This window comes from Helicoverpa armigera, chromosome 4 (assembly GCF_030705265.1).
Source record: "Helicoverpa armigera isolate CAAS_96S chromosome 4, ASM3070526v1, whole genome shotgun sequence".
Lineage (NCBI taxonomy): Eukaryota > Metazoa > Arthropoda > Insecta > Lepidoptera > Noctuidae > Helicoverpa > Helicoverpa armigera.
Genome location: NC_087123.1, coordinates 7161599 through 7266831, shown reverse-complemented (window position 1 = coordinate 7266831; position 105233 = coordinate 7161599). Strand labels below are relative to the sequence as shown.

Genomic DNA, 105233 nt, shown 5'->3' with positions numbered 1-105233 from the left:
CTTCATTCTCCACAGACAAATTAGAAAGTTCATTATTTTTCTTTAAAATAATATTAGATGTCCTGGCTACATTTATAAGTTCAAAATATTTAAAACAAACAATTGAGATGCTATTTCTCTCGATAAAATTCAAAATAAAATACAATTCATATCTAATAATTTATCTAAAATTGGCTATGTCAATATTTAAGATGCATAAGATATATTGTTGGAATAACATTATAAATTGAAATGAAATAATAAATTAAAATTATCATATTGAAATAAAAATTTGAGACATTATGAAACTACAAAATATAGTTTAATGTTGGTTTCTTACTAATTATATTTACACCCACAACTATTTACTGAACCAACTGATAAAGACGCACAGTAAATCGTTACTGCCACTTTAAAGTTTGTAAGTTTGTGCCTTTCGACACAGCCGTGACACCGTTTAATTTTTAATTAAATTTTGTATTTTTGTTTTTATTGTGTCCCCTAATCTGGGTCGAATAAATGTATTTTCTTTCTTTTTCTTTAATTTCGGTCCACAATAGCAAAAAGATTGATATGAACTGTATTCTAGTACTTATTTAATATATTGTTTCAGAACACAACCTTCTTCGGCGGAGTGCGAAGAAACTGCTGATTTTCTATTATGGACAAACTATTTGATTCTTTCAATGGACATTCATATACAGGTGATCCAAAATTTTCAAGGGGTGTGTAATGAATAATTCTCCTCATTTTAGATTATGGACAGAGGTAGTTCTATATTGGATTCAATGACTTTTAAACTATAAAAAACGGGATGGTACAGAAGAAGTAAGATATGAAAAGTGCCATCCCTTCAAAATTGGATCCACAATATTAAAACGTTTAAAGAAATGTGGGAGTTTTAAAAATCAAATATAAAGTTACTAGCTTTTAACCAGAAATTTCAATCAGGACCCTCTTGAAAATTTTTTGTAACATTAGAAGTAATGGGATACGAAATGTTAATCCCTCGTGCCTACAATTTATTAATGCGTTCAAAACTTTGTTACTTAATAATTTAAATTCGCCCCATTCTGTAAGTGCCAACTGTGAAAGATGAAAATAAATCACTGCAATCTTTCAAAGATCTTCTTGCTGAAAAACAAAACAATGAAATTGAATTGGTTAGTGGTGATTTTCCTATTGATTCTTTAATTAATACAATGAACCAAATTAAATGGAATGACTCGATTTTGCATGCCGAATCAAAAAATATGTAGCAGGATACATTGTAAAAATCGAAATGTAAAGTGTTCAAAAATGTGGAACATGTACTAATGATATATTAAGAAAGGAAATTGATTTTGAATCATTTAATTATGAAATAGATTATACGAAAAATCCTTATTTAATGCATGTGATGATTTTATAAAATTATTAAATGAAATATATTATATGATTGTTGCATGTTTACGAGATTCACCTGAAATAAAATATCTGAAAGAAAAATGAAATTTTACATCAATTGCCATTGTGATTTTAGTATAATTACTTGTATAGTTCATAAAAATAAATTAATTGATTTTATAATTAATATGTCAATTAATTTAATCATTCACAGTTGGTGCACCGGGTTAATAGAATAATTAACGGAAAAATAACAAATTTCGATGTAAATGATGAAATTAAGTTACAAGCATTTAAATATTGTAATACACATAAAAAAAGGAAATAAAATATACTTAGCCGATAAATGTACTCTTTATCTTTGTTTTTATTATCTCCCATAATATTATTGACTAGACTAGAAGTTGGAAACTGAAAACTGAAACTGGAAATTGAAATCACTGTTTTAAATTCAATTTACAGTAAATTGAATTTAAAACAGTGATTTCAATTTTCAAATTTAAAAACATATTTAAGAGAACTCTTGAAAAGCGCCATCTACCCTAACCATACATGAAGTAACCACGCCATCTTGTGACGGGGGCCCGTTAACTTTCACGCTAGTAAGTTGTTTTGAACGATGAGTTGCGTATCTATCTCTATATAGTGTATTATCTATGGACTGACTGTCGGACTGGGGCGGTGAGGTGGATTGCCTCTGCCTACTCAGTGCTATGACGACTGCGAACACGGTGCGCGCCCGCGCCTCCCGTACCGTTCGCGCCTCTACGTCATCAGATGATTTTAATAGGTACTTACTTTATACAAAGCAAGTACAATAATTTTGAACTTAGTCTTGTCTAACAACATGGATATTATTAAATTGCTTGTCGCTTGCTAAGTGTCGCTTGGAGTATATTTTTTTAATAATTTCTGCCAGCTGTTTTACCCGCAAGCCGACTTCTACTGGGATAAAAAATATGCGTGTGAAACCGCGGGAAACAACAAGTACCTACATAATAAATATTTTTTTAAATCGGACCAGTAGTTTCCGACATCAGCGTAATCACGCATTATTAAATGAATTATAACTTACCCTCTGTACGTATGTTTTTCCAGTAACTCCTAATCGGTGGAACTGATTTGGTTGGAGTTATTTTCATATATTTCACCTAGGTGGCGCTGTCTGTCGTTGTTCCATCGGTGTTCTGTTCGCCAGGTTAGCAAAATTTTAGGGTTCCACAGTCCCGACGCGGAAGGATAGGCTTCGCAACGGGATAACTTGATGTAAGTATAGTAGGTACACTACATATAAACTTTTTTTAACGATGGCAAAAATCATGAAATGACCGTTACGTGTTAAAATCCGTTACGTAGTTTAAAGATTTAAGCATACACAGGGATATAGGGACAGAGAAAGCGACTTTGTTTTATACTATGTAATGATGCTCCATTTACAAAATAAAACGTAACTAATTAAATCAAATAATCAAGGGAAATATCCTTACTAGAAATTTTCCCGCGGTTTCACCCGCGTCCCGTGGGAGCTACTGCCCGCACCGGGATAAAATATAGCCTATGTTACTCGCAGATAATATAGCTTTTTAATGATGAAAGAATATTTTATAAATCGGTCCAGTAGTAATCGGTTCGAGTTTATCCATTACAACCAAAGTTTTCCTCTTTATAATATTAGTATAGATAATTCAACCTGAATATTTTTAAAATTCCATGTCTTGAAAGAAAGAAAATCCATTTAATTCAAACATTTAAGTCTTGGATTGATTTAAAAAATTTAATATGTATTTCTAACGAAAAAAAAAAAGTTTGGATGTGAAAATTTGTTATCCATTCAACCCGATCATGTTGTGATTAAATATTTTATTCATTAAGGGTTTTCTAAAAATAAAAGCGTGAAATAGGTTTGTTTTTTTATTAGCTTAGCAGTAAGTTTACGACGAGGCTACAGCTTTCTTGGGAGTAGGTTTGCCTTCCTTGAAGCCATTGCGGAAACGCCTCCTCACGATTTTCAGGTGACGCATGCGGCCAGTTCCTGTGGTCTTCCTGCGCTTAGCCTTCACTGACCAGTGGTCTGTAAAAATTAAATTATTATGTTCAGTGTACATTTTTATTAAATACTCAAGTGAGTAGATAAAATTATAAAAAAGAAAAAATTACCATTATAAATATGATAAAATATTCTCCAATTTTTTATATCCTTTTGTAATGGGTAATAATAAAATTGTTTGAATACAAGATCACATAAACGTATTACAGAACATTCATAATGATCAGAGTTCAGATAGTTTACCTACATTATACAAAGAAATATTCTATGTGGGAAATATTTCTTCAATCAGAGTAGGATAATTTAAGGATAAAGACAACAGACTCTGAATAGACAGTCTGCATTTACATTAGAGCCCAAAAGTATAACACTGTTGTCAAAAGGAATGCTTTCAGCACCAAATATCTTGACTTCAAGTGATCGCTGTGTCCTATTAGCCTTATTCTATTTCGATAAGATGACACATTCAAGTGTAATGGATTATCGATATATTATGTTGATTTTTCTTTACTTAACTAATGGATAACTGTATTTATACTTTGGACCAATTGCATGTAAATAGCAGTTAGGCCAACTTTATTTTACCTGTACATTTTGTATTACTATGCTGACAATTGTTGTCTGCGCTCCATTTGTCAATTACTTTAGTATTATTAAATCTGAGTAAGAGTAAACATTGTTTAAACAAACAAATTTCTAAACCAGGGTCCCAGCACAGTACTCATAACATCACAAAAACAATGTAATCACCATACAATACCAAGTCTGGCAAAGATTCTATAGCTATCTTGATAAAAATATTCCACATGCCTTGCAACCTGCAAGACTCTATCAGTCCTAAGTCCTAAGACACCCATCAACGAGATATACAATATTAACTGCCAGGTCAAACGTGTGGTGATTTTCATTTATATCAAGTTATTTGACAATGATTTTACAACAATAACAATAAGTTGAAATCGTTATGCGGTTTTTATAAACTGTTTCATTTAGAAAATTCACTTTTCATACTCTAGCGAGGCACCGGCCTCATGAAACGAAGAAACAACATATATAACATTAGTACTTACAGGAACGGAGTTTAGCTGCAGGGTATCCGCACTGTGCACATTTTGACTTTTGGATGTGGTAGGACGATCTGCCACACCTTCTGCACAAGGTGTGTGTCTTGTTACGACGCTTACCAAAGCTCGAAGTACCCTTCGTCTGCAATGAACATTTACAGGTTATGATTCAAAAATCTTCAGAAAATCACTAATACACGTAATTTACATTTCACATGGCAAATACAAGATAAATTATTTCGAATTTGGATTGCAATGTTTCTTAAATAATAAGATTAATTTAGATATAAATTACAAAAACTATACAGTACCATCTTGTCAGAATTTGACAAGCCAAGAGAAAACAAATCTGTCAGACAGTCGTGACAATGTTACCAGAAATATGAAAAACGGAATATTGCCAGACTTCCAAAATAATGAAATTCAAAAATATGTAAATAGTGCGTACTAAGGCAGGGCGGTCCCTAGACCTACAATAAAATTTTGCAATGTTACAATAAAATAATGTGTAATATTTTTGTTATTAAAATCATTGCGCAGGCCCCAATTTTAAACCTAAATATTAATAATTTTGCACAATATTGTATTTATTGCGTAATTTTATTGATTGTCTAGATTGCGCCTTAAGGTATCTCCACACTACTAACACTACTCAGGGGGCAATCGCCTCACCTCCACCAAGTTTTCTAGACTACTTTGCATGCAATCATATTCATTGGTGCACATAGCGTAGCAGTGGTGGAAACGAATTTAACGTACGGCATACTTAGGTCGAGCTGCGCGTCCTACTCGCAAAAATACTTCTTAGCACATCTTCCTCATACTGCTACATAGCTTAGCATCAGTGAAAACTGTCTCAGCTATGCTATTACGTTTTCGTTGCATATCAGCATAGCACATCTCTGGTTGTTAAGCGGCCTTATGTTACGCCATCTCTGCCTTTCGGGGACACTTTTGATAAGTCGAAAGTTAGCATTCTGGCACGCATTGGCTGCGATCAATTTTACCGAGTAACTTACCGTCGCCGAGGAAAGACGCAAATAGTGTGGAGATTTATATTACATGAAAATGCATACTATCGCATATCGTAGTAGTGTGTAGCCGCGTAGCTAATATAATCATCGGAGCGGATTTTGAGCGCTGACTTTCAGAAGAGATTTATTGGGTCACTTTGGTGGTATGAAGTGAGGCGCGGGGCGGGGAAAAGCGGTGATTGGCCCGCAGCGCATCGCGTCATAGCCAATCAATTTTTATAAAATATATTTTTCTTTTTTATAATTTATATTAAAGAATAAATTAAATTCGAGGTCAAAAATGTTAACAAGTACCAAGGTACGTAGTAGTTTTTTTTTGTCAAACTAGAAAAAACTTATATTTTAAATTAGAAACCATTTCTCAATTAAATAAATAAATATAAAATCTTTCTTTAAATCATTGAGCCAGTATGAAATTATGTAGGGAACTTAGGAAAAAATAAATAATAAAAGGGTGTGTGTTTTTTCTCGCCATAAAGTATACTTTGCGCAAATCGATCCCCACTCCTTCGCCGAGCGCTCAATATCCGTGCCGACCACTGACCTCTAGTGCCGACCGATGATTTTAGTCTTTGCTATATGCTCTATGATGCACACTTGACGTTACTGATTGATTCATTCATTTCTAGACGAAAACAAATATTTGCGATTGGGAATAAAATTGCGATATCATTATTTTATTCGATTGCGATTAAATTGAGGCATCCCGATTGATAATTGGTAAATTTAAGTATTAACCCGAGATTGGAAATTGTTGAAGGTACGTTATAATTTATGTGAATATTTCTCAAACTGTGTGTGTAGTTCTATTAGGTACTTATTGGTTATGTTGTTGAAGTTATAAATTGCACCCAACTAAACAGTATAGGATACAAATAATTATATTATATGTCCTTCTTTTATTATTCATGCATTGCACAGGCATTAACATTGATTCCTGTCCCTGGAGTCCTAGCCATTAGAACTGCTGCTACTCATGGCATAGCATCACTCGATCCATTTTATTGTGCTTGACAAAATCTTATTAGTTACTCTCTGGGTGAATTTTGTTAAGTAATTAAGAAACCATTCTGCAATCAGATCCTGTTATCACACAGCTGGACAAAAAAATGTTGGATTTTGTAAATCCATTATGAATAAAGACATCCTCCTTCATTTTTTAATGTAATCAGGATTACTCACTTTACTTTTCTATTTTAGATATTTATCAAAATGGAACTGCTAGATATTATGAAAAATTTAACTATAAAACACACACCAAATGAAGGTGATCAACAGTTGTTCAAATCTATAGCAGCAGATATTGATAATGTTCACACAGAAATAGTCTTTGCAGAGTATTCTGATAAAATAATGCTTCTTGTATCACAATACCAGAAGATTGGAAGTATGCTCATGGTACAAAAAGATCAAGTTCACAGTCCTCTAGGTAGTAATGACATTTATACTACAAAAGTTATTTTTGGTGCTTCAGGAGAAGAGCAGCAAGTTGCAGCGAGATACTTGGCAGAAGCAATTAACATTACAAAACCACTTTATATTTTTATAAATCTTAAATCATATGATATTGAAACAGTCAAGGCTTGCAAAGATATAATTATAGATATAAGAAGTAAAACAGAGTCTTAACATGGACACATTCAGTGCAAAAAGATTTAAGTCTGTACAAAAATATTATGGTCAACTGGTTTTGGGACCTCCAGGGGCAGGAAAAACAACATACTGTTGGAAAATGTCAGAATTGTTGCGAAAACTGGGAAGAAATGTTGTAGTTATTAACTTGGATCCAGCAAATGATCTAACATCTTATAAACCTGATATTGATATCAGACAATTAGTTGTCCTTGAGGAAGTAATGGATCAACATAATCTTGGTCCCAATGGTGCGTTGTTGTACTGCATGGAATTTTTAGAAAAGAACATTGATTGGTTATTGGATCAAATCAAAGGCGACAATTATACTAATTTTATATTTGACTTACCTGGTCAGGTAGAACTGTATTGTCATCATAAGAGTTTAAGCAAAATATTTTCTGAACTTTCCAATAAAGGGAACATACAATTATGTGTTGTGCATTTGGTGGATTCACACCATTGTTCTGATGCTGGGAAATTTATTGCAGCCTTGATGTTATCACTAAGTGCAATGTTGAAAATTGGATTACCTCATATCAATTTATTGACAAAAGCAGATTTATTAAAAAAACATATAGATAAGTTACAGTTTGGAATAGATTTCTATACTGAAGTGCTTGATTTGAATTATTTGCTAGATTGCTTGGACACTGATGTATTTACCAGTAGATATAAGAAATTAAACAGTGCTTTTGTTTCTATAATTGAAGATTATAGCTTAGTTACTTTTCAATTGGTTAATTTATGTAAAGAAGAAAGTTTACAAAATGTAAGAAAATTGGTAGACAAATCAAGTGGATATGTTTTTAAAGCTGAAGAAGGAAGACATATTAATAGTATGTTAGCTTGTGCTATGGGTGTCAGTGAACCAGTTGATGTTGATGATCTTGAATAAAGTATATTTCCAAGTAACTGGTTTTTAACTTTCTTTGAATAGCTCCTAATATTCCTATTTATTACCGTCATTTTGGTCGATCTCAACTTCACATAATATAAAATGGGCCTATGCGGTATTTTCTAGCGATGAACTAATACCGCCGCCTGATGGCAACTGGCAGTTTTTATTCTCAATCTCAATAGCCACCTGGGCAATCCATGCCACGGAGACTGGTAACTGGGTGGGGCCTTAGCGGGCTTACCAGGCTTTAGAAGTACATTGCTAGCAAACCTCTGCTTGCAGCAATGCAGTGTCAATCAAGCCTTAGTTTTGAGTTGATATTGTCTTATTGTGAGTGATCAATTGATATTGGCTTGATAAAACCATATTTGTTACAGTTGCAATAGGTACATAACGAAATTCGCTACTCTACACATAATATATTTATAGTAAAAATGTTCATATTTAATTAACAGGGAAAACAGACTATGTCCAGAAACATGAAAGAAATATACAACAAACTGTTGGAGACAGAAACAGCAATTGATCAAATGCTCACTGAGAAAAAATATGTGCAAGTGAAATTGCTTCATCAATACAACGACATCAAAGATGCTGCTCAAATTGTCATTGATCATATCGCAAACTTAGAAGGAACAACTGTTACACAGGTCCATAAAAGGTTACTATTAAAGGAATGAAATAAAATATCTTTGTATAGTAATGGAACGTTTTATTTGAAGACAAATACAACTCTTTACAATTTAAATTTCATCCAAATTTTTTTGTGTTCATAAACTAAATTAATGAACAATTTTTAAAATTTCACATTGCGGGTTTACGTACGTAGTTTCTTAAGTTATAAGTGTTTTCAAAAAGCCACGGTTCCACGTTTGCTACTTCAATTACGAAAAATGTATGTTTAACATGACAAGTATTCTAATATATTTTGATTATTATATGTTGATAATCATGACCATTGTCAGCAAACAAAATTTATAAAATGTAGGTAGATAGTAAAAGTTATCATATTGTTGAGAATAATCTAAAACTATAGTGAATAATGGATTTAAAAGAGATAAATAAAATCTACTTCCTCCTTTGAATCATATCTAGTTTTTAAGTATGTGGTAATGTATAACATGAAAATGGAGAATAACGAAGGTATCTTAATAATTGAATTAGGTCTTAGTTACAGTTTAAGAGTACCTTTCAGTGGTAAAATATCAGTATTATCTCCCATATTACAAGATTATTATTTGTCACATGCTTTTACCAATGTTATACATAATTCTTAAACAAATCAAAATACATTGAAGTTAAAACTCTAAACGCTAACATGGTGTCTATTTAATAAGCAAGCAATAATTATATAAATGTTTAAATGTATAATATAAAGTGCATGTCGCAGAGCGCGACAGCTTGCGAATACTTTGCAATGTGAGCGTCCACATGCAAGTTGAACGCTCGAGCTCTGCAGGGCGGAGGACGAAGGCCCCGCCCCTGCCACTGCCGTGGCGACCTTACCAAGTCAGAGGCATTACTTTGATTTGCATTTTGCATTAGTGTCTTGGAACAGCATTGTGGCTGCTGCATGTGTGCACTGCACTCAAGTTCTGATCATTAATTGATTGTAAGATTCAATCAATTATATATATATTTATATATGTTATTGTGACAACATATTTTGTTATTATGTTCTGGCCAGGGTTTAAAGCGTTCAAAATTGTAAAGTCTTCATTAAGTTCCATTTCCGACTGGCGTGAACTGTGCAATTACCGTGGAAGGATTTGAATGGAATGTAAATTTACTTAACCAATTGCAACAGTTATTCACCATTCGAGTTATTTAGTAAGACTGTCCTTATATCGATGTTTCTCATTCCAGCTAAATTTAAGTATAACAATATAACAAATTTACAAAAATACATATAAAGTGAAGAACATTCGCAATGTTGAAATTCCCAAAAATGCATATAAATATATCACTAATAACAAATCTACGATTTCCTATCGAAATAATACCCTATATTACGTGGAAGTATCAAGATGCGAATGTTCATTCAGTTTTAATAAACGTTTATCGTTAGACTTAAATCTATGAGTTTCAGACTCGTTTCAGGCAGTCCCACAGATTTCAAAGCACCAAGAATCATTCAATAAATGCACTTTTTACACTATGTCCCATTTTCATTCGCTATTGAATGGAACATTTAACAATAAACATTTTGTGATCACAGTCCCACATTGAAGTAGCTTTTTGTGCCATCATATTATTTGCAGTGACCATGGTGGTAAAGTTTATTCAGACATGTTTTATTTTAAACACAACAACACTCGCACACACATCAAATACGCCTAAACAATGACTCAAGAAATCCCAAAAACAAGTCTGAAAACATTTTGGTTTAGTCTATGCAATCAATCATTGATGAAACTTCGTTATTCTGTTCAAGTTGGGCTTTCATTTACTGTGTGAGAACAAAGTATTTTAAACTTTTGTGTATGGTCATTTCATAAGACGATTTATTCTATTAATTTGATAGGGATTTCATAGACCAAACCATCTTAAAAGTAAAAAATTATGATTTGGTAAATTGTAAATATACTATGTGTAAATAAATAATATTGACTTAGTACTCATATGCTTAAAAATAAAACATACTACGTACTAAGTCATCTCACTTTTCAATAAAACATGACTTAACAATCAACAGGTCAATTTAGTAATATATAATTATACTTTAAATATCACTCGTCAAATAGTGGGTGCTTTTAGGTCCATATTATTTGCTATCTCAAATCATAGAACCTATTTCCCTTTGGTCACATTTTCTCTAGAAATATAGATGTTGTTTTTCAGTTTACAGTATTATTGGTCTCCTTATAGTACAATACAAAATAACCAGAGCCATATTCGTCTTAGTAGGGTTTATTGGGGCATAAAATGAGCCTCACTTGTCTTTAATAATCTTATTAATTGAACACTTATTGTGTCAATTCAAGTAATACAAAATCAGTCTCAAAATAGGGAAGTCTTTTAGATCTTCAGGCACGTATACTTTTAACAGGTGGTTAGTCACCATCCAAGCTATAACAAAATCTCTAAAATAGATTTGGTGGATATCCCCTTTAGGAATAAATATTATTATGCAACCTCACAAATACGTGCTAAAACAATCACATTTCCGACGTATTTTCCCAAGAAGTGTTTAGACACATACATTTTGATTGTGTATTATCTTATTTGCCGATACGATTTTAAACCGTGAAATATTGCAAAAAATGTTATTACATTTTTATAGTATAACTGAGTTATAGCAAGCTTTCCTCAAAATATATAAAACAATTTTACTGAACTATTTAAAACACAAGCCACGAAAAATTAAACTAAGTTGATTTCAAATCAGTACTAAATAAAAATAAAACAATAACGAAGTTACCTTTCAATATGAATACTTTAGTTTGAAACTGGTGCATCACCTTGACCAATGTGTTCCTTTTCAGAATTGTGGCATTGCTCCGCCACCTAAAATATATCATGAGATTAAATTAATCTTAATGTGATCCTAAATTATTAAGAGTTTAGATAAAAAACTAAAGAGAATAGGAAAGCTTTGTTGTAAATTCCATAATAATTATGTTAACTGTTGTCATTGTGCGGTTGCTGTAATTTATTCAGCAGTCACCTTATTTTTATCAAGTGGGCCATTTGCCTCCACTGTTTGAGCGAGGTCAGACTTCTGGCTGGAACTTTTTTTCTTTCCTTTACCCATATTTTTCTTGGCATTTTTGGCAGTCTTCATTTTCTGAGGCTGTGCACCTGTGAAAAAAGCATACATATAGGTAAATAAATGCGTTTGATACAAGTGTGGCTACAGTACGGCTAACGTGCGCCGGGATGCAACTTAATGCAATGTTTTCTCGACACAGTTTTCTCACACATAAATTTTTCCAGCTTTTAAATTATGTAGTAAATTCTTTTTGATTGGTAATTTATTTTTGAAAACGATTTAATGTCCCTGTTTAGATCGATTCTTCTTGGCTGTAGACGCTCATCAAAACGCTAAAACGCGGGCCAGGGCACTGCATGCTCCTACGAATAACTTAGAGAAATTCCATTCGACCCGCCCTTTCCGAATTCGTAGCCTCATAAGGGCGCATTCACACGACACGCGCACGCCTCGCGCCAACCCTTTAGGTTCATAACGACAACTTCCCAAGACGTTCACACTCCCAAAACGTCTACTTCCCAAAAATGTCTATTTCCCATTTCGTCTACTTTCCCATAACGAAGACAAATCTATAATTCCCGAAAAGTCCACTTCCCATAAGGTCAACTCTCAAAACGTCCACTTTCTAAATAGTTTTTTTTTTTTCAATATTTTACGGCTCCCAGTAGGAATTTAAATTTTTGTGTAAAATTATTTTTAAAAATTATAATTATAGTGGTTAGCTATTATAGTAGCTCAATTAGTCATAGTTCAAGATATTTTCATGAAAGTCAACATTGTTAATATTCGTATACAGCGGGTAGTTGCAAAACAAATTATGATGTTAGTCGTATTGTACAGAATTAGCATTAAACGTTCTTTTGAACATTGTAAGGCGCGTGTGAATATTCAAATTGCTTTTAAAAATGGACTTAACAATAATTAAAAACCAAAAAGGTAACGACTGTGTGTTGTCAGATGGCTATCGCTATTATTTAGCAAAACGTAATAAAAACGAGACGACTTTATGGAGATGTGAAAACCGTGTTTCGTGTTCTGCAACTATAACGTTGAATAGTGGCCGTACCAATATTTTGAGAAAGACGAATCACTCCTGCGCATCCAATAGTCATCGAAATGAGATATTTCAGTTCATTGTGCGTGATCAGCGCATGTCATCTGAATACGCCCTAAGACGTGCACTGTTTCTTAGGGTACGTTCAGACAGACCGTCTCGGAGAGGAGACCAAATTCTTAACACGTAGAAAATCGAGGACTTAGTATTTGTAGTAAGCTTTATTTCTGCATGCCTTATTTTGTCATTAAGAATGCTCGAAGGCAATTGGTGTAAAATAATGAGAGGAGCCGACCGGCTCCGATCGTGTTAATTTTTTTCGGCCTCGCAGACGTTTGGCTCCGATTGCATCCTCCTTCAGCCGATCGATTCCGGTCTGTGTGAAAAGAAAAATGAGCGCCGATGCTCTCCGAGCCGGTCTGTGTGAACGGACCCCCAGTCTGCGCGCTAGTAACTTGTATCTCTCGCAGAGGGCGAAACTAGTGATCATTTGTAACATTTCAATTCACTTACCATCAGCATCAGTGTCGGCGGCAGAGGCGTCTTCATGTGGGCTGCCTTCCTCTTGCTGATTAATATCTTCGGGTCTCACGGTTTTGCTGCAAAAATCAAGCGAGCGATATAGACATAAATCGGCAGTGACGGCCCGACACTAAATTTTGTGGCTTCTAAAGGCAAAACGTATGCAAATATAAAAAGTATAGTATCACTACTAGTATCAGACTAACCGTCTTATAAACGCATCCTCATTTCGGTGCAACAAACATACCCGTTAACGGTGAGCGTGGTGGGCTTGACGGGCTCGTCCTGGTCGCGGCGCGAGCGACGGGCGGCCCGCGCGGGCGGCGCCGGCGCCCGCGGCCCCGCGCGCCGCGCCCGCCCGCGCCCGCCGCGCCACCCGCGCCCGCCGTACGCGTTGCGCGGCGGCGGCGTGTAGCCCACGTAGCTCACCTGCAATGTTCACACCTGTACTGACGGACCCGGGCCTGGTTACCGAGAGTTGGTTAGTTATCTGATAGTTGATGCTATGTACCAGATAAATGCTGCTTATATATTTTCAAGTACTTGCTGCATACCCCTCGTAATCCTCCAGCGTCTATTAGGACATCATCACTTGCCTAGCTTTCTTCTAACTATGTTGAGGTTGAGTTGTTTGTTAATGACGTACTTGAGGATAACGGGCGGTGCGTGTGGGGTAACTGCCGCCGCCCCACTGACCCACCACGACGCCGGCGATCTCGAGACGAGCGCCGCGGCCGCGGCCGCGAGCCCAGCCGCCCAGCGGCCCGCCCACCACGCCCGCCACCAGCGGCAGCGGCGGCATCGCGAACTCCACCTCCAACCCCTCCAGGATAGCTTTGCGCATACGTTCCACCTATAAAACAAATAATACTTCACCAATGTAGAAAAGCAGTTCAAATCAATTCCACTAGCGGTTTACTAACTTAATTTATACTAATATTATAAAGTTGAAGAGTTTGTTTGAACGCGCTTTTCCAGGAATTACTAGTCCGATTTGAACAATTTTTTCGGTGTTAGATAGCCTATTTATCGAGGAAGGCTATAGGCTACTTTTCGGGTTCGTGCAGAGGTTCCCACGGGATGCGGGTGAAACCGCTGGCAGAAGCTAGTGAGATATATTACAGATACAAAGTAGCCCCATAATATGATATTATTAAGTAGTCCATATTACTGAACTGCAAGTTTCATCGAAATATATCACAATGTTCGTGTGATTCAGAATTGACTAAATGATACCATTCGATCAAGAGTAACAGAGTGAGAGAGGAGAGGCTGGGATACCTTGACGACAGTGTCGAGGTGGTTGTCGCAGAGCTGCGCGAGGTGCTTGCAGTGGTTGGCGCGGTGCAGGTTGCGCTGCAGCAGCTTGCCGTCGAAGTACAGCCAGGGCGCGGCCACGAGCCAGGGCACGGGCGCGCCGCACGCGTCGTTGGCCAGCAGCGCGGCCTCGGCGCCCGCCATCACCAGCGCGCCCAGCTGCACGCCGCGCGAGTTGATGCCGCTCACCTGCAAGCGCAGCGCGTCATTCCACAAGCGTCACGCGGTGATCAATTACCAGCTCAAAATTATAGAACGTTACTGACACTTTTCACACTTACGGTCATTTCTTGCAAATGGAGCGCATTCATGAGATCGTTTGAGAAAGCTGTAGCCAAAAATGCGTCCAACTCTTGTCGCCTCAATATTTGAATTTGAGATGTCATTATAAATCTGTAAATCCATGCATGTTTAGAGGTAATTAATGGTTCAAACCTTTTATGCCGTATCTTGGGAATAACTTGACCCAAGATTGAAAACTGCGGGAGGTAAATGTGTCATCCAAAAATCTAGCAACAACATAAGCACGACAATGGATTACTTTTCTGAAACTAAATACTCTGAGGCTAGGTACAGGAGCAGTTAAGGTATTAGGCGATATCTTCTTTAAATGCCGTCACGCCCTTTTAAGCTACAATTTTATCAACATATCGCGAGGTTAAACAAGAAATACAAATAGAAATCAATCCTTCCTTGAAATATTCTTCCAATATTGATCTCAATAATTTAATCTTACCTTAACACAGTGGCTAATATTAGCAAATGTTGCGGTACATAGGATGTATTTAACATCAAAGGAGTATCAGAACGCATGCAAGAGAGGAAAGCTCTCATACGGCGACATTTATCATCTTGGGCAGTTCTGTAACCAAAAATTATAGACAAAATTAATTACAGTAAAATATAAAACGTTGTAAATATGCAAAATGAAGTATGCAAGTGGGCTTAATTTCTGCTGTTTGAACAGCTGAATAATAAGACTAATGAAAAAGATACCTAAAAGCTGTAAAGCTCACCCGAACCAAAGCCTTTGCACTGTTGGTACAGGCCAATCTAGGACAACTCCTGGAACAATTTCCGGACTTTTCCCAGGGTTTACGCGAGAATATATCCATTCTGATATCTGAACAGTGCAAGGACGTTCAATAGTCGATGACGAACTTGTCGAGCCTTCCTCTGAAAAACAAAAAACAATATTGGGCATGCTCTACATTCGTATATTTCAGTGTCAATGTAAGGGTATAAGGTTTACCTTTAGCTTTTTGTGCCATAAAGCGGTGATGATGCATGTTATACAATATAGCATAAACATTCTGTCTGACCGGTCTAAAGAAATGGTGGATTGAAGGTATTTCGCGGTGATTGTCATCCTCCATGAGTACTGGCAGCGTGACCTGTCGGTGCGTGAGGATGGACAGCATGTGCGGGTGCATGAGGCCGCGGGCGTGGCGCTCGGCGCAGGTCCGCAGCACCTCCGCCGGCGCCGGGGGACAGTTGTCCTCGCTTTGGATAGCCTTCGTCGCTGGCCGGCTCTATAATCATAATAATAACTATTGTGATATAACTACACTTTTGCAGCAGGTACAGAAGTCGAAAACAGTTGGCGCGTTTTCTTTGCAACAAATGGTCTTTCCTTCTAGGAGCAAAACGTTCATCCGAAATTGGTGATGTGACAGCATTCAGGAACAAGTATTCTTTTAACATCAAATCATTATGTGGTAATGCGAACCGCTTTAGACAGCTTAACCTATAGTAATTTCTGTTAAAATGTATGAAACCTAAAACGACATCAATTACACACAAACATATTTCAGACCTCTTTAGTAGCACTTTGTGGTTTTTCATTTTTATCAGCCGGATTGACCAGTTGCTGCTTGGCTGCGCTCGCGTCGCCGGAGTCCAGCGATACCGCCGCAAGTCCGTGCTGTATCTCAGTCGACCTTTCTTCCATGCTAAAGTCGGCGTTAATGGATGCATTTGCTGTTGCCAATTTGTAGTCGTCCAAGCCTTTTTGCTGCAATTTATTGAGTTTGCAGTTTTTCAATTATCTGAAGTGCTTAGTGTAAATAACACAGGGGATGTAATAAAAAACAAAAAAAAAATGGAAGGAAGTGTAAACAAATAAAAAGGTCACTTGCACTTAGACAATAGTTATTTAAATTTAGAACTAGTGATCATGCAACAATATCTGTCAATTTGCCAATGGATGCCAATGGTGTTTTGATGACGATGTAAAAGGCGTGGATGACTATAGCAATTTTGATAATCTGTAGAATAAAATAAAAACCTCATGTTCAGATGATTCAGCTGCCAGTTTAGAAGTGTCCAAGTCTGACGAAGTTGCCTGTGGGCTAAGATCAGCTTTTTGATTCTTTTTGTTATTCTTTGGACGACGGCCTATAATAAAAATTGGTTAGAAATTCGTACTTAAAAATATTTTCATTTTTTTTTCTGTGAATATGTGTTACCTGATGCAGTTCTGTACTTCAAGAAACCATCTTTGGTACCATTCAAATAATATTGAACAGCTTGTTTAAGTTTGGCAGCTCGGAGATCATTAAGGTCACCAAATACGTCAATACATGCAGCGTCTATGTCAGACGATGGCAACTCACGGACATATTGACAAATGGCTTTTACTAAAGCTTCAGGAGGCACCTGCTGCTGAAAATGTTATCAACTTTTACTGAACATATTAACCACTGATTAGTATATATACTTACTTAATTTTCTATTTTTTTTTAATTGGAAGTCTAGAGGGGTTAAATTTTTGCGCAATACAATATGAATATTAACATTGCAAGCAATATTAGCTAGACTACTTTTTAATTTGAAATTAATCATTGGCTTTCGCACCTTTTTTTGCGTTATTCCCAAACGCTTATAGAAATCAGTCAAACTAGTCTCGGAAAGGATGGTCCCACCAAGGAGTGCGGCCATAAGGCACAATCGATCTTGAGGCACTTCCAACACTTGTGGCAGCTCATGCACCATATACTCTTTAGTTTCCAAAGATGACTGAAATTATTAATAAACACATATTTAATCCTTACTACTATTATAAATATGAAAAACCAACTTGATTTGGTAAACAGACTAAAGCCTGAGATAGGACCCAAGTTACGGTATTCCTGGGATGAAACTACAGGGAACCGCTGGTGTATAATACAATACATTTGTTTACAATTTTACATCATGAAAAACATTATACCCCATAAAATTGATCAATTCATAATCTATCAAACCAAATTAACAGAAATAAAGAAAATAAAATATGCAATGAATCAAGTAAAGTGTAATGTTTAGTTGGTTTTTTAATGTCATCCATAGATACAATAAAGTCTCTCCCCAGCCTCTTTTCAGTTCTGCTGACATAATTTTAGCTGCATAAATTATATAGGTACTTTAAAAAAATAGTTGTAACTTACTCTGTAAGTCAGCTTCAGTTGAGATGAACTAAAGTATCTTGGTGGTTGGAAAACCAAATATTCTCCTGAGCAACCAACAAGTCCGGCGTAAGTCTTCTCACGGCAAAGACCAACTACTTCTTGACAGTGATCATCAGATGACACCATCTATAGGATAAAGATTGCAAATATGACATAGGTACAATAATGTTTTCTGAAAAGTTTCAAAGCATGGTTTTTAGATGTTCTATCTCATGAAAATATGTAGTTGTGTGTGTGTATGACTGGATCACTACCAAGTGCTCCCAATTTTTTTAATACAAAGGTGCATGTAAAACTCCATGCTGCCTATCCACCAGGCCGGAGCTAGGCTGCGGAGTGGAGAAACTGAGAAATATTAACCAATAGGATTGCACAAAATCACCGCTCCTCAATCCTATTGGTTAATATTTCTCAGTTTCTCCACTCCACAGCCTAGCTCCGCTCCGGTGGATAGACAGCCTTATGCATCCCAAATGATTAAATTAAAATTATCAATCATAATATACTTACAATAGGGATGTTGAGGTATCTAAGTGCTGTTCGCAGACAGGAATGTAATCCCATTGGTGGTACCCACCATACTTTGGGAGGAGGGGTACCCTTTGTTACAATGTGGCGGAGTACCTGTTAATACAATAAAATATAATTTTTCTATTATTTAACTTGATAATACATCATTCGGAGAAATCTTGTAAACAAACTAAATAAATATGCCCCAAGATATAACACGTATATGAGAAATTAATAGGAAGCAATGGAGGTTCCTTACCAAAAAAGTCCTTCTAAAAATCATCAAATCTACTGTTTATAGCCTCACTTTGGAGTCAGGTTGCTGTATAAAAAGAGATACTAAAAAAAACCTTTTTAAAAGGACACTTAGTTGATTTTAAATATGAAGCAATATTTTTAAACATTTCCCTGTAGTTCTTTCCTGTTTGAATTTAATTCAATTTCTTATATTATTTACTGTATTAGTCATAAACATAACACTAACAGAATTGACCCTCTGTCGATATGTAGCCTGAGTTTGTATCCAATGTTGAGGTAATGCTGGTGGAGTAGGATGTGCACCATTGAAACAGACACATAAAGCAACTTGGTGTTCAGCGAGAGCTTGAGCAAGTGTGGTTAAAAATTGGACACAGCGTGCCCATTGACCACCACATGCCCAATCTGGAACAACAGTTTATATTCAAATATTGTAAATAAACATTCATATTCAAATACTGTGTTCATAGTTCATTTAAATGTTTTAGTATGATTAAGGTGTCACAAATATTACCTTAAAAAATAATAGTGATAACATTTGTTGTTGGTCATAAACATATCAATAAAACAATGCTTGACATAACTATGCAAATGACTACAGGCATGTTTAAGGCGCTTTGCCCACGGAGCAACTTAAGTTGAGGAAACTATCAACATTTTAAAAGTTTCTTGTAAAAAGTTGATAGTTGCTATAACGTTTACGATTGCCGCAATTTTATGGCAATCTGTGAGCAACTTTCATAGCCGAGTTGCTAAATCTACGCAGCGATCAGCGTTCAGTGTGACAGTGGATATCGAAGAAGCAGCATTTGCTCTCATTTTATTACGTCGTCGCCGTCGACGGCGCCAACAAAGACGGAATAATATTTAACAGTTGCTAGTTGCGGCAATTAGGAACTATCTTAGTCATCGATTACAGCAACTGAAAACTGTTGACGATTACCAGAACTCGAAACTCGAGTTGCTATGTGTGCGCGGTTCAATTGAAATATATGTAAACAGCTAGTTGCCAGTTGCCAGTTGCTCCAATCAGTTGCTCCGTGGGCAAAGCGCCTTATTTTTGTTGCTATTAATAAAACCAGTTTTGCAATTGATAATAATTGGCATTCTAATAAGATGAACAACACAAAAAAATATGTACAATATATTTACCTGAAAAGTATCCTCCGTATAGACGATCTAAACATCCTTCCGCGTCGAGAACTAAACGGAATCCGCCGGCATGGTTCCTAGCTATTCGAAACAAATCCACTCCAACACCCTCATTTTCTAAAAACGTTTGAAGATCTTGTATGCCCATTTTTTAAAAAATAAACGATGTAATTATTCGATCGAACACGTTCGTCACGATGAATTAGTAGCCTGGAAGAGAAAAAAATATTATGACGGTAAGTAGTAAGGTCGATAATTTTCACAAATCAATTTGCATTACATTCTTTTTTCTTACAATATACATATATATACGATGTTACAAAATTTTACACTAACATAGCACCATTCGATGTATTAAATTTTAAAATAAGTCTAAAATGAACGTCAAATACCGAGATACGAAAGTTACCGGCACGTAGTCAGCGAAGGTCAAATTCGTTAAGATCAATTGGATTCTACTTGGAAAATGATTTATAGTAATGAAAACTAGAGAAACAATGGAAATAAAGAAAAACTGCCCAACCTTATTAAAAAACCATACCAACAGAGGATTACGATAGGCGTAAGTTAAAAACGGAAGCCATTTGTAATTTTTTTTTATGAATGTCACACTACGAGTGAGTACAGAGATTCTACACGAGCCAGCAAATAAATCTTGAATCTATAGAATATTCGATTCAGAATAGTCGATTATACTAATCAAGTATTTTTATTAATTTAATATTCATGATTCAAGATATAACTGTTACAGCCTTTTTATCGTCCCACTGCTGCTGGGCACAGGCCTCCTCTCACGTGGAGAAGGATTGAGCATTAATCACCACGTTTGCTCAATGCGGGTTGGTGATTTCAGACTTTATAAGTAGTCCAGGTTTCCTCAAGATGTTTTCCTTCACCTTTATGTCAGCCATTGGTGTCCAAGAATTACTTGGAAAGTACATACAAACTTAGAAAAGTTGCATTGGTACTTGCTTGACCTGGAATCGAAAAATATAACTATGATACTTTATATCCTATTTGACACAGTTTCATAAAAATTCTAATCTAATTACTGGAAAGTGAAATAATTAAGGATTTGTACTCAGGGAACAGCAATGAGCCAATGGCAGCAATGAGCCGATGGCAGCAATGATGGAAATGATGGCTACTGAGTATTTTTATATTACCTATATTTAATTCGTTACTCATAAGGTATTGCGTCCTTCGTAAATACGCATTGTCTTGTTATCTACAAGGCTCATTGGGTAGCACAGAAATCATTTGCGTTGATTGTGACTTGGCACTGCACATGCAACTGTTGTCTTCCAGTCTTCAGTGTAGTTCCAGTGCCCTACTCAAATAGATATTCTTTGCAGTTTACACTTACTGATGTGAACGTATAATCTCGTAAAACGCCTATTAAAAACCAGACCATCCAATCAGGCATTGCCATTGGAAATTGCAATGTCTTTCAAATTCTGATCTAAGTCTTAGGGTAGCCTAGACATTCAAACTACTGCGCTATCTATAATTTCAACTGTATCCGAAATGGCCGAATTATAATTAATTAATATGCGCCCCAGATGTTGTAGGGCAGCTTTCATAATTAAATGAAGATAAGGGCAATGTGATGGTTACCACATTTTGAAAAAAAACCGTAGGTTACTAGGATTGTAATGTTTCTTACTAAGGGTCAATTCACACTGAAAGAGCAGCGGCCGGCAGCGGCCGGCAGCGGCCGTAATTGCAAGGGATTGAGCGCGAGCGCGGCGGGCCGCGCGGCGCCGCACCGCGCCGCGCTCTTACATTTTCCGTGCTCTTACGGCCGCTGCCGGCCGCTGCTCTCTCAGTGGGAATTGACCCTAAAACACCCCTCTACAACGCTGTCAAAGTATCAACTTGTCAAAGATTTTGTACGCTGTGCAGTACCGATAATTTTGTATTGGTTTGCTTTTTGCAGTGGGGCGTTGTAAATCAAAACCAGAAGAAAAAATATTAGAAATGATGAAAATTTAGCATGGGATATAGTGCTATAGCCTTCAGCAAATTGTATTCAACCTGGAATCGTATTGTTATGCTAAAGATGTTTTAAAGTGGTTGTTACATTATAACAATCAGTATTTGGCATTTTGAATTGATTTCGAAGGATAATCTAATTCTAAAAATAAGTAATGCCGGAGCAAAGTAATGATTATCGTGTTGTAGTTTTTGGTGCGGGTGGCGTTGGAAAAAGTTCTCTTGTGCTTCGATTTGTGAAAGGTACATTCAGAGAATCATACATACCCACCATCGAGGATACCTATAGACAGGTACATATTATTGTTTTTATTGGTTTTGCTAAACAAGTTCCCGCGACTCATAAAAATATGAATGTTGTTACAAACAAGTGCTTACACATTTTGTTGAAGGGTAATGTTCAAATATTTCAAACAGATTTCCATATTGGTAGGAGTAACAACTTATGAGCACATATTTTTTTAATATTTATGTTTTAATGCAAAGTTCTTAATGTTCTTATGTCTGACCTATTTCACCTACTAATGAAGAATGGTGACCCTTATAAATTCTGAAGCTGCAGTATTGCCATTGCAGCAGATAAGAAATAATTCCTAAAGTTATTATAACGCAAAATAGTGAAAAGAATACACTATTTTTGGCTGTTATGCCAAAAATGTGACAGTAATTACCCACTGACCTACTAACTCTATTTTGCTCTCAAGTTTTTTTACATGAGCAGCTAGTCATTAAAATAAATTAGCACTTATTATAGAAGTATGATATCATTCTGAAATAAGGAAATATAATTTTTGACTGCAGGTAATAAGCAGCAACAAGACAATATGCACATTACAAATAACTGATACAACTGGATCACATCAGTTCCCTGCTATGCAAAGATTATCAATTAGCAAGGTAAAACATATTCTATTTATAACAATTTCAATAATCCAGTTTGGGCTGTGTTTTAACATCAGCTTTTGTTTAACAGGGACATGCATTTATATTGGTGTATTCTGTGAGCAGTCGGCAGTCCCTAGAAGAACTTAAGCCAATATGGCAAACAATAAAGGAAATAAAAGGCACAGAGCTTCCAAATATACCAGTAATGCTGGCAGGTAATAAATGTGATGAGAGCCCAGAGATAAGAGAAGTGTCCGCATCAGAAGGGCAAGCCCAGGCTCAAACATGGGGCATCTCATTCATGGAGACATCTGCTAAAACAAATCACAATGTCACACAACTTTTCCAGGTATGTACTCAGAATTATTCAATTAGCAAGATGGCAACTTATGGTTTTACTCCTTGCTAGGCCATTTTAGAAGATAATTAATTGTAAGTATTTGCTATTTACAGGAATTGTTGAACATGGAGAAAAACAGAAATGTGTCACTTCAAGTGGATGGTAAAGGCAAAAAAAAGAAAGACAAAGCATCAAAAGATGGGGGTGAAGCATCTGCCAGTGGAAGAGAGAAATGTAGGATAATGTAAATATGAGAAACACTCCAATAATATCTAATCCCACCAATCGTATAACAATAATTGCTAGTCATTTTGATCCTAGTCATTAAATCCATGTCCCAGCTAAGTTATTTACCAAATATAGATTGTAAGTAATGCCCATATCGCATATAAGCAAGAAGCATGCAAAATGTAGTATAGTAATTACAATGCCTTTTAAATAAACTTAGTTCCCACTGTGATGGAGCTTAGAAATCATTGAAAACCTACATGTTTTGCTAATTGTTAGTTACTAATTATTTAATAATGACTGACACGACAAAGAGATGAGGAACATTCCATAATATTGTTAGTGTGAAAATACAACGAAATTAAGTCTTATAGGACTTACTGTTAAAGAATTATACATACTGAGCTGTTATATAAAACAATATTGCCTATGAAACACATTCATAATGTGACCAGCTTTTTATTATTCATTACACACTTATCAAATAAGTAAATAAGTAGTTTTCATGTATTGTACATGGTTTTAATTTTTAACGATTAAATTATCAGCATAAATATTGTTATCGAGATGAAACCAGTTTGGTGGACATTGTTTGGTGGGCGTTGTTGATAATGGGTAATGTCATTATGGGATGTTTATGCAGTGCCAAATAGTAGCAGCTACATAGAAGCCTTTAGTTCAAATTCCTTTATTTGAAAGTCATATTGGAAATAAGTATGTTCTCCAGAATGTAGCAATTTGACATCATTGCAAAATGGTATATGCTTACTCACTTGGCTTTGTCACTATTTGCTAGAAAACTTGAATCAACTTGATAGATGTAGCATAATGAGCTACTACAATTTCACACATTCCATAAATTGTGATTTAATCCCTATAAACATAGAATAAGCACTGTATTAAAAATATTTGACAATATATACTTACATAGGTACTGTAGCATATTCACAATATAATCTCGCAGTGACATTATCGATTTTGATTATATGTAGTATTTTTTGTTATTGTATATGTTTACAGTTAAATACTTATCTAGTCATTATTATATAAAAATAATAGCTATCGCTAGTTATTTAATGCACTTTATTTAATATCACTCACATATCCAGTTATATAGATTTGTCCACGATGTATATAAGTATCTAGTCGATTATTATTGTACAAATAATATATTTTGAATTATGTGTATGCATGAAATGTAAAGTTGCTAACCTGATAGTGCAGCAAATCGAAAAAAATATGTCTTGGGTTAAATTAGACCATACTTTTGTTCTGATTAGAATTGATCTGTTTTCCTTCTGCATAATTTTACTAAAGATATTTTCGAATGCTGTTGCAGTCGGAAGTAAAATTTACATAATGGTTATAGTACATTCAGTTTAGCCTGTGATGTACCTATTTTAAATGTTCTTTTAGTCAAATGAAACTATAATAAAAATGTTCAGTCACAGCAAGTGTTAACTGGGATGCAATGTTTGAAAAAAAAAATGGTCAAGTACTAAACCAGTAAAATTATTTAAAAGATAATAATGTTATATTATTTAACAGATGTGATTGTTTCGAATCAGTACTAAATCATAAGATTATTATTAATGTTATATTCTGTTTGAATGTATATCTAATGACATTTCAATATTGTGCACATAAGTTGATAATGTATTTGCACGTTTACTTACGAATATTTGCTTATTGGCAGAATCTATAAAGTATCGTATTTATAGAGATAAAATTGTTGAACACTGAATTGTTATAGCTGGACCAAAGTTGTTTCGTGTTGATTGACGTAAGTTAACAGTGTAGTAAGTGTACTTGTCTATTTTTCGTACTCTTGTCTTTTCAACTATCCTAATTTTCTATACACTTGGTACAGTTCGCGCCAAATAATTTTGCATCTCTGAAGTTAGCTAATTGATTCCTTGCGTTTTTGAGTAACTTTGCTTGTCTTAAATAGTTAACTTCAGAGACGCAAAGTTTTGGTGCGAAGTGTTATTGCAATGAACGCTATACTGGATACAAGATCTGTATACGTGCAACAGATGCAATCTTGTCTTTCATCTATAAATATATAGTGTGCATATATGAATTTCTCAGTAAGCATGAGAATAAACTGTTTTTTTTTAGAAATGCCTCTATCAAATAGCTATTTTCTTTGTCACTGATTACTATCTCTTTTACTCTCTAATTTGTGTTAAGATTAGAAAAAGAGGTAGGTACTAACTAGCACCAGCTTTTCTGAAATTTGAGCTTGGAAACCATTAGCTCTTATTTAATTTTGTCAATCATAGGACACAGAAGGCATAGTGACCCACTACCCTTGTGAATATAATTACAGCTTTACTAATGGACATCAAACATATAGTTAAAATAAATAGATTATTCTCCTTCTTTCGCCCTGTACGAACTATATTTCGAATATTTGTTGATATGTATGTCTAAAATGCTAGGTTGGGTTAGATGTAGAGTAATTTGTAGTGGAGTTTCGCCAACAGCTTAAAGTTAAATCACTAGCCTAGTATTAACATAATTGTGAAGTCGAATTAACAGATCCCTTGCCATTTACTATGACTTGTAAGGTAAATGGCGCTTCAAAGAGCAGTATGTAGGTACTCGTCCATTTGGAGGGTATCTATATACTATATATTTGAATTTTTTGATGCTTCCAGTGGCTTAAGCTCTATGTTTGACCACTGGGTCTACCTATATACCTTCCAATTTTCCTGAATTTAAATTCTCTTGACTCTGAAGTTTCAATAAACTGTACCGTCTTTAGATATCTACATAAATTTAAATAGCACGACTAAAGTATGGATTTAGGAATCGTAGTTCTGGTAGCTAGATTTTAGTGAAGTTCTATAATCAACGAAGGATCAACATAGTATAATCAAACATAGTGTTTTATATTGTAAAGGTACATTGAGTGAATGGTAACATGAACGAATTCCATCATTACTGTATAGTACCTGGAAGAGTCAGCTATAAATGAAATTAAGCTCGAGTTACATTTTAAGGCTCGAGCAGACCGGATGCGTATGCGTAACCATGAGTTGTAATGTATGGAAATGTATGAGACAGGCCACACGCGCGTCGTTACGCGCGCGTCGTTACGCAAGCTCATACCATCCCATACAACTCATGGTTACGCCGTAACTACGCGCGTGACTACGCGCGTGGTTACGCCAGGGACCGTACAACCCCGAATATAAGTTAATTCTTTCGAAAGTGTAACAGGTTATATGGCTGCAGTCAATAAAAGTGTTATCTCTTGGTAGTGTTAACCTTTTCAAAACCCTAACGTTAGGGTAACCCTTTCAATAAGTTAACTAGTACAAGATGTTACCGGCTCATGTATGATATCCAATTGAAGTAGATAACCCTTTGAAAGGGTTTTTCAGGGTTTTCAAAGGGTTTTAAATCAAATTATTTTAAACTACATAGGAGAAGGGGAATAGATTTTGACCTTGAAAGTTTGGAATCATTTACTATTTTTCATTAGTGTTTCTTACTCGTCTATAATATTGTCTTGAGCGCAGTCGGTTACAAAAGTTTTCGTTGTTACTGTTGTTGAATTTTATTAGTATTGTTTAGTTTTTTATTTAGTGTTTATGATTGTTTTGTGTATAAATACATGGGTTAATTGAAAAATGAAAATAACAGTTTTTTTCACGATTGTACATGCGCTAAAGTTTTTTATTTTTTTATTAATAAAACCTTACCGCAGACTTGGGGGTCCGCGCTTTTATTTAAATTTTTTACTTAATTATATATATGTCTACTGACTTCTAGTCTTAAGACTATGTGAGTCCACCACGTATTTATGTATTTATTTTAAATATTTATATACAGGCTGTCCAGTAGTGACAGCTTGGGTCATTACCTATCAATACAACACAATATATGTTCAGCAAAATCTTACGGATTTACAGTTTTACAAAATTTTCCGAAATACCGAAAAATCTCTACCTTGAAAGAGATTTTTAAGCATCTTGTAATGAAAAAATCCTTTTCTAGTACTTTTTTTTACATCAAATTATTCGTGAATGGTTACTTTACTCATTAATAAGTCTTTTGGTTGTATTCGACGACCGTTTTTATTGGCGCATCCATCGCTCGCTTAATGAAGCGGCCGGTGGCATCGTCGGCGTCATCTGTGTAGTAGACGCAGCTAGCCGTATGTCTCGACACTGCCACTACCGCGTGAGAGACGCGGTCATGAATTTGGAGCCTCCTGGACTTAGTGTTTATGATGACGACGTTGTCGTATGTCAGTCCCTGAGCCTCGTAAATGCTTAAGGTACGCGACCCTACACCGGACCCGTATCCCTGGCTAATAAAAGAAGATTGCTCTTCTTGCGTATGAGCCAGGTATAGGGTGTTTTGGGCAGTGATCGATACTTGCGCTCCTGTAAAACCCTTCAAGCTCAGGGAATGAATATGAGACAGCGACGTTTTGGAGTGGACGACGCTGAGTGCGAAGACCACATCCACTAGGTTACGGTGGGTGCAGAGCACTAATGGACGGGTATAATGGGAAAAGATTTTCCCTGTCCAAATATGGTAGCTGATTCACGTCTCCGATGAGGACCACCTCGCTTGCACCAGACAACTTTGACTATGACCCCAAAGTGGTTTATGAGAGCTTCGTCTACCGTCAAGCGGTGACATTTCTCATTTGGCTTGAACCCGTTGGCTAAAATTGAGGCCATAGTGCGCACCTTTGTCTTCGCTCTATCGCCCAATTGGTGCGCAAGCTTTCCTCTTAGATCTTTGGCCGCTTCAGTTGTCGTGGTGGCTACGACGTCCCTCCTCTCGTCGAAGTGTTTCACCACCCAGGTAGTTTTGCCGCACCCCGGCACCCCATTTACCCATCTGATATTGGGTACCGCCCAAGCTTCCATCGATGCTGAGGTGTCTGAGGTCCCAGAAACGGTCTGTGCCATTTCAAGGATACTATCCTCCAGCATGATTTTGGTACATTTGGCGGTAACCACTATCGGGTCATCGTGTGGCGTCAGGAATTTTATTTTGCCAGTTCGCTCCGTTGCTTCGTCCAGGGCCACGAAACCGCTCTTTGCGCTGTAGGCGGCCATGTACGACCCCGTCATTTCCCTTGCAATGACTTGGGAGTTGGCGTTGTCGTCTACCGCCGCCTCTGCGTCCTTCAGTAATACCCGGAGCAGACCCTTATTTTCTCGACGGAAGGTCAGCATGATCTTGTTGCAATTTGTAAGGTTTGCGCTTTTGACATGGTCCGTGGTGCCTAAACTCATCGCGAGGGTCGGTGGGCTGACCTGCCCCTTGTCCGCTCTTGTAGGCTTAGGCTTCGGCGACTCGGGCTCTTTGGGCTTTTTTCGGAAAAACCGCTCCACTGCTGATTCCTGTTTCGCTGTTGGTGATTTGCGACTGACCGATGGGAGCATGGCGCTCAGGAAAGAACCGATAGCTTTAAGGCGATTCCGCGCACGAGCGTGCTCCTCTTTGCTGGTGGTATTCCTTTGCTCCTTTGCGGTTTTTGCTGGGCTCTCTCAGACCTGCTTTGCGCAGTTGGACTTTTCGACTTTTTTTTTTAACGACGTCAAAAATCATTAAATGACCCCTCCCGCTGTGCGTTAGCAGCGGCGAGGAAGTGTCAGACTCTTACTGACTAAACACCGTCGTGTTCCGTCGTAGGCCTTTCATGTGCCAGGGCCGCGGTATCTCTTTCGAACAACCCGCAGCGCTGTAGGGTTTCCGCGGACTTAAAGGAAATTCAAGGTTTCCCCTCTGTCCTCGTATACTACCACCTCATGGTGTTCCGAGGCTTTTAAACAGCCGAAGCGGTCTGCGACGTCACCCCTTTTCTATTCAACTGCCATCGCGTCGACGCTTATGGTGCGAGCCGTGGCTGGCGCTTCTTCTTCTTCTGCCTCTGCGATCTTTTGCAGAAGTGAGCACACCTGAATGAATGGAGTCTCCTCTCTCCACTCGAGTATTGCGATCGTCTTGTATTTGAATCGCAATAGTCGGCATCGTGGATCGTCAGGATCTGGATGTGTGTCGGTGTAATGACAGCTTCTTTAAGTGTTCTTTTTACCGCAAGGACATTTGGAAAGAACACTTTTGTGACCGCTCCTGTGCTGCAGGATTCATATCGCGCTTGCCACTTTCTGATACGATACGAAAACTTTGAAAATACAGCGGAGTACATTAAAATCCGCTGTATTTTCTGTCCTCCTTGGCCAGCTGGTCCGCTCTTTCATTCCCTGGAGTTCACGTCTCTGCCCTCCTCTCTGATATCTCGGACGCATCTCTTTATCTTTAGTGCCAGGTGATGTGTGACAGACGGACTCCTCAGCAGCTCAAGCGACGATCTGATGCGCTAAAGTTCGCAGAGCCTATGTTTAGACTCGCCAAGACACAACGGCCGTATTGTAGTTTAGAACTTTAAAGTAAAGGCACGAGATATAAAATTACAATATTTGTAGTCCCAATGGGTAACTGTGTTACAGTCGTTGAAGGGGTAACCCGTTCAAAACGTCTTACGACAAAAAAGTGTAACCCATTAAGAATGGGTTTTTGAATACACAGGTATCAAATCGAAAGGGTTTGAAAGAGGTTATCCATTGATAAGGGTTTTCGTAAAAAAGTGTAACAAATATGAAATTGGTTCTAAAACAACACTTTGTCAAAACCCTATCAAAAACCCTTTCAATGGGTAACCAAAATGGTCCCTGGGTTACGCATACGCATCCGGTCTGCTCGAGCCTTTAGCACTTGCTTTTAGTTAGGATGACGTAACATCAGAACGTATTATAGATTTTTTGATACAAGTTTCTACATTATAATTACTGCAAATAAAATATTACGTTTCTTATAACATTGCTGGCTTCGTCTGCTCTTCTCCTTATTATCTTTGAAAATGGTGCCCAATGTATGACACGGCAATAATAATATAGGAAGTAGGTAATAGGATAATTATCAGCATCCCTTTTGCAATCTAACCGATTATATTTAGAGAAATCCAAAATTTTACTAGAAGTATGACTTTAAACCTAGTTCAAGTATTGCTTAAGTTATCTGGTAATTATTATTTTGACTATCGTTTGACGATTTCGATTCGTGCAACTTTGTTACCAAGTTGAGTACCTACATGATTCACTGAATACTTTGGGTTACATTAAATATTAGGGTAGTCGGATAGAAGCACCTCATTTCGTTCAAAGTTAGTTGGGGTTGGTCAGAGTATGCTAATATGTTTCCTGGCCACCCCGACGGAGGTCGATGTTCTAGTCAAATTGTACATATTTGTATTGTTTTGTTTTAATGTTATATTATACTGAGGTTGCGAATGTTTGTTGACCAAAGCAGGTGTAGGTGGTAAGCGTCTATTTAAAATCAAGACTAGAAATTGCTTAATATCTTCTTAATACCGTAAAGATTATTTATGCTTATATGTTTCCAATTATGTATTTAAATATTTTAAATTGATCTTGTTTGTGACACTTCTCACTAAGGCATCACGAAAATAAAAAAATAAACAAATTTATTTGTTTTATTTCAACTCACAATGTATAAAATCCAGTCGTGAATAATCGATTTCTTAAATGCTTTAAAATAAACAATAGCTATGAGCTTAAACATAAAAGAAATAAAATGCATAACATACTAAACATGCAATTTTTTGCAGATTAACTTATTTGTGCAATACATAATTATATAGTAAAACATGAGCTCTGATTTTGGAACCAAACCACTATACAAATCCATTCGATTATTATTTTGACTAGCCATATTTGCAGCAAATAGCCACCAAGCTAACTTACGTTATTATAACGCTTAAAATTACATTTATTATCACAGTGTATTAGTCATTATAAAACTCATGTTAGCAATAGATAAGTACTGCCGTGGTAATTAAAAAGGACAGAACAATGTTATTTTTTTTTGTTTCCAGACTAAGTTCATATTGTGTTATGACTTCTGACTGAAAAGAGTCTTATCTTTTTTATACCAACAACTTATCAATTAAATAAATGTAAGTGGAAGTTATAACTGGCAGTTGTGTTTCTACTATTTTATTTTGGTTGTCCCCAGAGAAAATAGAAATGGTGGATCCTGTATACTTATAAAGAAGATTCATAAATATAAAGTATTACAAGATATATGCAATCTAAGTGTTTGTAATGAAACAGAATGTTCAGCTATAGAACTGACTGAACACAATTTAATTATTATTTGTATATATAGAACACCAAAGTATACCCAAGAAAAAATTGGTATATTTTTTAACACTCTTAATGCAATAATGTATTTAGTACAAAAATGGAAATCTAAAAAAATTATTTTATGTGGTGATTTTAATATTGACTTGTTGAAGAGAAACCCCATTTCTTTAAGATTTGAACATTTAATTGATAGCTTTAATATGAAAATAGGTTTACGTGAAATAACTCGCCCAAGCAGTAAAACGTGTATAGATAATATATTTAATAATGTAAGAGGTAGTAAATGCGAAGTAATTGATCTTGGCATGTCAGACCACACTGCTCAGATATTGACGTGTCCCGTCAAAAAAACTTGTACCCTCAGCTATTGGTATACAACAAAAAGGGATTTTAGTGAGGAAAACGTATCAAAATTTAAGGAATGTTTACAAAGCCTAAAGTTTCAGGAGGTATTTGATTCAAATGATCCAGAATATGCCTTTGACAAGTTTTTTGAATATTTTAAGCTATTCTATGATCTTTGCTTTCCTATCATAAAAATAAAAAATACATGTGTTAAGACAACAAGGTGGTTGTCCAAAGGAATAGGTAAATGTTGTAAAAAGAAGAGAAATCTACTTTGGGATTATCGAGCCAATCCTTCAGAAACTAAAAAGCAAATTCTTAAAAATTACAGTGCACGCCTAAAAAAGATTATAAAACTTACTCAAAAGTGCCAGAACAATTATTATATATTAAACGCAGACAACAAATCGAAGGCTACGTGGAGAATAATTAATGCAAATAAAGCCAATTTTCCGAAAGAATATATTACACAAATTAAAGTAAATGAACAAATAATAACTGACCCCAGGAACATTGCTAACGAATTTAATAACTTTTTTATCAACACGATAAATGTTGTGTTAGACTAATATTATCCTGTGTTGTTCTGTATGTTATATTCTCTTTTCATACATTAAGGAACTATACTATATTTACCGAAGTATACTAAATCATTTTAGTTTTATACAGACAACACTACCTCTACTGTGAGGACAACACTAAAAAGAGATTTTGACAGTTAGAGCGCGCGCTTCGCATGCGCTTCCTTCGTGGACTGATAAACTATGTTTTCTTACGATTGATATTAAATTGTGTTTTAAAAGTGAATACAAGAAGTTATTGTGATACGAATTGACGTTTTATTTCTGATTAAGGCTAGGAGATCATACCCTAGCTTATATCAGAAGCGGGAAGAACAGAAAACGCCTAATTACCAATGGGGCGCGAATGCTCCGAATACAATAAAATTAATGATCACGCCACACTATGCGAAACACTTAAACGAAGACGAGATGACCACAGCACTGATTGCTCAACCGCAATAATGTATCAAGGACTTATCTACTCAAGGAAAACAAAGCGACATGGTCAACAACTTGTGGAGCCTATAATGACGACGACCAGACAAGATTCTTGTGTGTAGATTACTGCTTGACACACACTACGCCTGATGGCGATTAGACACCTTCTCCGCCGCGATGCAACAGGTACCCGAGACATTGGACAATCAGGTATAAGCATTAATATTTTTTTTTCTCATTCCAATTAATCCATGGAATAGAAAACAATCATTTAATTGCCCAAACATGTGTATACATGCATACACACGCAGGTGCATGCATGTAGGATAATACAATTATTAAAGGTATGTGCTTAAAACATGTTTGCCACTTGTCATGGCATACAAATATAAAACCAGAAACATTTAGCTCTATATACTAAAACTATTTGAGTTGACATTTCAGAGCTTCGGTACTGAGTTTTCTCTAGGTTATAGATATTTTGTTGTACATAATGGGTGCCATTCAAAATATAATTTAGCACATAAGTGCAGTTTTACATGGATGTGAACAGAGTTTGCTATTGATCCATTTGATGCATACATTTTTAAGGTGAGTAAATGTACAACAATATATTTCATTAGACATCCATAAACCAGCTGGGAACATGACAGATACTCTGAGGTAAACATTTATATCCTGAGTAATTATGTATGGTGTTATTTTTGCTACACATTGAATACATAAAATATTCATGAGAAAAGAGTAAATAAAGCAAGTAAAGCTAATTGCATAGTTCATGGGGATGATGGCCAAACGATTTGGTGTTAATGCATTATTTACATACATTACTGAAATAGACAAAGGAAGTACCTATAAAAATAAGTAAATAGGATATAACAATAGGATATTCATGATATAAAGCCAATATTACAATAATTAAAATTGAAATAATCATAATCACTTACAAATAGAGGTAGAAAATAAAGTGGTTAATTGACAACCAACAAAAACCTTGCGACACAGCTCTTGACTATTCTATGTACATCCAAAGCGGTGATAACAGGTATTAATAATGGATAATCAAATACTTTAAAGTACTATAAACACTAAACTGGTTTTTATTAATAAAGTAACTATGAAACTAAATGCTTCAAGCCAGTATGTTTCAGACAGTAAGTATGTTTTACCAATATCTTGGTACTGCCAATAGCATACATCATTGTTAAGTAAAACTTCATTCCAAGCAAATATCATTGCTTGTTATTATTTTAAAGAGTATCTAAAGTGAAAATTATAAAAATGGTAATCTTTTAAATGATCTTTTCCATATTATTAACTGTAAATTGCCTCACCTAGAAAAGTTAAACTGCTTATTCTATCTGAATGTTGGATGATATTACAGCTAACAGGTACATTATAGGACTGTAACACATTAAGGATAGTTTAATCACAGTAAAGATGCAGCAATTGTAGTAAATATTATTTACTTAAAGGATTTTACAGACTGAAGCATAATAAATAAATATAAATCAGTAGTGTCAATTAATCAGAAGAAAATATAACTCAGTAGTGTCAGTAATCTGAGTAGCCAGATCAGATATGTTCTTTTTGAAAGATTTCATTTTAATTTGGAATCCACCACTTGATGCTGAGACCAGTTTTCTCAACCATTAAAAATAACCCGAAGTGCTTAAAGATATGTATACTAGAATCAAATAAATACAAAATAAAGAAATTTCGGCTTTGAAATCTGAATCGAAAGCAGTCTATATATTATTAACTTAATAAATGAATATGGCAATTGGGTCAATAAGAGATAGGTTTGAGTTGGAACAAAACAACATTAGTTATACATAAAATTGTCTGATACTACACAGGAGCTATACCATCAGAATACATTATACCATACTGAAAAAGAAGTATGTGAGACAGTTAAAGAATAAAAGACTAGGCAATTAATAAGTAATTTGTCCTAGCCCATTAAAAAGTTGAATGCATACCAGGGCACTCAGTAAAACATATAGATTATTATAAATAAACTGAACCTGAACTTTTATGGATGGTAACGATACGAGTTAACATTTCTCTCTATACTCTCTTTATGACAGGAAATCTTGTAATTTCCTGGGAGGTAAGACATTTTATTCTGAGACTAAATTTCAGCACATATTGTATGTTAGACCTTCTCTCACAGAAAATTACATGTACAGTTTATGATGATTTTCTTGATTGATGTTGTGAGTCTATTCTGACCACTTATAAAATAGGAACCAAGATTGTGGAGGATCAGAGGAGTGAATTCAGTGGGGTGTCAACAACACCTTTAACAAGTCAGTAAGTACAACCACAAGTGTTTTACAGTCAACAACTAAGAAAGAGCATTGCTTAGTATTTATTAGTTTTGAACCATTAATTGAAAAAAAACTGACTGATAAAGAACAATTTATATGGTGATTGGAACTTATATTTAAAGATGATGACATCTGGTTATGTTTATATTCATATATATTTATTTGCATTCCATAATGTTACAATAGATGTTGAAGAGGCTTAAAACTAAGTAGGTACCATTATAGGCCCTGTTAGGGCACAGCTAAAGAAGGCAATACTTTAAGGCACCATAAATAAAGAACCATGAGTTAAACTAGGCTCAGGGGTACTTTGTTGTCACTTTGTTTGTATTAAAATTGTTTCTACGGCACCACCTTCAATTCTGCTTTCGTATCCCTCATCAGGGATATAGTTCCGAAGGAGCAGAAAGCTTTTCCACTCATGCTTTACAACTTGTAGAGTTATAATTTGATTAAATGGTATTAACTAAAAAGAAAAGCTTAAATTGAGAAGTGTAGTGATTTTAATGAATTGTTAATTAATAAAACAATACCAGACAAAGAAAATTGAATGAATAAATTAAAGATTTGTACAATTTTTACCTTGATTATCTGTTATTATTTCTTACGAGCCTCTGTATTGAGATGTGAAATGAATTGAAAGATTCATACTAATTCAGTTTGGTTGTATTGTTGAATTATTGAAATAAGACTACATAAATAAACTTTTGATAAGTTCATAGGTTGGAAGGTATGCACTATGTACTGTTTTAGCTGGTTCTATTGTTTGTTGCTGAAAACAAACGACTCGAGGAAGAAAATGGATATTATGTATTTATATATTTTAACCACTACAATAAGGGATTAACAGAAACAATTGTAATGTTGTAACAATTGTAACTTGTAGTGGTCTGATTGAGTTTGATTGTGTTGTTAAATAATAATAATAGAAGACATGTATTGATTTAGTTCAACCACAGGCATTGCTCTAATACAAATAAGAGATGGACAGAGAAAAATGTAATTACTTGTACATTTCTCGTTTTATTATGTTGTTAATTATTAAAAACTAGCGACTGGAATGCTAATAAAGAATTGAGTATTGAATAGACAAGATATATTGTACTAGTTGTGAGATAACGAATATAAATAAGAGATGGGCAGAGAAACTGACTAAAGAATTTGTATTAGCTACTTTGATCATATTGATGATTAATGGATACTAAACGAGATAAAATATGTATACATATATATTGTAGTCAGAGATAGAAGATGTAATAAATTGAGAGATTTGTATATTGTCCAGTTTGAGGATATTAAGCAATTGTATATTGTATTGAAGATCAATACAAGTGTAGTGACGCAGTTTATGAATCTAAAGCTGGATATTAAGAAATTGTATATTGTATTGTTAATGTACAGTAGTCCAGGTACTGGATAGAAAGAAGTTGTTTACTGTAATGAGAATTATATAAGCAGAAGCAATGTGTAAATACTGATTTGCACTTTGAATTATGATAGTGATAAATTTTAATGTGTTAATAAGGAACATAAGTTCAGAGACTTTGTATAATAGAAGTTTTCTATTGAAATGAGAAATGATATAAGTATTTTGATGCCAATATGGTGATGTTGACTTGTACTGCTTGAATTTGAATGAGGTACACAAATCCAGAGACTGGATACATAGGATTCTTTATTTAATGATTGATGATATAAGTATGTTGTCGTCGATATGTTCATATTGACTTGTAATATTGAAATTTGAATGTATTGATAAAGTATGTGTAAGATAAGAACCGAGACTGGATATAAGGAATTGTTTATTTGATGGGGAACTATATAAATGAATTCATGTCAATATGTTGATTTTGACTTGTATTGCTTGAATTTGAATGTATTGGTAAGGTACCTACACAAGTCCGGAGACTGGATATAGAGAATTGTTTATTTAATGGGGAATGATAAAAGTATATTGATGTCAAAATGTTGATGTTGACTTGTAATCGTTGAATTTGAATGTATTTATAAAGAAATAAATCCAGAGACTGGATATAAAACATGTCGATTATTGAAATAGGAAATGACATAAGTATATAGATGCCAATATGTTGATGTTGACTTGAAATGGTTGAATTTGAATGTATTTATAAAGAATATAGATCCAGAGACTGGATATAAATAAAGTTGATTATTGAAATAGGATATGATATAAGTATATAGATGCCAATATGTTGATGTTTACTTGTAATGGTTGAATTTGAATGTATTTATAAAGAAATAAATCCAAAGACTGGATATAAAACAAGTCGATTATTGAAATAGGAAATTATATAAGTATATAGATATCAATATGTTGATGTTGGCTTGTAATCGTTGAATTTGAATGTATTTATAAAGAAATAAATCCAGAGACTGGATATAAAACATGTCGATTATTGAAATAGGAAATGACATAAGTATATAGATGCCAATATGTTGATGTTGACTTAAAATGGTTGAATTTGAATGTATTTATAAAGAATATAGATCCAGAGACTGGATATAAATAAAGTTGATTATTGAAATAGGATATGATATAAGTATATAGATGCCAATATGTTGATGTTTACTTGTAATGGTTGAATTTGAATGTATTTATAAAGAAATAAATCCAAAGACTGGATATAAAACAAGTCGATTATTGAAATAGGAAATTATATAAGTATATAGATATCAATATGTTGATGTTGGCTTGAAATGGTTGAATTGGAATGTATTTATAAAGAATATAAATCCAGAGACTGGATATAAAACAAGTCGATTATTTAAATAGGAAAATATATAAGTATATAGATGCCAATATGTTGATGTTGACTTGTCATGGTTAAATTTGAATGTATTGATAAGGCACATAAGTCGAGAGACTTGATAGAAGGATCTTGATGTCAATTTGTTAACATGACTAGAAGGCGTAGATAGCTCCAAATAGGAGTGAATTCCTCGTTGCAGTCACAGTGATAGTAAGATTAACTTACTCTGTTAAACTTGAATGTTTTGATAAAGTATACAAGTCCAAATACTAGACGTGAAGTTGTTTACCGTAGTAAGAATTTGTACAAATATATGGTTGCCAATTTGTTAAAATGGCAATGTACACAAGTCACAGTTTGGATTCAAAATGAAATGAAATGAAAATATTCGCAGAAATTGTTTATCGTAGTGAGAGTTTATGCAATTATATTGTTGACGATTTGTTAGCATGGCTGGAAGGCGTGGATGGCTCCAGTTGGAGTGAAGGCCACGATGCAGTCATAGTTAGAGATGGCTGGAAGGCGTGGATGGCTCCAGTTGGAGTGAAGGCCACGATGCAGTCATAGTTAGAGATGGCTGGAAGGCGTGGATGGCTCCAGTTGGAGTGAAGGCCACGATGCAGTCCTAGTTAAAGATACGACTCTGGAAGGTTGGCACGATCGTGAAGCCTTGTTGGTGGACATCCTCTTGGCTTTGCGGTGAGGGGTCAAATGCAGATGTCGTGAGTTGAGATTGGCTGGAAGGCGTGGATGGCTCCAGTTGGAGTGAAGGCCACGATGCAGTCCGTCCTAGTTAAAGATACGACTCTGGAAGGTTGGCACGATCGTGAAGCCTTGTTGGTGGACATCCTCTTGGCTTTGCGGTGAGGGGTCAAATGCAGATGTCGTGAGTTGAGATTGGCTGGAAGGCGTGGATGGCTCCAGTTGGAGTGAAGGCCACGATGCAGTCCGTCCTAGTTAAAGATACGACTCTGGAAGGTTGGCACGATCGTGAAGCCTTGTTGGTGGACATCCTCTTGGCTTTGCGGTGAGGGGTCAAATGCAGATGTCGTGAGTTGAGATTGGCTGGAAGGCGTGGATGGCTCCAGTTGGAGTGAAGGCCACGATGCAGTCCGTCCTAGTTAAAGATACGACTCTGGAAGGTTGGCACGATCGTGAAGCCTTGTTGGTGGACATCCTCTTGGCTTTGCGGTGAGGGTCAAATGCAGATGTCGTGAGTTGAGATTGGCTGGAAGGCGTGGATGGCTCCAGTTGGAGTGAAGGCCACGATGCAGTCCGTCCTAGTTAAAGATACGACTCTGGAAGGTTGGCACGATCGTGAAGCCTTGTTGGTGGATATCCTCTTGGCTTTGCGGTGAGGGGTCAAATGCAGATGTCGTGAGTTGAGATTGGCTGGAAGGCGTGGATGGCTCCAGTTGGAGTGAAGGCCACGATGCAGTCCGTCCTAGTTAAAGATACGACTCTGGAAGGTTGGCACGATCGTGAAGCCTTGTTGGTGGACATTCTCTTGGCTTTGCGGTGAGGGGTCAAATGCAGATGTCGTGAGTTGAGATTGGCTGGAAGGCGTGGATGGCTCCAGTTGGAGTGAAGGCCACGATGCAGTCCGTCCTAGTTAAAGATACGACTCTGGAAGGTTGGCACGATCGTGAAGCCTTGTTGGTGGACATCCTCTTGGCTTTGCGGTGAGGGGTCAAATGCAGATGTCGTGAGTTGAGATTGGCTGGAAGGCGTGGATGGCTCCAGTTGGAGTGAAGGCCACGATGCAGTCCGTCCTAGTTAAAGATACGACTCTGGAAGGTTGGCACGATCGTGAAGCCTTGTTGGTGGACATCCTCTTGGCTTTGCGGTGAGGGGTCAAATGCAGATGTCGTGAGTTTAGATTGGCTGGAAGGCGTGGATGGCTCCAGTAAGAGTGAAGGCCTCGAGGCAGTCCTAGGAACGCAGCTCTGTAAAGGTGGCACAGTCATGAATTCTTGCTGGCGAATAACCTCTTGACTTTGACCTTTAACTTTGTACCAAAATATAAACCAATTTGTAAATGTGAACACCATGTAGCATTTTAATTGTCACTTTACTCTCATTTGTCTTTGCGATTCTACATGATCTTCGCATGCTTTTACTGTATGTATCAATACATACAAATTGTAATACTATATTATTTTTAAAAAGAGTAACCATGGAGTTTCTTGCCCGTTCTTCTCCATAGGAAGCTACTTTTGGAATGGGCAACTAGAATCAAACTTAGTTATAATTTTGACGTCCATAAGTGCTTGTAAAGGCCTAAATGAAATAAATGATTTGACTTTGACTTTGAGAAGTTTGAGGACAAACTTAGTGGTCAGAATGGCCGAATGTTAGACTAATATTATCCTGTGTTGTTCTGTATGTTATATTCTCTTTTCATACATTAAGGAACTATACTATATTTACCGAAGTATACTAAATCATTTTAGTTTTATACAGACAACACTACCTCTACTGTGAGGACAACACTAAAAAGAATTATTATTAAAAAAACAAAATACCCGACTGCACACTAAAAAAAGAGTAAAACAAGCCCCACAATAATATTGATCAATACAACTTTACTGAATATAATTTATAAATATTGATGGAAAGCATCGCAGGCGGGGACCAACAGAGGCTTATTTATAGTCATTTCGGTTGTGCACCATTTAGCAGAATTTTCGTTGGTGGCGGTCAAGGTGGTCCCCGCCTGCGATGCTTTCCATCAATATTTATAAATTATATTCAGTAAAGTTGTATTGATCAATATTATTGTGGGGCTTGTTTTACTCTTTTTTTAGTGTGCAGTCGGGTATTTTGTTTTTAATAATAATTCTTTATTTATAACTTTTAGCTGTTTTATTTAACGAAAATGTTGTAGATGTAGAAGACTATGTATATGTAAGTACCATTTTAAATTATTTCGACGACATTTGGCTTTAGATTACGAGTGATGTTACTCCGCAACATAAATTTACCGCCAATGCGACGTTCAAGACGATCAAGACGACGTTCATGCATTTGATCAAGACGACGTGATTGTATCGCCAAAAGAATCGCTTTTTGCTTGCTAACGCATGAGTTGCTTTGCGTTGACGCAGAATTAACATGTTCCCGTGGGAATTTTGAGAAAAAACGTATCCTATATTAATTACTCCCGTGATTGAAATGAATCTAATGATACCGCATACATATTTTTTTAAAGGGAAATTTAGGATAAAATGTATCCTATGACACTCCCGTAATCAAGACAAATCTAACGATACCTCATACATCAAAATCCATCAAGCCGTTTAGGCTACAGGAGGTCACAAAGGAACAGACATACATACATACATACATACATACATACTTACATACACTCGAAAAACATTACCCTCCTTCTTTGGCAGTCGGGTAAAAAGAGATTTTGACAGTTAGAGCGCGCGCTTCGCATGCGCTTCCTTCGTGGACTGATAAACTATGTTTTCTTACGATTGATATTAAATTGTGTTTTAAAAGTGAATACAAGAAGTTATTGTGATACGAATTGACGTTTTATTTCTGATTAAGGCTAGGAGATCATACCCTAGCTTATAGTTGATGATAACAATAAAATAAAATCTTTTTCTGAAACAACACAAAATGATAAAATTGACAGTAGTAGCAGACACAATACACCACACTCTTTATTCATGACCCCTGTAATTCCACACGATCTATTTTTGCTTATTAAATCCCTAAAAAATACCCAAAGTTCTGGTTATGACAACATTACAACCTCAGTAATAAAATCGGTAGCGCACATCATTAGTCCGATTCTTTGTCATATTATAAACTTGTGCGTTGAACAAGGCGTTTTCCCTAGTAAACTTAAAAAATCTGTCATCAAACCGCTTTTTAAAAAAGATGACAAACAAAACGTCGCATGCTATAGACCGGTATCCTTACTTCCAATATTTTCAAAAATTATAGAAAAATTATTTACAAAGCAATTAACACGTTTTCGAAAACATAACTTATTTACACAAGAGCAAAAGGTTTCAGAAGGAACAAATCAATCAATATGGCTATTCATGATCTTCTAAAACCATTATATTGTAATATAGACAATCGAATTCCTACTGCTACGCTATACATGGACATGACTAAAGCCTTCGATTATGTCCATCACCAAACCCTACTTGACAAATTATATGACTATGGAGTTAGGGGCAATGTCCACAAATTATTAAAATCATACTTGACCGACAGATATCAAAGAGTAGAAATAGATAGCATATGTCCAATCAGCAAAACAGTAAAAAACTACCCTTCAGATTACAGGAAAGTGCATTCTGGTGTACCTCAAGGAAGCGTATTAGGGCCGCTTCTCTCTTATCTACATTAACGACTTCCCAAAAGCAATAGAACATCCAATGATTCTTTTTGCTGATGACAGTACAGTCATTTTCACAGAAAAAGAAGTAAAGTCGTTAGAGGCCGCTATCAACTCTACCCTCAAATTATTAATAGAATGGCTAAGAAAAAATAATTTAGTTATTAATTTAAAAAAAACTAAAATTGTCACGTATCCACAAGAAGTGCAACATTCCCTAAATATAGAATACAAAGAAACACAAATTGAAGAGGTGAACAGTACCAAATTTCTGGGAATTTGGATTGATAATGACATGAAATGGCAGACGCACATCGATACAGTATGTAAAAAGTTAAATCAATATTCATATGCATTATTCAAATTAGCTAGGGTAGTGGATCCATCTGTTGTACTAACAGCATATCATGCCTATGTGGCATCTACTCTTAAATATGGTGTCATATTTTGGGGTAATGCTACTAATGCAGATTACGTATTTAAAGCACAAAAAAAATGTGTTCGTGCTATAGCAAATATATTTGTACCAGACTCGTGTAAACCCCATTTCAAGAATTTAAAAATAATGACATTTCCTTGCTTATATATTTATGAGGTAGCTATTTTTGTCAAAACTAATAATAACATGTTCGCAAAACCGCAATCCAGGCGAAATGCGCTAAAAATTAGTTCTTTACCTCATAAAACTGCGCTTTTTGATAAAAGTTTTTTCAGTATGTCTACCAGACTATATAATAAATTACCTATAAAAATTTTGAAAACTAGACTTAAATGATTTTAAGAAAAAATTGCAAGCATTTTTGATTGAAAAGGCTTATTACTCAATTTCGGAATATTTAGATGATAGTTTTAGTTAAATATATTGTTATGTTTTATTAAAGTTTTGTAGAGTTATTATAATTTTGTAGAGGTATTATAAGTTTAGTTAGATTTATTATAGTTTAGTTAGATTTATTATAAAGATAATGTTAATAACTATATAGATTTTACCTAGTATTAGATACCTACTAATTATATCTGTACGCTCTACGAGCAGGGCATAGTGAAACATTATTATTATAAGAACACCTTGTAACCTACCTATGTTCACAGAATAAAGAGCTTTGACTTTGACTTTGACTTTGACCCCTTTTTAATTAGAGGGTACAAAATTACACATACTTATTAATAACGTGACGTAAGCGAAAATACGTTTGTTGTAAAACAGAATTAATAAAAAAAGGAATCTAGTTTTTAAGTTAGTTAGTTTTTCTTATGAACATGACATGCATTACATTTACATTAATAAAAATTGTCGTGTCGTATGGCTTCTATAGTTATGGCTGTAAAAGAAAACAAACTTCTACCAAATGTTTCATTTTATGTACACATTTTCCTTCTATTGTTAATGATCGCCATCACCACGTGCAGCATTTTGCCTTTTTCTAAAATTACATTTTATAGCCAGCTGGTCATTATTGTTTTCTGTAAAACTATTTGGTAGTCTACCAGTGCTGGCTGATCTTTGCAATCTTGGAACATTGTCGTTATTCGTCAATCGCAGGTTGGTTCTACTTCGAGAACTAGTAACGTTTGTGAGAGCTAGTGAACAAACATTCAAGAGTCGATCTAATCGATCTCCACTTATTCTATCAGTATCCCTTATTTGTGTTGGTTGTTCATTTGTACTTGCAGAAAACATTGAGCTCCTATTCTGTCGAACTCCAATACTTACTAAACCAAGAAAATTTAAGTGGAATGGAATATTAAATATGAAATTGAATACAATCATGATTAAAAGATATATCAATGAGATATTTACAATTAGTATTGAAAATCCATACACGATTTTATCGAAGGGAAACCATAGGCTATCTGGAAAGGAAAACAAAAACAAATTATTAGTATTGAAAATGGAAAAAGCATAAATCAAATTGTCTTGGCGAAGTTTATATTTACCGGTAACTCCATGGAGTATAATTTTGATGGTAGAGTTCATAGCAATAATAGGTTCAGATATCAAAGATGTAAACATTCGAATGCTGATTTTCATAGGATTCATATGTTTTATAAACAGAAGAGGGTCTGGTGGTGGTACCGTGCAGTCTGATGTCCAAAAATACCATTTGCAAGTGTTCACTGCTGACACAAATTTTTCAAACTCTTGCTGTTCAGCTTCCTGAAAACAATATTTGATATTTGCTGCATAATAATTGCAAAAAGTTTAGGTAATCATATTTTATTGATAAAGATTGTTATCAAATTGAATTCATTATAAAGTTTCAATGGAAAACCATATTATAATTTTTTGTTATTACTAGAGGAAGTGTCTGCTAAATACATTGGTTAAACTTAGTTATGTAGAGATAAACGTAGTTGGAATCAATAGTTTATAGCTCAGTTATTTAGGAAACAGCTTGTTATAAAATATACACTTATAATTAAATGATAGTAAAAAAAAGAAGATTTCTCACTTTGTAAGAGATGAATGCTTCATAAAAGTACAATAGGACAAATATAATGATGATGACATGCTTGTGAGATATGTGCCTCCACAGCCAAATGAGCCCTCCGCCTGCAGCTAACGCACTGAGTAGCAAAGTGATATAGATCTGAAAAATTTCAAGAAACTTATATAAGTACAACTATTGACTTAAAAAAAGGTGTGTTCATAAAAAAACTTATGAAAATCTTTTATTTAGTATGTTTGTTTTAATATAAATGACATGCTGAGGAGTGCATAATCTTGATATATAACATAATATCTTGGTATAAGCTGATTATCAAGAATTAAGCATAGAAAATGCTGTGATTACCTTATATTCCACTAAATAAATTTGAATATAATCACTCCAAGCAATAACAATTTGATCGGTAATAGTTGGCCTGTAAATAGCTTCTTCTACATAGCCCACAGTACGTCTGAACTTGTCATCAGACAATGTAGACTCTGACTTCAGACAATCGTCCAGTACACCCCACCTTTCTGAATCAAACCTCATTTGAAGTGAAACATCCACACTGCCATCTTCACTTTTCTGAAAATTTAAATATTAAATGAAAACAACGTACTATAAAACTTTTCATATTTAAATTATGTATCTTAATTTATTGTAGTCGTTATTACTAAAATTACTCAATAATAGTAGTGTGTGAACTTTATGATTATGTACTGTGTTACTAAACTTTGATATAAAGTTACAACCAAAGTGAAATGAATGAAGTACCTTATAGTGACCACTTTTTAGCATTATAGCAAGTAATCTTTTAAACCACCACTCTCCATAAGCCAAAGTACTTTCTGTTGGTCTTTCCTTCTTTACAGGTGTTCTCAGATCTGGCGGTAATTCATTTTCATTTAATTTTCCTGGTCCTTGAACAGACTCGTAATGCCAAGGATCTGGTCCAGCTTGTAAATCACTATGACAAGTCCTACACACACTAATCAAAATAACAACTAATAATTCGAATTTCATTTTTTACGAAACTTTAATTGCAGTTCAACAAGTTCAACAAATACGATGTTTTCAAAATTGTTTCTGTTTGACAAATGACACTTGACAACTAGAATACTAGAGTTGTGCTTCAACAACAGATAATCACTGATGTATAAAAGAAAATATGACTGTTTGATTAGTCGATTTTACTTTTCAAAGTCATTCCATTACTCTCAAACAAACATTTATTAACTGGAGAACAGTAGAATAGGTCCCTAATTATGCCTAATTTTCACTAATTTTGGATAAAATAATCTGGAAACAGTACAACATTGGATCGGAAAGTATTTTTAAGATAAAATTATAAGGCCTAGGTCCTATAAATTTTCTTGCCTTTCATCCTCCGAGCCTTTTTTCCCAATCATGTTGGGGTCGGCTTCCAGTCTAACCGGATTCAGCTGAGTACCAGTGCTTTACAAGAAGCGACTGCCTATCTGACCTCCTCAACCCAGTTACCCGGGCAACCCGATACCCCTTGGTTAGACTTAATGCAGATGCGTAATTTGTGGAATAAAAATCCCTCCGCCGTCAAATGGATACTAAAAGTCTTAAAGTCTTCAAGAGAGTCCAATTATATATTTAGTTTTATAAATTCACACGTAACAAGCTTTTTACAACAACAACTGTCATTACACCTTATTGTCTTTTTTTTTAACACACTTCTATCAATTTTTCGGCTATGTACATACCTAACCAAAGAGGTTGTACATACAATAATACTTTCCCTAATTGATGAGAAGTATTCAGATGCCTAACGCATCCCAATCCTTTCTCGCAAATCCACGAGCCGAGGTCTGGGAACTGCCTTGGTAAACACATCAGCCAGTTGATCCGTTGAAGTTGTCTTTACAACAGTTAGAGTTCCTTCTTGCACCATTTCTCTTACAAAGAAGTGTCTAGTACGGATGTGTTTTGTCCTCTTATGGAATTCTGGGTTGTGAGCTAATCTTATAGCGGCCTCATTATCCACTTTAAGGACAGGTATCTCTTCTAGATCTGTCATATCTGCAAAAATTCTTTGCAGCCATACTAGTTCTCTAGCAGCTTCACTAGCAGCCACTATCTCCGCTTCTGTTGTGGATATAGCAACTGTGGCTTGTCGTTGACTAAGCCAAGACACAGCAGCACCAGCGTACAAACATACTACGCCAGTAGTTGATCTTCCAGTTGTAGAGTCTCCTCCGTGATCAGCATCACTGTAGCCTATTAGCTGTTTAGGCTCACTTCCATATGTCAATCCGAGAGAGATTGTCCCCTTCAGGTACCGGAATATTCTTTTAACTGTGTTCCAGTCTTCCTTTGTAGGATTCTCAAGCTTACGAGAGGCTACTCCCACCGCATAAGCGATATCGGGACGAGTGCCTACCATCAAATAAGCGAGGGCGCCGACTGCTTCTCTATAGGGAAACTTCTTTTGTTCTTCTGCAGGAACCACTTTCCCTGACTGAATACCTTCTTTCTCTATAGGAGTAGAGACTGGATTGCAGTCAAACATCCCAAAACGCTCTAATATCTTCTTTAAATAAGCTTCTTGATTGATGGTTATAGAACCGTCACTTGCGGTCTTAATTTGAAGGCCTAAATAATATGAAGCTGGTTTGACTGTGATCTTTAATTTCCTTTTCAGATCTTCTAGAAAGCCATTCGCCAACTCTGCGTCTGTAGCAGCGACTAAACCGTCATCAACATACAGAGTGATCAGAATTTTCTTCTGTCCAATTTTCTTAGTGAATAGACAACAATCACCATCACTCTGTTTGAAGCCCATTTCTAGTACTATGTCCTCAAAACAGCTGTTCCAACACCTTGGTGCTTGTTTTAAGCCATACAGACTGCGATTTAGACGACACACTTTCTTGGAACCATCACCATAACCATCTGGTTGCTTCATAAAAATGTCCTCCGTCAATTGTCCATTAAGGAATGCAGTGGCTACATCAAATTGTACAACATGTAGTTTTTCTTGAGCACTAACACTCAAAAGTGCTCGAATTGTAGCATGTCTAGCTACGGGGCTAAAAGTTTGGTCATAGTCCAAACCTTTCTTCTGTTTAAAGCCTTTTACAACTAACCGCGCCTTATATTTTTCAATAGAACCATCTGGATTTCTTTTTATTCTGAATATCCATTTACATGGTAATGCTTTTCTGTTGGGCGGTAGTTCACATAGACTCCATACATTGTTTTCCAATAGCGATTTCATTTCTGCGTTTAATGCCTTCAGCCACTCATTTCTGTCTTCTCTTCCCAAGGCTTCTTCGTAAGACTCAGGAAACTGATCAGAATCAATGAGGCAGATATAATCCTTCATCCGCTTAGGAGGTCTAAGGGTTGACCTGTCTCTCAAATTATACCTGTGAACTTCAGGTTCCCTTATCTCCTCTTGAGCGTCAATGAACTCATCTGCTTGATCTGCTTCTGAAGCATCATGAACGTGATCTCCTGATACAGCCTCGTCATTGGTAGCTGTATCATACTCTCCTCTAGAGCACGTTCATTAGTCTCATTATCACGAGTTTCTGGCTCTCTTATTGGTGAACTTATCTGCATTGGAACATCTTCCGATAAGATCACTCCTCTGTGTCTATCAGATCGAAATCTCCCTCTGTCTCACTGCTACTTGGTTCATTAATTTGTGGTAAATTCATTTCTTCTTGAAGACTTGGCAATGCAGTTGGGATTCTCAATTCGATGCTTGGACTAAATATGACATCTCTAGATCTTTCGGTCTTTTTTCCATTCCAGATGCGATACCCATCGTCGTTATCGTATCCGATAAGTCTGCCCTTAATAGCTTTCTTCTGTAGCTTCTTCCTTTTCTGCTTAGGAATGTGGAAGTAACATTCACTACCAATTACACGCAAGTGAGAGATCTTAGGCTTCTTCTTATACCAAAGCTCGTACGGTACTTTCCCTGCTTCCTAGTGGGTCCAGTGCGATTGAGAACATAAGCAGCTGTATTAATAAGCTCTGCCCACAAGGCTTGTGGAAACTCCTGTCCCGAGTGCATGTATGATCGAGCGGTTTCTACTAAAGTCCTGTTTTCTCGTTCTGCGCACCCATTTTGCTCAGGGGTGTATGGCATCGTGAGTCGCTGGATTATTCCCTGCTTGTGAAGAATATCTCGAACAGCTTTATTGTCGAACTCGCCACCATTATCGCTCAATAATGTTCTAACTGTATGTCCAGCGTTTTAGCTTCTTTTAAGAATTGACTAAGCTTGTCCTTTACTTCACTTTTGTTGCGAATAAAGAAAACGTGACGAAACGCGGAGTAATCATCTTTAAAAAGAACAAAATAGAGATGTTTGCCATAGCTCTCCGGGAATGGTCCGCATACATCAGCGTGTACCAGCTCTCCAGGCATATTAGCTCGTTCTCTCTTGCCAAACTTCAGTCGCTGTGCTTTACCATAGATGCATCCTTCGCACTGTATATCACTCTCTAGATTTAGATTAATCCCCAGTTCCCTCTTAACAAGATCTTTAATGTACTTCTTGTTCTGGTGACCAAACCTCTCATGATATAGCTGGAGTAAGCATGATGGATCAACAGCATTAATTTGTACAGGTTTACTCGGTAGAACTGTCTTCATCTGTAACTTATACAGTCCACCATTATGTTCCCTGTTACCTACTGCAATAACCTGACCATTTAGTTCCAATCTGCACTCTTTAGTTGTGGAAATAAATGTACTGTTTCGCAGTTTGTCCTGTGCAGCTAGCATAGATAGCAGATTTTTCGTTAGTTTTGGCACGTACCAGACATCACTTAGGGTAAGCTTCATAATTTTGCCGTTAACATTTGTTTCAACCACCACAGACCCTTTCCCTTTTGCAGGAACTACGGTGCCGTCTGCCGTCGTTACGGTGTGGTTCGATCCAAAGTCCTCATAATTTATGAATATATCTTCCCTATTGGTTACGTGAGTTGTGGCACCATTGTCCACATACCAATGTTCTGCATCTTTATCCTCTGAGCAAGTATATATCATTAGCGTAATATTCTGCACTTGCTGCTTCGTCGACGTAGACTGTGAAGGTGGTTTCTTCGGTCTGCCATCTTGGATCCACTCCTTGCAGTTCTTGATGCGGTGTCCCTTTTGTGAACAGTACCTACACCTCAAATTCTCGTCTCTGGATTTTACTTTTAGCTGCGGCTTAGAGGTAGAGGCGAGCACTTCTTCAGTCTCTTCTTTGTGACCACCTAGTGCCCTCTCGTACCCACAGAGTTGTGCTGTTAGTGTGTCTATGGTCCTCTCCTGTTTGTTCAACAGCATCCAGCTGGATTTGAAGTTGAAAAATTTTTCATCGAGGGAATCCAAAATTTTACAAATCAAAAACATATCTGGTAACTTCATATTCGGATCAGTCTTCAAAATTTCGGCATTCAAATTGTTCCAGATGTTTTTCAGTTTAGACATCATTGTCGACACATCCTCTGAACTATTTTTGTAGCTAAAAAACTGCATGCATAACGTGTATGCTCGATCTTCGGACTGTCCATCAAATAATCTATGAAGTTCCTCCCAGACTTCATATGCTGTCTCGAACCTCATGACTTTCATCAGCGTCTCTTCGGTCATGTTACTGGTCATTATGAGCAGGGCGTTGCTGTCTGCCTTCCTATACTTCAATAACTCTGAGTTATAGGCCATCACTGCACCATCGCCTGTTCCTAAAATCGGCTTCCGAAGCTTTCCTTCTGCTGCCTCCATGGCGCCTTCTGTGCCACGCAACATAATGGAAACTTTATACTTCCATGTAGCCCAATTTTCACTGCCTTTGAGCTGACCAATTTGAATTTTAGTAGTAAAATTTTCCATATTGACGGGAAAGATTTTCCGCTGGCCCGTAACCTAATGCAGATGCGTAATTTGTGGAATAAAAATCCCTCCGCCGTCAAATGGATACTAAAAGTCTTAAAGTCTTCAAGAGAGTCCAATTATATATTTAGTTTTATAAATTCACACGTAACAAGCTTTTTACAACAACAACTGTCATTACACCTTATTGTCTTTTTTTTTAACACACTTCTATCAATTTTTCGGCTATGTACATACCTAACCAAAGAGGTTGTACATACAATAATAAGACTGGTGTCAGACTTACTGGCTTCTGACTACCCGTAACGACTGCCAAGGATGTTCAATGACAGCCGGGACCTACAGTTTAACGTGCCATCCGAAACACAGTCAATGGTGTCTAAGAAATACTTAGAAAGTACATACAAACTTAGAAAAGTTGCATTGGTACTTGCCTGACCTGGGATCGAACCCGCGCCCTCATACTTGTGAGGTTGGTCCTTTACCCACTAGGCCACCACGACTATATATTTACACTATAAATTTTCTTGCCTTTATGAAACAAAAAAGAAGTTATGTTATCTATGTCTGGTCACAAGTGTCAATGAATTGTCAAACATGTCAACAAAAAATATGTCTGGTCTGGTCATGGAAAGCGACTAGCGTGAATTTGAAGTTAAATAAGTAAATGGGAATCACTGAATTAAAAAAGTGTACATATTTAATGCCTAATAACTAACATATTTATTGTAGCTATGTCGTCTATAGATTTCGATCCTGCAATAAAGTTGTGCTTGAAATATTTGCACTCTGGTGCTTCTGATTCTACAGAACAACTGCGGTTAACGTTAGATGACCACATTCGTCAAACTTATGGCAGCGCTAAAACGCTTGGAAATGTTTTGCCAAAGAAGTACTTGAATGAGGAGAAGTTGGAATCTCCTCGATCTAAGCACAAGACTGAAAAGTCTAGTAGTACTAAAACTGTGGCATTGCCACAACAGAGTCCACAGCAGATACAAATACCGGAACGTGAAAATGATGACGGTTCCGTTATGGATGGAGAGTTGTCCCTCGATTTATTGGAAGAGGACTTGACTTGTGCTGTATGCAGACAAATATCAGTTCAGGCTGGAAACCGCTTAGTTGAATGTGATGCTTGCTGCGCCTTGTACCATCAGGTAAAGCTCGTCTTGTGTCTATATATGTGTATAGTCTATAAAGTATGTCATAGTATAAAACTAACCTGAGAATCGAATGCATTAAAAAACATGTGAGATCCCACCTGATCATATAATATCCTCTTTTCCAGCTCACATTCTTAAATTATTTAATTCTATTTTCAGGACTGCCACAAACCTGTCATCAGTGACAATGACATAGCTGCTGGGTGGCAATGTGCCTCCTGCTTGACATCGCTGGGTATAACTGGTAGTTATATTAAAGCGACTCCGAAATCACCTTCCAACATCTCCGGGTCCACAACACCAGTCAAGATATCGTCCAGCAGTTCATCTTCCTCATCACCTTCGAAGGTGGTGACACCGAACATCAACATTATTTCTGCTGATAAAAGACTGCAAATTATGAAGAAGAAAGCAGCCAAACAACATGAAAAGAAGAAAAGCTCTAAATGATAATTACTGTTTGTTTCATTCTATGAAACAATTCTATTTTATTGGCATAAAATCAACCACTCAAATACATATTATAAGATGAATTTAAAATTATGGTACATAAAGGTATTTCTGCTTTACACATGTAAGATTTGCTATATGTATGTAAGATAGATGGAAATATAGAGCTAAAATAGATGTATCATAGTGTTAAATATGATAAAGTGTGATGACCTATGTAATTTTTTGTCGTAGCTATGAATAAAACAGGAAATATTGCATTTACGTCAATGTTATTGTAACTAAATTCCTAAATACAAATATAAAATAAATAAATATTGTTTTATTCACTTATTTTTTATCCATATTTAAAATTTGTGACACCAAGTAAATAAAAAAAAGGGATGGGTTAATCCTTCCTAATATTATAAATGTGAAAGCAAAATATTCACGGCGAAATTAATGAACCCATTAATTGAAATTATAGATATACGACGAATTAAGAAATCGCGAAGAAATCTTCTATAAAGGTACATTGCTTTTATACACCGTGGATCTCCCTCGTGCAAGATCGGACTATATTCACAAAATAAGTAAGTATGACAAAACCATATACCAATACCATATATTTTTTATGGACAAATCTGAATAGTGATGATTCCAAAAAACCTGGTACATCATGATATTTGCAAAATCCGGTCACAAACCCGGGGAGATCTCAGGATTCACCGCACTTGGATGATGTCGATTGGCATAAAGACTGTAATACGTAGGTACGGTTTATTCTGGTTGGTTGAAAATGGTTAGGTTCCGGAATTCTACAATGCAGCTTGCAATGCCGACGGACGTTTAACGGAAACTATGAGATCCAGCTAACGAAAGAGACGCGGGTAGACGCGAGACATTATCAAGATGGTTTAGAAAGGCTCGACTGAACCTCAAATAAAGTGTTCCTACCTATTATTTTTTTCTTCTCTTATCATCCATAGATTGGTAACAATCAGGTAGTTAGGTCCTATTTCTGAAGTACCTACACTACTTATAATATATAGGACTACGAGTCAGTTTTTAGCAAATTTAAATAAACAGACATACACTTCTTAAATAAAAAAAAAATAAAGTGTGTAGCACGGAAGCTGCTCCGGTTTTCTTATTAGATAAAGCGAGTCTTTCTAACTGAACAAAAATGAAAGTTCGTAAGTACACATTTTTGTTGCTTGTTTAAATGAAACACAATCATTTGGGATCAGCTTTCCATGTTTTTCCAAGCTTGTAACCAATCCTAACCAGACCCCGTTCTCATTGGTCCATCTGTAGCGAAGGGCGGATCGGGATGAGCGGGATGTTGCGACGTCGCTACGCAGGGAACATCCAACTTCACATTTGTTTCTTAGATAATGGAGTTTATGTTCCCGTGTGCCTCATCTCAGATACAGCAGTTGTTACTCCTCCCAATTTCACAGTCATCTATCATCTAGTTTTCATATCGATATTAGTTTCAGGGCGGAGTGTAATATGGGCGGGCGGCTTTACTCAGCGGATCGTATTCAGTTAATTATGTGAAACAGTGTTAAATGTTACTGAACAACCAAGGTTTTTACATTTTTGCCATGTAAAAATTTCATGCGATATTTCGAATTGATACATAGGTAGTAATTACTTCCAAAACAGATTCGAAAAAACGTTTATAAATTTTTCTTCACGTTGCAGTTGCGTACCCACTTTAAATAGAAAATAATTGAGTGATTTCAATGATGAATAGTGGGAGAGCCCGAGTGCCGAAGTGCGCCCGCTGTCGAAACCATGGTCTCATATCCAGTTTACGAGGCCATAAGAAGGCTTGTGCATATCGTCTGTGCCAGTGCCCTAAATGTGGGTTGATTAAGGAGAGACAACGGATTATGGCAGCCCAGGTATGTATAAAGGTACACAGATTTTCGTACTTACTTTTAATTTCATGCTTTCCATTTGCATTTTCAACAAATTAAAGTTATATAGGCAGGTAATTTAAATGTAAGAAACTTCACAACTACACAATCCGATACCTAACATATTACTCTTATTCTTAGTTTGAACTCAAAATATTTATGACAAGCAGTGGTGGTAGGTATGGTACCTAGAAGCACAATGGGTCCATGTCGAACAATTAAAGTTAAGCTTGTAGGTACTTGGAGCTTGCAACAGACACTAAGTGAAGATAACACGAATGTTGACCAGGATTTATGAAAAATATTCTGTTAGGTCGCCGTCGTCATAAGTAAGTTCACCTGTTGATTTTTCAACCAATTTTGCTAAAAACTAGTACCTAATTTTTATTGCAGCTAGTTGGATTTAAAATTAACCGTTTAAGTTAAAATTAGCAAACCCCTAATGGGTCCCGAATGAGGTCCAAAATTCTATAAGAGCTTTCTTTGAATGTTGACTTTTCACAAAACAATAGCACATGAATAAGAAAGCTACACATTTGCTACTGATTTACTGAAAATTTCCTAATAGTCCTAACGTAACCAATATGCCGACGGACTGATAATTAGGTACCTACCTAGCTAATGACAATATTGCTGCACTCCTGAAACACTCCTGACATTAGCCACACGTAAGGATACTCCTTTGACCGATTTCAGTAAAAATATTTTGTAATTATGGGTTATTAGATAGATCTCAGCTATGAAATTTAAATAGCATGTCTGAATCAGTTTAACATCTCTACTTACTAGATTTTCGAGATCTAGGCACCCGTAATTTTTTTTTGAATTGAGGAATATTAGTAACATCTACATATTTTTTTTAAAGCAGAGGAATTGTCTGTTGCACTGTTTTGTTACAAGGGGTCAACTCAGAAATTAATTACCAACTAACCTACAGTGCCTAAATATGCTTTCAGTGTTAGAAAGTCCATTCTGAGATGATTAGAACCAAAAGTTCTAATCATAATCAGTAGGTAATTCTTTTGTATGTTTCTCGGTAAACGACTGTACCGATTATGATAAAATGTAGTGTGGGTGCAGATAGGCGCTTGCACTAAGTAGGTAATTGACACTGATAGTTTTTCATTGTAATGGCAAGATTCTACAAAAATAGTTTACCTACGATTTTTGGTTCCCGAACAAATTAAAGTGAGACGATAGGGATCCCTAACTAAGACAGCATTTTGCAAAAGGGTATGATTTAAGCTGTCACCAATTTAATTCATTTTGTATTTCTTAAATAATAGGGTTTGCCCTCAAAATAGTAGATTTGTCACCAAAATGTATCACCAATCAATATAAAATCAATTCCACAATAAATTACCGAAAATCACGGAGATATGGGGTCAAGTACCAAATGAATGGTTTTGTATGTATTATAATAGGTTTGTCCTAAAAGTATTTAAGCAAACTAATTTAAAGAGATCACCAATAAATCATATATTACATCACTAGAACATTTCATGAAGGTCTAAAAATGTATGGTGGTAGTCATCATCCTTTCAACCAAAAGAGTCTACTACTTAACTGGCCATGTGCCTCCCCCAAGGGTCTTAATTTCCACAGGTAGTATAAATATATTTTAATTAAATTTCTAGCTGAATAGTAAATAAAACACTTAATTAAAGTCAAAATAATCAATATTCATTGTTAAAAATAACAATCACTGAATAATCAGCGCAGGTTTGGATTTTGAAGGGCGCCCCCTTTTCATTTTCTGGCCGATAAGTAAATTTTCTGGTGGGGGGTTGGCCAGCTTTATGGTCGCTGCACACAGCGGGCGGGGCGCGACGGGACGGGACGGCGACGCGACGCTGAGCAGTTGTAATGTACTAGACATTACGGACGACATCACACAGAGCCGTCCCGCTCGGCGCGACGCGACGCGACGATCTAGTACATTGTGTCACGTCGCCGTCCCGTCCCGTCGCGCCGCGCCCGCTGTGTGCAGAGACCATAAGCGTATGACTAATCCGATAATATGCTTGCACATATAATTTTTGTAAAACGCAGGGCAGTTGCATTTTCATGTATCCAAACAATATTGTGCGGTTGACCCACTCTTCATTTGCTGAACCATTGAACTTTGTAGTCATCAAAATCACTCTCCCTTCCCTTCCTCTTCCCTTTGAACATATTTTCATTAAAATTATAAACTGATGTATTAACGAATACATTATTTTAATAACTGAACGAAAATGCTGGAAGAAATATCGTTGTCATTAAATGCTGAAAGAAACAAAAATCAATTAAGACATCAATCATGTCTCATTTCTATTTCCTATATAGGAACAGGAACTTAAATCTTATTTCAATAAAATAATGAACATAAAACTATATCAAGGCACCGAGCGACGACAAGTTCCCGACAAAGAGCACACAAATCGATCCAAATCAACAAGGAAATTCCATAATACCATATTTAGTACAGAAATAACACGCAATTTAGAGGAGTTAATGTGTTTTAATGTAGTGAAATCGAGACCAGCTAATGCAGCGTCTCGGTTTATTTAAACAAGTGGCACGTGTTTACTGAACACGCCGGATGAACCATCGATCGGTTTACACAGTAATGCATCGCTTCGATGTCCCACCACTTGCATCTCCAATCTGGGATAACGCCATTCGATTAATCATCCAGGGAACGATGCAATGTAATGTTAGAACCAGACTAATCGATTTCAATTATTCGATTCTATATTTTATTTTGTACATTATATCCTTTTTATTTTACCGGGTACATTGCTAATGTTATATTTATTTTCACGAAAGTGACAGAGCTCATATAAATTCTAGACAGCGTATTATTAGATTTGCCAGAGATTGAGTTTTGTTTACGTTAGCAATGAAGCGGAGATCAGCCCGGGGCTGCGGCGCCCGCTCGGCAATCGTCCGGCGTGGTCCCGAGGGTGGTCGAATACAACAAATATAAACACCAAGTGTTTGTCATTGATTTTCCACTAAATTAATTTGACTGTATTACATTTCCTGGCTTATTTTACGAGGGTGTAGTGATGTATTTTTTTTCTTACTAAGCTGAATCCGATTCTTTTGTGAGTTAGGTATCATTCTATTTATTAAGCTTTGTACATAGATTTATAATACTACTCCTCTAAATTGTTTTTATTTATAATAGAATAGAATAAACGTGAAAAATATTAAATGGCATACCTACCTACTATATTGCATATGCTCCATCAAGACCGGCTCTGATAATAGTCTTATCAAAGCCTTTAATTAATATATAAACTAACTAACTTGTCTATAGGTGGCATTAAAACGCCAGCAAGCGGCAGAAGATAAGATAGCTTTGCACTTGGCTTCTGTGGAAAGTGGGACAGCACTGGACAGCCTGCCTCCAGGTCGGATTTATGGGATGCGAGTCACTGGCCCATGTCCAAGTCCTGGACCGGAGCCGGACTCCGTCGCCGATGATCATACCGTAAGCATCATACTTCAGTATAAAAAAAGTCATTATCTTTTTTAAGTTTTTACTGACCCTGTTTGCATTTTGTTCATCAGCCAATCCACATTGACAGCGAAACGAGCGATTCTCTCCCAGACTGTTGCACAGTCTCACCAGATTCCGCGGGAACTTCTTCAGCATCGTCATCCTTGCGGTGAGTAGGTACCTACTATAAAAAAAAACACTAGGTAATAATAGTATGTAGCCACGGGTAGCAAAGAAGCGTACATTGTTAAAATCTTTTTACGTACTGTTACAACTTCAGTACCTAATAATAACACTAAATTACTATTAAGAGAATATTATGGTTTCAGTGCTAATTAGACAAGGTTCCCAGCTATTTTCCGTGGGAATTAAACTACAAACTTGGTGCTCAATCGTAAAGCTCTAAGGAAGTGATTCGTATTTTTTCATTATTAAAAAAAAATACTTTATTTAAACTTCATGTAAATTAGACTGATAGCATAGTTTTATGTGTGGTAAAATACGCTACTCGTGAGGTCTACGCAGTGCCTACGCGGTAGCTACTCGAGTGCTACGCAGCACCTACGCAGCGTGTACGCTACGAAATCCGCGTGATTCGTAGTTTGAGTTTAGAGACAACATTATTATATTTTTCAGTGTAGGGGAAGAAGGATCAGAAAGTGAGAATGCAGTAAGCACTGCCGGCCTGGAGATGCTACGCAAGTTGTTCCCCGGCAAGAAGCGCTCTGTCCTCGAGCTCGTGCTCCGACGATGCAACCACGACCTTCTCCGAGCTGTTGAACATTTTAACGCTACACGAGTACGTATTCTTCTTTACATTGAGACTACCAATTAATTCTAATTCTGAAATTGAATTAAATTATATATCTGACTGAGTACTTTTGAGTTAGCCAGATTTTTAACGTTCCAGTTCATATTACAATGAATAAATATTTACAGGACCAACGAGACAAGATACCAGGCATGAGCTCGGGCGGTGGTTACGAGGCATCCGTGACCAGTTCTGAAGAAGTCGAGTCGAGATGGTCGGCATTCCGACCAGTTGGTCCTCGAGCTCCGATCTTACCGGCTTTGGTTATGGGCCGAGTGTGTGGTTCTGATTGGCTGATTCCAATGCCAGCGTTGCCTGCGCTGTCAGGTCCTCTCCTCCTGCCTCTACAACACCCCCACGCCCCACCAGCACCTTGCAACCCCTGCTCCCCTGATTGCAGGCAATGCAACCATCACTAGAGTACCACATCATCGATACTAGCCTCCTTAGAACGTAGCATAGTTTATTTATCCTTTCGTGTCAAAATCGCTGCCAAACCAATTAATGCCAAAGAATTTGTACTTAATTAAGCTTTATACGTATCATGTCTACTTTTGTTTAAATGCTGTTGTTATTATTAAATAGTATGTTTAAAATATTTTTTTTGGTTTTACTTTCTTACCTTACTTTGAGACGGGGGTGTCTAAATTAATCAAACAATGCAATTCCCTGTGGAAGAGAAGTTCCTAAGTAGATCAAATGGCCCCATACTTATGTGACTTGGCAAACGTAACTCTCTTCGCCTCTGGCAATGTTTGTTGTCAGTTACAAATGCGTGACACTCTTACAAACGAAGATTGAACAGTCTGTATAGGTACGAAATAATGAAACAACACTATGTAAGTATAAATTAGTCAGGTTTTATTGTGGTTATTACAAACCAGTTTTAATTAGTGTACCTAGCTATATTACTTGCAAATCTGAAGAAATAACGGAGTAGGTACCTAACTTGTATAAAACAATGAAAATGACAAATACAATTATGCGCTGACCACTTAATTAGTTCCTACCTATCTGCATGATTTGAACATTAAGCTCTACGCTAATTGTAAAAGATAACAAACGAGTCAACATATGGATCGTTACTTGCTTATGTATTGTAAGTATATAATGGAAAGTAGCTTAATTCAAGAAAAATAAAATGGGTTCATTACGCTATGCTGGTATTAATAAACTAACTTACCTAAGCGGCTTCATCCTCGTACCGTGGGAATTACTTAGAACACCCGCATGAAAAACCATAGCGATATCTTAGACAAATGCTAACATAGACTATTTTTTTTAATCGGAAAATTAAGTAGTTCCTGAGATAAGCGACTTCAACCAAATTAACAAACTCCTTAGCGTGATAATAGAGAACGCCTACGGCGTTAAGTCCGCCATTGTACTGTTTGTGCAAGAAGTATTTAAATAAATAAGTAAATAATGCTAGTATAGGTAACATTTCATCTCCCACGTGACAGTCAGGTAAAAGAGGACAGCGCCCTCTACAAAAATAATTAAAATTCTAACCGAAGTACTTCAAAGGTCAAGTCGAGTAGCGTCAACAATTAACATACAATGAAACCAATAGCTCTAGAGCTAAAGGAAATGTTTCCAAGTAGTCTCTAAACTTAAAAGATCTCTAAGTAGTTTACTTTGTTGAAAATGTATTTCTACATAGTTTTAGTATTTATTTTTCTAAATGTAGTTTGTGATATTAATTATTTGATCAGAACACTCATTTCTGTGCTGACTGGCCGGTTGTATCAACGGAAATATTCTCTAGATGAAACTACCACGATCTATGGTAAGCAGTACCACCGTATCTATTGTTTTTGTTTGAGACGTTTAATAGACTAAATTATCTTTTTTTTAATTTGTGATGATGTAATCGTCTGTAAAGAAAATAAAGTTTAATTTTCTATTTCTTTCCCAGGCATTTGTACATTTCAAGATTGCGACATAAGCTTCAAACATATAAGGATAGCTAGACTACTTCGAGATCTTGATTTCGCACGGTATCACTTCTACGAGAGAACTGGTATTTACCGCAGAAGTAGAGAGCTGGGTATCAAATCTTTGCAAGGCTGCACCCTTACTATTACCGACGATCCTGTGCCTTTATTTGGTCTCTACAAAATTGATACGAAGGTAATATGTGATGGAGATAGTTTGTATCAAGTTTTTATTCCATGTTGATGTTAATCGCTAAAGCATAGGTACTTACACTTTTCTTAAATGGTTAATATTTTTCAGCTGGTTTATTGGGATGACCGTTCTTTGTTCCTGGAACATGAAGTGATAACACTTCGAGATGGTAAAATTCGTTCCAAGTTATTATCTCGCCAGCACGCCATAGGCAAGAACGGGGAATCCACGGAAGCACTCCTTGCAAACCTGCCTGGATCACAAGTCCAGCCTAACTGCCCAGAATATATCAAGCATTGGTTACAAAGCATGCAAATAACTAGCAAGAAATTGAAAAAGGATGTTCTCACGAACAAATAAAGATTTTATTTATTTTAAAGTTATTATTTTGATGCCTTGATACTGAATTAAAAGTCATAGGGAAGCTCAATAATATTAGCATAAGTGCCATTGTTTAAATACTAATAGCATCTTCTAGTAAAATTAATAATGTCTACTTATTACTTTTGTTATAGTTTTGCATACTTAAGCAGTTTTAATTAGCGCTCGTTAGGTATCTAGCCACATACCAGCACCTATGCGAACTTATTATGCTTAAAGAGGTATTATATTCTTTAACTATGAGTTTAAAATAATGAATGCAAATTAAACATTGACCGTGTTTCAGAAACCAAGAGTATATTATTCGTTTTATCTTAGATCTAAGTATCTTCTGAATATGAAATATACATATATTGTTTAAAAAAAAAACACGCTGTGATTGAATCTACTTTTCTGGATTATCTTTATTTGTGATCAACCCTATATTTCTCAGACCTGACCTGACCAAGTCCTACCTACCTGTATCTGTAGAATTTATACTGTTTTCTAATTTTGTTAGCCGTAGAGTTTTTAACATTGCACTGCCAGCGCGAGCGCATCGCAATGCAGATGGCTGAAACTAGCTTCACACTGCTCTTGCAATGGTCAGTGACTCGTTCTTGAACTTGTATGGTCACCAACGTAAGAATACCGTACACCAGGTTGCTCACGATGTTCAAGTTGTTCAACAACAAACAAAATTGACGTAAAGCTGCGCTGTCCTTTTTTTACTACCGCTGTAGTAATAAGTTAAACAAGGAAAAAATATGTAATTTCATTAATCGAGTATATATTGCCGTCCCTTTCATACAAACGTTATGTTTCTTTACGAACGTAGAAGTATATTAATGTATACCTACTTCAAAGTTTTACTACTTTTAAAAGTTAGTGCAGGTTGAGCATTTAAAGAGACCTTACGGGTATTACAGTTATACTGTTGTATTAATTTGAAATTATATTTTTAAACATGTATTATTGTATAGCAGTGACGTTAATAGCTCTTGCTTATGTATTCTGGGATGTCAACTACTTCCTAAGGATAGCTTTCACCATTGGAATTGGTCGATTGTTCCAAAAGAAATGCGGTATTAATGATACAACCACAATTTACGGTAAGTTTGTGATTTTTATTATGCGTATATTAATAAGTGTAATTATTACCTAGATACGTGACACAATGTTTGATTACTTACAATACTACTTAGGTACTTTATGCTATTTTATTGAATTAATGCATAATCCGCGATAAAAGAGGGAATATCGTAGTTTTAGTCGGTATCCTACTACCTATGTATGTAGGTGTGAGTTTTGTTTATTCATAAAATATGTATGTTATTATTAGTTGTTAATTACATACATATTATATCGCCACCTATGATGTATGAGACTTGACCAAGTACCTAATTTATAGGTACCTACAATTACCGGTTAAAATCTATACTTACTGCGAGGTTTTTCAATCATGTAAAACACGGTTTTTTGCATGATGGAATTGTGCACACTATTATAAATCCCATTTTAGTTACCTATGTCTGAATGAAAATACATTAACTTAGAAGCGATCAACTGACGCAATTTCGTATGCAGTTTTTGTCAATAGTCATATAAATATTGTCAGTTCTTAGTAAATAACTATGTTATACATAACATACCTTATTACATTTCAGGTTTTTGTACGACACAAGATGTAGACATCTTCTTGAAGCATATGAACAATGCTCGTTATGTTCGAGAGCTGGACTTCGCTAGATTCCACTTCTACGATCGCACCGGTATCTATGATAACATCATGGCAGTTGATGGCCACGCTCTCCAGGGCGCTTCCAGCATTCGCTACAGGAGAACCATCCCTATATTTTCAGCTTATAAAGTTGAAACTAAGGTAATTATGTCAATTTTTTTATTATTATACTAAACTTAAACTTGCTGGTTTGTTCAACACAACTTATGCGCAATAAATCCTCAGAGGAGTGCATTGCAGTGTTGTTATAATAAATTCCCTAGGCGTTTGTTACTTCATTGATACGACTGAAATTAATGTGTTCACCTACATAACTGAAATATAAACATAGTACATACCCAATTTGCATGGATTTAAAGTTCCATAAAAAATCTGCCTGAAAATTAGGTTTTGTCTTTGACATTACCTAATATAGAAGATGCGAAACCTTTTTTTGTGATACTTAAAAAGAAACCGGTTGCCCAATTACGAAGACTTGTAACATTTAGTCATTTACATTCATAATATTTAAATTGTTTCAGTTGGCGTATTGGGAAGACAAAACATTGTTCGTTGAGCAAAAGTTCATCACCTTAAACGATGGTTTCGTGCGTGCAATAGTCCTGTCTCGGCAGAATCTCATCAACGTGGATACTGAGAGACTGTTCAAGGGCATCCCCGGTGCAGACAAAAAGCCCGAATGTCCTGAAGAAATCAAACACTGGCTTCAAGCGATTGAAGTCTCTAGCGCTAAGCTCAGGAAGAAGGATTAATTAATTAACAACCTTTTTTTACTTAAGTCACTATATTTATTAATGTTTGTTTGTTAAACTGAAACGTGTTAATGCAAAAATAAAGGTTGAGGTTACTGAGCGTCATTTTTTTATGTTCTCTAAAAAGTTTTCGATAAAACAGATGTTTAAAAAACTTGAGCAAAATAACACACAGATGTATCGTATTACGCATCAGTGCAGCACTCTGGCGCTTGTCACCGCTCCGGCTAATGTTACTGTTTATACAACCTGCACGCTATGGACATGAATTTAGGGATATTTCTAAATATCTTATAAATAGTATTTAATTTACGACCTTCTAGCGCTGCATTTAAACTTCAAACTATTTTGGCAAACATTGGTACATTCAACCCGGTCGAGGGCTCATATTGAATTTTTTATTTTGTGAAAAAGGGCACAAACATGAAAGCATGTTCAAGCCAATTTGAACATTGTTTTAAAATGATAAAAATGAGAATATTTTGTTCTATGAGATTCTGATATCAAATGGAAAAATGTCTTTATTTAGGATTAAATTTATTGAGTATCTTGTAACGCTAGTCAATGAAGCAGAAATTGATGACATGATAGAGTCTATAGGTAATATACAATTGTACGCTCGCACGCGTAGCACCGTAGCTCCGTAGCACATACATAGTAGCTTAGTATTACAGAAATTAGATCGATAGATAGAGAAAACATTTATTCAATAAAATATCTCTATCATAATAAATACTAATACAAGTTAAATACTGTTGAGACTTACCTATATAATTAAAAACTATCCAGAGTCACGTACAATTAAAGAAGTGTTATTTTATTGGAGAAAGTTAATTTTAATCTCAAATATATTTAACGTTCTGTTATGAACTTGTGTGATTCATATTGTTTGTAACCTCAGTCGGTGCGTGTGAAGTAGTCAGTTTTTTCGGGAGTTCCTTAATTAGCCGTCGGCGGCAAGGGAGCTTCCGACCACACACACTTTATACAAGGATCAAACAGTCTTCATTCTTTGTCAATTCACTTATTTCTCTTTTAGTTCGCCTTTTCTTAAGGGGAATAAATCACTAAATGCTAAAAAAAATATTAAGGTACCTATGGCGAATTTGCCAAAGGTGATATTTTAAAGTTTGCCTACTAGGTAAAGTTATTTAATTAATGGCTGAAATAATTAATTGCAGTTGCAATAAGAAAAATGCCGTCTATGATATTATGGTATAAAAAAAAATAGAAAAAGAAAATTATTTACATCTAGACATCATTCAATATTGTATTTTGTTCAAAGCCTTCGCCGTATCAGTGTTTAAATATTAAATGGCAAACATTGCGGTGTTTACATGTAAATAGAGCCGCAGGTCTGCTATTTGGTAAATAAAAATGTTCATGTGTTTGATAAATTATGAAAATTTTTAAGGTATCTTTCTGCTATTCATGGTAGGGTAAGCTTTATATGCTCTTAAGAACCTATTGGTGGTACAGGCACAAGTTAACTTCTTTCAAAATAATTAGAATAAGCTGCATTTTGCTTAATCGCCTAGAGTAACAAGTTTTATGTAAAAGAAGTTAGCCATCTGAAACTGTCAGCAAAGTTTACAAAGAAATAAATAATTACAAATACCTGTGTATGTAAGTATACCTAAGTATTAAGTAGTGGTGCGCAAGTATCAAGACCGTTTTCGTGTAGTAAAATCAAAGGTGGCGCTAACCGCGTGTGTCTTGTCGCACAACAATAACAAAATATCCATTAGCTTTAGTGGTTTCTGTTCAGTGCAGCCGCCTTATAACAGAAACTCATCTACACATATTATTTTGTTAATGTGCAGGCCATTTATCACCCTACGTTTTGCTCTACCTATATTGACACACTCTTTAGTAGCTACGGCAATGAATCCCCTTTGTTACGACTACAATTACCATTAATTTTCTGTGAAACGGTTCATGATAGTAAATAAGACTGATGACAGTAAATAGCTGTCCTTTAACGATACCTATACCCTTTAGGAATATTTAAGTAACAAACATAAATAAACAGTTTAACTGTACGATTGCGACAGTTTTAAAGCAATATGGTGATGGTTCTGTTTTGCATTAAAAGCTGAGAAAAAGTTGTTTAGTAGTTAATTAAAGATAAAATTAAAAACTATAAAATAAGATAGGTATTCAAAGCTTGCAGTGTTAGAGCTAAAAGAGATGAGGGAAGACAGTGAATTTACCTGAACCTACTGCTAATTGAACCTACTGCCTGCCCATACTTTTAACCATTCAGGTCAGTCTCAGTCAGGATCAGTCCAAACTTATAATCCACTCTTTATATCTTTTTGGGACTTTCGATCTCATTTTTAAAACATAGATTTGGACTCAAAAGTGAAAAAAAAAAACTTATAGAATTATTTTAATAGATAAACGCTGTAATTAAAACATAATTGATATCTGCACAAACCTATAATTACTTGCAATCGATTTAATGTTTCGCGCTATTGCTCAAGGATTCCTAAAATATTTAAGTGACCTAGCATTATACATATTTAATAGACTATACCACGATTAGCAATAATGTTTAGCATCATTTCTTAGTTAGCGGTCAAAGATGTTAGTCTCTACACCAGCTCTTGTACCTTTAGAAATACTTTTAAATACAATTATCAATCAGTACTTGCAGTCTGCATATTGCATAACGGTTTTTTCGGAGACCCCTTTCACATTCATTTTGCCAACCAGTTTCATTTCTCTGATCCCAAATGAAACAAATCTGGTGGAACAGATATTTAATGTATCAGAAACAGGCTGCTCTGATTACATAGTCCGAATGCGGGATCCTCAAATCTTTATGGAAGCATTTGAAAGAGTTGTTCATATAGCAAACGTTAGAAGAAGTGATAGGAAAATTATATTCTTACCTTATGATGAGGAATATAACGAAGAAAATGACGTTAACTTACCTTCGTTGGTGTTTGCAATGAAAGGCAGCAAATATCTTGCAAATATGTTGATGATTGTAAACCATGCGAGTGTTAACCAGGACTGCAAAATATTAAATTTGGTAACTCATCAATTTGTCGGTCGGTCGGAAGAGGCGACCTATCTACCTAAATACTTGGATAGTTGGGATTCTTGTACTCAAAAGTTTGAAAATGAAGCGAATTTATTTCCCCACGATTTAACTAATTTGTACGGAAAAGTAGTAAGGGTGGCTTGTTTTACTTACAAACCGTATGCATTGTTAGATATTGACCCCGCAATTGAACCTCTAGGTAGAGATGGAGTGGAGATCAGGATAGTCGATGAACTTTGCAGGTAAGTCATTAGAGGCTTAAGTTAAAAGCTGGTGTTTGGTTATTAAATAATATTTCTAATACAGATGGATTAATTGTACCGTCGAAATCGTGAAAGAGGATGTTGATCAGTGGGGCGAAATTTATGCAAACGAATCTGGCGGTATTGGTGTTATTGGAAGTGTTGTGGAAGATCGGGCTGATATTGCTATAAGTAAGGAATACGAGTACTAATGTATTATGGTTTAAGTCGGTACTTGGTCGGTCCACTTTACTCGTTATAATATATTTCAGCCGCCCTCTATTCCTGGTATGAAGAATACCGTGTGATGGATTTTTCGGTCGCTGGCGTAAGGACTGCCATTACATGCATAGCTCCGGCACCCCGGTAAATACTTAAAATTAAATAAAAACTTCTATGTATAAACTACTTCTGACCTTTACTTATTGTTTTTAGATTACTATCAAGTTGGGAAATGCCCTTGATGCCGTTTACTTGGTATATGTGGCTTGCAGTAGTTTTCACTTATTTCTATGCTTCGACTGGACTTTTAACAGCTCAAGGATGTTCTACGACTACGTACCCTTTCTTTAACGTATTTGGGATGATGATCGGGCAAGTAGGTGTTTCATGTATTGTGCACAGTATCTACTTACTTACATGCTCAGTTATCTTTCTTAAATGCCGAATTAGGTAGGTACGGTATAAGCCAAGGTTGTGGGCAAAACGTCCAGGATAATTTAATACAACTTCTGGCTTAGGTTTAATTTCGTTGTTATATGTAACTTTTATCTAGATAAGAGGTATGATTATGTTTAGGTATTGAACTTATTTAGTGCAGCGTTATAAAATATACGACAAGTTTTGATTGAACACGCAAAATACACAACATTATGAATTTCACCTACGAGCTCCTATCGCTTCTGTATTTTTTTAAATCAATTTTTTAATTTATTTATCAAGGACAAAGATTTATTATGAAGTACAAACTACTATGAATATCTTTCAGTCGCAGTACGAAAGCAGAGCTTCATGGAGGATACGAGGTGTGACTGGCTGGCTTCTAATAGCTGGTTTAATTCTAAGCTGTGCTTATGGGGCCGGCTTGGCTTCCACATTTACTGTGCCTAGGTATGAGCCATCCATTGACACGGTGCAAGATATAGTGGATAGGGAAATGGAATGGGGAGCCACACATGACGCCTGGATATTTTCACTGACTCTGTCAACAGAAGTATGAACCGCTTTACCCAATAAATTACATGATTGATGCAGATAATTAATGATGTTGATAAAATATCCGTTTCCAGCCTCTTGTAAAACAACTAGTGAGTCAATTTCGTATTCATTCATTTGATGAATTGAAGAGGAAAAGTTATACAAGAAGTATGGCATACAGTATTGAAAAATTACCCGCAGGTAAGTATAAATACTTTTCTACAATATTTGGAAAAATAAGAGATCTTGAAACTTAACATATTCTAGGCAATTAGGCATATTTTTAAAATAGGTACTGTGCCATAGGTAATTTCGCCATAGGAGAGTACATAACGCAAGAAGCTGTCCTTGACATGATGTTGATGTTGGAAGATTTTTACTACGAGCAGTGTGTGGTGATGATGAGAAAGAGTTCTCCTTACACGGAGAAGGTCAGTCAACTGGTGGGGCGACTCCATCAATCCGGTCTACTGCTGGCATGGGAAACACAGGTCTATTCGTAACCCTTTTTCTTAGCCTACGTAATGGAACATTTTAAGTAGTATCTCTTTGCTAAACAGTCATTGAGAAAAGTACAGGCAACACCCTTTTATGCGATGCTACTTATATGTTTAACGGCACCGACGGGCAGGCTTAACTACGTAGCATGCACTTTAAAAGTTATAGCAATCAATCAAAGAATTTAAGAACCCCTTCCTGAGTAACCTAATCGTGAAAATTAATATTATTTTCCGACTTACAGGTAGCCCTAAAACATTTGAATTACAAGGTACAGGTAGAGGTGCGGCTGTCGAGATCCAAAAACGACGTCGGCACAACAAAGCCTTTGAATCTTGACAATGTTGTGGTACGTAAGCCTAAGATCAGATAAAGAAAATAAAATACATATAGTTAGGTACCAACTAGTTAGATAAAACCATGGATAAAACAATATTTGACGCCTCAAAACATTCCAATAGACAATTGCTCAGACTAAAATAGGAGGCATTAGGAGGGAACTAAGAAGCTAGACCTTTCTTTCTTTTTAATAATCTCTTTACTATTAACAAAGGCATAAATCACTTTTGATTGTTACAGGGTATCTTCATAGTATACGCTATCGGCCTTACGATCTCTTTTGCGATTTTTTTGGGAGAAATCTATGTGCACCAACGGAAAAAGAAGAATGAAGTTTTGCATATTGATTGAAAGTACAAAATTCTCACTGAGTACCTAATGTCACCTATTGATTAAAGTAGTTTGCACGAACAGAAAATTAGAAACTAAACTATGTTATAAAGCAACGATATATAATAAAACAATTCTTGATCTGCTTCTTTTATTCATTAGTATGAATACCACCCGTCTTAGAACAATTCGATGTGAGAGAGTAAAGTTAGACACGCCTCTCCATCTTCAAGTCCATGAGTCATGAGTGATTTGATATAGACATGGACCATGACTATATCAAATCAACAGTATAAAAACCTAAATAATGAGAATCTTAAAACAATGCAAAAATGCGTTAATGGATAAGTCAGTGCGTCTATTGATATCAAAGGGTATTCCTGCATACCATCGCATTTTATAACAATGATAATTATCTTTTGTTATGGAGGTTCATTCATACCTAAATCCTTCTCCAAGTCTGACAAAAATTGGTTCTGCCAAACGTGAGATAATCGCACAAAACATACATACAAGTCAAACTGAGAAGTTCCTTTTGATGTATTAAAAATAACGAATAACACAGAAAAGCAAAAAAAGTAAGAAAAAAGTACTTACGATCTCTGCTTTGGCTGAGCTTGGGCTTTTTTATTTATTTATTGAGCTTATTTTGAATCTCCCGCTCCAGTAGAAGCTTTAAGCTTAAACAAGGACATATAAAATGATTTAAGTTTTATTATTATCACAAATAATGATACATTATTACGGCTTACACTTGATGATTTAAGTCTAGGCGATTTGAATTTCCCGCACATCTACATGTCATCCATTTTTTTTATTTATGGTTCTAAACTTTCATAGACAATTCATTCGTCTATTATTCAATGTCAATAAATTTCACAATTTAGTCGATTATTGCTGTCAAACTCTAATGTTTGTGTATTTGCGTCATCAAAGAATGTGTGCATGTGTGTATGTTGTGACGCGATCAGTGGTTGCTGTGTGGGTGCTCCGTGGCTGGCGGGAAAATCGATCGATATTGTTAAGTTGTGTCGGCGGTCGGACGTGTAGTCGTGTATCACCTTGCATCAAACGAAAATAATGTTCAGACAATTTATTTAAAAGTATAACTTATATCCATACAGAAAAATGGCTTCATATCTCGTTTTGTGCCTTGCTTTCTTACTTACAACGTCAGCGGAATTTGTTTGGAGACATCATAATAATGAGCAACTACCCGTAGTGCTCGAAGAAGTTCATGCGAAATGTCCTAATATTACTAGAGTTTACGCATTATCCGAGCCATCAGTGTGTGGTGTTCCATTGTACGTTATAGAATTTTCGGATACACCTGGATTCCATCAGCCTTGTAAGTAAAATATGTTCAAAATACATAATTAAGATTTTGGTTTTTAACACATAAGTGAATTTATAATTTCATTATTTATCAGATAAACCTGAAGTAAAGTATGTTGGGAATATCCACGGAAACGAGGTTTTGGGCCGTGAATTGCTTTTGGGCTTGGCACATTATCTTTGTGATCAGTACAACAGTCAGAATCGTCGAATTCGCGCACTTATTCATTCAACGCGGATCCATCTGTTACCCTCCATGAATCCAGATGGCTGGCAATCATCCACAGACACTGTAAGTGGCCAGCATGAAACAAAGTGTGACAATAATGAACTTAAAAGTCACTGGAATTAGAACTTAATAAACAATAATTTACAGGGTGCTGTAGATTACCTTATTGGTCGTACAAATAACCATTCAGTGGATTTAAACCGGAACTTCCCAGATTTGGATGCCATAACATTTGAGTATGAACGCCAGGGCATAAACCATAACAACCACTTGTTAAAGGATTTGACCCGCCTGGCTGCACCGGTGAGAATTTTATTGTTGTACCTTCTTAAAATATATTTGATACATAAAATGTAGTAGCAAAAGACATATGATGTGTTTTTACTCATAAAATACTAATTTTGCACATAAACTAGCATCACAAAAATAAGACTATATTTTAGCTGGAACCTGAAACCCGGGCTGTGATGCGCTGGATCATGTCAGTACCATTTGTGTTGAGTGCGGCAATGCATGGTGGTGACCTCGTGGCTAACTATCCTTATGATGAGAGTCGAAGCGGTGCACCAGTCTCAGAATACTCGGCTAGCCCCGACGATGATACATTCAGGTAACTCAAACTAATATTAAAATTAAACATGATTAAAAAAAAAAACCTTTATTTTCAGGCTGCATTTACCCATTTGCCTAGCCTTTTCCAAACTTTATTGGGGTTGGCTTCCAGTCTAACCAGATGCAGTTATGTACCAGTGTTTTAGATTGACCCACACCATACATATGCTCTTAAAGACTAACATGTTTTATATATTTAAAATTATGTATGATTGTTAAGAAAATTCACAAAACTTTGAATTTCTGTTCTTATATTAAATGACATCAGACGGTCATCAGAGGGCTGTATCTACATACTTTAGAACAGTGGTTCTTAACCTTTTTCTCATGAGGGACCACTTTAACTAAAGTTTGTCTTGCCGGGGACCACCTCATCGGTTTACCTAAATTAGCACTCATTTCTATATTATGTATCAAAAAAAAAAATCTGAATTTTTGGGTCAGTTCTACTCAAAGCTAAACGCATGTCGGCAGTTGTGTAGTTAAGCAAATGCAAATAAAGAAAATTTCGCCTATGTAGTTTACAAATGCGCGAGCGAAGCGAGCGCGAAATTTTTGTCGGACATAAACAAAATATTACGTAAAATGTAGCCCAAACGTACTTAACTTTTTGTTTGTTGACAAATGCAAAAATAAGGGCATATAGTTTCTGAATACGCGAGCGAAGCGAGCGCGAAATTTTTATCGGACTTAAAACAAAAATTACGTAAAATTTAGCCCAAACGTACTTAACTTTTTGTTTGTTGACAAATGCCAAAATAGGGGCACATAGTCTCTGAATACGCGAGCGAAGCGAGCGCGAAATTTTAATTCTTTTTTAAGACTCAAAACCAAAATTACGTAAAATGTAGCCCAAACATACATTTTCATGAATGGGGGTCTAGGTACGACACACCCGATAATACGTCCATGCGAAAACCCCCGCTCGCAATTACAAGTCGATAAAAATTAAGTTAGATAACGTATAGCAACGTCGTCAAAGCTAAGCTTCGCGGACCACTTGGAATACCTCCAGGGACCACCAGTGGTCCGCGGACCACCGGTTAAGAACCACTGCTTTAGAATGTGCACCAGTGTGTGGACCCAATTGTTTTACTACTCCCTAAGATGGCAAAGGTGGAACCCACTCCATATCTGGTCATAGTTGGTTATCAGCTGTGAGCTCCCAAGTCTTATTATATTGCAATTATCCAATGTTTTCTTAAAACATCGTAGGGAGTTAGCAATGACCTACGCCTCGGCCCACGCCGACATGGCTTCGGCTACCCGTCGCGGATGTCACACGACCAGTTCTGATGAATCTGCCACATACAACTTTGGCAAACAAGGCGGAGTCACTAATGGAGCTGCTTGGTATAGTTTGAAAGGAGGTGGGTAGTTTAATAAAAACATTTTTTTCCAGTATCTTTCTTTATCTGTTTGTTGGTACGTAAGTGTTAAAATATGCATTAGAATAGAAACAATCGTAGATAGGTGTACCCCTTTTCATTGAATGGTTTGCTATAGTTATAATAATATGCATACTATATCCGCCTTTGTTATCAAATATCTTTCTGTAGGGAACCGCTTTCGCGAAACTGGATCCTTTACTGTACAAAAAAAAAAACTGGTTGAACGTTTGTGTTATGAATTGCCATTTTGTCAAGTTACCTTAGCCTTGATATTTGAAGTTAATAATAATTGTTATGTTCGAACGAAACTCGTTCACAAAGAGGTACCGCATTACTGGCCGCAGCTTCTAAAAACTGATGAAAATAATACAGATTTTAACATATTGTTCAGAATAGACTCTCAACTGACTAAAACCAGGGGAACATTCCAAAATAATGAAAACTTGGAATGTAATACGATGTGATCATCGATAAGCAACAGCAATAAGCGATTGTCAACTTTTACAAAAAGTTTACCCGTCGTAATAACGTAGGAAGCCCGTGAAGCAGGAAGCATAAGCAATGGATCACTTGTACTTACGCTGGCATTTACATTCAACTGACCATGAAACATGGATGGCTTAGCAATGCTAATTTTAGCTGCATTGTTCAATGATTTTTAATCGTAACAATTGTATCGCGCACGCAACCTCTGACAGATGTTTTTGTATGGCAACGTGTTAAGAACGATTACCAGTATGTGTCAGTTAGTTATCTAACAATAGGTAGTCTGAGAGCAGGGGTTACGTAAGCACCTATTTGCGTTTTGTTTCCAAATTATCCACAGCCAAGGATCTACGTTCCTGCCTTTTGACTATCGTCTAAAAACTTGGTACTGCAATGACACTGAACTCTAAGATCACATTTGGCTTATCTATCAACTTCTTCCAAATTAAAACAATAAAAAATTGCAGGTATGCAAGATTTCAACTATCTTGCCACAAACGCATTTGAGATCACTCTTGAACTGGGCTGTGAAAAGTATCCTCCCGAAAGTGCTCTGGCCAGCGAATGGGAGAGGAACCGCGAAGCTTTGTTGGCGTACATTTGGAAAGCTCACACTGGCATCAAAGGAATAGTTTCTGACGACTCCGGCTTCATTCAAAACGCCATCATTTCTGTCGTTAACATCACTGGACCAGTGCCAAGGCCTATCCGCCATGATGTCACCACAGGTAAGATTTACAAAAATCCCTATTCATGTTTTTTCAGCTACGTACATATCTACGAATAATGTATCCTCGCTGCACATATGGTACTGACTACTGGTATGCCGCTTCTAATTTGCGTGATTACTTCGTGTAATGTTATCATAGCGTAAATAATACTATGAATATAATTGAATATTAAAATTGCATTCTTTAAGGGTTTATTTCTGGTAAAGCCCTATATGCAAGCTCATTTCATTTAGCTGGAGAGGTTCACAATCCCTTTCACTCGACCACGTCCTTCAGATAATGGTACAGAAACTTTCAACTTGACTAGCATTTGACGAGTTTGATTCACTTGCGCGAAATATTACGTACTTTCCTCTAGACGTGAGAGCAACCACGAGTCTTCAAGAATAGTTAAAGTCGGTTCGATTTAAGAGAAACTGATTCTTACGAATATGCGTCACCTTATTGCTTGTAAAATTAAGTGGGAAAGGTTGCATATTTCAGATGTTGGTTGATAAGGTTGGCATCTGTAAGTAAAGTTTATCCGAGCACATCCGGGTAGATAAGACATATATTCTTGACGTACATAATCGTTATGTATTTATTGTTAATGTGGATTATAGGTATACAGTTATGTCTTTCAATCCATTTTCTTTCCTTCATGCCTTCCACACTGTCTACGTCTCTTTTATTCCAATCTCCTTCCACAGGTACGCTTGAAGAGAGGTCTTTAGAAATAAGCATTGCTTTTGTTAATTCTTTCTTTCCTGTTGTCTTGATATAACGTGTGTGTACAAGAATTCATAAATAAATACATCTGCGTGAATGGCTCCTTGTCAAGGAAATAGCAGTTTACTTTCGAATTAAACCAATTAAAATAACGAGGTATATCGTACTAAACTATCAAACATTAGTGCTTGCTAATTTTATTGCCTTTAAAATGTCTTAGCAAAAACGTAGGTACGATTGGAGCATCGATCATAGTTGTAATTGTTGTTACACGTACCTAGAACAATGCAGTACAGTTACAAATACAATGTAAACGCACTCGTTGTCCAGTGCAAGGCAATTAATAGTTGTTTGCATTCAGTTCGGTAAATTAAGACTGATTGGTGTAACTAAGCGTTTCCTCGCGGCACCGGCATCTCGACGTCTTGACTCATTTGGGTCCATTTGTTCAACGGCCCGTTGCACTTTATATGTCGGCCCTGGATGTATCTTTATTAATATTGTTCTCATTCTATATTGCTTTAGTAGGGTGGGAAGTAATTATTTGAAGGGAAACATGGAGGTAGGAATAGGCAAAATTCACGGAGGCAAAATTGCATTCGATATCTATTCATTTGAAACAATGCGCAGTTACGCTATCTGTGTTTGTCTTGCTATTTATAAATTCAATTACATTATTCTAATACTTCGATAGTGTACATTTATAGTGCAATAGAAATATGTGTGCACTATTTGAGGACAACTGTGAATGGCTACAATCACAAAGTATGCGGATTACATACAACAACGCGTTAACTTTATTTCGTAACCGTGAAAATAGGTTGAAGATCCGATTGAATATAAAAGAGCATCATTACTCTTCTTGAATAGGAATGTGAATACTGTTGGCAAACTTAATTGGCAAATAAATAAACACAGGCATATGGCAGCAACATCTGTTGTAGGCCGTCTATGAAGACAGTTTGTTAATATCCTAAAAGCCTTAAGTCCAGTCTTGTCAAGTTACATAGAAACTGGGGATGTAGGGGAGTCGAATATCGAAGCAAATATAGTTAAAACCTTTTTTAGGCTGGTGACGTAAATAAAAGTTTGGATTTGGGAAGCCTATTAATTGGATCTTAGTTTGTTGACGCCAATGAAATCGAATAAGTGAGATTTCTGTCCGCCTTTACTTATAATTGTCACGGATATGCTGCTGAATCGATTTTCAATTAGTCACAAATATTAACGGTAAGTATTTTACATGCGTTCGTTCGTTAAAGCCTTTTTATTGTCCTACTACTAGGCACAGGCCTCCTCTCAAACGGAGAAGGGTTGAGCGTTAATCACCACGCTTGCTCAATGCGGGTTGGTGATTTCAGACTTCATAGTCCAGGTTTCGTCAAGATGTTTTCCTTAACCTTAATTAGCCATTGGTGTCCAAGATATAATTAAAGTACATGCAAACTTAGAAAAGTTGCACTGGTGTAGCCTGACCTGGAATCGAACCCACACACTCATACATGGGGGTTGGCGCTTTACCCACCACGTCTTTTTTTTCATTGCATTGTGATTGTACATTCATTACGTAAGTTAAAGATGATTCACGAGTTCAAAACACAAATAAAGAAAGATTTTGCCCCCAAAGTACGATATTATATCATCTAAAATACGATGACTAAATTCATCGCATCATTCATCGCCCTTGCACCGTTACACGCAATCTGCTTAAATAATAAATACCATTGTTAATACAATGAGAGATGCCGTGATTCTGGGACAATGTTAGGCTTGTATAATAAACATGCAATATAATGTACTACGTCTGTGACAGCATGGTGCGCTAATCGACATTTGTAAACATTGATAATTTTGCTAATGTAGAACTACTACCGATGTGTACTCGAACCCAACACGGCTCCAGCTGGTGACCTATATTATGAGCTAATCGCTTGTGCTACACTAATCTAAAAATAATTTGAATTTGATGGATGCCAATGAAATATTGGGTCACTTGAGAAATTCGTAAGATTCAAAGATAGACTCAAATAGCTACTAAATCTTTTCATGTATGTCTTTAAGTAGTGTCTTTCATATTTAATTTAATTATCAAATTATTGAAAAGAAATATATTATGATATTGGTACTTAGTACTAGGTACCTTATTTACCCTATTTCTGTTACTTTTAGGTGCTTACGGCGACTACTACCGGCTGTTGACCCCAGGTCACTATGAAGTGACAGCTAGCCACCCTGGGTATTTCCCAGTGTCACGCGTGGCGACCGTACCCCGATACCAGACTGCCGCTCATGTCCTGAACTTTAAACTTGAGGTGAGTTCAATCATAACAAAAACAGATATCAAAGAATGTTTATAAACATGATTCTTTTTTAAAATAATGGAATTTTTTATATCAATGACCGATTGATTTTGGGTTTTCTATCGAAATATAAACAATGATTGGGGATTCCCACATGATGTAAGCGTAGGTAATCGTAATGATGAATAATGAGGTATATATCTCAATCTGAGTAAACAGTCACTCGTTAATATTTACAAATAACTATAACTGTCCATATTATAACGAGTGTCTAAAACCTTTCCACCCTCGTTCGGTTAGATGTACTCGAATGTTAGTGACATGTGTGCCTCATGACGTTACGACTGCGTCACACAAAAGCTTCCCACTGAAGCTTTGACGCAATTCTTACCTCCCACGCGATTCCTACGTGCGATTACAATAAACGAATGTCAAGTTAATGTGTCCTACGACGTACAGCGAACTGTAGACACAAAGGCTGAACGTGACGACTTAACTGAACATTTGAAGGATAGCTACAGGATAACGGAGATTTTATTAAGCAATATCTGCCATTATCCACTACCCAAAATGAGTAGCAAGGTTTATTGCAACAGTATTGTATTGTAAAGTTCTCTTACGAATCAAGTTTGTTATCAAGCCGAGTGCTGTCGCGAACGAATCAATCTGCAATGTGACGCATATTGATGTATGTATATCGATATTAATGTACGGGTATTTACGGTCATTGGGTGCAGATAACATTATCACAGTTATATGTGCCATCCGCTGTCATATGCAACATGTGTGTCTATAAATCGATATGTTTGATTGATTAATCATCAGGATTTGATTCCACTATCAATTTGTTTCGCCATGAAAGGTCCACTATACAGGTTTTTCGGTTTCAAACGAACGTTATTCCTTTTAGAAAATTCATTGCTTTTTTCTTTGGTCACAATAAACACATAAAAATGCCTACCCTCTATCGTAAGCAAATCCAATTCAGCAAAGTCGAATAAGGGATAATCGTTCGCTAAGCTGTTCTAACAACGAAGTATCAATTTCTAAATACAAGGAAAGCCATAAATCTCATTAGAGGCGTTAATTATTTAATCAGATTTGATTACTTCAACGCTGTGTTTATTTAGCGTGACGTTGTTCGATAGGAAAGTAACTTTAATGCGTCCTATGTTCACGTTAATTAATTCTAGTTATCGGATTGCCCAGGTAACTGGGTTGAGGAGGTCAAATAGGTAGTCGCTTCATGTTTAAAACTGCTACTCGGCTGCACCCACTTAAGACTGCAAGGCGAATCCCACATAGTTGGGGAAAAGAATGGCCACATTGTTAGGTAGATGATGTTCTGGGAATTTAAAAGAAAACTAATGCGCGTAGTGAACAATTTTAAAATATTTTATTTCTTTTTCAGCCTACTACCAGCTGGTTTGACGATGAAACCTCTTTCGGCGTTTATCCCCATGGATTGCGTGACGGCCAGCCTAGGATATACAAACGATCTCTTTACGAACAGGTTGCGAAGACCATGCTAGAGAAGAAAGAACCAGAGAAACAATAAGTTACCACGCACTTTGAAAGTTTTTAAATAAATGGCGAGACAGTTGATTATTATATTTACTTCAGCTATGTATGTATATAGCTTGTTAAGATTCAAAGGGGTAATTTAGAAGCTATGTATTATATTAAAATTATGAACTTTGTTATCAATGTTTGGCGACTTCAAGTTACCGCGTTCACAGCACACTCAATTTTATAGGACACTATTTTGTTAAAATATATGACGTGCCATAGGAAGCTGGATCTGTTAAAAGTGTGATTTGATCTGAACTACGACTTAGCACCTATCCATCGATCTTTAGTTATATTTTATGTTACAAAATAATTATTTTATTACAATTTTTTTCGATCATTTTTGACATATTTTTTGTTGGAGTGGCTAGCAGCTGAAAGCCCATTAAAAGGAAATATTTTTAGATCTTTATAATCTTAATGTTTATAGTTTATTGTTGCACATGACCAGGAACTTTCTAGTCCAATTTTGTAGTCCTTTTCAAGTGTACGTAACTTAGGAACATTTTTGAATATCTACCTATTATAGTAATTAATTGTATAAGCGGGCATAATTATTGTTGTCAATACCTCTAATAAATAAGTAATATCAAAGTATGATTAGGAGCAAATCTATTTTTATTTCATACTGTAAATTTTGGCAACTGTTTAAAAAATATTGTTCTATAGTAAATATGATATGCATAAATGATGTATTCTATAAATAGATTCACGGTATTATAATGTTAGATCCATCAATAAAATATGATCGGTGTGCAAAGTTGCTGTTTTTTTTTTAACTTTTCCAATACACCCATTCTGAAACAAGTGATTGAAATAATCTAGTTTTACCAATTCTCTGTCAATGTATTGACCATTGCACAGTGGACCATTTCAAGGCGTGCCTATGCATTTAAGGGCAGGGAAAAGGGCAACAAAAACAAACATAATGTGTTAAAGAATTTATTGGTTTCACACCCAAATACACACTTGCCTATATGTAAGGTTTGGAACTTATTGTATATTCACACAGACTCCTTCCATATTTTAATACATTATATTTTATAATACTATAAACTCGCGCGCTGAAAAATCCATTACATATTTCGTCCATTTCCATTACTTTTTATTAATTATGATAAAAAGGACACATTCGTTCATTTACAATCAACAATCCGTTACTAAACCCTAATTAAGCTTATATAACTAATATACACTATCATTTAAAATATTATTTCACAGTGATGATGTGGTATTTGTTTAAATTATTACTTTATTATCTACAACTAAGGTTTGCATAGAAGTTATAACCGATTTGATAAAATCATTTTGTTGTATAAGGTATATTTCCTTCTATTTACTTTAATTCCTTACCTGAACTTAGATTAGTGTGATATATTTTCGTAACAAAAATATAAATAATTTCTGTTAACGAGACATATAAAAATATGCACAAGTTTATGTGTGTACTTCTAATGAAGTCAATAATTTGACGTTTTTATTTTAATTTTTCTCACAAATACTCAAAGTCTACTTTTGTGCATCACAATAATACCGTAAATGCCTAAAATACTTTTACAAATAAATGTACAAACACAACCTTATATTAATTACTTAAATATGTTTACAAATCTATGAATTTATTTAATTGACACATGAATTTGGACGGATTCGTTGTATCGATTCAGGTATACAATTGTTATCATTACACAATTATTATTAAATATTGCCTATAAATCTTACAAACCACATAAGGTACATGCATATAAAAATGGCACAAGTTAAATTCATCTGAAGGTTAAACGCGTTTCTTCCTTAGGTAACATATCATTTGCCAAGTTTGGTACCTGTCGCTTACTAATCGAGATTCAAAGCACCATTGTTTCATCAAATATTCTTGTTATGTATTTAAATTACGTATTTAATTTTAAATTAGAAAAGGAATGTTTAGTTATCTGATTATGAGCAGCTTTCCTACAAAACGCTTCTTTTGGTAAATCGACTATGGTGATTCAGTACCAACGTTTGTAGGTATCGTTATTGCCTCCGCTTGCATCACAGGTTTATCCCTCTTATTATCTGAAAAGATGGAAATTCCGTTATGTTTGTTTACATAAAATATATAAATATTGTTATCTCTCTGAATGGCAATAAGATCAATATGTCGCGAGCAGATAACTCACAACTTTGGAATATATTTTACTGTCTGAAAAAGGTAGTCATACTAACACTAACACTTAACTTATTTCCTGAAACACGACTAAATTTGAAAACATAAATAAAGGTGGGTCTTTGTGATTTAGGGGTGACGCTCAGCAGGATTCAAATAAAGCATTAGCGAGCCATAGAATAAAATAGATGTATGTGGTAGTGGTATGTATACCTCATTAATGCCTATTTCGGTGCATGCCGGAATGTCGACTGCCCGGCCTTGATTGCACTATCGCGTAGTGGTCACTGTTGTCCGAAACTGACCTGTGGAACAGATTTCATTTATAGCCATGTACTGATTAAACATGAGGTATTACCTACATTTGAATAAGCAATAGCTTTTTATACTATACTAGCTGGTGCCCGCGACTTCGTCTGCGCAGGTTTAGTATTTCGAACAATATGTTTACAAATTGTAGCCTATGTGTTATTCTGATGTATAAGCTATATTATTGTAAAGTTTCATTAAAATCCATTCAGTAGTTTTTGCGTGAAAGAGTAACAAACATCCATACATCCATACATACAAACTTTCGCGTTTATAATATTAGTAGTACTATATATAAACTTTTTACTAAACTACGAACCACTAGCTGTTTTTACACAAGTTTGTTTTCCCAAGGTTATTCTCGTCCCCATTAAAATGCCATGTTCTTCTAATGGGTTCTATTGTATAGTGAAAGCGTAGAATAATATAGAACAGTTATTCCTGATGTCCTTGTAGTCTACTACTTGATAGCTTATGGAAAAAAGCGCAAGGATAATCTCGTTTATTAGTCATGGGTATTTACTGACCTCGCTGAGTGTATAGTTGAGGAGGGGTACCGGCTGCCATACTGACTGCCGTGCCAGCTGCGGTACGGGTCGTAATCTTCCACCACTGATGGGTCTTTCTCGATCACCTGTTGGTCATTATTTTACATTAATTGTAACGATAGGCAAAACATTCCTTCGACCATTAAATATTTCAGATAATTTCTGAAAAAAGATTATAACGTAATTCCACTTCTTCTATTTATCACATTCGATCGCTTCCACCTTTTCAATCACCTGAAAGTGGTCCACTCTATGTGCGAAAAAGGAACGTGTCTATAAGTTCCCACGTACAGAACGGTAAGCCTGTTTTTTTTCCACTGAGCAAATATGGAACAGTGGTAGGTATTCGCTGTTTGAAAGGGCGGTAAAGCTGATATCAAACGAATTTCCTGAATAGGTCTAGAGACCATGTTGATCACAGCAAAAGTTTACAAAAGGTGGTGTGATGATTATGTAAAAAAGCTTATAAAACCCAGTTCTTCAATATACTTACATCGGTTCTCGCACATGAGCAAGTCATGGCGGTACATAGGAAGCAGTTGACCAACAGCATGACGACGAACATGACGCCAAGTGCGATGGCCAGGTACAGCAGCCATAGTGGACGCACGCTGCCGTCTGAACACGTTAGTGCTGCCACTGGAAAATAAAGTGAGTAAGGTTTAATTTTAATGCTGGTATGTTGTATAATATATTTGAATTTGTTTTTTTTTGTCTAAACCTAAGGAGAATGCGATTGATTGTAAACATACCGCTACTAATAATAACAGTGTGATTTGGTTTCTTATGTCTTTACGGTCAAACAGTTGAACCGATTGAGATTCAATTGATGTTTGATGACTTTTGAAAGTTTTTGTAAGCAACCGAGTTCCTAAATAACATTTACCTCCTTATATGCTTCTAATCTACTAATTTCAATTTGCAGTACCTAACACTAATGATAGAGATTAGGAATATACATTACAAGGTTAATAAAATATGAGTTGTGTATTTTCTATTTCGGTAACATTATTTGGGTGCATGCTGAGTTGCGTAATGTTACTTGGCATTGATTTCGTATTCACAGACATTGAAAAATATTTTTGTATATAAATTCTATAGGTACATACAAGCAAAAGTAAGCATTTGGTATACCTCCATTGTCGTTAGGGTCCAATACGAAGATTCCTGTGGAAGCGGTGACAGTGCTTTCCTCATCGCCTTTCTCGAAGCGGGACTCCGTACTGCAGTCTATTACCGAACACGTGCCTGCAATGAGAGACCAAGAATATGAGACTTTGGAATAGCTCCAGCCTGTTACCTAAGTAATGACAGGTATTGTAAACTTTTAGAATGATTGAAGATGAGGTATTTTGCTAGATATAAAATGGCATTTTTTCACAGAACGATGACGTACTTTTAAATATGTTTTTGTAATTTTTTTGTATTCAGGTATTTTAAAAATAAATAGCATTTACCTTTACAGATAGCTATATCACATTGGTAGTTGACCTGCGAGGAGTCTGGAAACCGGAACATTGACGCGATCGCGAGCTCGGCCGCGCCCGTCTCGGACTTCACCACTATCGACTGCTGCTTCACGGGACATCTGTTTACATAGTTTTATATTATAATCATAATATTATATCACACAAACGGTAACTAGTGTATATGTGAATATATACCCTCTATTGTCTAGAAGATCTGCTGTATAATTACGCATGTTGAAAGCAAAACAATTCTTCAAACGTATTCCGTGGCTTCCTGCAATAATAAATATTATGCATTACTATATTTTGTAACACATGCTTATTAAATGTAAATAATGATTTGCGAAATACTGATAGAGATCTAACCATCAGGCTTGCTGATTTCGGCGCGCAGCGTGTACGGTAGACCGAATCCTGCATTCAATACTTTGCGACCTTGCGAGTCCAACATTCTCAGCGACACAAGCGAAGTTTCGTTTCTGTAAACATTACAATAAATAAAAAATAAGTACCTATACATGCTGCGGCATGAGTAACAGAGTATGAATAATTTATGTAAATACAAAGCTATTTCTGAAGGTGTGTTTATAATTGTATCTGTTCAACATTATCGTAAGTTTTGCAGTCGAATTGAGCAAGGTTATCCAGTGGTCATTGTAATTTACCAGTTTTGTTATTCTAATTACTTTATCTGCTCCAAAATCGAATGGACAAGCTCTAAATCTGTACACACAAATACTCGAAACAAAGGGACATTTTCACCGTTTCGATTAACCGGGTTTGGTGAAACAAATAACACATTGAGAGCTCCATTTCCCCTTTAAATTAACATCGGTATTCTGGACCTGGTAGCTCAGATCACTTTGAACATATTGTTGTTCGATGTTCATATGATTCCCAATATTGAGGTTTGAGGTAAATTACCGAGCATTCCTGAAGCCTGCCTTGCCGCAAGTGATGACGTAGAACTTGTCGTCGGCCAACTCCAAGGTTCGGTGCACACGAACCGCCAGCGGCAACGACCGCTCGTCTGTGCGCTGAAATGTGCACGTGTAAACTTAGCAGGGCTTAGGCTTAGAGCTTTCCAACTGCACGGAATAGTCATGTTGCGATAACAATGTCGGTCATGTGGGATATCGTTGATGTAGGTGCCTAAGTATGTTGTTGAGGTTAAATAGGAGTTCATAGATGCAAGTGAATATGCGAAAGCTACACAAGGCATGCCAGTCAACATATTGCATTCATGACCTTTGAACTTCTATTTAGATTTGCTGACAGTGAAGGAGATTGCTTTTGGACAGTCTACTAGTACCAGAAAATAGTTAAGGATTTTGAGACTATTTTACAATGAGAGAGACAGTTACTTACATTGTTCCAAAAGACTCCACAATAGTCTGGAGCCCCCTTCGCGGCCATCAGATTGATGTCGAAGCTGAGCGTCTCGCTGCCGTTGCCCAGAGCCATGCACGCTGGAGTTCTGAAATATATGAAAGAAAATTTCAATTATAGGATATATGTTTTATCCAACGTATGTACGTTACTTGTGTTCGCTACACGTCCAATGTCATACTACCCAGCAGTAGTGTTAAAAAACAAAACAAAAAACACGCTAGTCATGTATTGTCATCAGAACTCAGAGCATGTGGAAAATTTCCTAATCGAAGACCGGGAAGTGGGTCAAATTGAGATATTCTTGCATACATAGTTACAAGTAGGTAAAGCTAATATAAGCTTTAATAAAAATACCATTACCTATCTATCTCAGTCATTATTAAAATAAATATTTCTACAAAACTATAAAAACGTCGTAAAGTGTAGATTAATATTTGTAGGTACAGGTGCTAAGACTTGAATAGACGACAAGAAAATCATTGCGTGTAAGGAATGTATGCAGTAAACAGGGCAATTTAAACTTAATGATCGATATAAATCGTCTTATAGTTAAGTAATAAATAATAACATAGGCTAAGTTGGCTACAAGTACATAAGTATCGATTTCAGTACTGGAATGCAATTCTACTTTCAATATATAACGGAAGTTTCTAGGCCCTAAATGTTGTTAGGACTAGATCTGAAGATAGATAAAGTCTACCTACATAGAAAATCAATTATCCAAGATAATTTAGGTGTTTTAAAAGCAGGTAAGCGGGATATCACATATTACCAAAACAGAGCAATCGATAGATACGAATTAAGTGACACCTATTCAAAAAGGAATATCTACGATCTTTATTCTTTTACGATCTTTATAGTCAATAAAGTCTTATTGACTTGAAATGCTCAGAAACAAATAATGTCTTTACCTGAATTCCCTGGCATGTGTGACCCCGTTGAACGGCTGGTTGAAAGAGATGTTGATAGCCATGACGCCAGTCTTGCACGTCGCCGTGACCACCGGCGAGAACTCTCCCGTGCTGTCTGCATTCTGTATACAAAGATAAAAGCTGTTTGAAAAATGTTGTTAGAAAATATAAGAAAATAAAAAATAAGTTAAAGATTGGGTATGTAGGTAATAGGTACAAAAATTCAATTAAATTCACATGGTTCATGTTAGCTACATATAATATGGAAACATGAATGAAAATCTTACGCAACTACCTAATCGTGATTCAAACATAGATTAAGGCAATGAGTGCGGTTAATTTATCACTGGAAACTTGTTCGGTTTACCCATAAGGAACGATATACAAGGACTTCCTGTAGTCATCGTTACCGTCAGACTTTCCTTGTACGGACGTTGCACGCGATCGATCGGCATGTAGGACTCGCATTGTTTCTCTGATTTATGTGTTCACAATGGGTACATGCTCTTTGGGATCTGTGGCACCATTAGCTCGACTTATTCCTAGAAAAACATCTTTGAATGGAAAAGAATGCTCCACTGTTTTACAGTCGAGCTTCAAACAGCCACAAGGTCCACCTTCCTCCTATAAATTATTCTCCCGCAAATATCTTGAGGTCTTTTATCTCGAGATATAAAGCGATTTAATTTTCAAAAGAAATACGAAGCATTTGAAGTCGAATTGTGACCTCAAATAAAGCTACGTGGATACATTAAAGTCGACAAATAAACCAACAAACCGTTACGACACGGGCACCACAATGTAAAATCTCCGACAACAAATCACTGCTCTTTGTATCGTGGACGGTTTGCGGCCTAACCAGGTGTAGGGCTGCCGGGACCCGACCTGATCAGACGATACCGAATGCCTTTCTGCTGCAGTCTTTTGTTTGATGATCACACATAACTATTCGCTACACGCGTCGCCACTGTTGTCATTTCAGCATATTTTATATCGGCACCCGATTAATTATTTATTTGCATGTAATTAAATCACAAATTAAAACATTGACCATAAAAGCAGCGAACGCTACAACAGCCATAAATAATGTAAACCCAGAGGAGCTTTTTACATAACTCTTGATTCCGGCCGATCTGATTCAACTCCCATGCGATACAATAAAATATTGCTCATATTTTATCTTTTAAAACTGACTTTTTATGTCCAGTAATGTTGGTAGATGGTACGTGTTTTTTTATTATCGTCCCCATATTTCTGTACACACGTATTCATGAAGAGATATGAAAATAGCTAAAGCGTGTTAAGATGTTATCCTTTGACGTTCGGTCTTGTTTCAATATCTCATGGGACTGGCGTGATAAGTAACATATTAATAAAAAGGAATCACTTTTTATCTCTCTCCCTCTTATTATAAAAACTGCCGTAAGTAGTGGTTTAAACCAGACTGAAGACGTCTTGGTTTGTTACGGTACTTACGATAGTCTTTACATCCTTATTACAAAACGTAGACTAAGAGAAGACTGATTAGTACTTCGATTTGTCTGTGTGTGTGTGTGGTTCAAATAATATCCACAGATTATAAGCAACAAATATTTAAATCATTCGTTCAATCGTTCCGAATTCTGTGCGCCGTTCCTTTTTACATTATTTTGTTAAGTCTATTTTGATGAAAAATTAATAACTATGATAATAAAAAAAATATCTCTGCAGTTGAATATATTACTTTTTATTATTTAAAGGTAATTTTATATTTCTAAGTATCTTTTAACGATATACATGATCCAATTATTCTCTTTTAAACAACTATCGAGTTGGCGCGTATAACGGAACGTCAGCGCGCGTATCCGAGTTATGTTTTGTTTTTAGGTTAGAAATAACTTGGATTATTTTCATCCCGATTTAAATGATTAAATAAGACGTTGTGCATCTAATTAGAACCTCTTCAAAATTAAGTGCACAATAACTTACACACAGAATATCGTGTGCATTAAATTACCAAAAGAAAATGAAACAACATAAAAGTACAAAATTATATTTTATTCCGATGTCTATTTATACAGTCAAACGCACTGATACATGTTGGACACTGTTCTTCATCACACAATCTTGTTCCCTTGCTCATCTTGGCATTTTTGTACCTACATTTTAGCAAGCTTCCAGTCTTTTACAAACATTGCATATTACTGGCAAAGATACGGCGTGCAAAACGCCAAATTAGTCTTGAATCTGTAAATAAACAGTAAACTGTATGATAATCTGATATATTTTCGAAGTTTCATCAAAATCCATGTGGTAGTTTATGCGTGGAACATAAACAAACATCCATAATAAAAACTTCGACTCTTATATAATTATTATGATGTTTTGGCAACTTACTTGCCCTGTAAAGGCTACGTACCTTATGGCGAGCCCAGTTGAGCATCATTAGGATCATCATGGATTATCATCATGCATTCAATTGACTATTATTTCGAAAAACATAAATCGATATTTATATCGAAAATTGTCGTCAGATAATTTGAAGAGATTTTGTCGATGACGCACACTGTTGGGTCCCCGGACACTCTCAATAGTATTCTAACACATCCAAGTATTCCAAATCACACATATTTATATCCACTTTCGTTTTTTTCATCACAAAACAAATAACCTCAAAAGTAAATAATGTCGGAATTTGACGTTTGTCGACTAAGTACTGCAGTTAAACTAGGGGGCTCGATGGTTTATCTTTTGTACTACAGATAGTAATAGGACTTGCGATAAACTGCGTTTTGTAATAACGTTTTTTCAAGGTCGTACTTACAGCTGGATTAAAGGTAGTACAAAAGCCGATACTTATTTGATACCGCGTTTTATAATAAGAGGGTCTAAGTCTGGAACAGGCACTATGTGCTATCGTAGTATGTTACTTACGTAAGTACCTATATAATATTGTGTCGTAAAGTGGGCGTGTAGGAAAACACTTAGGTATGTGGACACATTAGAAGCGATATTTTTTGCATACTATAGATTATCTAATGGCGTTGGAGATATAGGAAGTGGCATGACGACTCCGCTATACAAACCGTCAGGGCATAAAGGGTCGCGCCCTCGGGCCGAGCGAAGGCGCGCACGATCGCATCCACACGACCCGACTTGATAGCTTCCTAGAATTACCTCAACCTAGTGCAGATTACTACATTTAGAATCAAAGTAAAACATTATTTAACAATAACTTTGTTTATGTGCAGACCTTGAAGAATATATGGTCACAGTTTTTGCACTTGTGCTGTGTAGTTATTAGATTATTGTCATAGCATTGATTATAGTGTGCGTCGTAGCGTGACACAACTGTTTGATTTTCCTTGTCTACATATATTTTTACAAACTATTAATTTGCTGATTTTGTATTTAACGTACCTAACTAATATTTCTCGTCTAGCTTGCTTAAATAGATACTTTATCACCAATTTATACATTAGATCTTGAATCTAAATTAAAATACTTAGGTGACATAATGTGCGGACTTCGCGCTATGAGCGACCTCTTCCAGACAACCATAATTATTTCCATTGCTAACTCGTATTGTTTCTTTCAAATAACAGCCGGCAAAATTACTACGAATACATGCTTATTTTCATGTTATTTTCCTAAGCATTTCACGAGAAGCTTAGCCATTTATCATTGGCAGGACTTACGTGCAACTTGCGAGGACCTAAGGGCGTCCTATGAAGATTTAAGAGGATGATTGCATTGATTGCTGTTGTTTGCAGACCTCACGATCCGCCTCAAGATCTCTCATGTTATTTATAGGACTTTGAGATGGATTGTTAGTGGATTAGCAAAAAAGGAATATGAATTGTGCGGTCAAAGCGATCAAGGTTAAAAAATAGTCGATGATGTTGCTCGACAAGTTATGCGTTCCCAATACAGATTATAAATACAACGAAAAATAAATTATCATTCGGTAAATGTGTAGTTAATTTTTCATTTTCTTAAATTGTTTTGTGTTTTAGAGATTTTCCAAAACATTAAACTTAGTACCTATAGTTATACAATATGTAGAGCTTAGAATACGGTTTTCCATAGAAATGTGAATTGAAACAATAATTTTTCCGCCGCCTGACGAGTGAATATTCTGGGTAAAATGAAAAATTTTCAGATTCAGGCCTTTTATGGATATAGCTTGCCGTTAGATTTGCGCCAACTCCGCTTTAACATGTGTTACATCAAACCACATTCTCTGAAAACCAATAACGGGTGTCAATACAGCAATTAACGACCATCTTTATAGCCTGCGATTTAGATTGTGTTGAAGTTAAGCAAAGATTTTATGGCTATTGGACGTACATTAAGCGCATTGGCCCTGTAACTGCTGCTGCAATTCTCAAGATTTCCTATTCCAGTCTAGGGAACGTGTCTCTGCGTCTATTTAACATCCTTTATATTTCTTCGAGAGCACCGATAAAAGAACTTATGCAGATTATATTGGGAATAGGCGTGCACTTCTCATGACGCTGGTACTCGTAAAAGAACGTCGGCAATTGTCAAGTGGTGGTTGTCGGCCTGCCGAGGTCAACGGACGAGTGACCGCCGGGACTCGGGTTACTTCGCAACATCGGTTTCTAAAAAACACAGTTGAACAATACGCACCGCCTAATATTAACTAGAAATTCCCCTTGATGCAATCTTTTGTACTGCCATTATAAATTCCGACGACTTTTATGCATGAGGAGGCGGTCAAACAGGTGCTCTATATATGGGGTTTACCACGAATAAGTTTGCGTCATCATGTTCATATTTTCTCTGAGATCGAATAAAAATTTTACCTTGTGAGCGAGAAGACCAATCATGAGAAATATCTTCTTTAATGTGTTGTCAATTCAAAGTATTTAATAACAGTTTTAGTAGAACTTTAACATACGCTACGGTTACGCTTTTCCTATTTTCTCTACGTAAATGCGTTGCGCATAATAATGAATTCATATTACGTATCTATTATGCTATTTGTGCGTGATAAATGAGTTGGCCGCAAGTAGATACAATTACCATGCGAGTGGAACAGTAGGCAAACTCCGCATTCCAGCCCCGGACCCTTTATAAACGTATTATAATCATAGGTGTTCCGCTAGGAATTTAATATCTATTTACAGAACTTACAGCTTCGTAAAATATACCTTTATTTTTGGCATTTCAGGAATCTTGTTTTACCTACATATAGTGAAACAGCAGAATTTCCTTATAAGTGTGTCGCTCGCTACGCAGTAAAGAATTTATAGGACTTAAACTTTGCCTTGGCGCGTATTTATTAGACAGTTAGCTTATCGTAGTAATTCTGAAGATGGCTTTATTAAAGTTAGCAGCAAAGACAGCGCGTATTCGTTGTGTCCTACATCTTCTAAGAATGACTCTTATGATTGTGTTGGTTTTTAGTATCTTACACAATTACCCTATTATATCAGTGGAACTGCAGTATCAAAGGTATCTTTGTGTTCAACCCGTTATACTACACAATGGCCGAAAGTCCGAAGGCCACTATCTCATACTAGCAATCGACATCAAACAATCGCCACTCGCATTACTCACTAACATAATATGAGCAAAGGCATTCTATCGCAGCTACCTCCAGCCATCAATCATGATAGTAATATTAGCCTTTCGTCATCTGGTCATTGGGTTAGTGTTTTATGTTCCGAGCCGAGACGTTCTCATGCATACTTGACCTCAGACTCGTAGATAGTAATAGAATGAACGCTAGACGCTGCTTATAGCAGTTAATTAGATACTCTTTGTGTTGCTATCATTATGTGGATTACATATGCTTATATCATGGTACAAGTTTGCAAATAACATTCAGGTTTCAAATCAAATGAGTGTCCTCGGGCCTACTTTCTTATTAGGGACGGTAACCTTAGATTATCTTTAGATACATTGTCTTAAAATGGTTATCTTGTCACCCCGTGAAAAGAGAGTTAATTATTGGATTATTTTAAGACTTTAAAGAATGACAAAGTAAGTACCCATGTAATAAAATTGATGAAACTCTGGTTCTCAGCCGCATCCGGCTGATTCCAACATAGGTACACTTGGGACAAGGCGAGGCTGATAATATAGACAACATGCAATAAAATATGTAAATAGCAAATAAAGAGATCTATTCAGTACAAAAGCTTCCTTGGGTAAAGTGTAGTTACAATTTGATAAACTTAAATAGAATCATCGCTATCCCTACATATCGAAAATTCGATTTTAAGAGATTTCGGCAGTTTCGAAATTGTATTTTGATAAAGTACGTTGAGGAGGAGTGGGTGGTCTCCCCAATTCATTTTTCTTCAACGAAGAATATAAATCTTATCCCTGGTGACTACAATAACTTTTTGCATACTTATTTTTCCCCCAAATAGACTGCAAAAAGACTTTTATTTGTACTTACCGGCTTTTTGGTAGAGAATTTCTGACAACTTCAAAAGTTTTTCAATTTATCATCATTCATTTGCACACCGACATGGAAGTAATATATTACTCACAAATGAACGAGCACCGAATATATGGGCCGGAAATAATGTTAGGTAATTAGTAGCAATTGAGTATTGTATCTTGTATCTAATGATATAAGAATAGCCTTTAATAATAATGGTTTGTGTTGCAGAAGAAGCCGTTTATGGAGCTTCACCGCTATTTGCTTAACGGTCAACACACTTCGTATTCAAAATTATAATTACGTTAACCCATCGGTATTGCCTTCTATTTCTAATTGAATGGAAGTTAGTACAAAAAGGCACACGCATCCGGAGTTCTTCAAAGCTGTTAATCTGAAGTACAGAACAAAACCGTTTGTTTCAAATTAATGGACTTTATTAATGGGTGTTATGTTATCGCATGACTTGACTATTTCTTCATGGAGATTGTCTAAAGCACCACTATATTTGTGTTGCAGACTTGTACACACCGTTACTATAGATTGAACGTGTCGGTCATGGAAATTAAGTAGTTATAGAGTTGTAAATAAAGAAGTTCCCTCTTAAGGCAATATTATGATGAACACAATTATATACATTTCGGTCCGTATAAGTACTGCAGCAATCGTAATTGGACACAGAAACTGTTCTCGGAGAGCCATTCGATTAAAGCAACGGCTGCTTGAATGGTTGGCGAAATTAGATAGTCTGCCGGATTGGCTTAGAATTAACTAAATATCCAGATGCTCAGAGCTTATTACTACTAAAGAATTTTTAATTGCTTTTTAAAGCTAGCCGTGCTGGCTTACGTTGAGTTCAAACACGCCTGCGAATTGGTCTTTATCTATAGTTTTTGCCCGAATGAATTTATAAATAGTACATGCTTTTGTGATTAACCTATAATATTTATCGAAGTGCAACACACCCAAACATGTGCGCTGCACTGGAAAGAGCACTGCACCTAAAGGTCAAAAATGCCATATCCATATAAGAAAAATGTAGCGCATATAATTGGCACGCAAGTTATATAATGCGTATCGGCTGAGAAGTTCTCATTCCCATATGTATAGTATTTGATGCAACAGCGTGCGGACCGGTTCCGTCGGCCCCAATATATTTGCTTCGGACTACGTCACCACAGTCGCAGTAGGCGTGCTATACTGCTTAGGTAATTCACACTATTTTTACATATTGCGTTAGGGTTTTTTTATTTGAGTTCTGCCTAAGTAGGTAATGTTTGTTTGGAATGCATTCGGGTAAGCAAGTGAATAAATTTTTGTTTGAGTTTTCCTTAAAATTAGCATTTAGCTACGTAGGTACTCCAGTATAATTCATGTGGGCACATGAAGCACTTTACTGATGCTGGTAAACCAGGCCTTTGAATCCAAAATATGCTTCATAGTATTACTTAATTGATACATTTTTCTTAGGTTTCACTACAGCTAATCTGTTCTAATATGTGCTCGGTGTCCTATTTGTTTCCAGTTACCTATACACATTCGTCTGCGCGTGACAAAGATAAATGTGAAAGGATTAATGCTGGTCAGTTGAAAAATAAACTCCTACTCCTCAAGTTAAGCTTTTGTATTATTCTACTGTGCTTTTATTTCGTCACTATGACTAAACGATTACTAAACGTAGATGCATAATTTATTAAGCAACACTAGGTATTAGGCGATCAAGTATCTGTTTATATTGACATTCTAGTTTCAAACGAGTTTTATCCAAGTTTAATTTATGAACTGACACTTTTAATTCAATTTAATACAAGCGAAGACAAGGTTAATGGCGATGAGATAGCTTTCCACAGATTACGAAGAGTGGGTAAGTAAGCCCATGGCAAGCTCATAAAATAGTCATTAACAGAAAGAAGGTGTTAAATAAAAGTGGGCAATACGACTCCGCCGATTTGCGACTTCCCACGGAAAGCGTATTGTTTGTGCTTACTACACTTCGCGAGGAGGAAGTGGTCAATGATGATTGTAGCTGTGACGAGTAGCGGCCGATCAGCGTAAATAATGACGAGTCATTTGTCAGACGTTTACGTCCTCGCTCAGTGTCTCCCGCCCATATCCAGGTATCAATTTATTGTCAAATTGCACAAAAACACCACAAAAGTATTATTGGATTTCGAAATTGTCGTAAGGTCGTAAGTGATTGTTACAGGATCTTTCGACATTTACACACGGGTGTGTGATTGATAGTAACGACTAGTTGGAATTAATGATGTTGTCATTTTATAGGTCAGCCTATAAAATATGGGTTTCGGTCCGAGTAATGAAGCGTTGGTTCACTTCACAATCATGTTATTCAATTAACTTCTATTGTTATTAATTGGTTCTATTTGCTTCGACAGCACGGCACAATAATTAAGGCTAATAAACAAAAGTAAACGTGCCTAATTTTAGGTTGCTTTAAAATCCTTCTCTTGTTTTTTGGCCTAACCTTCATGCCAAAGACTGTTTCAGGAAAATATTAAATACAATACTCTTTTAACGCACAATACTGATGCCTGCCTCTGTACGTTGTCCCAAAATTAGATAGGGCTTTTGTAACACATCGCTTTTCAAAGATTTCGGACGAAGACAATGTGTCACAGACACGCTTGCAAATCAGATATGTTCGCTTGTCCGACAAAACAAGTTGGACAAGCCGTGACGTAAGATACCAATCGTGACCAATCTCATGAATCTCTTATGTTATTTACCTGTTAACACAATGTTGTCATGTTTCCTGACAAATATTGATAACAATACTTCTTTCAAAGCTCAAGGTTTTGTTTAAAAATAAATTCTTCCATTTACCAAATGGGTACTCCGTTTGAGTGAGTTTATAAGACAATGAATAATAAAATACTCATAATAGCTTTCCTGGAAATTGCAAAACATTATGAATTTGATAGATAAGTAGAAAGGATGATGTTACGCTTTAATATACCGAACGCGGTGTGGCTGGGGCAATGAATACTTCCGCGAGCGTTGTTATCGAGCCTCGATCAGCCCACGGGGCAATCAGAGCGTTGCCTGTACCGCGCATGCGTGGCGAATGTCTTAGCACCCACTATAACATATTCACCGAAAATACGCTACAAGATTCGAAACTATCAGGCAAACGGCCGAGAATAAGTAAGCTCGTGGGAACTGCTATTATGTCAGCACCAAAACAATCTGATATGGATGTAAATATAATTTATGTAAGTGTTAAATGCTCTGATTATTTCCAACATTATATCATATTCAATGCCTAGTGGTAGGTATTGCGTGTATAATTAAGCGAAGCATAAATTAAACAAGGTAATGAGCAAAGGAAGATGCGACCTCGACTCGTGTCGTGGAGGCCGCGCTACCGCCTCTCCGACCGAATCATTTAACTCAATCACGCAAACTTTATGTATTTTAAAGTACTAACGACCAATTCTTTATTTTTATGAATGAATATCTTTGGGCTACTTCATGTGCAGTGCAATTGGTTGCAAAACTTAAGGCATGCTTTGTGTAACTTATAATCTAACAGCGAATGTGTATGCTCTACTTAACTTATCTATTTAAATAGTTATTCAAATTAATCGAATGTTTTGTTTCATTATGCAACAAGGATTTGATGCCTTGTTATAAAATTCTAGTTGTTTTGTTTATTTAGGTGCTTCTTTGTTGCACATCAACATTCAATTTCATTATCATTACGGTCTCATTACCTTTATTATAAAGTCATAAAGTTATTACGTACGTATAATATATTTCAAGTGCGTTCACTTTATGTCTTAAAGTAACAAGTAAAAAGGTTTTTAAGCACCTGCTGCTAACGATTTTCCTCAAATTTTCAACTACAATAATAAACATTATCAACTTCGACACGTACCAGGACAGCTGATACTACCATACTAAAACCAAACGACCAAAAAACAACTACATATAAAACAAGCATCGTATGTGTAAAAATGCGCAGTTAATTGTCAAATCGCCTTGAGTGCTGCATAGATATGCGATGCGCGTTGCACTGGCATGGCATCGAGCTATGTACCATTTGTTCACGCCAACGTGATGTCATGTGTTACTGAATATAACCGATGTAACAAACACTAAACATACCGATGTTATTGTTTTATAGCGACTATAGCAACAGGAGTTTTAAGGACATTTGGTGTCGTTATAAAGTGTTGCAGGAAAAACAATAGCAATAACTCGAATTCTTCTTAACACTCGTATTAATCCTTCGAATATAACATCTAAGATTGTAATTTTATCTTACTTGTATACATTAGGTTGGTAAATAATAGTAAGATTATAAACGCAGACTGCAAAAAAGCATCAGCATGTCGATTCTATAAAATATCACAACTCACTTCGACATCACTCTCACTTCGACTTCGATCTAAAGGTAGAATTCCGTGGACGTGACAATAGTCAACCTATGAAAATGTATGGCACCGTTGCCGAGGCCCGTGACAGTCGCGCGCGGCCGACGAATTTCGTAAGCTGGTCGCGGCATTGTCAACAATTTAATTCTGGTTTTACTAAAATTCTATAGATGTTATTAAGCGCTAGACCATGTTGAGAAGCGTACGGCCGCCAGCGGCTCACGAAATTCGTCGTCCGCGCGCGACTGTCGCGGCCCTCGGCAGCGGTGCCATACATTTTCATAGGTTGACTTTTGTCGCGCGCGGCTGCGACAATCGCGACCCACGGAATTCTACCTTAAAGTTTCGTGATTGACATTGTCAAACTACACTAGCGCTACACTATCGAGCGTGTTGACAAGTTGAACTAAATTAAAGTCGAGATTTTGACAGATCTGCCAAAATCTGTCTATCTATAGGGGAGGTAGGGGAGAGATGGGCAGTTGGGAGACATGATCAAATCAGATTAAAAGGGGGTCCTTTTATTCTGATTTGATCATAGTTTTTTATTGGGTAGTTTACGTTACCGACTGGTAACGGTGTTCATCCATAGACTATCTGTCATTTCTGTGAGTTGTCAAGAACAAACACTCGTAAAAGTACTTAAATATTTTGTTGCGGTTTCGGATCGTTATAAAGAGAAAACTAATGAAAGGTATGTGTATTTTCTATTATTAATGATTGATTGTCAAAATCTCCAGTTACGATTATAGTAAGTCGATGGAATCCACACCTATTATTGGCGATGCAAAGATTCTAACTAGCGCCTCTAGTGTCAAAATTGTGAAGCAGTCTAAGAACGACACTTTGACAGATATCCGTACATTTTGTGTCAAAATACCGCGCGTCAAATAAAAAATAAAAAAGTGACAGTGACATAAATTGTATAGAAAAGGCTGTCAGTGTCGTTCTTAGACAGCTTCTTAATGTCGCCACTAGAGGCGTGCGCGTAATCTTTGCATCGCCAATACCTCTAGAAGAGGTACTACAGCAATAGTTTATGGGCCCCACGTTTTTATTTTAGTCTAATATGACCGGGACCACCTACGTAGGTTGACAGGTAAGTAACTATTTTTTATTTTCTAGTTTTCAGTGCACATAAGATAAAACCGTTTTACTTAAGTTTTTTTACCGATTTTTTTTTATAAACTAAGTCAAAAGTGTCCAATGCTCCCTATGGTAGGGAGGCTTGGACATACCATGTAATGTATAATTTGTAAATTTCTGTTCTTCTTCTTCAGTGAAAATTTGTGAGGTTATAAATCTGCGCTAAAAATCCTTTATAGAATCTTGTTTCAGGTACCGTTGCCAACTTGATCTAGGGACTCCATATTTATCAGCTGTTAATTTTATTTTTTAACCTTTTGATACCTCTTGTATTGCTCGTTATATTAAATCTTTAGGAATTTCCCGTCGCAAACCATTTTTTAACCCCGACGCAAAAACGACGGGGTGTTATAAGTTTGACGTGTCTGTGTGTGTGTGTGTGTATGTGGCATCGTAGCTCCCAAACGGATGATCCGATTGTAATGCGGTTTTTTTTGTTTAAAAGGAATGTCATTCGGGAGTGTTCTTAGTTATGTTTGGTGGAAATCGGTTCAGGTCTTCAAGGTCATCAGCTCGTTTGTTAGGTGTGATAGGAATGTTACACGCTCAGTTTACTTGCAAGCATATGTGGGATCTAAAATTTGAAATACTAATGTCTTCTGGAACCACTGAGCTGGTCTGCTGTTAGGACACGAAGATAGGTAACCCTGAACTGCCTTTTAGTAAACCCATCGAGTTTGGGCTCGTTTAATTTGTCTTGACTAGTTTTCTTCATGTTTCTAATTGACGAGAACCTAATGCTGGAAATGGGATGTGGCGGATGAAACCCTAGAATGATATATAACCCTGGATCAACAAAGGTCCATCTTTATTGTTTCTCAATCTGTGCAATTCTCCGAGAGCCAGTTTGTCATGAGGATTGTTAAACAGCTTCCTTTGGCTGAGATCGCATTAGCGAACCCATCATAAAAAGAAGGAAACATTAAGGAGCTCCTTTAAAAAACCATGAAATAAAATAAAATTATAAATTAAAAACCCCGACCCAAAAAGTACGCAATTATTATGACAAAATGTTATAAACGATAAACCCTATAAAAAGCAAAAAGTAACTTTAAACACTACGTAAGTACCAACTAAAGCATGTCAGACTAAACAAAATTTTGACGTGTCGACGGTTTTATTTAAACCGTTTAAATATCTCGTAATGTTGAAACTGATTGTAATTTTTAAGAAAGCTCTTTGATTTTATCTAGCACAACGTAAGAAATGGCAATAAAAGTTGATTATCTGTAAAATCTGATTTTTTATGCAATAAATGTGAAAAAGTGCCCATCCCTCCCCTACCTCCCCTAAAGTATGAAATGACATTACGAATCGAAGTGAAATGCGAGTTGTTGATCGAGTTTTATAGAATCCCAATGCTGCTCTTGAAACACTATAGAACATTCTTTCTTAAATGTTAGAGCATAAACCATGTGGGACAATACTTTTCTTTTAAAATAGAGCTTAATTTTTTGGAATCTAATCCTTATTCAAGTGACTCATGCCAACTGCACACTAGTGCCTGATCATAGGATATGATTTAGCTGAAAGAAGCAACTACCTACCTCATCTTCCGCTGGACGCAAAAACCTTGCAAAACGAAGTAAAAATATTATTTTTTCTCAATGCAGTGACTTTGTAAATAAACCCTAAAAAAAAGTGCAGTGAGTAGTTGCACATGTGTTGGTGATCGTAGCCTAGTGTGATGAGTAATATCTATTTGTAATAGTTTAAACAATACCTTTATGCTTAGGTATTTATAATATTATTGTTTCTTTACATTCATGCCTGTCTGCCAATAGTTAATTAATGGGATACAGATATAGATAGGTACTTACGGTCTCAAATACTTTTTTTGACAGTGATAGAGAATACTTAACTGGCAACATTATCTATAAGAATAATGCAATTTAAAATATCATTGTCTACAAAATTTGGATTAACTAACAGTATTTTATTTTTGAGGTCGTAAAATTTAAGTACGTATTAATTTGTTAATTTTATATAACTTATGTATAATACAGTATCGGTAAGGTAAGTATGTATTACGCATGTCGCATGAGTCAATATTGCGATTTGACTCACTGTTGGTTTCCTTGAATGAATGAACAATCGTAGTTTTGGTATGCGTCGCCTACGGTGAGTATTTGCACCTTCAATTGTTTACCTTAAGATTTGCAGATGGTGAAAAGTAATTAAGAGAACGCACGTAGAAAAATAAATATCAAATGACTAGAATGGTTCCATCGAAAATGGTCTTAGATCTCTGTGGTAGGTAGTTGTCTGTATTTGGATGTCAAAATATTTAGGTTAATTAGTATTAACCCAAAGGATAAGTTAGTTCTCATTACCTTCCCATTAAAACACCACATTTATAACACAAAAAAAAACTAGTCCACAGAATGCGCATACAGCCTATTAAAAAAAAAACTTTTTGCAGGGCGCTCTTAATTGCCACATAAAAGGCAAGTTATCGTACCATTTAAAAGTCAAAAGTTTTATTAAGTAAAGTATTGGTTCTAGGCGTGGGATGCGTGGGCCGACGTGACCTTGCGCCCGCGCCTCCAGCCGCCTGGCATTGGCATGCCTTACAGAACCTAATAAGGCCTAAATTGGAGGCAGGGTTCGTTTTACATATGTACTTAAAACATGTTTGCTTTATGCGTCCATGCATGTTCTACAAAGTACGAGTTTTTATATAACCAGTACTATTGCAAATGGTGCCTTTATTCAATATTATCGAATGAGTCAGAAATCTGAACATTGTATAATACACTCTCTTACACTTAGTAAGTCTAGTGAAAATGATAGACACCGATCAAGGTATTTACAATTCAACTTTGTTTTCGTTAATGTTATGATAGGTACCTAAAGAAATATCTAAATTTTACAGAGAAAGAAACAGTTTTAGTGTAATTTTGGCCAGGTACTCTCTGTTGCAAATTCTGGATACTTGTTGTGAAAAGTGTTATTTACTAGAATCTATGTACATTGTACGTAACGGCACGTGTGCCCTAAACTTAGTGCAATAATGTATGCAGATCATTAAGTTAAAGCTACCAAAGGTATTGTACTCTGTTAACTATCAGTTTAACTGGGTTATGACCAGTTACTAATGCAAAACTTGTGTTCTTACTGTTTCGTAATTTGGTGTCGTTTACTATTATGATCTATTATTAAGAACAGTCGATTGTTTGAGGTTGGTAATTGAGTAGAGCCCTGAATCTATATTGGCTTTAGGCTTCGGAGAATGGGTAATTTGATACGGCTGTCAATGTCGTTAATAACCGAATATTAGCTTGCTAGCCTTTGTCCGCAGTACTGTTGGGATGTAAAACTCATTCGAAGCAAATGCGCTCTGGTTGGAGGATCCTTATTTAAAACGCACCTCTATGCGCTGTCGGTCAGTATTGATTGATGACTCCAATGTCAGTCGGGCTTTAAGCGAATATAATGGGCAATTTACCTATGTGATATATTATACTATACGCTAAACTTATATGTATTTTTAATCTAGGACTGGGTTTCCGCCAATTTCATATAAGACCATTATAGAATTTCGACGCAAGAGAATAATTAAATATGGAAAGGGAATAAACATTTTCTGACCTGTGAATCAAAGTAAACACTAGAAAAAAGTCAATTAATCTTACTAATATTATAGAGAGGAAAACTTTGTTTGTTTGTTTGTTTGGTTGTAATGAATAGGCTCAAAAACTATTGGGCCGTTTTTAAAAATTCTTTCACCATTCGAAAGCTACATTATCCACGAGTAACATAGGCTATATTTTATCCCGGTACGGGCAGTAGCTACCACGGGACGCGGGTAAAACCGCGGTAAAACGGCTAGAAAATATATAAAATTAATAGGTACAATTATGACATACTTTTACTAGGTCAGAATTGTATTGTAATTATGCCATAATTGTATTAGGTCACAATTGTACTTGTTTGTATTGTTTACAATGTTTATCGATACATCTTGTTATCTGTCAGGAAACATCAACAATCGAAAAGTTATCGAATGTTTACTTTGATTGAACAGGTGCCTACTCTGTATTGTAATGAGTAATTGCACTGTTACATATGAGTTATGTGAGTGAGGAAAACCATTAGTACCCCGTAACAGTTACCTTTATAATGATGCGTCATGTCATCTAATCACTGTGCCTTATAAGCTGGTGACACTCATCAACTGAGGGAGCTAAAGATACCAGAAGTACTCTTAAGTTTAGTTTCATTCAAAAATGTTTCTTCTACTCGTTTTCTTATTCTTGTTGTCGTATTTTAATAACACTGGGGACTAAGAAGCGTGCTCGAAGAAGTTCATTCCAATGGATAACGAAAGAACACAAACAAACAGAATAAGAAGGACTATACAATAAGACAAGTTTTATATAAAACAATACCTATTAAAGCAAAGGCGTATTAAATTGAACAGCTATTTATACAGCCGGCAGCTGATCAACCTTCCTCTAACTCATTTACATAGAACTCGTCACATACCTACATGAGTAAACTATACATATTGTGTGCCCCATATTTGCTTATGGCATTTGATTAAACACGTAGAGGCATGGTGCGAAGGCTTCGGCGCGAGATGTGGGTTACGATGAGTTACGTTCGCGCACATAACACGTATTACAACAGTTATCTACGTAATGCAACTAGAGCGAACTAATTTGTACTGCACAAATGATTTTTTCTGCCATCGAATCATCCAACAACAACTTCCCGGAGTTTTCCTTATTACTTCAAAGTGACTTTACACTTCTTAATAATACTTATTTCATTTATGTTAAAGCCAATGTACTTCGCAGCTGTTGGCACAACAAATGTAACTAAAACGTAAATAAAGTATGTTAGTAGTAAAACTTTGGCTATCAATTTTGTCAAGGCTATGCCATGGTTCGGCATTTAAAGTACTTTCGTTAGTCGGTCAACAGCAATTAGGTAACATTTGTGTACAGTTCTTGTTCTGTACCAGTGATATAACTTGAGATAACACTAACTTATTGCGAGCGGGACTTTGTCCGTAATAACATAGCCAACTTTATAGTTTTAACCTTCCTGCAGCTACGTCTTATAAGAGACCAATTCCAGTGACTTTATGACCGTCTCAAACGGTCCGTTAATCTTTTTTTTTGAGTTATGCCATTGTGTTGTGGTGACGACATTCAGTTATTAGCGGGCAACAAAAACCCGGTGGATGTGTTAAGTCGAAGTGTAAAGAATAGTTATTGGTTCATGGTGGTGCAGACAATGTTGTCGATGATGTGCATGGCGCATGGTAATGTTAATGTGCACTCTGTTACCTGTGCGTGCGCGGCCGCCAGGAGGGCGCCGGAGAGGAGGAGCACTGGCCACATTGTTCACTTGTCAGTCGGAGTTGTCAGTGAGATAGTTGTCAGTTTGACAGGAGTTGCGCGGGATGTCAGCGCGACATGGCGGACCGGTCTGCGCGGCGCACGGAGCAACACTGCGCCGGCACTAGCTCACCAACTTTACTTTCTGTGAGCGGCCGCGTTCACACCGGACGCTGTTCCATTGTCGTTTCTTCATCATTTCATATCTACTTCCCGTGATACCAAATTATAGGGTTCGAGTTGTCGCGGATGAGGATAGTGCCAATTGACATAGAGTCGTGAGCAAAAGTGACGAATAATCTCTTTTTGATTGCATGATTTTATAGAGTGTACAGCAAATATGACCTACATTAAAGAGATCATCAACTTTTGAATCGCGATAGGCTACCAGTAGATCTTGTTTTCATATTTAGGCTTCAGTTAAATCTAAAGAAAATCCAACAAACTATCTATAATTTTTTCCGTCATATTAACCTTTTAAAAGGTGTTTTATGCTTTTTTGCTATTTTATTTTCTAAAGTTAAGAATGGGAAGATTTATGCTTCATTGCTATTAATCCCTCAACTAGAGATGTATCTAAGTATATTAAGTAAGTGAAATTGGTCACAAAACATTGACACACAAAACCTAAAAAAAGTACCAAATATACCTACCACAAAATAGTAAAACAGCCCCAGTGTGAACACACAGGTGGTACGCAACGTTGCGTCGCGCGTCGGCGGCGGCAGGCGTTACGACACACGCCCACACCTGCACCATGCGTCACACACACTCACACACACACACACAAACACACGACAGGTATACCACACTGATCCCGCCGATAATACCCCAGCCTACCTTTTTATTCGTCCTTTTCGCATACGAACTCTGGCTTAACACAAAAACCTTGGCTCAACACTGAACTCTTTACTTTATGTATCTCATAAAATCGTAGTCAGGCACGTTTCTGTCTAGAAGAAAGAATTGTAGCATTGTTTTAAGAAAAATATTGTTATGCCTATATTATTGCTACGAAGTTAGACGCAGCGTAGCACGCAGATTAGAATTCAACGCGCTCCTCGACTGATTCGTAGATTTTATTTATTTATTTTTTCCTTTCTTAAGTCTCGACTTTATATGTCGAGCTTATTTATATTTTAATGTGTGTTTGGGTTATTTTTTATTTATAGGAAGTTTTCAGATTATGATGTCCAGAAGTTTTGGAAGATTTTATTAAAACTATAATATATGTGCAAAGCATGGCGATGGCGTAGCGCCCTTGGGATAAGTAATATGTAATTTATTTATAGTAATGTTTACTATTTGAAAATATTACTTAATGTAGGTACTTATTCAATAGTAACACGCATGTTTACAGCATTTTGAATTGAAACAGAAGATCTATGCAGAGAACTACGACATACTATATGAAATAGTTAAATGATTGTGCAACTTAGTCTAAACAGTAAAATGATTTATATGTTATGTACGTAGATACATACAAGGATCTTACAACATTTTATTATAAAAATAATTACTACCTAAAACAATAAACAACACGGCAATAGTACGGAATCGTTTTAGAATAACTTGATTTGTATTCTAAGCTTACTTATAGTTTTGAGATATTGCATCATTTTTCAAAAACCATTACAAATCGACCGTCCGACCGAACGGTTACGAAGGACCGTCTGGTCCTTCTTTCTAAAAAAACAGACGGTTGTGGTCAGTTAGGGGACACCATAACAAAGGTTTTCGCGCTACGCTCAAGGCTGCCGCGCCATCTACCATCAGTTTAAAGAACTTCCACAATGTTCTAGCTCAATGCCTATGTGCCTGGCAGATGTCGCCACTGTCGCGAGGCGCACGTTGCCGCCCAAAATCAATATCAGTGGCGTGCGCCGTCCCGCCGATTTTCATCTGTTTCAGAAGGCACCCCTACTGCCCACATTTCATACAGTTACACGCGCAACCAGTGCTCTATAAGCGGATTCCTCGCACCGACGGACTTATCCCTATAATCTGTAAGTAATTCTTTAAAATCATTCATATTCATTCATTTTCCATTTAATAAAAATTAAATGCGCATCTGCAGACATCAATTTCATTCAGCAAACACAAGATATGTGCCGACTAGACTGAAAGTATTACGACACAGTCAACTTAGAGTCTGTATATAGGACGGGTTTTGACCTCGAAGGGCGGAACTGTTGCCTAAACGAATTAAAATTGTAATTAATGATTTATTAAACACGATATTTTGAATTAAAATTCATGGTCTTTTGTGTTTTGTGCTGTGTAGTAAACATGAAAATATTAAAATGCGTTGAAATAATAAAGTTGTAGTAAAATTAGTATTTTTCAGTGAAAATACTTTTTTAATATTATAAGTACTAAGCTTTGTGATAATAGCATGTTGAGCGTTGATAGGACCTAAATCTGTCGCTTATGTGATAGTCGTAAAACCTGGAAATGATTAGATAATTGCAATGTTTATTTAGCTCCAATTCAGATATTCTACGTTAGAAAAATATACATTTACTTAACAAAGAGAATCGATTAAGTCTATAAAATAGTTCT

At 36.2% G+C, this 105233-nt stretch overlaps 12 protein-coding genes and 1 long non-coding RNA gene across 20 annotated transcripts; 8 read left to right on the top strand and 5 right to left on the bottom strand.

Annotated features, from left to right (window-relative positions):
- Nucleotides 1-3263: 3263 nt before the first annotated feature.
- On the bottom strand, nt 3264-4919 carry LOC110379005 (large ribosomal subunit protein eL37). The gene is made up of 3 exons (XM_021338489.3): nt 4788-4919; nt 4483-4618; nt 3264-3436 (listed from the first exon to the last, which is right to left on the bottom strand). Exons 1-3 carry the CDS (start codon nt 4788-4790, stop codon nt 3297-3299), a joined length of 279 nt encoding a protein of 92 aa, XP_021194164.1. The 5' UTR covers nt 4791-4919; the 3' UTR covers nt 3264-3296.
- Nucleotides 4920-6098: 1179 nt separating this feature from the next.
- Nucleotides 6099-8057, top strand: LOC110378990 (GPN-loop GTPase 2). 2 transcript variants are annotated; one of them, XM_021338471.3, is made up of 2 exons: nt 6099-6270; nt 6985-8057. In XM_021338471.3, the coding sequence occupies exon 2, from the start codon at nt 7141-7143 to the stop codon at nt 8038-8040; it is 900 nt and encodes a 299-aa protein (XP_021194146.3). In that variant the 5' UTR covers nt 6099-6270; nt 6985-7140; the 3' UTR covers nt 8041-8057. The 2 variants fall into 2 exon arrangements, with proteins under 2 accessions (XP_021194146.3, XP_021194143.3); XM_021338468.3 differs by having other exon boundaries at nt 6711-8057.
- A 677-nt stretch (nt 8058-8734) lies between these two features.
- On the bottom strand, nt 8735-20691 carry LOC110379001 (constitutive coactivator of PPAR-gamma-like protein 1 homolog). 6 transcript variants are annotated; one of them, XM_049847332.2, is made up of 19 exons: nt 20541-20691; nt 20018-20227; nt 19092-19270; nt 18608-18721; nt 18077-18223; nt 17505-17666; nt 17117-17312; nt 16936-17045; nt 16465-16662; nt 15901-16180; nt 15665-15824; nt 15385-15510; nt 14915-15041; nt 14613-14837; nt 13978-14184; nt 13579-13760; nt 13323-13408; nt 11711-11844; nt 8735-11550 (listed from the first exon to the last, which is right to left on the bottom strand). In XM_049847332.2, exons 2-19 carry the CDS (start codon nt 20163-20165, stop codon nt 11482-11484), a joined length of 2850 nt encoding a protein of 949 aa, XP_049703289.2. In that variant the 5' UTR covers nt 20166-20227; nt 20541-20691; the 3' UTR covers nt 8735-11481. The 6 variants fall into 6 exon arrangements, with proteins under 6 accessions (XP_049703289.2, XP_049703292.2, XP_049703291.2 ...); XM_049847335.2 differs by having other exon boundaries at nt 14930-15041; XM_049847334.2 differs by having other exon boundaries at nt 17117-17309.
- Nucleotides 20692-21899: 1208 nt separating this feature from the next.
- LOC110378982 (GTP-binding protein Di-Ras2) lies at nt 21900-26506 on the top strand. The gene is made up of 4 exons (XM_021338456.3): nt 21900-22305; nt 22814-22909; nt 22986-23246; nt 23351-26506. The coding sequence occupies exons 1-4, from the start codon at nt 22168-22170 to the stop codon at nt 23483-23485; spliced, it is 630 nt and encodes a 209-aa protein (XP_021194131.1). The 5' UTR covers nt 21900-22167; the 3' UTR covers nt 23486-26506.
- A 17200-nt stretch (nt 26507-43706) lies between these two features.
- On the bottom strand, nt 43707-46026 carry LOC110378980 (uncharacterized). Its single transcript, XM_021338454.3, has 5 exons — nt 45686-46026; nt 45275-45496; nt 44933-45070; nt 44418-44637; nt 43707-44333 (listed from the first exon to the last, which is right to left on the bottom strand). Exons 1-5 carry the CDS (start codon nt 45932-45934, stop codon nt 43864-43866), a joined length of 1299 nt encoding a protein of 432 aa, XP_021194129.3. The 5' UTR covers nt 45935-46026; the 3' UTR covers nt 43707-43863.
- A 5349-nt stretch (nt 46027-51375) lies between these two features.
- LOC110378981 (integrator complex subunit 12) lies at nt 51376-52411 on the top strand. Its single transcript, XM_021338455.3, has 2 exons — nt 51376-51939; nt 52105-52411. Exons 1-2 carry the CDS (start codon nt 51514-51516, stop codon nt 52393-52395), a joined length of 717 nt encoding a protein of 238 aa, XP_021194130.2. The 5' UTR covers nt 51376-51513; the 3' UTR covers nt 52396-52411.
- A 358-nt stretch (nt 52412-52769) lies between these two features.
- LOC110378998 (doublesex- and mab-3-related transcription factor dmd-4) lies at nt 52770-59184 on the top strand. Of its 2 annotated transcripts, none has more exons than XM_064034515.1 (5): nt 52770-54299; nt 57610-57783; nt 57864-57961; nt 58429-58591; nt 58732-59184. In XM_064034515.1, exons 1-5 carry the CDS (start codon nt 54126-54128, stop codon nt 59020-59022), a joined length of 900 nt encoding a protein of 299 aa, XP_063890585.1. In that variant the 5' UTR covers nt 52770-54125; the 3' UTR covers nt 59023-59184. The 2 variants fall into 2 exon arrangements, with proteins under 2 accessions (XP_063890585.1, XP_063890586.1); XM_064034516.1 differs by having other exon boundaries at nt 52770-54287; nt 58732-59183.
- A 972-nt stretch (nt 59185-60156) lies between these two features.
- Nucleotides 60157-61410, top strand: LOC110378994 (protein THEM6). The gene is made up of 3 exons (XM_021338476.3): nt 60157-60392; nt 60522-60736; nt 60842-61410. The coding sequence occupies exons 1-3, from the start codon at nt 60251-60253 to the stop codon at nt 61091-61093; spliced, it is 609 nt and encodes a 202-aa protein (XP_021194151.3). The 5' UTR covers nt 60157-60250; the 3' UTR covers nt 61094-61410.
- Nucleotides 61411-61950: 540 nt separating this feature from the next.
- LOC110378987 (protein THEM6) lies at nt 61951-63686 on the top strand. Its single transcript, XM_021338463.3, has 3 exons — nt 61951-62205; nt 62761-62975; nt 63356-63686. The coding sequence occupies exons 1-3, from the start codon at nt 62061-62063 to the stop codon at nt 63584-63586; spliced, it is 591 nt and encodes a 196-aa protein (XP_021194138.1). The 5' UTR covers nt 61951-62060; the 3' UTR covers nt 63587-63686.
- Nucleotides 63687-66171: 2485 nt separating this feature from the next.
- Nucleotides 66172-69286, top strand: LOC110378993 (probable glutamate receptor). The gene is made up of 9 exons (XM_021338475.3): nt 66172-66880; nt 66945-67072; nt 67153-67246; nt 67316-67478; nt 67869-68093; nt 68170-68278; nt 68384-68568; nt 68820-68924; nt 69155-69286. Exons 1-9 carry the CDS (start codon nt 66174-66176, stop codon nt 69263-69265), a joined length of 1827 nt encoding a protein of 608 aa, XP_021194150.3. The 5' UTR covers nt 66172-66173; the 3' UTR covers nt 69266-69286.
- A 935-nt stretch (nt 69287-70221) lies between these two features.
- Nucleotides 70222-79365, top strand: LOC110378989 (carboxypeptidase E). The gene is made up of 8 exons (XM_021338467.3): nt 70222-70592; nt 70675-70871; nt 70956-71111; nt 71252-71418; nt 72636-72790; nt 73765-74025; nt 76906-77048; nt 78448-79365. The coding sequence occupies exons 1-8, from the start codon at nt 70373-70375 to the stop codon at nt 78592-78594; spliced, it is 1446 nt and encodes a 481-aa protein (XP_021194142.1). The 5' UTR covers nt 70222-70372; the 3' UTR covers nt 78595-79365.
- Nucleotides 79366-79531: 166 nt separating this feature from the next.
- LOC110378991 (uncharacterized) lies at nt 79532-102811 on the bottom strand. The gene is made up of 12 exons (XM_021338472.3): nt 102621-102811; nt 85384-85505; nt 84449-84557; nt 84005-84117; nt 83447-83559; nt 83276-83354; nt 83069-83199; nt 82746-82859; nt 82105-82250; nt 81591-81697; nt 80968-81059; nt 79532-80663 (listed from the first exon to the last, which is right to left on the bottom strand). Exons 1-11 carry the CDS (start codon nt 102672-102674, stop codon nt 80972-80974), a joined length of 1176 nt encoding a protein of 391 aa, XP_021194147.2. The 5' UTR covers nt 102675-102811; the 3' UTR covers nt 79532-80663; nt 80968-80971.
- LOC135116877 (uncharacterized) lies at nt 87402-88720 on the bottom strand. The gene is made up of 2 exons (XR_010276441.1): nt 87782-88720; nt 87402-87609 (listed from the first exon to the last, which is right to left on the bottom strand). It is a non-coding gene; the product is annotated as an uncharacterized LOC135116877 (long non-coding RNA).
- Nucleotides 102812-105233: the final 2422 nt, after the last annotated feature.

Excerpts from the sequence above, each read along its gene's own strand:
- LOC110378993 (XM_021338475.3), top strand. The coding sequence starts at position 66,174 with ATGTTAGTCTCTACACCAGCTCTTGTACCTTTAGAAATACTTTTAAAT. Across the intron at positions 67,073-67,152 it reads TCGGGCTGATATTGCTATAA|CCGCCCTCTATTCCTGGTAT; the intron begins GTAAGGAATACG and ends AATATATTTCAG. Across the intron at positions 67,247-67,315 it reads TGCATAGCTCCGGCACCCCG|ATTACTATCAAGTTGGGAAA; the intron begins GTAAATACTTAA and ends TATTGTTTTTAG.
- LOC110379005 (XM_021338489.3), bottom strand. Across the intron at positions 3,437-4,482 it reads TGCAGCTAAACTCCGTTCCT|ACCACTGGTCAGTGAAGGCT; the intron begins GTAAGTACTAAT and ends TAATTTTTACAG.
- LOC110378991 (XM_021338472.3), bottom strand. The coding sequence starts at position 102,674 with ATGTGGCCAGTGCTCCTCCTCTCCGGCGCCCTCCTGGCGGCCGCGCAC. Across the intron at positions 83,560-84,004 it reads GCAGGCTTCAGGAATGCTCG|AAACGAAACTTCGCTTGTGT; the intron begins GTAATTTACCTC and ends TAATGTTTACAG. Across the intron at positions 81,060-81,590 it reads TCAACTATACACTCAGCGAG|GTCAGTTTCGGACAACAGTG; the intron begins GTCAGTAAATAC and ends TCTGTTCCACAG.
- LOC110378982 (XM_021338456.3), top strand. The coding sequence starts at position 22,168 with ATGCCGGAGCAAAGTAATGATTATCGTGTTGTAGTTTTTGGTGCGGGT. Across the intron at positions 22,306-22,813 it reads TCGAGGATACCTATAGACAG|GTAATAAGCAGCAACAAGAC; the intron begins GTACATATTATT and ends TTTTGACTGCAG. Across the intron at positions 23,247-23,350 it reads ATGTCACACAACTTTTCCAG|GAATTGTTGAACATGGAGAA; the intron begins GTATGTACTCAG and ends TGCTATTTACAG.
- LOC110379001 (XM_049847332.2), bottom strand. The coding sequence starts at position 20,165 with ATGGGCATACAAGATCTTCAAACGTTTTTAGAAAATGAGGGTGTTGGA. Across the intron at positions 16,663-16,935 it reads CTGAATCATCTGAACATGAG|CAAAAAGGCTTGGACGACTA; the intron begins GTTTTTATTTTA and ends AATAAATTGCAG. Across the intron at positions 13,409-13,578 it reads ACCACGCTCACCGTTAACGG|CAAAACCGTGAGACCCGAAG; the intron begins GTATGTTTGTTG and ends TGATTTTTGCAG.
- LOC110378981 (XM_021338455.3), top strand. The coding sequence starts at position 51,514 with ATGTCGTCTATAGATTTCGATCCTGCAATAAAGTTGTGCTTGAAATAT. Across the intron at positions 51,940-52,104 it reads GCTGCGCCTTGTACCATCAG|GACTGCCACAAACCTGTCAT; the intron begins GTAAAGCTCGTC and ends TTCTATTTTCAG.
- LOC110378987 (XM_021338463.3), top strand. The coding sequence starts at position 62,061 with ATGTATTATTGTATAGCAGTGACGTTAATAGCTCTTGCTTATGTATTC. Across the intron at positions 62,206-62,760 it reads TGATACAACCACAATTTACG|GTTTTTGTACGACACAAGAT; the intron begins GTAAGTTTGTGA and ends ATTACATTTCAG. Across the intron at positions 62,976-63,355 it reads CTTATAAAGTTGAAACTAAG|TTGGCGTATTGGGAAGACAA; the intron begins GTAATTATGTCA and ends AAATTGTTTCAG.
- LOC110378990 (XM_021338471.3), top strand. The coding sequence starts at position 7,141 with ATGGACACATTCAGTGCAAAAAGATTTAAGTCTGTACAAAAATATTAT.
- LOC110378998 (XM_064034515.1), top strand. The coding sequence starts at position 54,126 with ATGATGAATAGTGGGAGAGCCCGAGTGCCGAAGTGCGCCCGCTGTCGA. Across the intron at positions 57,784-57,863 it reads CCGTCGCCGATGATCATACC|CCAATCCACATTGACAGCGA; the intron begins GTAAGCATCATA and ends TTTGTTCATCAG. Across the intron at positions 57,962-58,428 it reads TCAGCATCGTCATCCTTGCG|TGTAGGGGAAGAAGGATCAG; the intron begins GTGAGTAGGTAC and ends TATATTTTTCAG.
- LOC110378980 (XM_021338454.3), bottom strand. The coding sequence starts at position 45,934 with ATGAAATTCGAATTATTAGTTGTTATTTTGATTAGTGTGTGTAGGACT. Across the intron at positions 45,497-45,685 it reads TAAAAAGTGGTCACTATAAG|AAAAGTGAAGATGGCAGTGT; the intron begins GTACTTCATTCA and ends TTAAATTTTCAG. Across the intron at positions 44,638-44,932 it reads AAGCATTCATCTCTTACAAA|GAAGCTGAACAGCAAGAGTT; the intron begins GTGAGAAATCTT and ends TATTGTTTTCAG.
- LOC110378989 (XM_021338467.3), top strand. The coding sequence starts at position 70,373 with ATGGCTTCATATCTCGTTTTGTGCCTTGCTTTCTTACTTACAACGTCA. Across the intron at positions 70,872-70,955 it reads GGCAATCATCCACAGACACT|GGTGCTGTAGATTACCTTAT; the intron begins GTAAGTGGCCAG and ends AATAATTTACAG. Across the intron at positions 74,026-76,905 it reads CCGCCATGATGTCACCACAG|GTGCTTACGGCGACTACTAC; the intron begins GTAAGATTTACA and ends TGTTACTTTTAG.
- LOC110378994 (XM_021338476.3), top strand. The coding sequence starts at position 60,251 with ATGTATTTCTACATAGTTTTAGTATTTATTTTTCTAAATGTAGTTTGT. Across the intron at positions 60,393-60,521 it reads TGAAACTACCACGATCTATG|GCATTTGTACATTTCAAGAT; the intron begins GTAAGCAGTACC and ends TTTCTTTCCCAG. Across the intron at positions 60,737-60,841 it reads TCTACAAAATTGATACGAAG|CTGGTTTATTGGGATGACCG; the intron begins GTAATATGTGAT and ends AATATTTTTCAG.